Consider the following 144179-nt stretch of genomic DNA (forward strand, 5'->3'; position numbering starts at 1 on the left):
TCTATAAAAGAAGAGATTTTTGTCTCCTTTGTTCATTGATTTTTTCAACTGCTTAAAGTAATGCCTGATACAGAAGTTCTCAATAAATATTTATTGAATGGAGAAAACTGAACACACAGGAAAAAAATATGACAATGAACAAAGTGAGGAAAAATTAGAAAAGATGCTGCTAAGTTTAATATAATATTGTTAATTTTTATTTGTAAAAGATGGAATTAAATTCTAATCGGCAAGAATGAAGAATTGGGAAGTATAGTTCAATGGGTAATTAAAACATGATAAAATGATTAGTTTTAGGATGGGAAAGAGAAACAGCGTAACTCTAGCTTTTGCTGGTGAAAAACATACATCTAAGTACAAATAACAAAAATTTGATAGTAACTACTAACAAAATATGAAAAAATACATGCAAAAAATTCAAACAAAGATTAAAGGAAGGGAAGAATACAGAATAACTTTATCAATATAATAGAAAGAAGAAAAACCAGGGAGGAGAGTAGAGAGAAGTGATAATCAGAAAGCAAAATAATATTTGCAGTAAATCCAATTTTGAAAACAGATAAGTGAAACCAAGCAGTCTGTAGTTGTAATACATGTGAACAGGTGAAACTTATGTCTTAAAATACAGAACTGCCCAATTATATTTACAAAAAAAAGTAAAGAAGAATTACAGCACCTACACAGAAATACCTATACAGAACAGTCCAATAACAAAATGACTCAGAGAAGCTGAAAATAAAGGTCTGGAAAGACATAAATCAAAAATAGGCTGCCTAAAACAAAGCTGGCATTGCAATGTTAATATGAGACCATTCCCCAGGGACATCCACGTTGCTGCAAATGGCATTATGTTGTCATTTTTATGGCTGAATAGTATTCCATTGTATAAATATACCACATCTTCTTTATCTAGTCATCCATTGATGGACATTTAGGCTGTTTCGATGTCTTGGCTATTGTAAATAGTGCTGCTATGAACATTGGGGTGCAGCTGTCTTTTTGCAGTAGGGTTCCTTCTGGACAGACTGGGATTTCAAAATTTGTGGATACTGACAGGCATATGCACAACAGATAAACAAGATTATACTGTATAGCACAGGGAAATATATACAAGATCTTGTGGTAGCTCAGAGTGAAAAAAAACATGTGACAGTGAATATATTTACATTCATGTATAACTGAAAAATTGTGCTCTACACTGGAATTTGACACAACATTGTAAAATGACTGTAACTCAATAAAAAAAGGTCTAAAAAATAAAATTGGTGATGTCAACTTTTCACACTCCAACTATTAATGAATCAAAGAGAATTATAGAGAAGTAACACTCTTAAAGGGTACATTTTCTTATGGAAACTGGAAAATAATGTTTAGCACTTTAAAAACACTAAACCACGTAAGAAATTACAGTGGGATTATCATGTTTTCTAAATCCATTTATCTGAAGAAACGAGATAGAGATCATATTTCATAAGATTTAGATATGCTTACTTTGTTTTCCTGGAATTATGATTTTATTGCAGTCAGACTTACTGAGTTTTATCTGATTTTACGTTCATCTTAAAATATCTGCAGATAATTTACCTGCATATTTGGCATAAAAATATGCTGCTTCTTGATTTTAACAGAACCTAATCCAATTGTTAATTGAATTAAGCTGTTTAAAAGTAACTTTATTGGGCATTTCTTTGAACACATCAGACAGGAATATCTCTCTGACAAGTGTCGATTTTTCTTTATTTTTAAAATCAGATCATTTAAAGAAGCTATTTACCACAAATAAAAAAACCCTCCTACACTGCTGGTGGGAATGCAATTTGGTGCAGCCACTATGGAAAACAGTGTGGAGATTCCTCAAAAGACTAGGAATAGACTTACCGTATGACCCAGGAATCCCACTCCTGGGCTTGTATCCAGAAGGAACCCTACTTCAAAAAGACACCTGCACCCCAGTGTTCATAGCAGCACTATTTACAATAGCCAAAAGATGGAAACAGCCTAAATGTCCATCAACAGGTGACTGGATAAAGAAGATGCGGTATATTTATACAATGGAATACTACTCAGCCATAAAAACTGACAACATAACGCCATTTGCAGCAACATGGATGCTGCTGGAGAATGTCATTCTAAGTGAAGTAAGTCAGAAAGAGAAAAATACCATATGAGATCGCTCATATGTGGAGTCTAAAAAACAAACAAACAAACAAACAAACAAACAAAAACAAAGCATAAATACAGGACGGAAATAGACTCATAGACAGAGAATACAGACTTGTGGTTGCCAGGGGGGCGGGAGTGGGAAGGGATAGACTGGGATTTCAAAATTGTAGAACAGATAAACAAGATTATACTGTATAGCACAGGGAAATACACACAAAACGTTATGGTAGCTCACAGAGAAAAAAATGTGACAATGAGTGTGTATATGTCCATGTATGACAAAAATGTGCTGAACACTGGAATTGACACATTGTAAAATGATTATAAATCAATAAAAAATGTTTTTAAAAAAGTCCTTTCTCTCTCCCACTTTTTTAAAGTAAAGCGAGAATCCAATTCACTCAAAGCAAGGGGGTAAAAAAATGCATGTATTATATATATACACATACACACACAGTTGTGTGCATTATGCCTGCTATCACAGAATAATACGGTAACAGCAGGAGATTACGGTACTAGCTGGGGCTACCGACTGTTACGTCAGCGAGAGCTGCAAAGTTCCTTGCCATTCTTTGCTGATGTCGGGGAGCTGAATATTAAAAGGGTGAAGGTGGAGTTATTACTTGGCTGTATTTTTTTTCTTTTTCCATTTTCTCCTTTATTTTGAAAATCTCCAGGTAAAGCGTCTGCGAGCTAGAAGCTTACAAAGGTCTGTGGTACAGAGGTGAGTCAGCGGGCGCAAAAGGATTAGGAATTGGTGCGTCGGAGAGACGGTCCTCTCTTCCCCGAGGAAGGAGGCGGCAGGGCTGCTGCTGGGACCGAAAGCCGGTCCCCTCCCCGCCGCGCGCGGGCTGGCGGCTCTGCATCCGCGCTCCAGGTGAGTGCGCTGCAGCGCCGGCGTCCAGCAGGGCCGGGTGGCTGAGGGCAGACCTCCCTGGGCCTCGGGGTGAGACCGAACTCCCACTTTCCCCAAGCTCCTCCCGCTTTTTGCATCCGCATCCTCACCCCACCTCGTTTCCCTTATAGATTCTGGGAAGTTACCTCCTAGTTAACAAGTGTGTTTTTAACCCCATGTTTATATATTCCCGAGACAGGGGAAACGAGTTTCTGCAGTTGCTTGCTTTTAGTACCACCTGTGAGCTCTAGAACTTACGATTTTCACATTAGCCTTTGCCTGGGAATCCCGCCTCAGGGCCCAACCGCAGAGTCCTTACAAGGCTAAGTGGGTCCCCACTCCCCGGATTCCTGCGTGAGTCCCTGCGATCGGCTTGCAGCTGTGGAAACCTAGCTTTTCTTACGCAGACCGTGGCCCCCATCCCAGAAAATACACGGCGTCCCCTGTCCGCTGGCGCGGGGACTTGCTTTTTACGCTTACAAATTCCGCAGCGGTTGCTACTTGCAAAGCCCCTTGGGCGGAGTAATGCTTCCGGCTCCCACTCCTCCCCCTGTACCCCCTCCCCACTCGAGCCCGTCTGGGTGTGGCTCGAGGCTCCGGTCCTCTGGGACCGCTGATCCCTTGGCTTGGAAAGGAATCCTGGACCGACCTAGGTCGCGTTCAGCCCTCGTTGGGTCCCGAGGGCTTTGCTCTGGACCCGGCTCTCAGGCCGGTTTGGCTGGTCGACAGACCGGCGCGCTCCGCACACTCAAGTGTGAATTCCTCCGGCGTGAGCGCGCGCGTGGCACAGGCCCTGCGGTCCCAGGGCCGCAGCGGTTCCCTCTCCCAGGCCGCCCCCTCCAGGTGACTGCCAAGCAACCTGTTTGAAACGCAACTGGATAGATTCTCCCTGTTTTCACCGGCTTGGCTCGGTGCGACATAACCGCCGGCCGCAGTCGCGCTTCCCGTGCTCGGGGCTTTTAATTTCACCGTACGGTCGCGGAGCGCTGCAGCTTGGGGTTGGTTTGCTCCGGATCTTGAACCCGCCGGAGGCCGCGCGGCGGAGCGCGCCAGGCAGGTTCCCAGCGGCGGGACACGGCTCGCGGTCCCCGCACGCGCGCTCGGCTCCGGCAGGGCGAGCGGCTTTGGGCCCGCAGAGTCGGCGGGGCTCCTAGCCTCGTCAGGCCGCCCGTCGAGCCAGGCACAGCCTCGCTCGCCCAGGCGCCTGGCTTACAAGCCGCATTTCTCTTTGGGCTCTTTCAGGAGGACGCTGGCAAACACCGCTCCGCAGCCGCCCGGGTCTTGGCTAACATTTCGCATCCACGTCTCCCGGCCTGCGCGCCTAGAAGCTGGATCTAGCATGAGTCCAGCCACGCTGTGGGTAACTGCGGGCAGGGAGAAGTGCCCAGATGCCAACGGTCCCCGCCTTTGAGAGTCGACGGCAGACCAGTACTTGCTTGTGGTTTGGGGGGAGACGGCGCTGGAGTTTTGAATTCCAAGTTATGCGCAAAATGCCGAATCTTCTAACCTGGACTAATCAGACAGTGCAGAAAAGGGGACGCCTGTAATTCTGGGATTGCATTTTGCAACACGTCTTTTCGAGCTTCTTGCCAAGTCTCGGGTAGGGAGGGAGCTGGGGCCCCGGGCCAGTGCAGCGGGTGGAGAGGGTCTGCGGGCAGCCCCGCGCGCCCCTGCCATGTCGCCTTTAAATGCCCTGCCCCTTTGCGTGTCCATCCGAGGATTTCCAGGGCTGGCAGGGGTTGCTTCCCACCTGCACGCTCTCTCTTACCCCTAGACAACCCCAGCAGGCAAGGCTCCCCCGAGCTGAGACCTTTTGACTCCCTGCTCCCTGGCTCCCGCCTCCGCCCCCGCCTGGGGGTGGCCCTCAAGAGCAGGACGTCGCCCGGCCCGGCTGGGACCATGGTGTTTCTCTCTGGAAATGTTTCCGACAGCTCCAACTGCACCCACCCGCCGCCACCGGTGAACATTTCAAAGGCCATTCTGCTCGGGATGATCTTGGGGAGCCTCATCATTTTCGGGGTACTGGGGAACATCCTGGTGATCCTTTCCGTGGCCTGCCACCGGCATCTTCACTCGGTCACTCACTACTACATCGTCAACCTGGCGGTGGCCGACCTTTTACTCACTTCCACGGTGCTGCCCTTCTCCGCTATCTTCGAGATCCTGGGCTACTGGGCCTTCGGCAGGGTCTTCTGCAATATCTGGGCGGCGGTGGACGTCCTGTGCTGCACTGCGTCCATCCTGGGACTCTGCATCATCTCCATCGACCGCTACATCGGCGTGAGCTACCCGCTCCGCTACCCCACCATCGTCACCCAGAAGAGAGGTCTCATGGCTCTGCTCTGCGTCTGGGCGCTCTCCCTGGTCATCTCCGTCGGGCCTCTGTTCGGCTGGAGGCAGCCGGCCCCCGAAGATGAGACCATCTGTCAGATCACGGAAGAGCCGGGCTACGTGCTCTTCTCCGCGCTGGGCTCCTTCTACGTGCCGCTGGCCATCATCCTGGTCATGTACTGCCGGGTCTACGTGGTGGCCAAGAGGGAGAGCCGGGGCCTCAAGTCCGGCCTGAAGACCGACAAGTCGGACTCGGAGCAGGTGACGCTCCGCATCCATCGGAAAAATGCCCCCGCGGGAGGCAGCGGGGTGTCCAGCGCCAAGAACAAGACGCACTTCTCCGTGAGACTCCTCAAGTTCTCCCGGGAGAAGAAAGCGGCCAAAACCCTGGGCATCGTGGTCGGCTGCTTCGTCCTCTGCTGGCTGCCTTTCTTCTTAGTGATGCCCATTGGTGAGTCTTTACAACACAGCATTTAGGGGTCTCCGCTCTCTTTTGCTACCCAAGACTAACGGTCAGGGGCGGAAGAGAAAGGATCTGCATTTCAAACAGCAAAGCTAGGAGGGCAGTTAGGAAAGACTCCTCTGTAGAAAAAGTGAATTTTCATTCCCTTTCTGCTCTGGTCTCATTTATGTCCTAGGGGACGGGACTTTTTCAACTACTGCAAAGAGGCTTCCAACCGGTGCAGATTAATTGGTCTCTTTAATAAGAATGTCAACTTTTTCTTAACGCTTTTAAGCATGTGTTTAATTTAAATACATCCATCCTCGGATTTCAAGTCTGAGTCTCCACCAGACACTTAGGCAGGGGCTGTGAAGTGCCGCTTTCACGTCTGCTGCTGTAAGCTGCAAATTCTTTTGGCCTAAAAATAAGCACCAGGTTTATTCTGAACAAACCGTGCAGTTTTATTGTTTAATTAGATTATTCCTAAGGATTAGTTACACCAGTCTGCTTTTGTTCTATATCTGGGTTCATTTTATTTTCTCGCTTCAGTGTGAAAGAAGGTATGGTTGAGCCACTGACAGGGAAAAAAAACGATTAAAACCAATTTCACCTTTAAAGAATTCAACATAACATTTGCAATAAGCAAATACCTTCCCCTTTCTTTTAATAGTAAGTATTAAGCAAACACTACTCTGATCCAGAATCATTCAGGAAGCTGCAGATGACACTATTTGAAAATAATACAGTAATGTTACAAATCCAATTTTCACAAATGCTAAATTAGCTGTTGTCAAAACTAATTAGCTCATTATAAATGTCAGCAAGCTGATCCACTTGGAAGAGTCATCTGTCTCTGAAAGGCCTTCATGAGATCCCCAAGTGGCTGTTTGCTATTTTTAGCTTGTGCATTCAAATGTAGACCCACACATTGGTTATCCACTAACCCTAGTGAACAAAAAATTATAATAAAAATTAGTGAAAGTCTGTTTCTGCACTTTCGAGCCAATTTAAATGGCATATATACTGAAAGCATTTTAATTTGCAACTCTGTGTAGTAATAGCAGCTGGTTTTTTTGAGGGCTAACTATGTTTCATTTTATATCATTAATTCTCTCAATAACTCAGTGAGGTATGCATTATTATCCTGAAATCACACGTTGGGAGAAGGAATTCTTCAGATACCAGAGCTTTGCCGTCTAATACCATAGCCACCAACCCATGTGGCTATTTAATATGACTTAAAATTAAAGAAAATTAATATTCAGCTCCTCAGTCCCACTAGCCACATTTCGAGTGTTCAGTAGCCACCTGTGGCCAGTGGCTACTGTTTGGAACAGAAGAGACATAGAACATTTTCATCATGGCAGAAACTTCCACCCAAAAAGTCTGCTCAGGGGGCCCTTCCAAGTCCACTACCTGGCCTTCCATCACTATTGCTTATTCTAGAATAACATCACAGATTTTTTTAAAAAATACATTTTTATTGACGTATAGTCAGTTTACAACGTTGTGTCAATTTCTAGTGTACAGCACAATGCTTCAGTAACATTGGAACATACATATATCGTTTTCATATTCTTTTTCACCATAAGTTACTGTAAGATATTGAATATAATTCCCTGTGCTATACAGTATAAACTTGCTGTTTATCGGATTTTGTGAGAATCCTCCTGTATTTTGAAACAAGAGACATTCTGCCAGAGTTCAGTAGGTGTTCTGTATGATTCAGTGGGTTTATAGACATAATTCTTGGTGTATTTGTGGGAGAGGGCAAGCTGGGAGTCTCTCTACTCTGCCATCTTGGCTCAGTTCCCCCAACATCACAGCTTTGAATGTATTTAAACAGCGTTCTTTACCTGAGCCACTGCTTACTTACCTACCTCTCTGTATTCTGTCTGTTCCTCCTGAAGTTTGCACGTTTATTCATGCATCCATTCACTTGTCAAGTATTTAGTAAGCATTTATTCTAGACACTTAGGATGAACAGGGCAGAAAAATCCTTGTAGTAAGATGTTTGCAATCTTTGGGGGGAAGTAGACAGAAACAAAAAATACATGCCGAGAAGTCAAAGATTAATAAGCACTATTTAAAAAGTCAGCGGGATCAGAGGATAGAGAGTGGTGTGACAACGTGGTGGGTGGTCAGGAAAGTCCTCTCTGAAGAGCTGCTATCTGAGCAGAGACTTGACTGAAATGAAGAGCAAGGATTTCAAAGTCTCACGGGGAAGAGACTTCCGGGCAGAGGGACCACCAAGTTCAGAGATGGGAAGGAAACTGATCTAGTCATGGCAGAGCAAAGAGGCCAGTGTGGCCAAATTACAGAGAATGAGGGGGAAGATGAGTTCAGAAAGAGATTAGGGGGCCAGACATGGTCAAGGTAATGTGGGTCTTTTAGGCCAAAGCAGAATCTGCATGTTATTCTAATTGTGATGGAAAGCCATCCAATCAGAGGGGCTTTAGCAGGGGCGTGGCTGGTCTTCTATTTTTAAAGGATCATTCTGGTTCCTGGGAGAAGAGAGGGCTGTTGAGGGGTGAGTGTGGAAAAAGGGAGACCAGTTCGTGGGCTGTTAGAAAAGTCAAGGGGAGAAAGGTGGGGATGCCCTGGACGCAGGTGAGGGGGGTGGAGGTGCTGCGAAGTGATCACATTTCAGCACTTATTTCAAAGGTGAAACTGACAAGTTCAGGCACAGGGTAGGAGAAGAGGAGAGGCGTGAAGATAACTTCCAGGTTTGGGGCCCTAACAGCTGGGTAACTAATAGTGCATTTTATGGAGCTTGAGAAAACTAGAGAATGACAGGTTGTGAGGGGCTTCCGGGAGTGTGAGGTACAAGGGCTTATTTTGTACAGTCCATGTTGAGAAGTGTCTATTAGATGTCTAAGCAGAGATGTCAAGCAGGCAGTTAGATACATGAATTTAGCGCTAAGGGGGGAAGCTGGGTCATGATATAAACTTGGGACAATCAACATATTTAAAGCCACAGAAATGGAAGGATCTGCAAGAGAGAGTGTGGAGAGAAAAGAGAGACATCTGGGGCATCCTGGTATTTGAAGGTTGGGGAAAGGAGGAGAAGGAATCAGCACAAGAAATTGAGAAGGAGTGGCCAGGGACATAGGACAGTGTGGTGTCCCTGAAGCCAAATGGAAATGTTTGACAAAGGCTAGAGCCATCAGCTCTGTCACACACAGCTGCCAGGCCAAGTCAGAGGAAGACTGGGAGTCAGCATTGAGCTTGGCCATGTGGAGGTCCTTGGTGATCTGAGGAGGTCCCTTGAAGAGAGTAGTTTCAGTGGAGTGATGGAGACAAAAGCCTGATTGTCTGCTTTCTTGACAGAATGCAAGACGAAGTGGGAACAGTGAAAATAGGCAACTCTTTGGAAAGGTTTTCCTAGACAAGAGAGCAAGGAATGGAGTGTAGCTAATGGGATCTAGAGAGTTTTCAAAGGTGGGAGATAGGATAGCATGTTTAAATTCTGATGGAGATGAAGGAATAGGGAGATCCTGATGTAGGCGAGGGAGGAGACGGGAGGGTTGGGAAGTGACAGGGAAGCTGGGGGGTATGAGCACAGATGCGAGTACATATGGAGGAGGAAAGGTCCAGATTTGTTTGAAATATGTTATGTCCTCAATGAAATAAGAAGTAAGATCATTGACTAAGAGTGCGGAAGGAATAGGAAATGATGGTGGCTTGAGGAGAAAAGAATACATGAAATATTCATCTTTGAGGTGAGAGAGTAAATAGATTACGGAAATTTAGTAGAGTCACCAAGAGGTTCCAAAGACGTTTGAGAGTTTGGGTCATAAACTTAAAGCTAAGACCAGTCAAAAAGGTTGGACGTTGCGTTCTAACAGCTGAGAGGCTGAGAATTACAGGGAATGTAGCTGATGACTGACTGTATTTAGGGACTGCAGTAAAGAAAAGTTTGTGAAGGGACATACACTGGATCGGGTTGGGGTCATACAGAGTCAGATGAGGAAAAGCTCAGGTAATGGTAGGTGCCTGGGCATTTGGGACTTGGGTGGTAGCTTTGCTATCCAAGGATAGTCTGCATCCTGAGGTCCTCTAGGGGAAGGGAGACTCAGGTCTACCCATAGCCTTCCTCTTGGATCTGCTCTCTTGGGAAGTTAGTAATGTTGAGGTGAAGATGTTATGGCAGAGGGCAACACCCTGACATCATCACTGGTCTTCCTTTAAGTCCTAATAATGTGGTTACAACAGGAGGGAAATTACAAATGTATAGTTAACAGTGTCTGACCAGACTGCCAAGTAGAGCAAGAGATCCCTAAACCTATGGACCATAGATTTAGGACCACAGGTTTCTTCCTGACACCAAACAAGTAAGACACTATTTCCTCCAGGAATTTTTGACTGTATAATAAGTAGCAGGCACTGAGTTAGACGGAACAGAAAGATGAATAAAGCACATTCGCTGCCCTCAAGGGCCTCACAATCTAGTTAAGGAGACACATTGAAACTGATTATCCCAAGTCTGCGGGATGGGTCCTCAAAGTGGGCATTACAAGTGCTAACAGCTAACTGTGTTTGGAGATCACTGCAGAAGCTACCAGAAGTATCATGGTTGACTAAGCAGGGACTTGAAGACTGTACCACTTCTCCTGGGCAGAGCAGCATGCCAGTGAGAGGTTTTTGGGTTTTTTTTTTTTTAGTATCTAAAGTACATTTTTCATGCAAAATGTGAGCAGAAGAATAAATATGCCATTATATTATTATACACAAGGGACATGAGCTCTTAAGTATGACAAGTACTCTCTTGGGAGGAAAAGCTTATCGGTCTGTGCTGGGCTGCTGGGAAACAGCAGAATTAGAGACTAAAACCAGAGCAGGGATGAGTGTAGGATCCAAAGCTGAGAGGTGAAGCACCCACCTGTGTGGGAACCAGCCCAGGATAATCAGGCACGTGAGGACTTCCCTTGTCATTGCCAAAGGTCCCCCTCTGTGCTGTGAGAAGGCTCTGTCTCCCCGTGGACCCCACCCTTCAGTGTCTCCCCAGCTCCCCCGACCAGGGCAGGATGGGGAGCCAGGCTGAACAGTGTGATTGCAGGTAGGAATCTGACTTGCCTGCACTCAGGTCTAAATCTTGCTAGTCTTATTTTCTTTCTGCATCTTTAATGTTTGGTTGAAATTTAGAACCCCTTCAGGGGAGGGGGATCACACTGGAGGTTGTTATCAGTCATTTATAGCTTAGAGTCAATGTTTCTGAAAAAAAAAGAACAAGTGTCAATCATGAAGATGAACAGAGAGAACTTGGAGGCGTTAGCCTTCAATATGTGAAAGAAGAAAGGGTGTAAACTGTTCCTCAAGGAAGCTTGGGCACGGGAAGTATGCGCGGCGTCTCTGCCCATTTCATCCTTTTGTCTGGAGCTCGCTAGGACCAGAGGTAGAGTGCTGGGTGGAAAAAGTGTTGCCCTGAGACCTAAGCTTTCTTTTTCATAAAATATGGAATCTTATACAGGTCAGCTGCCTAGCATACTGTCTGACACAGAGCAAACGACAATACATGTTAATCTTAGAATTCGTATGATTTACAGACCATTACTGACATATGTTGACATCAGATGTTGCCACAAGGAGCAGGTGTCCTTGGTGGTCTGAGAAAGAGAAGGCATCAGAAAGGGATGGAGGGGGGGCAACATTTACCGAACGTATAGTTGCGTGTCTGAACTCTGGACCCATTGTCTGACTTAAATACAAAATAAGCATTACCATTGGACCTAGCCAATGCTATTATCTCTGAATCAAAGGAGGCAGCATTGGGCTGAGCTGTGGCTCAGGTGGACCTGGACTATTTGAGAATTATTTTAAAATTAAAAAGACAGCAGGCAGCACATGGTAAGGAAGGAGGATGTGTTTTGAAATGGGATGTTTGGGGGAAGGCAGCGCTGGCCAGGGGATGAGCAGGTGGAAGCAGTGAAGCAGAGAATGATCCATCTGTTCATTCATTCAGCAAAATTTCATTGAGCATCTACTTTGTGCCCAGCAGCCAGAGAATCACCGGAGATAAAGACAAACAAATCTTTCCCCTAATGGACCTGAGAATCTATGCAGTTAGATATACAGCAGAGTTTCAGACGGTGACATGAAAACCGGCGAGGACGTAGAATGACAGACAATGACTCAACTCCTGTGGACGCCCAGGACGATGAGAGATTGGGTGGCCCTGCTGCAGGTACACAAGGGTCAGGCCCCTGATTCTTATGGAAAAGACTGCCCTCTTAGAGATGATGGTGTGGAGAGAACCCAGGAGCTGCTATGAGTCTAAGATGAGAGATCAGTTAACTTGGTTACCCTTGCTGCATCACAAATCATCTCAAAACATAGTAACTTACGACAACGATTGTGTTACGGTTGGTGACTCAGTGGGGTCAGGGATAAGTCAAGGGCCGGTTCATCCGGCTGTCGGGGGCTGGACATCAGAATTGGGGGTCTCTCTTCCTCCCCTGGCCGAGACCAGCTCTCCTGCCTTGTACACGCAGTTCTCCCCAGGAGAGCCAGGGCAGAAGCTGTCAGGCTTTTGAAGAGCTGGGCCCAGGCCTGGCCCAGTGTCACTGCTGCCTCATTCTGCAGTAAAAGCAAGTCACGAGGCCCGTATGGGTTCAAGGCGGAGGGAAATAGACTCATCTCCTGATGGACAAGCAGCAGATCCATAAAGAAACGAGGGGATTCCTGTGGCCATCTTGCAGAACATCGACCTCACAAGCATATCGAATAGTGTTTTTCTTAGCCTCCAGTTATTTATTGAAAACTTCCCATGTGCTGGGCTTTATGCACCATGTCAAAACGGTCTGGGTCCTTGCCTTCCTGCAGGCTTCTAATCTCCACGGGGAGATAGACGTTAATCAGATAACCACATAAAAAAAACTGTGTACAATGAAGAGGGTGGAGTGGTACCTTGAAAATGTATGCTGTGGATAAGGGTGACCCCGGGCAGAAAAGGCTTGCTGGGAAGGAGAGATTGACTGTTGTAGGAGAATCTGTAGAAGGAGGAATTCTTCGTTGGCTAAACAGGGAAGGGAGGGATGGGTAAAGGCTCTCACAGCGCTGGCCTGATGTTCATGAGGGTTTTCCAGAAGGCCAGTATGACCAGGGCTGAAAGGCTGATAGAAAACTGGTGTCCAGTGGAGCCTGAAAGAATGGGTCTAGACCAAATAAGCTGTTAGAGACCTTTTATGAGTTTATGTCTTTGTCTGAAGATGATCAGGGACAGGGATGACATGATCGAGTCTGTAATTCAAACTGTCAAAGGCTTAGTGAAAAGAAGACGGCAGGTAGACCGGCTGGCAGACCTTTACGCAGGACAGGTGAGCGAGAGCCTGCCAAGGAGGGTTCTTTTTCCTCACACTTGAAAATATTTATTTCCATGAGCAGCCACATAGTTCTCAGATGCCTCTCCTGTTGTTGCCTCCAGAGCAGATTTACAAGAAGACCTTTCTGTGGTCACAAATAGTATAACCAGACTTGGCTTTAAATGAATTTTAGCTCTTTCCACAAGACGGATCTGTCAATGGAGATTTACTGTCATATTCAAAAGAATGTGTTGCAGGCTCAGAAGACGAGTTCTAACAGAGCTTTGAACAATAGCCACCTCTTTCAAACCAGGCTGCAGGCAGGCAAGTCATATCTGGGAAGGAGACAACACTTAATGACATTGCTCTGTTTTGTTACTTCGTGGTTTCAGGTTTGGATGTGAGAACATTGCTCTAAAACATTTTCCTCGTTGGGCAGGTTCACTGTCTTTTAGCCCCTCTGCTTGGTTTTCCAGCTGGACTCTCACATAGTGGCTTCTCATCTTCGAATTGCATTATTTCTGTACCATTTGAAAGTGTCTCCCCATATTTTTATTAGTTATTTATATTTCAACTTTTGTGATGTGAAATGGCTCATCTGTGCCCTTTGGCCACTTTTTATTAAGTCAGTGATTTTTATTTCTTTTCTGTTTGTGAGATTGTCATATATATTAAACATATTAATCACTTATTACGGTATAGCCTGGGTAGCCAGTTTTCTCATGCTCTATTCGGACGTGCTGAGAAAATGTAGCTTCTTTATTTTTCAAAAACTGATGTGATCTTTTTCATGAACTCCCATGGAAACACACACACACACACACAGACACACACACTTTTATAGTTAAATCCATTAAGTTCAGTCAGATCCAATCAAGTAAGCAGCATCTTTATATACCCAGCCTCTGTTGGCTCACTCAGACTTTCAGATTTGCCTGCTAAGTTGTTAATCAGCCCAGGGCTCACATAACTGCATGGTTATTGGGACGGGGTGGGGGAGATAGGAAATTATCAGGCCCTCAGTTGACCTTTCATTGTGGTTTTTAGTTTCCTGCACTGGGGATGCTGGTTTAGTCTAGTGACCGGTCCCCAGGCGCCAGTCCTCAGTCATCATGCAGTTGTGTCTCGGTGAGTCTGAGGCTGCTCTCCCGTGGACCTGATGGCCCAGCCCCACTCAGTCCTCACTGCGACTACAGGCCCTCAGGGTCTGTCTGGGACTCCATTTGGTTCCTGGCTGGGGTGACACTTGCTCTGTTACCATTGACCAGGGAGTCACTTTGTCCACCATGTGATCACCTTTCACAGGCTCCTGAGCTAAACCCTCAGCCATGTTTCATCCCTGTCTCAAGGCATGGAGAGCCCTGTGGGTTCCTCCCACAGCACACACCATGCCAACCACCCAGGCTTGCCAACCCTGGCTTGCTCTCTGCCCAGGCAGGCTGGCTGTCACTTTAATATGTATGGTGGTGCCCTGTGCTGTCTTCCGGATGCCCAGAATGGAAAGTGGGGAAAAGAACCTTCACTTCCACCTTTATCTCTTTAAATACCTCTGCGGTCCGTTTGAGAGGGGAGCTCAGAACAAACACCTGGCTGCCTCCTGTCTCTAACTCCTTCCCCACTTTTCTCCACAGTCCACCTGTGGAAGATGGATGCAGAAGACATCCCCTTCCTTTTTCTGACCTTCCTCTGAACCATGTCTTCCTCCTTCCCTGGGTGGCTTCCATCTTCTATGGAATATCAATGGTACATGATTGCAGACAGAAAGAGAGAGAGGTTTACTAAAAAGGGAATAAAGATGAAGAGTATTTAACAGTGTTACAATCCTTATACATATTTAGCAACTATTTTTCCCACTGAGGTTTTCTCTTTTTTTTTTTCATTGTATTATTTTTGCGGTTTTTCCAAATACGTGGACATTTAAAATTTTTAGGTAGTCGTGTATTTTCATCTGTTTCTTAATGGATTGTACCTTCTCAGGGATGCTTGGAGAGATCTTATCCGCCCCTCCCCACCAGTGTGAGTCAGATAACCTCTATTTTCTCCTAGTTCTTTAGAGCATCATTTGTAATCCACCTGGAATTTATTTTTGTATTTTGGTAAGTAATGTCTAACTGTATTTATATTGAAATGGTTAGCCAGATAGATATTCTTAAAAGATTTATTGAATAATATATCCTTTCCTGTCTTATTTGGAAAACCATCTTTGTTATATTAGAAAGAATCTTGAGTCTAGTTTGAGACCCCCACTTCTGTTAACATTTATCAGTCTCTCTACCAGGTATTGGTGCCAAGTTACCGTCATTACTGTGGTTTTCATAATACATTTTAATATGGGTTAAGGCCTCTGAGTGAATATTCTTTTTCCAAATTATCTGGTCAGTCTTTACACGTTTATTCTGGAAATATTCCAGGAAAAGTCTGGGCTCATTTTGTCAAGTTACATCCCCTAAGCCACCCACACCACCACAAACACACACACCCATACACACACAAAAATCCCTTGTTAATCATACATTTTTAATATGTGTAGATTAATTTGAAAAGTGACATCTTTATCACAGTGAGACTTCCTACTGAGAAAAATGACGTATGTTCATCAACTATTCTTCAATAAAAGAAAAAATAATAGCCTGTTTCTCCATTTACTTCCCAAACTACTTTTGAACTATCATTTACACTTTACTTTTAATCACACTTGCTAACGTGTCCTGGAAAAATGGTTATTACAGTGAAGTTGGGAAATGCAGCTTTGGTATTTTAACATTAGCTAAGACACTGATTATTGGTTTTTAGGTCAATAACCTTCATTATATCAAGGTGGTATCTTTCCGTAGTTTATAGAACAATTTTATCAAAAACGAATGTTTAATTTTATCAAACGCTGCCTTTTAATAGCCATCAATATAATCTTTTTTCATGGACATAGATTTGATACATTTTATTTCCTAGTATTACTCTATCCATGTATTCTTGGATGAAATTCTATCTCTGATCAGTGGCATTATTCTTTTTTATGTCACTGCATTTATACTAAATATTTTATCTCTGTTTTGCATCTATATATCTACGTGAAATGTGTATACTATTTTAGTTTATAGTGCTGTTTTTGTTGCATTTTGGCTTCAAGTTTATGTTACCTTTATAAAACAAATTGTGACACTTTCCATTTTTTCTGCAATCTGTAGCAATTTAAATAGCATAAGAATTATGTGTTCCTTGAAGTTTTGAAAAAACTTGCCCATAAAACATTTGGGCCCGGCTCCTTTTATGGTGCAAATCTTGGAGACTAGTTTCTATTTCTTCCTGAATAGTGGTTTATTCTGATTGTCGGATTTGATAATCTTTGTTTTTCTTATTTTCCATTTTCTTTCTCACTGAGGTTTAACATTTCAGCACAGAATTCAACATGAAAGTCTGTAATTGTTCCATTTCTTTTCTGTCTTTCTCATTTCCCACATCATATACTTGTGTTTTCTTTCTTTTTGTCTTCACTGAAGTGCTTTGGACAATTGTCTATTTTATGAGTTTTTTTTAAAAGAACCCATATCCTGGATTTATTTGTATTGTTTTCATCTGTTTTCCTGTGCGTTAACTTAATCTCGGGAAATGTCTTTTATTTTTCTGGTTACATTTTGTCCCTTTACATTAACTTGAGCAGAACGTCTGGTTCGCGTGTTTTCCATTTTTTTCTTATCTGAGATGACAGTTCACCAAACTTCTACCTTGTCCTCTAAGCCAACTTGAGTTCCTTACCTGACGCTTCGCTCAGCAGTGCTCTCATCCAGCCGTTCTGTTTTCCGTCTTTTAATGGCTCCTTTGTCCTCTGTGGACAGAAAAGGATTCGTTGTATTGCTGTTACTTGTTAATTTGAAAATAATTGGTATTTTTATCCCCCACATTTAAAAACTAATTTCAAATTTGCTGCACTGGGGTCAATGTGAACTAAATACTTTCTAGCTTGTGAGATGTAGTGAAGGTTTTTTTAAAATGATGATTTATGGTCAATAATTAGCACTTTTGATAGATTTCATGTTTAATAGAAATATATTAATTAAACATTATCAGTGATGCTGTTAAGATTTTCTTTATCCATTATTCATTATCTTTACCTTTATCCATCATCTACCCTACTTGTCAAATATCAAGAGAGGTGTGGTAAACCTTCCTACTGCTACTGGGAAAAAATTCTTCCAATTATTTCTCATTTTTTAACAGATTTTGTTTTGTATATGTTGAGGCAGTTGCATGATACTTGAAAGATTAAGTCAATAGTATCGTTCTTTAAAGGGAGACTTTTTGTCTTATTTATTTTTCCTTGATATGTACATTTAAAACATTAATGTTGTAACCTCTACTATATTTTTGTTTGCATTTGCCAACATACCTTTCCCCATCTTTCTGTACGTCGGCCTGTGTATCTTGTATCAAACGGTTTTTTAGAGTCTGTGTTTCTAATCTGGCCATTTGTCTTTTAGTAAAGATTTAACTAATTTCCGTTGATTGTAACAGATACATCTGGATGGATTTTTATCTCCTGGTTTTATGCTTTCTGGCTATGTTTGTTTCTCTTTCTTTGTTTTCTGCCTCTTGCAAACTGAATCATTTTATTTTTTGCTTTTGAAAAATTCTGCAATATTTTGGAAAGGTGGTCTCCTATTTTTAATTCTACTAGAGATTATCTTGGAGCTTTTCAAACTTTTTTTTTTAACCTTCATTTCTCTCTTAAACAACTGCGTGTATCACCCAATTTTGCCCATGTAAGGGAGGAAGTTTCTCACACTCCCATTTTCTCTTTCCTAAAATCTACATCTTTGGGTTAATAAAATTTTGTTTTATATCTAGATTATTGCTACTAAATGTTTATATTACCTGTCCTGTCTTTCATAACTTTCTGATTTAGTTTAGTAATACAAATAACCCTCTCATTATATACTGTGATTTACTCACTCGTGAGCTCTGGATTTTGCTTTATCTCTATGTGGAACAGCGGCCAGCAGACTGTGGCCTGTTTTTGTAAATAAAGTTTTATCGGAACCCACCCATGCCCACTTGCTTGCAAATCATCCATGGTGGCTTCCCTGCTACAGGGGCAGAGTTGAGTGGTTGCCATGGAGACCGCACAGCCCCCCCCCCCATTTAAAATACTACCGTATTAAAGAAGAGCATAATGCCAAATAAAATTTTATCAATAAAGACATAAGCAAAACGCATGTTTAAGTTCATGTGTACCTGAGCCTAAACACGTGAAAGGCAACTTATCTGAGTATAGAACTTGAGTTACATTTTTTTTTTTAATTTCAAAATACTGTTGTCATTACTCCTCTGTCTCTTGGTTTTTAGTGCTTTATAAATGACTTGAGGCCAACCTGATTATTTTCTTTTGTCAGGTATTCTTTATTTATGTGTTTATCGTCTAACCAAGATGTTTATAGAATTTTTTCCCAATTAAATTTTTAAAAATGTCTTCTTTGAAAATTTTCTGGCTTGGCAGTAACTTTTTCATTGCTATTCCCTGTGCACATTTTTTCTCCTGAAGCTAAAGACACACATCCTTCGGTGATCATTTCTTCTTCTCTTTCTCTTGGTATTCATGTTAATTGTGTTTTGGGCCTCCTGTGTCTTCCCCTCTTTTCTTTTCTTTGTTCTTTTTTTACTGAAGTACAGTCGATTACAATGTGTCAATCTCTGGTGTACAGAACAGTGTCCCAGTCATGCATCTACAGATATATATTCGTTTTCATTCTTCTATTAAAGGTTATTACAAGATATTGAACATAGTTCCCTGTGCTATACAGAAGAAACTTTTAAATTCAATTTTTATATATAGTGGCTAACATTTGTAAATCTCAAACTTCCAAATTTATCCCTTCCCACCCCTTTTCCCCAGTAACTATAAGATTGTTTACTAAGTCTGCGAGTCTGTTTCTGTTTTTCCCCTCTTTTTTTTTGCTTTTTTTCTCCTATTAGTCATCCTCTCACTATTTCCTTCTGGCATTCGTTCGAGGTTCTCAAGCTGGTGTTCCATTTCACCCCGTTAGCCTTAGTAACAAACTGCCTCCACCATTTTCCCTCCACTCCACTCCATGTTACTGGCACATTGTCCCACCTCCTTATTACCTACACTCAACCTATAAACCCAGTAGCTCCTCAAGTCTCATTTCAGTACAAGCTAGAGATTTTTCTTCCAGACCACTGTTTTAAAAGTAGGGTTCTGCTCACATTCCCCCAGATCGATCCCGTCTACCAAACAGCTAAATCTTTTCACATGAGCAGTAATTCTCTTTCTCTTCAGCCTCACCGAGGGTGAAGCAGGAATAAACTTGGAAATGGACTCTGTTTAGAACTGGTTGGGTCCCTGTCCACATCATTCAAACTCAGATTCAGGGGAGAAGGAAGAGAATTATCTTTGTTGTAGTTTCAATTTGCCAGAGCGTAGATCTGTTCCTCCACAGGGAGCAGAGAAGGAGCTAGAAAGCCAAGGATTCACTTTTGCACAGCAGAGTGTCCTTGTCCTGTTTGGTTGACACAGTGGTGCTGTGGCCTCTCTTCCAGGGGACATGATAGGCCCCCCTGGGAGCCAAGTCCCCGAGACCCTCCTCTTACTTGTTGCTCTTCTTGATGGGAAAACTGAGGGGCTGTTCCCCCTGCATGGACATCAGCAGCAGTGATCTCCTCAGGCACTCAAATGCAGTTGGAAGTTGAGATTCATCCTTGAAAAGCCACCCTTGAATCAGCCTGTGTCTCCAGCATCCATTACACCAAGGCCCTGGGGGGTGTCACCCGGCAGCACCTGGGAGACATCATCCCTTCACCCCCTTTCCTTGAGGTAAACCGAGGACTCATCAGTTCTTCATTCAGGCTGGTGGTGACCACACTGTCATTTCTGGAAATCTGTCAAAAGTTCTGGCTTACAGATATGGCCCTTCCCTCGTGTTTTTAATAGTGATGTAAAATTTCACCTATACGCATATTCTTTTGGATTTATTAAGATTTTAGGAGAAGGGTGAGGAAGTTCAGTTCGATCCACACATCAGTGCCTCAGCCCTGGTACCTTCTCACGTTGATATCAGAGTGTGAAGCAGGCATGAGAGCAACCTGACGTGTGGTCTTTTCCTTTGGTTTCCTGGAAGTTTGTGGTTCAAGGCAAAGCCATTAAAGGAAGATACATACAGGGTCAGAGCGTGGCAAGTCCCTGTGCGGGTCAGCGGGCTGAGCGTTCTCTTGATCACAGGAGGATGAGATGAAATTGTGTGAAGAGTTTAAGTCTCTTTCTAGGAAAAAATCAAAGAAGTCCAAGTGTAGGGTGGGAGAGGTGGTTGTGCTTGTCAGTTCAGGCTGCTGTAACAGAGCATCACAGACCAGGTGTCTTAAACAGCACACATTTATTTCTTACACTTTTGGAGGCTGGGAAGATGAGGATGCAGTATGGTCAGGTTCTTGTGAGGACTCTCTTTCTGGTTCACAGACGGCCGGTTTCTTGCTCTGTCCTCACCCAGCAGAGAGAGAGAGGAGCTCTGGTCCCCTCCTCTCCTTATAAGAACACTGATCTCATTGTGGGGACTCCACCCTCACGACCCCATCTAAACCTAATTACCTCCCAAAGGTCACACCTCCAAATACCATCACAGGGTTAAGGCTTCAACAGATGAATTTGGGCGGAGGGGGGAATACAAACGTCAGTCCATAGCAGTGGTGCTTGCAAGTCACCTTTTGTGTCTAATTTAATTCCTCGAACAAGTCTGTAAGATACAAGTCGCTGAAGCCAGAAAAAGAAAGAAAAATACCACATAATATCGCTTATATGTGGAATCTAAAAAAAAAAAAAAAAGCCACAAATATATTTATCTACAAAACAGAAACAGACTCACAAACATAAGAGAACAAACTTCTGGTTACCAGTGGGTAAAGGGGGTGGGAACAGATAAATCAGGAGTTTGAAATTTATACCTCTTGGAGAGTGAGGGAAATGCTAGCCATCTATTTTTTCTTTTAATTTTGGGTTTTTTGGGGTTTTTTTTCTTTGCAAGGGGGAGGTAATTAGGTTTATTTATTTATTTGCTTTTTCAATGGAGGTGCTGGGGATTGAACCCAGAACCTCAGGCATGCTAGGCATGCACTCTACCAATTGAGCTATAACCTCCCCGCCAGCTATCTTGATTGTGGTGGTGGTTTCATAGGTGTAGACATCTATCAAAATTCATCAAATTGTATGTCTGAAATCTGTGTAGTTTACTATACAAAAATTATACCACAATAAAAGTGTTAAAACAAAAAGAAAGATAGAAGTCACTGTGCTCATGTAGAGAAGTAGAAACCAAGATGCGTCAGAGAGGAAGCGACATCTTACTGGAACTCTCTGGCTGGAATAGAGGGAAGGGCTCCGGCTATGAGTCAAAAGCCCTGGGTTCCATCTCCTCATCCGCAGAAAAAGGGGCTTGTGGGGGACCAGTAGCTTTCAAACTTCTCAGCTTCAGAAGTCCCCGTTCCCATGAAACCTTGCTCAGAAGCCCAAGACATAAAATGGATAACGATGGCCCTGCGCCTGTGGAAGCAGCCAGGGAGCCCTAAGTCCTGGACACTCAGCCCTGGCCTTCCTGCCGCAGCGGGGCTGGGGGGTCCGCAGCAAGGCTTCCTGTCTGTGCTGACGGTATCTGACTCCAGACTCAGTAAACGGTATCAGAAGAAGTTCTGGAAGGAGTTGGGTTTGCATTTTCAAAGGAGAAGGAGGGAAAGCTGACAAAGGGCACATCAGCTGTCATTATTCTGGAATGCTGGCAGAGCAGTAGTCTTTGCCCAAAAAGGGTTTGAAAAGGGAACATTGCACACTAACTTTCTTTCTTTCTTTTTTTTTATGTGCTCTCCGCATTTAGCTCATTGCCAGGCACCGAGTTGCCAGTGAGAAACCTGCTATTTACAAGTTGGTCAAATAGTTGGATCCCTGACCATGAGAAATGTTTTTGCAGGTTACCTGCCACCTGCAGGCGTGTTGCTTTATAACCTGGTTTTGTTGTCATTAAGAGATAACTAAACGGGAGTCTCAGAAATGGATTTTTTTTTTTAATGGAAACTCTAGGAGAGGATGAAATCCCAGAATAACAAGCCATTCCTAAAGAAGTCATGGCAGTAGTTCTCAACCAGGGCGATTTTGACCCCAGGGCACATTTGGCAATATGTAGAGACATTTTTGGTTATCACGATGTCACAGTTGGAGTGGGAAATGCTACTGGCATCTACTGGATGGCGGCCCGGACACTGCTAGACGCACAACAGCATGCAGGACAGCCCCACACAGCAAAGAATCCAGCCCAAAACGACAACACGGCCGAGATGGATAAACTGTAGTTTATAGTATAAGAATTCTTAAAATCAATCACAATCTTTAGAAACATCACATTTAAAGCAAAATCACCGATTTTGATTGAGATTCAGACTTTTTTTTTTAACTGTGTTTCCAACATCTTGACTAGTGATTCCAAAAAAACCAAAACCAAAACCAAACAAACAAAAAAACGGGTCTCCAGATGCCTCAAGTTCCCTAAAAAGGTAATAATTGTCTACCCACTATTTTTTTTATCTTGGTAAAATTTACCTAGTCTAAAATTCACCATTTTAGCCATTTTAAAGCATGCAATTCAGTAGCATTTGGTACATTAGCAAAGTTGTGCAATCGTCACCACTGTCTACTTCCAAATCACTTCTTCACCCCTCAGTGAAACCCTAGTCCCACTTTCCCATTGGCGGTCAGTCTCCAGTTCCCCCTTCCCAAGCCCCCTCGGCAACCATGAAACTGCTTTTGTCCGTATGCGTTTGCCGATTCCTGATCATGCATGTAAATGAAATCATACGGTAGGTGGCCTTTTCTGTCGGCTTCTTTCACTCAGCGTAATGTTTTCAAGCCTCAGCCGTGGGTGGCATGGCTCAGAAATGTAATCCTGTTTTACGACTGAATAATATTTCTTTGTGTGGGTATACTATATTTCACTTATCCGTGCATCAGCTGAAGGACATTTGAGCTGTTTCTACCTTTTAGCTATTGTGAATTGGGCTACTATATATATTCAGGTAAAAGTTTTTGTTTGAATGTCTGTTTTCAGTTTTTTTCAATCTAAACCTAAGGGGGGGAATTGCTGAGTCATACGGTATGACTGTGTGTAACTTACTGAGAAACCAGCAAACCGTTTTTCACATCAGCCACCCCAGTTTACGTACCTACCAGCAATGTATGAAGGTTCCACATACTCACCAATCCTTATCTCCCCCTTTTTTTCCATTTAATTATAACCATCCTAGTGGACATAAAGTAGTACCTCGTGGTTTTGATTTGCATTTCCCTAATGATGAATGAAGAATATCTCTTCTTGTGCTTGTTGGCCATTTGTGTATCTTCTTTGGCGTAATGTCTGTTCAAGTCCTTGCTCATTTTTAAATTAGGCAGTTTGTCTTTTTATTGTTGAGTTGTAGGAGTTCTTTTTATATTTAGGATACTAGAACCTTATATGACAAATATGTTCTCTCATTCCGTGGGTTGTCCTTTCACTTTCTTAACAGTGTCCTCTGATGTATAAATGTGTAATTTTTATGAAGTCCAATTTACCTACTTTTTCTTTTGTTGCTTGTGTTTTTGGTGCCTTATCTAAGAAATCATTGCCTGACCCCAGGTCACAGAGACTTAGCCTAAACCTTTCTTCTAAGAGTTCATTGTCTTAGCTCTTACAGTCAGGCTTTTGATCCAGTTTGAGTTAAGTTTGATGTATGGTGTGAGGTAAGGTTTGAACTGGATTCTTCTGCATCAGAAATCTGGTTGTTCCAGCACCACTTCTTCGCCTCATTGAATGGTCTTGGCACCCTTGTAGAAATTCAATTGACTGCAGATATATGGGTCATTTCTGAACTCTCTCTTCCATATTCCTTATGTCTGTTAATCTTACACCAGTACCTCACTGATTTGATTACTGTAGCTTTGTAGTACTTTTGAAATCACTACCCACTAGTTTCTACATTTCCTAAAGCTTAATGGAGGCTTTAAAAAATACCACTCTTAAAAAAAAAAAAAAAAGACATAGAATAATGCAGGTACATGATTCCTTTGGAATTCCTAAGTTCAGAAACTCTGAAGATGGAAATTACTAACTTGGGGCCAAAATCTGACTTGATCAGAACTCACTTGGCACTGAACCCAATCTGAACTCACATGAATCTGTAGCTTCTATGAGCTCTATAAGAATGTAGATTTCAGGATATAGAGATAATAGATGTAAAACCTATATTTTAATAATTTTGTATATTTATATTTTTTCTAGATTTTATATTTTATATTTATCTTAAAAAAGATTTGTGAGTTTGATTGTGGGGTGCTGCCCCCCACTTCTCTGGTGGTGTTATGCAATGTATAGTATATGACCCATGTTACTTTCATAAAATCTAAAAAATCCTGAATTCCAAAACATACCTGCGGGGAAAAATAATTAAGTGACCCTGATAGTCAAAAGTTGGGAGTAGTTTTTCTGATCCTCTTTTTATAAGTCAAGCAAATCTTGAAAGGAAAACTCTGCCACAAGTTCAAGGTCCTGCTTAGCTCCGGTGGGAGGGAAACCGAAGATGATGTCTCCTGATGAAGATGACGTCTGGCTTCTGCGTGGGGACTGCTCCTTTCCCTTTCCCTTTCCCTTTCCCAGTTCTGTTCTGCCTCATCGCTCCTGAAAGGCAGCAGACCTGCTCAGATTCCCTCTCACCTCCTCGTGCCCCTCTGCCACCCTCCTGGGCTGTCTGTGATTTGCAGATGATTCTCTTCCTTCAGATTCGTTTACACAGTCTGGAATTTTGCATCTTTATGGGTTATTTTGGTTTAAATATTGCCCTTCTGGGACATTCTTTAAAGTGAAAATACTTCGGCCATCCATAGGGTGCATGCATTTTGCCTCTGGTACACCCAATCCTATATCCTCAGCCCATTATTCAAATGTTATTGTACTTAGCGCCATAGATTCCCTATAAAGTTGGGAAGAGGCATTTTTATTCTTGTTTTATTTGCCCAAAAAATAAGACTCATCAGGGTTAAATAGTTTATCCAGTGCCACCAAGCTAGTGACAGAAGGTCCATCATGATTGTCCCTCTATAGCATGTTAACTTCTTCAATAGAACCATGTTGATCGTATGGCAGACAAGGGATTCATCATGGCCACCATCCCCAGGAGAAAACAGCAAGTCCTACACTGTCTGTCAGCCCTCACCCTGTCATGATTAGCTCGTATAATTTTCTAGATGAAGGGAAGAAGGAGTTACATGAGAGGAACTGAAGCTGGAAAAAGCCAGGACAAGTAGAGGGATAGGCAGAAAATGAGAGGGAACAGGGAGTAAATTATTAGCAATGTGAGTCAAATGTTCACTGAGTTCCCAGATGTTTTCATGTCCAATTCTTCTCTGAACTTGCTGATTAATCAGAAATGTTTATGAAGCACTCAGCATCTACTGTGTGCTCAGCTCTGAGCTAAGTCTTATGGGGCATCCTGAAGAACACGACCCACTGCCTTCAAGTCTAATTGGGGAGAAAAGGACCAACGCCCATGATACAATAGTTTGCAGATCAAGGTCTAGGATTCAGAGACAAGACATGCCAGGCAGGGCTTTAGTGGTCATGGAAATCTCAGTGGAAGGAGAGAGTCTTCAGTTGGGTCTTGAGGGGTAGGATTTGAAAAGCCAAGCTTCAAGGCAAGAGCGAGCATGGCATGTCCATGGGCTAGTCAGATCATCCCCCCGGAGAGGACGGTGAGTGTGTATGTGTGCATGTGAATGCATGCGGGGGACAGGCAGAGACCACTGGGTTTGGTGGGACAACATTTTCCTGGGTGTCTTTTTGAAAACCAGGTGAGGATTTTGGTCTTGAAGTAAGAGAACCTGGGGCAGCACCAGGGGACGGAGGTTAGGGCAGGCGAGCAACATGGCAGAGCGGTGTTAGAGTAAGGTTAGACCAGTAGTGGGGGGCAAGACCCAGGCTGATTGTTTAGGTTTGAATGAGAACCTGAACAGAGGTGTGGCCGTGAAACACAAAGGATGGCACAGGAAGTAGTGATATTTCAAGGTCCAGCCAGTGGGAATCAGAGACTGCTTATGAAGAATCAGAGTAAGATAAATGAAAGGTAGTGTTTGAGCTTTGAGTGTGGAGTGGAGTTGTGGTGCTAAGGACAGAGGTGCTGGGAGGAGGAGTACATTCTGGAAGGTCCTCTGTTTTGATCGTGCCTGAGATCATGGTGTTCAAGTGAAACTGTCTAGAACTGCCCTGTTCACTGTGGTAGACTCTAGCCACATGTGGTGAATTCAAGTTAAGTCAGAATTCATTGGAATTAGACAACGTTAAAAACTTAGTTCCTCATTCAGGCTTACCACATTTCAAGTGCTCATTAGTGACATATGGCTAATGGCTACCATATTGGACTGTGGCAGGTCTAGAACAGTTTCCATCACTGCAGGATGTTCAAGTGGACAGGACTGATCTAGACATCAGTAGCAAATAGCAGCATTTTGGTGATGGCAGAGCTCTTGGGATGGGAATGGGGACATGGTGATTTTAAGTCAATGGGTCATCTCTCTAGGGGTGAATTTAGGGCATGTATGGAGTTGAGAGAACAAGGTTTTGGGAAAGCAGGAGACAGCATAGCATAAAATCCTGGCAACAAAATGAGGAAAAAATGTCAGTTAGGAGGGAGCAGTGCCAATGTCAAATGCTGCAAAGACGTCAAGGAGCAAGAGAACCAGAAAAGAAAAAGTTGTGTTTAATAATCTGATGTCATTTGTGACCTATCAAACTCAATGGAGGAGGGAGGGAGAGATGTAGTTAAATAGGAAAGCCACCAGCTTTCTCTGAAACAAGCGTAGGCATTCAGGGACCAAGAACTGTTTCAAGAGAGTGGTGGGATGGGGGCTTGTTAAGTAGGATGTGGGGGATGGAGAACCTGGAGCAGGGGAGCAGAACCAGCTGCCAAGAGACGGGAAAAGGATGAAGGAGATTGAACGGTCACCACCAAGGGCTTTCTGGTCAAATTTCTTTCCCCAAGAGAAGGAAGATGGATACAAAAGAAGAGAGAATTTTCAGGGATTGGTTGAGAGGATTAGAAGAAGAGGGTAGCTGTGAAAACCAGATGCCTTTCTGGTTGGGATGGAATGAGAAAGGGAGCACGAGGAAAGGGGTCAGACTTTTGGGGACCTGGTGTATGGGCGGTGAGGGGAGCTGCTTGTGGCCGTTGTCCTCTGAGATGGGAGCAGGTGCATGATGCCGGAGGAGGCGTCCGCTCGGTCTGCTTGCTTTTGCGCTCCTCTCTTCCCCACTTCCTTTCCTCTGGATTCTTCCTTTAGACTCATTTAATTTTGCCTTTTTTCCCCTAATGCATTAGACTTTGACATTTCTGCCTGGTGCTACTCCCTAGCTTTCTAGATTTCTCTAAAATTGTTGCAGCTGAACGCGTGCACTTAATATTTGTCCAAGTCAGTGTCATCTGTTTTAGATTGGAAGGACAAGGACAGGGTCTGTTTCACTTGTCCTTATCATTCTATTAGGAACATATCAGCCAATTAATTCAATACTATTTAATTACAAACATTAGCGGTTGCACTTGTATTTGAAGAGCTGCTTCTAAAAATAGATGTATGCAGCTGACTGTGTGTGCACGCATCCGCACGTATTTGTTGGCAACTCCACTGACCACACAAAGATAATTTGTCCTCCTTGCCATTAGGGTAAAGAGTTGTTAGACATTGATTTGATTTTGGATTTTAGTTTATTAAGGGCTGATACCAGATGCTTTGTGTGCATTATTTCATTGAATCCTTGCAGTTGGAGCGACAGGCATTCTGGTTCTCATTTCAGAGATGAGGAAACTGTAGCAGACGCTGGTTAAGGAACTCGCCCAGGGTCATGCAGCAAATACAAATGGCAGAGGAGGAATTGGAACCTGGTTCTGTCTGGCGCCCAGTCTCATGCTCTTAATGTCCTCTGTGTTCTCAGGCCAGTGCGCTGAAGCGACCAGTCTATTCCTGCTACCGTGACTGCGCTGGCCACAGCTGCGATCATGCCCACATAAGGACATGCTTGCTCTTTATAGACATAATTCTCGTGTCGTTACTGAGAGGTGGAGAAATGGTTATGGGAAAATAACACAAATAACACCTCCTGGTGTCAACCCAGCCTCCATGGGGGGACAAAATGCTTAGCAACTCTTTTGGAGTATCCAAGACAAAACTTGACCTTTAAGCAGTTTCTCCATTTAGAGTTCAATGTGTCTTCAACAAATATGGTTTGAATAAATCAGGCCCTCCTGTTTTAGCTCTTTAGCTGGGAAGGTAATATTTTCAATCTGATTTTAAAATTTTCTCTTGCCAAATTCCACAGGGCAAAGGAACAAAAGGGATGATAAAGTTCAGGAGAAAAAGAAACTCCCCAGGAAGTGCACTGATAACAAAACGTAGTCGTAAAGATCACTTTTACTTTGCAAACCGAAGTCCGGGGTCTCTATGGTGACTGCTTTTACCCCAGCTAGTGTGCATCGTGGTTTTTGTATAGAAGCCAGTGGAGCAGGACCCGGCTATGTCACAAAGTTCAGGTGTCAATATCAGATGGCTCTCCTGGGACAAAGCCCAGAATATTGCGCACGAACCCTCTCCACCCAGCCACTACCCTCCCACACCCTTGCACAGCTACTGAGCTGACCAAGTGCCCAGAGCTTCTGAGAGTCAGCCGTCCTCCCTAAGTTAAACCGTCGGTTATGTTCAACTGTGACTTCTCTTTCTAACTGTGTGCGTTGGAAGGGAATTAGAGCCACACGCTTTGATTTACCAATCATCCATCAGTGTTCTTGGGCAATCGTGTTTCATAAGGGTCAGAATGTGGATGCAACAGTTCAGGCCAATTGCAAGCTGGAAAAATTGCATCTTGCCTTCCTGTGACTCACCCTGGCTTCCAGATGGAAGTGATTTCCCAAGGTCAGTTCAAAGGTGTCTTGTATGCAGAACATATGGCTTGACGGTCAAGGGAATTTGTGTCGAAGGTCAGAACTGTCTTCCCTGTTTTCACCCTTGACCTTGGCAGAGTGCGCCTTCCTCTGAGAACTTCCTTCCAATCTTGGAAGAATCACAGGAGCCACGAGTGCCTTTCCTCTCCCTTACGCCCTTCCCACCACCCCTGCCCCAAGCCCTGCTCCTGCTTTCTCGGCGTCGTGAAGGAACCAAGGAAGAAATGTGCCTCCTTCCACCAAATCATTTCCATTTCTTAAAATAAACCTCAGCTTTCCTCTTCTGGGAAGTCACCCCACAGTGGACTGGGATCTCAAAATATCTTTTATTTACTTTATGCAAGAAACATATTGAGAACCTACTGGGTGGCAGACTCAAGCAGACCATGACTTCATGGTGGAGACCGATGCGTAACTGAGCCCAATCAAGGCACCATCGGAACAGGTTCCTTTTCCAATTTGGGGGACAGGGTGTCAGAAAGTCTTCATAAAGGAAGTGACTTCACTAGTGTGATCTTTTTCATATAATTAGCATGCACATTGCATAAATATAAGGTAGGTTTTGAAATACACATGTCTGCATGCCAGTCTGTCTTGATAGCTCCTTAGAGTACAGAAATCTTCAGCATGAAAACCTGGTCTTCATTACTCTGAGCTAAGTATCTGACTTCCCTAGAATAGAGCTGAGGACATGCTGAAGCTCATCGTGGCCTTGACTCTGCCTTCAGAACCAGGGGGACAGGCTGGAGACCCCACAGGCAGTTTATGTGAAGGGATGGCCCGGGGCAGACAGCGCGGACCTCTGAGTGTGCAGTGTCCAGCTGGGAAATGGTTTCATAACGAAGCCCCAGAGGGAACCTGCACACACTAACCTTATTTTCCACCATTTTTCTTTTCTACCACGTCTTGCAAAGTAATGGCGCCTACATTTTAACTGTGATTTTAAACTTTTGAATTTCCCTGCTTCAGAAGCACGATTTTAAAGGTTCCCACTTGCAGCTGTGTGGCTCCGGGAGGGTTTCCTCTCTCCAAGCCTGAATTCTGCACCCGCAGAATGATGAGGCTGGCTTAGGTGATGTCGCGTGAGCTCTGAATTATATTCTTCAGACCTCGCCTGAGTTGGTCTTAATCGGCTTTGAATCCTCAGGTCCGATGCACTGTACGGAGTACTGAATAATATGTGTTTAATTAAAGAGACTCAAAGCCCAGTCCTATGGTGATAAAACTGGTCTTAAGGTAGAGTTTGAAGAGCCTGATCAACTGTGTCATATTGTGTCTGAAGATCAGAACCAAAAGTTGGGGTTCTGCCCCTGCCTCAGAGGCTCAGAAGCTGCGGTGACTTGGCTTTTCAGGTTGGCCCACCTTTGACCTTCAGATGTAAATGCCGGCCAAGACTGTCCTGAGCGTCGTGCTGTTAAATATTTAAATGTAAAAGGAAAAAGAAATGCAATTATCCAAAATACTTAAATTCAGTCTTGTAATCTGAAAAGAAGTCTCCAAGTTTCTTTTGGTGCCAGAAAAGGCAACATGGTGCGAAACATCTGTATGATTGAAAGCCTGTCCTGGTTTGTACTCAGTTCCTTGGCTTAACTACACAGCCCTAAGAAACAAGAGTCTTGTGATCAGTATAGACAGCCAACTGGAACAACTCAAGCCAAAAAAAAAAAAAAAAAGAGAGAGAGAGAGAGAAGAAATCTGAATTGTCCTAATCGTATGTCATAGGGCTTCCAGTAACTTAAAGACCATTCTATTTCCCTGTCCTCTGAGTTGCCTTGTTAGAGAGTAAAATGTTAAGATAGGAATCACAAAGCCAGAAAAGGCAGGGACACTCCGAGTCCTAGGTGTTACGTCTCCTCCTTGTGTGTTACCTCGTTGGGTGGGCATTGGTGGGCTCTGCCAAATTGTTCTATAAAGCAAACCTTTATTTCCAGTTTTATTAAGAACCCCTGTTGTGGACATTAGTCAGCCCTCTGGCTGTCTACGGAGCACCGATGGCTGGTGCAGACTTCAGTGCAACTCTCACTCCTTCCCCTTTTAACTGCCGTTTCCTGTAGATTTCACTCTCCGCCCGGCACTATTTTAATACTATGGAATTGGTGTGGGACAAAAATAAAACGAAAATCTTTTCAGAAGGGGCTTTTGGAAGAGATGCAGGCAGAAGCCTGGTAGAGGAAGTGAACTCTATCTGCTTTTCTAAAAATTTATTTACTAAGACAAGTATTTTCCAGCACTTATGTGCTAAGCCATTTACCTATTCCTTTGTTTAATAATTACTGTTCTGTTAGGCACAGCAAACTGAAGGCCCATTTACCCAGTTAGGGCTGGCAGGGATGGGATTCAAACCAGGACCCGCGGACTCTGCACCCACATCCCCGCACCACGCTGCCTTCCTGGGCTGGTCATCTGCTTCCTTGCAGCCCTATGGAGGAAGCCCTAGGTGACCGGAGCACTTAGCTTTGCTCTCACCCATGCCAAACGCCAGCGCTGGCCCCTCCTGTAGAAAACAGAGAAAAGTATCCCTTTCTGCATAAAGAGCAAAGATTTTGTTTGAAATTTCTGAGATCTCTTTGTAGTTGAATTTGCAAACTTGGCACACGAAAGGCTACTTACTTGCTCTTGTATAATATACCTGCAGGTTGAGAAAGACAGCTGGGTAAGCAGTGCCACCTTGGGCATGGTCACATAGCGTCAGTAATTTGCTACACTTCTCGAAGAGTTCGGTGAGAGTTTTCAGTGACATTGCTGCAGTGTGATATTTGCTATTTTTAAAAAACTTTTATTGAAGTGTAGTGATTTACAATGTTAGTTTCAGGTATACAGCAAAGTGATTCAGTTATATATATACATACATATATATTTTTTCTTTTCAGATTCTTTTCCATTATATGTTATTATAAGAAATTGAATATAGTTCCCTGTGCTGTACAGTAGATCCTGATTGTTTATCTATTTTATATATAGTCATGTGTGTCTGTTAATCCCAACCTCTAATACATCCCTCCCTTTTGGTAATCTTTTTTTTTATTTTTTGAAAACTATAGATCATTTGAAATTTTTCTACTAACACAAGGATGCAATGTAAGAACAATATCCCTAGCCCCAGGGCTCTGGACAATTTGACGGGCTTTCCCTTCAAGTATATGGGATTGAGAAACGTGGGAAGGGACTTTTACAGTTTGAGCACTTACAATGCTTTGTGGACCAGGTCGATGAGATTAGACTCATCGCATAGATCAGCATCCAGTTCATCAGCACCTGCGTGGCTCCCTTAAGGAGTGGGGAACAACTCGGGGCTGTGAATCACAACACTTCAGGTGAGTGGTTCCAGCTTCACCGCTTACCACTCTGGCCACATCACTGAGTATCTCTGCCAGGATCTAAGTCTCACAAATGGGGTTTGTTTAAAAGTGGTCCCAGTTGCCTAAGAATTATATTATTGGAGAGTCACGTGCGGGAAAAGATTTGAGTGCTATAAAAAGTTAAGTGTTATACAAATGTAACGTTGTCTTGTTACCTAGATCACAGGATGTGAAGAATCCTTTCCTAAAGTGGTAGCCAGTTTGGTGGTGATGGGGTTAGAGTGTGCAGTCAGTGGACGGGTGCCCGGCCGGTGACGGTTTGTCACTGGTCTGGGAAGAGAGTAAGTGTTTAAAAATGTTTATAGCAATATGACAGAGCATTTTTGTGTCTGTTGAATGTAGTAATAAAACTCGGAGTTTGTATTTGCTTGGCATTTAAGGTTTTTTTTTTATAATTTGTTTTTTTAACATTAAATAAAAAAGGACTGGTACATGTTGGATTTGGATAAGTTGGCCCTCCGTGTAGATTTGAGAAGCCGTGGTATGTGAGGCATCAGAAGTCCAGGAGACAAGTGAAAAATGAAAATGAAAGTTGTTGCACATTTTACAATCCAGCAAGAGGCTGACAGCAAGTGGAAAATATGAGTTTGTTCCAATGGGATGGGTCACTTCTCTCAAAGATGTCTGGTGTCCTATAGGCAGAACCAAAGGACATGTTCTAATGTCCCCACCCTGGAGGCTGACCCAGTACCATCAAAAGGGATAAAAGTCCACGGGGTGGGACCACAGCTGCTTTTCCTGTGGGCCCTGGGCGGCGGTGGCCGGGAGACGAAATGCCATCCACAGGAGGCCGTGGTCAGCTGAAGAGAGAGAGAGTGCTGGACCATGCCTGGACCATCGGAAGTGGCTGAACGATCAGCAGACAGCCTGCTGTCTGTTTTGGTACCACTATTTACAAATTAATGTAGAGTTGGCCCTTGAACAACATGGGGTGAAACTGCACAGATCCACGTATATGTGGATTTTTTTTTCAGTAAATACCTACCACAGTACTACATGATCCCAGGTTGCTTGGATCTGCAGACACGGAACCCTGTGTACGGAGGATAAAGATATTCATGGATTTTCCGCTCCACGAGGGGTTGGCGCCCCTGAACCCCCATGTTGTTCCATGGTCAACTGTAATTTTAGAATGTATTTTCATGTTGAATAAGACAATCTCCATCTCATTTTGACTTTTCATCCACATTTATTCTTCCACATAAAATTTAGATTTTTCTTGTCTAAATGAGCTCTAATTTGGAACTATATTAACTTACATATTAAAATGAATGAAAATGCTGTCTTCACAATATAAAGACGCCTCATCCAAGCACGGACCACTTCATTCAAGTCAGTCAGTTTTTGTAACTTTCCTTTTGTTTATCCCATACACTTCTTGTTAAACGCATCCCTAGGTATTTTATATTTTTATTGTTACTCTGAATGGAATCTTGTCCCCCATTATATTCTAAGGATTCCTTCTGTATAAGAAAGCTTAGATTTTAATATGCTTTAGGTTTAACCAGCCACATTCCTGCTCGCTTAATACAGTTCTAGTAATTATTTTTTTAGCTAATCTTTTTCGGTTATCCAGGTATACAAAAATCATCTGCCTTTACTCACTCTGTTCCTCCTTTCTAGTATGTATAAATCACCTTTTTCTTGGCTAATCGCATTAGCTCTTATTTCTAGAACAATGTTAAATAAGTGAAGATGTCCTATCAGAACATAGCAAAGTGTCAGATCTTTTTTTTTCCTACCTATGGAGACATGGAACTTTAAGCTCTGGGTCAGCCTCCTCTTCCTCTCCATTGTCCCTCAGGCACCTGCCGGTAGAAGTAAAATCTCCCTCAGGTGACTGTGAACGGCAGTCTTGGGAGAAATACGCAAGCTCAGTGCTTTCTCTCTGCTTTGCCTTAGTGATGGGGTGCAAGGAGCCTCTGGGAGAAGGATTGATTGTATGTCTGATTATGAGTTTCCCATTTTTAAATAGCATCTTGTAATTGACTGGACTTCAATTTAAAATTTTTTTAAATAAATTAATTTTAAAAATAAAAATAAATAAATGGCATTTTGGTCTCAAGAGGGTGCTGCACTGAGTCACCGCTGGGCTTCCCAGTGCGGGCTGGGTCAGAGCAATTGTAAAATTGCTCAGTTTTACAGCATCCTATATTGTTCTGCTTTCAGGGAGACCGGGCGGGGGGGGGGTCCCCGGCGGTCTTCACTTTGCATTTTGTGCTTGATTTCGATTCAAACTCGTATTCAAGGTACCCACCGCTGACAAGCAAAAAGGGAGATGAAATGTGTCCCTTGGTTCTATTTCTAACCCATTCAAAAATAGAAGGCAGGCAGCGTTCTCAGGAGGGGACGCTGGTTCCGCGGGGAGACTGGGCGCCTGGTTTCCATTGTGACAAGGCCAGGGGAAGCCACCAGGCAGTGTTTCCACCAGAACTGCCCCGGCTGACCGTCTCCGCTACTTCCCCTTGGTGTGGAGCCTGGTTAGGCTTCAGAATTGGCCGTGTTAGAAGTAAATGGAAAATCTGACTCTTCTCTTCTGCTTACTCTTTATACACCTGCACACACGCTGCTGTCATTTCTCAAGTACACATAAATGGGATCGTGTCCCGCGCAGTGGATGCTGTGCCGTGCTGGGCCCCTCCCCTCCGGGACCGAAGCAGCCACCCCCCCCCTAGCGCTGGGGGTGCCGATGGCTCAGGGCTCGGTCTCCCCTCTGCCGTGGGGGCTGCCTCCTTCCTGGGAGCAGCCGCATCCAATGACAGCCTTCGTCCCAGTTTGGGGCAACTGTCCAGAGCTCTCCCAGCTCCACTGGGCTTGGCTTCACTTCCCCACAGGCGTGATCCTGAGGTCACATCCCATAAACCGCCTGCAGGCAAAGCTCCATCTCAGAGTCAGCTTTGCAAGAGTGGAGTCTACTTCCCAGAGTCTGAACCTCAATCCACTTCCCTGATCTATATAATCTGCTTGAATTTTTAGTGTCATCCTTTGGTTTCTTTTTTCCTTTTTGCCCACTCCTCCCTCACAGAGGTGCTTATGTACACAGGTGCTTTGGCTTCTATGAGATAGATTTCAAAAACGAAGACTGCTGGTTTAAAGGGTACACCTGTGTTTTCAAATTTAAAAGATGCTGCCAGATAACCTTCTTAAGACGCAGGGACATCCTTTCACCAGCAACGTGGGAGAGCTCCCTGATGCTTGTATGCCTGCTTGAAGACCTAAGTGCTCATCTTTGAGTAGGGTTTTGTTCTGATTTTCGTCCTTTCTCACTACAAACCCAACCTTGTCTCTTCCCTGTTGAAAGGAAGGAGTTTGGTGAGGGGAAGACAAGGCTGATGGACTTGAGAGAGTCCCTAGGTCTCCAGGTGACTCCTTCCTCTAAATGGATGGGAGACGTGAAGGGGAGGCCAGCAGGACCAGCCCCCAGCCCGGAGCGCGCGTGTGGCTGTCCAGGGCGGGACAGCCCGCAGCCGGTGGGGCTGCTGCCACTGCCACCAGCCCAGGAACGTGAAAAAGAGCACCGCGGGGCAAAGGCAGGCAGGACGGGCATGGAAGGAGCTTCCGGGCTTGCTCCCCACCCCAGGCCCAAGAGGGTCCCTAGCTGGTTCCCTGTGAGTGGGATTCTGCTCTTCTTGTCCCTAAAAACAAACAGGAGAAGTGGCATGTCGCTGACGTGCCCACAGAGGGAGGATTGAAGCAACTATTCTTAAATTGGGAAAAATCCACTTAGGATATTTGGGCACAGATTCACCTCCTCCAGTGTCCAAGACGTGGGATGTGACCTGGCACTTCTGTCACCTCCACACCCTCTCCAAGTTGGCCATGATCAGCGATGGGGTGTGGGGGGCTCGCTGCCAGGCGCTGTGTCTCTGCCTGGCTGGCTGGGCGCTGGCCACACAGCGTCCCCCTGTCTGGCCATCACAGCCCCTCCTCCCCTCTTCTCCGTGTGTGAAACCGCACTGACCCTCTGAGCCCCAGCTGTGACACAGAATCATTATCCCTAATAAGCATTTCACAACTCGATCTATTTTTGCCAATTGTTTTAAATCTTTCTTATTAGCTATGTTAGGCATGCTATTATCTTAATCTTCTTAACATCCATGTGAGAGTTTGACAAGTCAGCAGGGGATCTGGCCTTAGCTGCCAAGGATCCGCGACGGGGTTACAGCTCCAGTGACCTGTGCTCCAGAGCTTCGCTGCACCCCCATCCCCACCCCCGCAGACAATTCATCTCCTGAGCGTATTTCTTTATAAAAGACCTCAGTCTGGGAAGTAACGATGCATCAGTGAGAACAAAGACACTTAGGAAGACCAATATCTTGGGCTTCCATCAGATAATTTAATCTTCTGAAAGTAAGTGAATAAAGAGGAAAAAAGATGTGTGCGTGTCTGTAAGAGAGAGACTGGGAGAGAGGCAGGGCCCCCAGCCATCCCCAGTCACCCACATCAGTGTTGAGAGGCTGCAGAATCATATTTTAAAATTTTGTAGAAAGAGTAGTTGACACTGTGATAAAACTTGAGCAATTCTTTTCCTAAAATCGGTTCAGGGTAGGAAAATAATCAAGGTCTTGGAAGCTGAGCTGACTGGGCAGAACAGCTTATTTCTCAGCTAATTCCTTAAGTAAACCATCATCTCTGCCAACTCTCGCCTTAGCCGCGCTGAGGAAGCTTCTACTGTGCTGTCCCTGCAGCCCAAACATCTTTGGTTTTACCTTCTGCTAACTCTTCCCCTTTTTGTATTGAAGCCATACAGTCAGGCTCCAGAGCTTCATCCTCTCACAGCCACTTCCCTGGGGTCCAGATGTGGTCAAACTCACACTCAAGAACAAAGGAGTCCCGATGACTAAGTTTGTGGTCCCGGAAGCAGCAGAAGAAAGCGGGACTTGGAATGGGAGTTGACAAGAGCGAGTTCTTAGGGAGCATCATGGTTTCATAGCCAGGTCCCTCCAGGTCCTCCCCTTTCTTTGAAAGCAGGGTATCCATGGCTTCCTCCAAGGATCAAGCACAGGTGCAGACAGAATAGACCACGAAGCATCTTCTGTTAACAATGGTCTTGGGTGTTGATCCAGCCTTCTGCACTCCCCCAACAGGGGACCAACGGGCCCTGCCCAAAAGCAGACGTTGGTATCTGGGTGGCAGGTGCTAAAACTCTGGTGAATGTAAGCATGACCTAGGAAGCTTATTAACTGTAGAGATGCCCAGCCTCACGCCCAGAAATTCTGCCTCATGCAGGTGGGTGGGTCCTCACGGTTCTGACAGAGAGAGTTGAATCAAGTCTGTAAGAGGCTTGCTCACGCACCCGTCATGTTCTCCCCAAGCATTTGACATTTCTTCTCCCTGCAACACCCAATCCACCCTCTTCTGCGTTTAGGGATGTAAAGCCACTATTTCCCTCATGAACCTGCCTCCAGTCAGCTTGCCTGCACCTTAGATTAGGGTTTTCAGTATTTCCCCTGAAGACACTTAGCAGGAGTGTGTGGGGTTGTCTGTAAGTGGAGCGTGTGTTATGAAATTACTTACCTCTTCCTAGTGTCCATTTTCTGAGGTCTTCTTCTGAGTCCCGAGACTATTTCTTTGCCCTTGTTCCTAAAAAAACTCCAAATGCAGGCTCCGTGTGTTCGGAAGTGGAATGAAGCGTTTCTTTGATGTCAGGTTGAGCTTTTTATACTATTGTTTATTGTTCCTTTGTCATTATTTTATTTATCCACTTATTGAAACTTTTCCTTGCCCTTTCTTCTTAGGAGTGAAGTTTATAACATAATTTTAAGGGCCAATGAATATTCCATTAAAATTTAATTTATGAAAAATATGGGATGACCTGGAATCTGCGATATTGCTCTTTGCTGTAAGGAACATGCACCTCTCTTCACTTTCTCATTTTTTTTATAACGTTCTTTTGGAGCTGTCTTGTCTCCCCATTGCTTCCTCCCCGGGCAGCTCTGCTCTGTGGGGACCACTAGTAGCCATTAGAATTTGTGGTCATTTTCTTGCCTGCCCTGTATTCCCCCTCTTGTCATACGATCTTGTATCCAGCAGGGTTTATCCGGACTCTGGCTTTGCCAGCAAGTGAGGCAGGCACGTTGGTCAGGGTGCATGGTGGTTTGGTCCTCAGTTCAGGTGACAGCTGGAAGGCACCACGGCTCCTGGTGTCTCCCAGTTTCCAGCAATAGTTTATGTAGCACGGCTCTGCTGTACTGCAGGGTGATGCTTTTGCAAAATTACATGTTAGACACTGTATGCTTGACTGGCCCCGCCTCATGCACACAGCCCTGGAGGTCCTGTTATTATTCACATTCAAAGGAAGAAACATAAATGGAGGAACCCCAAGATGTGGCTCATATTGCTTGCATGTGGCGAAGGCAGGGCTGGGATCAGGTCCCGGGCTCTAACCGAGGACGTCCAGCGTGAGGTGATGCTGTGTCCCTGGCAAATGCACGTGCTCGCACAGCAGTGGGCATGGTTGCTGTTCCCAGTGTTTAGGTCAGTTGACTCTTGGCCACTGACCGCAAAGTCTAGAAAGAATTGAAATACACACCCTACGACTTCATTTCTCAGAGAAGAGGTCCATGGGGAGTGTAGTCACTCTAAAACCAGCAGGACTTCATCATATTGTGGTGAAGCCAATAGCACAGGAACGACATATGCACAAAGAAAGAAACGCAGTCAGTCCTCAGCACCCAGGTTTCTGCCCCCAGCCCTGGATTCTGAAATCTTCCCTCCTTCCACCAGCTGCTGGAGAAGCAATTTTATGCTAATGTGTTAATGACCGATGAAGGACCTGTGCGTCACCCCTTCCAGGTGTACAGTGTTTTTATTTTAACACAAATGGGACTGGGAAAAGGAGCTAGCATCCTTGAGCTTAATACCAAACCTCCTGGTCTCCCATGAAGACTTTGAGGCATTTGCCTGAACCACAGGCAAGTAGGAGGCATTTGTTTAGACCAATCTTCTTCCTTAACAGAAAAAGAGGGGAGGCAGCGTGGGACAGGGAGACCCAGGACAGGTTTTTAGTGCTTCTAAAGTAACTGCTGTGATGATCTGATTTCACAGATGAGAAACTGAAGTCCCAGAGAGATTAAATACGTGTTGCATGTCACCTAGCTGGTGGGTGGCAGAGTGGAACTTGAATCCACATCTGTCTTACTCTAGAGCCTTTCTGCTAAATCTCAACATTCTCCATAAACCAGCTTTGGCTGCAGTGAGACATGAAAACTATAGTCACGGCGTCATCCTGTGGCTGTTCTTTGAAAACCCTAGCATTCTATAAATAAGAATCATTGTCACATTAAATCATAATGATTTAAAAAATTAACATCTCCGTAGTGCTTACCAAGTGACAGGTTCTGTGTTAAATATGAATCATATCATTTCACCCACAGTAATACCATGAGGAGGGTGCAAATCATGCGCTCCATTTTGCAGATGAGGAAACTGAGGTTTACTGAGTCAAGGAAATTGTCCAGTCGTGCACAGTTGTGTTCTTGATGCACATAGAGCCCCAGCTCTGGGCAGAGCACTGTGCCGTGTGCTGGAGAGCTAGCAAGAGGCCAGGACCCTGCTATCTGTCTACTGTGTACCCCCATGTGTGCAAATCAAGCCCCGTGAGCCAGGTGTCAGAGGCATGGGCAGCCCAGCACCACGGAGGTTCGGACCACGAAGAGGTGATCTCAGGCTGGATGAGCACTGTACCGACGGGCCACGATGTTTCTAAGGGCTCATGGAAAGTTTTAATTTCTTTAAAGTCTGAATCAGAAAATAAATACTTAGCTCAAAGAAAATGTATTCATACATAATATATTCATCTTTCTACCAACAGAGTCATAAACCATAATTTTTTGTATTTTGTATGGAAGAAGAGGCTCATGGAGGCAAAAGCTAGAACCGTGAAAGTCATGATGTGGTCCTTTATTATTATGACCTGGATGCAGGTGACCCCAAGCTCTGAGGGGGTGGCAGGGCCACAGGTGGGAGGAGCCTACCCAAGAGCGGCCTGCCAATCAGAACACCCAACCGCCAAGAGGAAATAGATTCAAAAGATCATCCCATGAAACTATCACCTTTGTCAATTCCTCTAGCATTCCTCATTTCATTTCCTTGGGAGAAATGAAGGAACTTACGGCTGCACAGCCTGAGGAAGGTCACGGAAGGAAATCCAACTTAAGCTGAGCCTTGGCATTTACTGGCTCAGCTGTAAGGTGCCCTGTTTTCATTATCTCCACGATGAGAATAAGGTCCGCGTGTAGGAGGGCTGGCCATACCCTGAGCAAGGGGAGGCTAAGGCTGCACTGCGCAGTGTGTTTCTGATCTGACCAGGGGCCAGCTCGGTACCTGGAATGCTGGAGGAACTCAAGAAGGGTGTTCTGTGTTGAACTGAACCATTGCACCCCGAAAGCCATTTCTGTGGCTTACCTCGTTCCCATCCTTGTGCAGACACCAGCGTGCGGAAATTGGAGGGTTGTCTGTTTTAAGCAGTTATCAAATAGGCAACCATGTCTGTGCCTAGCACTGAACCAGGACACCTGTGGAGGATGCAAGAGAGATGGGAGATTTGGTCACCTCATTTCAGGACCATTAAATCAGGACACGGAGTCTAAATTACATGACAATACAACCGGTGCATAATTACAAAGTGAACTTTTATGTAAAAAGCAGAAGGAGGTGTATGAGGGCTGATGTAACCAAGGAAGACTTTGAGGAGGTGGCACTTGATTTGGACTTAGGGAGTGAGTAGGACTTAAGTAGGAGGGACTAGGACATTTTGACAAAAATGGCTGATGGCTTGCCGGGCAGTAAACACGACCTCTGGGGGATGAGAGACCCAAGGCTGACCAGCCAGACGTGTTCACTGTGTCTTTGTAGGTAAGGAAGTCGGGCAGAATTAAGAAACGAAGGGAATCAGTCCTCCTCCCTGCTTGCCTTACACCTTTTGTAATGCAACCCGACTCTCTCGCTTTGGTGTTGAATGGATGGGTGGTTAAAGGCAGGAAGGAGAAGAAAGAAGAAGAGAAATGAACTACAGTTGGAAGGTGGAAAACGAGCGAGGGGGCGGGAGCGATGACTCACAGCAGTCCTTGGCGAAGAGAGCTCATGAAACCCTCCTAAAGCAGGTACCCTCCCCTCCCCCTCTCTCAGCACAGACATGGGGACGGAGGCCTGGAAGGTCAAGGTGAGACATGTGGGTGTTGGTGGCTTCTTTGCAGCATGCAGGCACCGCTGTTTTGTGCAGTACTTGAATTCAGGAAAATCAGATGCTTACAGAGTGGAGCTGGCACATTATCATGCTGGTAATTCAGTTCCCTGATGTAAATCTGCCCACTAGCTTAAGAACAATTACCGATGCAACTGAAATCCAACGTCCAGTTGGGAACGGAAGCCACCCTCTTTCTGCAGATGAAGAAGCAAGCATACTCATGGATCAGAGATGCTTGCTGTCTTTTTCCCCAGAAATAAAGATGGGCTCATTGAACGTGATTCCTACCTGTCCTCCTGCAATTAGTGCTTAAGTGACCATCTCTGGGTATAAGTCACTCCCAGGAAATGAAATGATGCCATGGTAATTGGCCATGTGGGTTTCTTTGCATCCCCGAGGATTCCACTTGGCTCAGGGACCGTTTTTTACATAGGCCCTGTCTGCACTCTTTATTTAGTTAATTAGAGGGCTTAAGGGAATGAGCTGGCATTGAGGTAGGAGGGAGGGGAGAGGAAGGCGGTATATTATATCAGGAAGATCACTTGGTTGAAACACTCTCTGGGTTCTACTCCAAACTAATAAATTTTCTCTTCTATTACGTTCTTATCTTGGACAGCTCTGTTACATACATTGTCGCATTTAATCCACACAGTCACCCTAGGAAGCTGGTATCATGACCCCCGTTACAGAGATGAGAAAAATAAAGTTCAGAGAGGCAGCCCTGACAAGGTTTCCTGGCCGGAGAGCAGCAGAGGAGACTGGAACTCTGGCCTTAATTCCCAGGCCCTGCTGTCCCTTGTTAAATAAATGCTAAATACTAAATAAACCCCCGTTACCTGGGACAAGTCACTTCTCCTCCTCGTCTTCACTTTCTTTAACTGTTCATCTGAACAGATGGAAGCTACTTAAGCATCCTTTCTACTTTGTGTGTGTGTGTGTGTGTGTGCTCTCTGTTTCTTTTGTTCTGCATTCTTTCCCTTCCTCTTTCCTACATACCTAAACCAGGGCTGGTGTTAACAGATGTGGGGGGTGAGCAGGAGGGGTGCGGGAAGGAGAAAGAAGCAAATCTATTCACCAGGCATTGTGTTTTCCATCCCCGAGGAGTTCTTTCCTCCAAATGCGCTCAGAGCAACTACGGTGCGGGGCAAAGACCTGAGGGCTTGGAGTTCGAGATTCTGTTGCCACCGTCTTATTGTAAGGCTTTGACCAAATCATGGTCTCATTGCACCTCTGGTGCCTCATCTCTACAACTGTAACCATAACATACATCAGGTAACGTTGTCTCCTTGTTGTCACAAAAATGTGCACATGTCAGGTGTAAATAATAGAATTATGGGGCTGGTGGGGGTCTTGAGCCATCGAGTTCTGATCCTCCATTTTCCATTGGAAGAAAGGGAGCTGAACTTCCTGGTGCCACATACATAACTGGTGGCACAAACATCAAGAACCCAAGCAGCCTCATAGCTATCCCAGTGCCCCTGGAGCCAGGCCACTTGTCCCCATTTCCAAGGTGGAAGAAAGGTTCTTTTTCTTCATGGAATTTGCACTTGTCATGGGGGAATAATGAACTATCTGTCAGTGAACCTCAGCTACTTTCTTTCTGCAACTTTTTGAGAGGAGGAATCAGAGATAAGGCTCACTGGGGACGTGTTTCATGCCAGAGCACGTAAATAATGAATTCTGTGAGGTGATGCTTTGTGAAAAAGCAGAAGAAACTTGCTACCCATGCCCAGCCTCCAGCACAGTGCCAGCATGTAGGGCGGAGCTCAGCAGGTGGCAGTGTGGAAGGCAGGTGCTGTGTTGTGCAGCTACCTGCTGATAACCTGTATGGGCAGTCTCTTTTAACCCTTAAAACTATTCATGAGATAAGTGCAGTTTGACAGATGAAGAATGTAGGTCTTGGAGTTATTCGTTCACTTGCCAAGATCATACATGGTGGAAGAGTGGTGAATATTGGCTAGACTGCATCCAAAAATCTCCTCTCAAAACCACCATAGTATATACTATACTCCTGATGGATAAATAGCAACAAAAAATGCTCACAAAATGTGACTAGGTACTTCTTCCAGAAGATGGAGTAGATGTAGTTTTGCCTACTCGTCCCACTAATTCCAACTAAAAATCCTGCAAATTATTTATAAAGTAAACTTAAGAAGATCCTGAAAGGTGGAGCGAAGGTATACCAGCTGGAGACCTTCAGACCCAAGGAATAACACAGTGATGAGTTTCCTGTGTTTTCTCTTTTTGCCTCTTGTATCACAGACTTGGCAGAGTGGATTTTAAAGACATGACCAATCTATATATTGTCTACAAGAAACTGACTTCAAATATACTGATATATGAGAATTAAAAATAAAGCAACGGTCAAAAAACAGACTATGCAAACATTAATCAAAAGAAGGAAAGGGAATGGAAGGAAAGAAGGGAGGAAGACAGGAAGGAGGAAAAGAAGGAAGGAGAGGAGAAAAAGAAAGCTACAGTCTAATATCTTTCATGAATATAATGCACAATTCCTTAACAAAATAATAGCAAATAAAATTCAGCAACATATAGTAAGAACTGTATATCATTACCAAGATTTATTCCAAGGCTGCAAGGCTAGTTTAACATTTGAAAATCAGTCAGTGTAATCCATCATATTAACACAATAAAGAAAAATCATATGCTCATAAAGCATTTGACAAATGCTTTATAATATCATGCAGATATTATAAGAAGTCTCAGAAAACTAGGAGCAGATGAGGGAATGTCCTCACCTTGATACAGATTATCCGCAACAAACCTACAAGTAACATTCGACATAATGGTGAGAAGAGTAAATGCTTTTGCCCTAAAATCAGGAACAAGGCACTGATGTGCACTCTCACTCTGCTTATTCAGCATACTGCTGGGAGGTCTAGCCCATGCAATAAGTCAAGAAAAAAGAAAGAGAAGGCATACAGGTTGTACATGCATGACTGGGACATTGTGCTGTCCACCGGAAACTGACACATTGTAACTGACTGCACTGCAACAAAAAAAATTTTTTTCAAGACATACAGGTTAGGTAGGAAGACATGAAACTGTCATTACTTGTAGATGACATGATATATATGTTGAAAATTCCAAGGAATCTTTTCTTTTTCTTAACTTGAATATCGTTAGTGATTACTATTTGATATAGTGATGAAACACTCCCTGGAATTAAATGATTACTTCAGTTTGATTTTAGTGTATCTTTCTTCTGCCAAATAAATTTAATTTAATATTTTTAAGTTAAAAAAGCACATATGTCTCCATTTTATAAGTTTTTTTCCATCCATCCATCCATCCATCCATCCATTTTTTTCATTTTCAGACTGTACTGGCCAATGATAATGGTAGTTATTTATGGATGCTGAAGTCTTAGATGACCTTTAACTTTCTTTTTGTATTTTTCTGAGTTGCTGTCATTTTTAGTATTCAAAAAAATCATTTTTACATAACAGTAGTCCTTGTCACTTAAAAATTCTTTAAAATTCAGATGTATCTCCTTTCTTTTATCTCTTGAACTGAACTTTTAATGGATATGATTTGGTGAAATCGAAAGTAATAATAAATGTCATTTTTCAGATTATCAGAAAAACTAAAAACCCAGAGTTTCTCTGTTGGATAGCTTTCACCTCTAATACCAAATGTTATATATTTAACTAATTTTAACAATTTAGAAAAACATGTGTTTTATTCCTTTTATTGGTCAATGGACCAAATTTCAAAATTTTTCACTATCAAATTCTCATCAAGACATATTGAATTAACCTCTATGATAAAAACTTCTAAAATAATACTCTTAAAAAGACTTAAAGATCACATGTAGACTCTAATTTTTGGAAATAGGACAGAGAAGGCATATTGAAAAACCTTTTGTAACAAAACACCTAGACGTAATGGATAAAATTTAATAATCCCCCTTTAAGTATATAGTTAAGTTTAACGACAGCAAAAAAAATTCTCTACAGTCCAGCAGGAAGAGGTAGCTGGAAACAAAGCATCAATGTCACACTGACCTAATGCTGCTTGATGGGCATTTGTTGGTGTTGATTATCAAGAGATGTGGGTTTCTTGAACCACATGGGGACAGATCATGAAGCCTTGGGCTTATTTTAGAAATACGGTGCTGGCCAAACAAAACAAATTTGTGAGCCCCAGGCTACAAAACTTGACCTAATGAGAATCAAGACCTTGTCACTTGTAGAGAAATTATTCTCCTGCTCCAAATCTTATAGAGAAATGTCCGCTCTAAGACTTGCCCTTCATTTTTGTCTAGGTTTTAGATTCCAGTCTTAAAAGACCTTTACATATGAAATTGCCTTTTGTTTTTAATGCCCTATTACACAGTGGCTGAAACAAAGGTTAGAGCAATGGAGAATAAAATAACGAGAAAAACGCAAGGATGCTAACTTATCAGAGCTACTTGACCTTGTTACGTTCAGGAATAAGCTGGCTATTTGATTTATGTGGGTCCTATACTGGGAAGAATGAAACACAGACTGAATGTCCACATTCAGCTGGATACTGAAGCTTTGGACTCTTTACAAATCTTCAGTTAAATCTCAATTTGCAGGGGGAGGGTATGGCTCAGTGGTAGAGTGCATACTTAGCACGCACAAGGTCCTGGGTTCAATCCCCAGTACCTCTACTTAAAAAAATAAATACATAAATAAACCTAATTACCTCCCCCTGCCTCAAAGAAAAGATAATACAAAAGAAAAATTGGTATTAAAAAAAAAGTAATCATTAAAAAAAACTCAATTTGTTTTAAATGGAAGAAATTTGAGAGTAGATCCCCACTTACATACATGTGTTGATGAAAAGTGTTGTGAGTGGACTCTGAGTGGACTGGAGTTTAGTGGCAATGACTGAAGAGAGATTGGTATAAGGGTCAGTTTCGCTTTAGGCAGCTGGAGGGTGAGCCCCCTACAGGCAGGGTCCAGCCTCTGTCTCTGTTTCCCTCTCAAGGGCCTCACACAAAATGATAACGAACACATAAATGCACCCAGAGTGAGTTTATGTTTGTTAATGGATTTAGTGTTTCATATGAAATGTCCTGCCTGGATGCAAAGCATTTCCTTTCAATTCACGTTAATTAACCCCCAAAACTGACTGAGCACAGAAACACATTTGGAGGAAATCATGAAAGAATAAAATGCCATGCCAGGTGAATCTTGATTTTTTTTTCCAAACAATTGGTTAATCATAATTTAAATTACGGCAATTCTTGGGGAGGATATAGCTTAATGGTAGAATTCATGCTTAGTATGCAGGAGATCTTGGGTTCAATCCTCAGTACCTCCATTAAAATTAAAATTAAAAAATAACCTAAATTAAGGCAACTCTGTTACTTTCAAACTCTTTGGGGGCAGTCAAGTAGGAAGCACACAAATTAAACATAACTGCAAAACCTGCCATCCAAGGAACAAAGATGTGTTGTCTATACGTGATTCTATGGGAGTAGGGGTGTTGGATTTGGAAGTTGGACATGAACTATGGGTTCCTGTCTCTGCTAAAATCTCTATGCCATCTCTCTAATGAACTACTTGGTTTTCTGCAAGGAAAAATCACTGTGCACGCTTTAGGCTGGAACATGCCAGGTCTGCCTTGCCAGTATGACTTAGGAGTGGGCTGTTAATAAGGGCCTGCCTTCTTATTCAAGATGCTTCAGCTCATCCCTTAAATATTCAGCTACCTTTAACTGAGCTTCTTGAAAGATTCTCCACTTCCCCCCTTAGTGCACTGCTGGAAGAGTCTAACATACGGTTTCGTTCAGGGTCCGTGTGCAACCGTTCTCCCCAGTGAAACGGAGCAGCTGTTTTAAGCTTATTGCTTGTCACCAGCTCTTAGGATGGAGCAAGGGAAAAAAATCCATAGTCACCATTACACCCAGTAGAAATTGCAGTGGGAATTCAGAAATGCAGCGTGAAATTAACCCAGAGTGGAAACTGCCTGCCCGAGAACTTACATGACTACTTTTTTGTTTAAAAAATATTACTTTGGTACTTGAGATAACCACATTACAAGTTGGTCAAGATATTGGTTTTTATTGACTTGACCGCTGAGCTTAAAGCATTCACAGTTAACAAAAAAAGATGTGCCCAAGCCAGTGGGGCTTAGTTAAGAAGAGGGCAGTTTTCAAGGGCAGATCTCCTTCTTAGAACCCAACTTCCACTGCTGTGATAAAATTTACAGGCTGAGACACAAAAGAGTGTTGAATAATCTAAGGAAGATGTTCTATTAACCATCTAGGAAATCTGAGAACCAAATTGCTGGAGAGACTTTGCCAAAATTATACAGCAAGCCATTTACAGAGGTAAGCCATGTTCAGGATGGTCACTCGTTCATCTTCCTTCGAGTAGGTGACATCATTTTGCATTTTACGAGGCTAACTTGGTGGCCATGACTGTCTCTCAGTTCTCTGAGGGAACAGACCATCCCTGCACTCCATGTGTGGCCCTGTGCCTGTGCTAGCATTCACAGAGGTAGAAGCTGAATATATGTTTATTTAAGTGTCACTTGTACATCACTGAAGTAGAGAAGATTTTATGTTCTCCCATCAAAATTATGGTGATCTGCCCCCCAAAAGCTTCTGTATGATTATAGTAGAAAAAACTAATTATATTATATTTTTTAGATGTCTAAGTATGAGTTAACAAGGACCTGAACTAGATAGTAGCAATTAGAATGAAAAGAAAGGATGATGGGGAGGGTATAGCTCAGTGGTAGGATGCAGTGCTTAGTATGCACGGGGTCCTGGGTTCAATCCCTGGTACCTCTATCAAAAAATAATGGTAATAAATAAATAAACCTAACCCCTCCCCCTAAAAAAAACTAAAAAAAAATTTTAATTAAAAAAAAGAAAGGATGTATGCCCCAAATTTTTGTACAAGAAAAAAAAATTGAGTTTGTTGCCTCACTGGATACGGAGATGAAAGGAGAAACGTCACAGAAGTTTGAAATCTTAGTAGTAGAAGAAAGAGTGTGACATCTCGGCGCAAATGCCTTTTTCTTAGGAAAACCTACCAAAGCAGAGGAAGGCAGAGGACAAAATGAAGTGAAGTTTAGAGCTGTGGTTGAGATGTCTGTAAGATAACAACACTGTAATATTCTGCAGGCAGCTGGAACAGGGGAGGGAACACACAAAGGCAAGAGGGCTTTGTCACCTGTGTGGAAATCATCTGTGGGGTCTTAAGGGAGATTGCCAAGAGGCAAAAGCAACAACAAGTAAAAGACCAAATTTTAAAACTCCAAAATTCTTAGGTTATCCATTTCCACAATGTGTATAGTAAGAAAAAGACAGATCAAGCCAAGTATTCAGCAAGAGGGGACTGGTTTAATAAACTATGCTAAATACACACGATGGAATACTATCCAGCTATGAAAAAGGGCAAAAAGCTCTTTACAACATTGATAAGGAAGTGAGTACCAGGATGTATTAAGTGGGGGTAAAAAAGCAAGATGTAACAGTTTATACAGTAGGCTACATATTATGTAGGAAATGTAAGCAAATAAAACTATATAGGCATACTTTCTTTTATTTGCATAAAATAAAACATTGGAAGAATAAACAAGAAATGAGTAAAAATGGTTTCCTGCCAGGGTTGAGGGGGAATTGCGTAGATGGAGTCTCTGGGGGTATGACATCTCAGTGCCTTCCTTGTTATATTGTTCTCATTTTTGAACCAAGTAAATATATAAGCTATTCCAAGTATGAACTTAAAAAATAAGGAATTGCAGAGAATATAGCTTAAGGGACTTGGGAACTGGTTTTATTTCCAGAGAGGAGCAGGAGAGAGGAGCAGAAGGTGGTGATGGAAAGAATTCGCCATCTTGTGTGGGCTTGAAAAGGCAGGAGGGAACAGAATTTACAGGGGAGGAGCTATAGCAGGTGGGTCCTAGCCTCTGGGGCAGGTCTGTTTCTCAGGACTCCCTCTAGCCAGGCCACCTCCCCTGCTTTTTCCTTAGTACTCTAAGGATGCTCCTGCTTTTGTTCATGCCACATCCCACCCAAGGGAACACTTTCCCATTGTTTCTCATCAACACAAATCTTCATTCATTCCCTTATCCAATAAATAAAGCACCTCCATCCACTAGACAAGGTGACAGACCCAGAACTGAATGAGGCACAGTCCCTCTCCTGAAGGGATCTACCTGCCTGTTACGAGGGATCAATAATACAGCATGGCATTCCAGAGCAGCTTCTCAGATAGGTGACGTTGAGTCTAAATCATAAAAATTAGCAAGAATTGACAGCGGGAGAGATGCCTTGTCGTCAAATCCGAAAGCATCAAAGTGACATCACTCTTTCCAATTTAATGGTACCAATCATGTGTATTACTTTCATTTCTTAAATTAAGAAATCAGCAAGCATCCATAACTTTTATTTTAGGTACAGCTGCAACTGCACAGAACAATGAATTTTTTTTTAGACTAGTTTCATTTCAGGATGGCTTCTGTTACATAAGGAAGTACTTCACAAGCAATTTTTCGCAAAACAAAGAACTCAGAAATCTGTAGTAACTTTTAAAGAGGTACTTATTTTCAAATCAGATTACAACCTAAGGTTACAAAACAATCTAGATCGCATCCACCAGGACGCTTAGTCACCTTCCCTGATTCTTGCACATAATTGCTATTTAACTGCTAAAAGAAGTCCAGTGAAAACGGCTATGATCATCCTCATTATCCAGATAAAGAAGGGAGGCTTGGAGAGGCACGCGGCTCACCCAAGGCCAGAAGCTACTTTCTCATAGGAGGCCCTGCTTAATGAAAAGGGGGAAAGTTTGCAATCTTTATGAAGGAAAGTAATCATCTTTGGAAAACTATTATAAGGCTTGTTTTTCTTATATTGATTCTACCTAATTATAGGACCTTGATGAGCCACGGGCTTTTGGAATTTTAAGCTCATGCATGGAGCACATTTTCTTTTGTAGCAACTTCCTCTGCAGAAGTTTTACATTATGAACAAGGCCACAGTGAAGCTCTGCAGGCCCCCAGGAAAGAAGCAGAGAGTCCACACAGATGCGAGCCCCGGCCCTCCTCCCACCCATCCATCCTCTTTCAGTGCTTACAAACGTCTGCCCCTTCCCCGCCCGCTCTGGTGACCTGTGGCGGTGGGCTCTGCCCTGTTCTCCGTTTACTTCCCTTAAGTGGAGTCTAGGATGTCACTTTCCTTTATCTGGATTCATGGCAGGTTCCTTCCCCTTTTCCAGGACTTTCCCTCACGCCATTTCTCACCAGGCTCAACTGCACCAGCTCTTCCTGTTTGGTCCTTCAAGGCATGTGGCTGCTTTATACAGTCAGTGACTGAGCTCTTAATTAATCCAAAGACTTGCTCCCAAAGAGACTCAGGGAGCATCTCCGATTCTCCGGCATTATCAGCAGCTCTGAACTCTGAGCCACCTTCACTTACTGCCCGGTGTGAAGGACGACATCTTCCCACTAATTAATGGTGACCCTCTCAGTGATGAGTTACTGTCCGGATTCCCATGCACCATCTGGAGAAGAGCCTGGACACCAGAGAGTTTCTATTTTTATCAGACTCTGGCATTGCACTAACATTCCACTAAAACTGAGCCAGAAGCCACAGAAAACTTGAACTGTGCTTTTTCTTCCCCCTACCTAGGGCCACTGTATTAACTGATACTTTTTACACCTTCTGATCTATTATACCACAAAGCAAGAGAGAAACAGAAGCCTGCTTTCAATTTAAAAAATAAACTCTAAAGCGTAAACACTCAGCTCCTGGGTCTGATTTCACCGCAGCATCCAAAGGAAGGCTGGGGTGGAAATTATTTACATACAAACACAATTAGAAAGCTGAATGAATTGCAGCCCAGTTAAAAATAGGACGGTGACGATTCCCCACAGTGGGTCATGCTGGGGCCGGGGAGAGAGCAGAGGTGGCGCGGGAGGCGGGGACACAATAGAGAGTTTCTTTCTTCCTTCCGAGGACGAAAACTGTTACAGCGACGTGCCAGCTCAGTCTTCAGACAAAGAGGATGTGGCCACAGGTGGGAAAGCCAAGGGGTAGAGGCTGACAGCCCAGGTCCTGGATGCCTGGGTTGCGGGAATTCAAACCCTCTTCCATTTCCTTCTTGCGTGACCTCAGGCAAGTTACTCAGCGGCTCCTGTTGTTTCCTTGTCTGTAATAATACTTCATAGGATTGGGGGAAAATTAAATGAGATAATATGTGGGACACATTTAGAAAGTTCTAGGCACATAGTGAACATGCAAAGAGTGCTAGGTCTTGGTCTCTGTCTTTACTACAGCAAATGATTTGCTTCATCTTTAAAGTGCAAACGATACACCCATCTTGTTGATCCTAACCAAGTAAATATTGATTCAGTGTTAATTTGTTGTCCAACCTGTGACACTTTAGAGCACGGAAGAGAGTGTTATGAATAATTATGCCACGACAGCAGGCATGAACTTCCTGGGCAAACTAGGAAGATGACTTTAAGTAAAGAGGGAGGCATAGGGGACCCTCATTCTCACTGGTCACAATGAAGTTCCATCGAACTGATCTTTCAGGATTTGATTCCTAAACTGAGCATCCAAGTCACCAGCAGCATCAGGAAAAAATGTCAGAGCGATGCCCCAGATCCCCAGAATCAACATCCATGGAGCCTGGGAGGGATGCCTCTGTGTGTGTGTGTGTGTGTGTGTGTGTGTGTGTGTGTGTGTGTGTGTGTGTGTCTGTGACTCCAGAGCTGATTTTAATGCACCCCCATCGTTGACACTCACTGATGACCTATGAAATCCCAATTTCATGGCTTCTCTCTGGCTGTTACTAACAAAACAATAAAAATAAATTAAATTTCTATCAGACCTGATAATTGCTGTTACTTTTCGTAAGTCAGCTCATGTGATCTCTAATGCAGCCAACCTCTACGGCATCAGATATTCTCCCGATGGGATACACCATGCTTACCTGACTTAGTGGTCATTCTGGAATTAGACCCCAAACTTTTAGTTTAGAGATCCCCCATTTTATATGATCATTTGTTCATTAAATAAATAGTGACATATGTTAGAATAATTAAGACCTCAACTCTGGAGTCGTGGAGTTGTGCCCCCAGGCAAACACTAGTCTGCAACCCTTGTACGTTAGTGGTTGGAATGTAAATTAATACAGCTACTATGGGAAACCGTGGAGATTCCTCAAAAAAATTACAAGTGCTACTATGTGATTGAGTAATCTCACTTGGTACCTACTCAAAGGAAGTAGCAAGATGACAGAGAGAGAACAGCACTTGCATGTTCATTCCAGCATTATTCGTGGTAGCCAAGTTACCGAAACCGCCCAAGTCCGTTAACAGGTGAATGGATAAAGATGTGGTGCATATGCACAATGGAAAATTATTTATCCATGAGAAAGAGGGAAAGCCTGACTTTTGTGACTACATGGATGACACTGGAGGACATTTTGCTAAGTAAAACAAGCCAGATAAATACAAATACAGCATGATCTCACTTATATGTGGAATCTACAAAAAGAAATTCTAACTTACAGAAATAGAAGGTAAAGTGATGGTCACCAGGATCCGGGCGGGGGTAGGGCAGGAGGGGGTGCGGAGATGCTGGCCGAAGGATCCAAAGCTTCAATTATGTAGGATGGATAAGTCTAGAGATCTAATGTATAGACAGGATTACTACACTTAATAATACTGTATTAAACACTGGAAATTTGCTAAGAGAGTGATTTCAAGTACAGTCATCACACACAAAAATACATAGAAGTTCTTGACGATTTTTTTAATGTATTCCTAAGTTTTTTGTGTTTTAGGTGATTTTGTAAGTGGGATTTTTTTTAACTTTATATTTTACAAGTGTTTCCTGCTAGCACATAAGAGTACAATTGATTTTTATATACTAATCACATATCCTGCAACTTTTGCTAAATGCGTTTATTAGTTTCCGTAATTATTTTGTAGAGTCAGTCTTTGAGATTTTCTATATACACAATTACATCATCTGCAAATAAGGATAGTCTTCCTTCATCCTAAGGAACTTCCTTTAACAATTCTTGTAGAGCAGGTCCACAGCTGACAAATTCTCTCACTTTTGAAACATACTTTCATTGCACAAAAATTCTGGGCTGCCAGTTGCTTTTTTTTTTTAGAACTTTAAAGATGTTTCATTGTCTTCTGATCCACGGTTTCTGATAAGACATTTGCAAGAATTTGAAGCACTTCTGTGTGTAATCTTTTTCCTTTAACTACTTCAAAATCTTCTGTCTTTACCTTTGGTCCTCAGCAGTTTGATTGTGATGTATTTAGCATGGTTTTCTTTAAGTTTATTCTGTTTGAGATTCACTGAGCTTCTTGGATCTGTAAATTTCTGTCTCTTGTCAAATTTGGGATGCTTTTGGCCATTATGTCTTCAAATATTCTATTCTGTCTTTGCTTTTCACTTTACAGAATTCCAGTGATGTGTAGGTCAGATTCTTTAGTATTGGTCCATAGATGCCTGAGACTCTGTTCATTTTTTTTTTCAGTTTTTTCCTCTGTTCTTCAGATTGGATACTTTCTATTGATTTATCTCTAAGCTCTGCTATCTACCCTACTAGTGAGCTCATCCAGTGTTTTGGTTTTTTTTTTTCAGTTTCAGGTATTATATTTTCAATTCTAAAACGTCCATTTGGCTCTTCTTTATGGTTTCTACCTCTCTGCTGATAACTCACATCTTTTTGTTCATTTCAGATGTTTTCTTTAATAGAAAATAGTTTTAATAGATGTTTTAAAGTCTTTCCTTATACTTCAAACATCTTAGTCATCCCAGGGTTGGCATCTTTTCGTTGAGTTTTTCTTTGACAGTGAGTTACATTTTTCTGGTTCTTTGTATTCTGAGTAATTTTAGATTGTATTCTGGATATTACGAACATTCTGTTCTGCAGACTCTAGGTCTTCTTGTAATCCCCTGGAAATTGTCGACATTTTTGAATTTGCAAATTCTGACTTGCTTTCTGTGGGAAGTGATTCAGTTCAGTTCTCTAAGCTTTTGCTGTATTTGTTTGGGTATCTCCCACACATGCACAGTGCATGGTGGCTCGGATAAGAGCCTGAGATTTCTCTGGGTTCATATGCAAAATTAGGGAATATATTTCTCCAGTTATCTTTTTTTGGTATTTCCTCCAACCTCTGGCCCACAAGGACTTCTTTTTATGGTACCTCTGGCCAGAAAATTTGTTTTTTATTGAAAGTTTAGTTACCGATGTAACCACCACCATTCAGCCCCACAGCTAGGACCAACCCTCCAGGCAGAGCCATGAGGAAGAAGCAAGCAAACACATTGGAAACTTGCCCCATCCAACCCTATCCCCTCCAGTTGCTTCTCCAAGTTTTGACACCCACTCACAGTCTAGCATCTTTCACTCTTATCTTTTATTTATTTTATTGAGTCTTCAGTTTAGTTTTTGTTTTTAAACACCTGTCCAGAAATTTTAGTTTTCATCAGCAAAAGGAACAAGGCATCAGGGGATTACACTGCCATGCTAAGACAAGAACGCTCTCTTTTCCTCAACCTTTTATGATGAAAATTATCAAACACAGAGAAAAGTTGAAAGCCTTGCACAGTTAATGCCCATATGCCCACCCTTAGCACATTTCTAGCTATACCTCTGTATAACCATTAATCTACCTTATTTCCCAATGTGATTAACTTTTGTATTGTTTCTCATACAGTTTTATGTTGAGATATAATTCACACACTGTAAAATTCACATACTTTTTTAGGTGTACAATTCAGTGGAATGAATTACATTCACAGTGTTGCACAACCATCACCACACTCTACTTCCAGAAGTTTTTATCACTACAAATAGAAACTCTGTACTCAGTCAATAGTATATCCCCATCATCCTCTCCCCACAGAAATATAGAATATTTAATCACTCCCTGCCCCTTCTTGATGAATCTCTGCTCTTCTTAATCAAACCACAGTACTGGTTTTCATGTCCATAGATTCGTTTTGCAGATTCTCAAAGTTCATGTAAACACAGTCAGAGTTTATACTAGTTTGTGCTTCTCTGATTTCACTTGGCATAATCTTTTTTATGATTCATCCTTTTTGTTACAAGTATCAATAACTTGCTGGTTTTTAAAGCTGAGTATTTTCCACTGTATAATATGTGGTAATTTACTCATCCATTTTCCTGTTGATGGATGCTTGGGTTGTTTTCAGTTTGGGGTCTATTATGGATAAAACTGCTTTGAACATTCATGTACTGATCTTTTTGTGAGTATATACTTTTATTTCTTTCTCTTAGGTAAATACCTAGGAATTGTTGAGTCATATAATAGGTATCAACTTACATTATAAGAAGCTGTCAGACAACTTTCCAGTGTTTTTTGACATTCCCACCAGCAACGTATGAGAATTCCAGTCACTCCACCATAATTTGGTGTTGTCGGTCTCCTTTATTATAGCCATTGCAGTGGGCATGCTGTGGCGTCTCACTGTACTTCTGAATTACATGCTTCTGATGGCTGATTGTGCTAAGCATATATTCATGTACCTAATAATCATTACCTGTCTTCCTATGTCAAGTGTCTATTCAATTCTTGAATCTATTTTTTACTGCATTCTTTGTTTCTTATTATTGAGTTGTAGGATCTCTTCATATATTCTGGATACAAGTATTTTCTCAGACATTTATATTGTGTGTATTGTCCCCAGGCTATGTTTTGTCTAGTCATGTTCTTAATGTTATCTTTTGATGAGCAAAAATTTTAGTTGTGATGAAGCTTAGTTATCTGCTTTTATGGTTATTGCTTTCCAAGTCCTGCTGTGAAATGTTACCCTACTCTAAGATCACAAAGGTAATTTGCTGTTTCTTTCCTCTAAAAGCTTTATATACTTTTAACTTTCATGTTTAGGTTCATAATCTATATTAAATTGTTTATTTGTGAATATGATGTAAGGCGCAATTCAAAGTTCATCTTTGTTTTTGTACAGGCATCCAATTATTCCTACACCATTTGTTGAAAAGACTTTTCTTTCCCCTATTGAATTGCTTTTGTACCTTTTTTGAAAATCAGTTGACTCCATGTGTGTAGCCTATTCCCGGAATCTCTGTTCCCTTCCATTCATCCGTTAGCCCCTCCTCACTCCCATACAATGCTGTTTTGATTGCCAGTATCTTTGTAGTAAGTCATGAAGTTAGGAAACATCATTCCTCCAACTTTGTTCTTCTTTTCCAAATCGTATTGGCAATTTTAGCTCATTGGTATTTCCAAATAATTGGATATATTCAAAGGTTCTATTTTTTCATATATCAGCTTTGAAAATTTGTGTGTTTCAAGGAATTTATCCATTCCATACAGGTTGTTGAATTTATTGGTGTAAAGTCCAGAATATTCACTTATTATCCCTGGGGGCTGTGAGCTCAACAGAGATTGCAGAGGCCACACATGTGAGGACACGCTGAAGGTGAAACCAGCTAGAGTGGAGACCTTGTTCCATACTCCGGGCTCAGGCGAGACCCCAGAAAAGCATTAACTTCGGAGCAGGGCTACACAACCCCTAGAAGCAATGACAGAGGCTAACGCCAGCTTCAACAGAATCAAGTTGATTCTGCATGATCTGCTCACAGGCACCTACCCTGTGCTTGCACAGCTTGGCCATAGATTCAGGAGGAACCATTTGCAGATTGCTGAGACTTTCCTACCTGGATTTCTCCTCCCCAGGACTCTGCTTGCAGATGTCATCCGTCTCAGTATCCCTGAGCAACAGTTTCTGTTTCCTCCACCCAGAAAGTTGCTCTCTGTTTGAGCCTCGCTTCCCTGTGCCACAGTTTAGAAAATGCTCTTAGGGAGAAAGCCAGGAACACATCTAATGCAGTTCCTTCTTTCAGGGATCAAAACCCTAAATGCCTAAAAACAGATACTGCATACAATGTGTCCAATACTATCTTTTTTTTTTTTAAATGGCAGGAGAGCATGTCGATAACCATTACATTGTCATGACTGGAACCCAGTTGAAACTTTTGAATAACTACATACATTAAATAAATAAATAAATAAATGCAGAATAGATGACTCTTAGGATTTTTTGTTTAAGCTAATGAAATTTAACATCCATTATTGACACTTGGCAGTGTGTAAGGCGTTGTTGAGAATCAAATATGAATAATGCAAAATATCTGCTCTAAAAGACCTTCCTAGGCAAGGAAGCAAAGCAAGAGGAAGTGTAACAAATTGTCACATGTGAGAAATTAATAAATGACATAAGATGAATATCAAAGTGCTCAGAGGAGCAAAAGGGGAGTGTTTACTTTTGACTTGGGGTTGATGGTAGGTGAGTCGTGTTTTGGAAAAGTTTCTTAAAGGAGTGACTCTCCATTTGGGTTTTGAAGAATGTGAACCTACAGAATTCCAAAAATACCCTCTTCTTGTAAACTTTAGAACATTTTATATGCTTTAATGTCTTTTTTGTAGGCGTATACCATCCTAACTCTATTTTTCATTAGACTCCAGATAGTCAAATAAGTTGACTTTCCATACATACACTTTAAATGATACGTCAAGGCGAATGAATAATAATCTCTGTCTGGAGAAATAATTTGGGAATGAAAAATGCCCTTGGAACAAAAGTAAATGAGAATAAGCAGGAGGTAGGTGGGAGGTGACAGTGTTTATGACTTGTGTAAACAAAGGGATAAGTGTATTTGGATCTGCTGAATATATTAGAAGTCCTTTTAAGAACATGTTCTTTCTACAGGTTAATAAAGCTATGCTTTTCTTAGCGAGAGAGGTGCCACACTTTGCCATCCACTCAGCTAAAAGAGCAGATCATTTGGAGCATCACTAGGAGCTACTGAAAACCAACTTATGTGTCAATGCAGATAACAATCTGTGTCTGACTTTGAATCAAACAGACAGCCAGCTTGACAGCCCGAAGACATCTTTCATTTTCCCTGCCTCATTTCAGTACCTTGGACATAATGAGTGCCTAATGATTATTTGTGGAAGTAATTACCACGTCGTGACCTCTTTTCCCTTGAAATTTCCCTTGACTCCCTTTTTTCCTCCATATCCTTAATAAACACTCAATTATAGCCTTTCTCAGACTTTTTGGTCTCAGACCTCCTTTGCACTTTTAAAAATTATTGAGACCCTCAAAGAGCTCTTGTTTAGTGGATTATACCTGTTGATGTTACCATAGTAGAAGTTAAAACTGAAAATTTTTAATACTTATTAATTCTTTTGAAATGACAATAATAAACCTATTACATGTTAACATAAATAACATACTTTTGTGCTGAGAAACTATGTTTTCTAAACTAAAAAAAGAAATAGTGAAAAGAGTGATATTGTTTTACATTTTTGCACATCTGTTATATCCGGCTATAAAAGACAGCTGAATCCTCATATCTGCTTCGGCATCCATCCGTCACAATAACACACACATCATGTCATCATCTCTGGCACATTCCGCTATACTCTTGTAGAGGGTGAGAGTGAAAAAGGAAATAATGTCTTAGTGTTATTATGAATGTATCTTCCACCTCGCATCCCCTCTGGAAGAGAGCTTTGAGAACTGATGCTGTAATGTGACTTCACTTCACACTCGATGCCGGTCTCATCTCTAAATTTGTTCAGTATGTAAAGAAGTCTCTCCATTATACCCTGAACATAGCTTCCTTTAAAAGCAAGACTATCCAAGTTTCCTGCTATCACACATTGCAAAGGCTGCTGAATGATCATTGTATCAAATCTAAATGTCTCTGCCTGATTTCCGGAGCCTCCTCATCTCTGCCCACCCCTCCCCCCGCACCCCCCCCAACAACTAACTTAATCGTGTTTCTACCCAGGTTCTTTGTAATCCTCCTTTTGCATGGTTGCCTTCACTTGAAATGCAAAACTAACCCACAAGAGCGTTTTAAGAAACTTAGAACTGCAGATAAACACAAAAATCAGGTAATAAGTGAACTGTTCTGATAATTACATGCCTTCATTCTTTTTTAATTTTTAAAATATTATCATGGAAATTATCAAATGCAAATACAAAAGTAGAGAGAACAGCGTAATGAGACTGCTCTACCAAGCACCCAGTTTTAACAATTATAAATAGGTATGTAGGCTGTTTCGTTTTATTCAAATTCCCCACTCCATGCAGATTTTTTTGAAGCCAATTCTAGACAGCGCATTGCTTCATCTGCAAATAATTTTACTGTGTACCTCTACACAATCTATTTTGAAAGGCATAACCATAATATTATCATCTCTAAGACAAAAGTCAACAATAAATACTTATCATCAAATATCTAGTCAGTGTTCACATTTCTCTAATTTCCTTATAATACTGTTATATTTGGTTTGAATTGAGATCCAAATAAGGTGCACGTGTTATGATTTTATGTCTCTTAACTCTTTTTCACTCTGCAAGTTCCCCCTTCACCTGCTTTTTACCCCCTTTCCCTGAAACATATTATTTTTATTTTACTGGAACAGTTTTCCGTAGTCTAGATTCTGCTGACTTCATTCCTGTGTTATGTTCCTTTTCTCCTCGTGCTTCCTGGAAATTGCTCATCAGAACCAGAAGGCTTTATCAAATGTTGTTCATTTGTTTCAAAATTAATGCATAGATGGTGACCTTCCATCAGGAGGCACATCATGTTTTACTGACTCTCTGAGATATCAGTAATGATGACCATTGCCTCGATTCATCAATTTGCTGTTTTATTAGGCTCGCGAAATGGTTACATTCTAGCCTGTTCTCCACCATTCTGTCTTCATTTATTATTAGCTGGGAAACATCTAAAAAGAGCAGCTTCTGCTCATCCACTATTTGATTAACTGAGGTAGAGATTTTTCAAGAGAGGCAGGATAAATGCTTGATTCAAACTTACAGATTGAAACTCATTATTAATCCTTATTGTGATGGTTAATACTTTTAAAAATCCTTCTCGAGCCTCAGACTGTAGCAACTTGGGCCAGTGGTGACTTCTCCAGATTCCTGAGTCCTTTTGACATGATCCCGTGGTCTCTCGTGACTAACATAGTTGGATTTGTTTTTGTCTATTTACTGCCCAGACCTGCAATCAGCCATTTCTCCAAGAATCTATGATTCTTTTTCATGGGAAACAGTATTTGAGGACACAGTCTAGTGGGGTGCTTGTTACAACTGCATTGATCACTGTTTCCAGGTCTTTTTAGTAGTCAGAGATAAGAAATACGATTTTTTTTTAATAAAATACACCATCTGTTTTCCAGGTAACAAACCATTAGTATACAGTAAACAAATAATAATTTGTCTTTTCCGTTATACAGCCTGTTTCTTTTCTTCTGTCATTGCGTTGACTAAGACTTCTGGATCATTGTTCATTAATTATAATGTTAGACATCTTTGTTCATAAAAAACATTTTTAATAACCAAGGGAGGGACAGAAAAAATATTTCCGATCTCAGACGAATTCCTCTTAAAGTGAGAAATAAATCCTTCTTTGGGGTTAGCAAAGTATGGCCCATGGACCAAATACAGCCCACTTTCTTTTTTTTGAAGGCCTGTGAATTAAGAATGATTTTTACACTTTTAAAAGATTGAAAAAAATCAAAAGAAGAATATATTTTGCAACACATGAAAATTACATAAAATTCAAATTTCAGTATTTTCTAAGTTGTGTGTAGTTGCAGTTTTGATTTACTCTTCGACTGAAAAATTATCAATAGGTGTTTCACTGAGTCTATATTTTAGTCTACTTTAAGTATAGCTTTATCAATTTTTTCTGAAAGCATTTTTAATATATATGTATATACACACATACATATACATTTGATATCTTTTGGTGCATAAAATTCAACACATATAGCTCTGTTGGGAAGGATGCCTTTTATCAACATAAAATGAGCATCTTTATCCCATGAAATGCCGTGTGCCTTGGATTCTATTTTGTTTGATTCTAATATTGCTGCCCCAGGTTGGTTGGTTGGTTTTGTTTTGTTTTGGGCCTTGGCTTAATATCTATTTCCAAACCACATTATTCTTTTAACCATATGATGATATTCTGTTTTTTTTAATTTTTCTTGTATTTTGGTTCTTTCACAAATAGTACATATTTCATTTTTGAATTTGGAGAGGTTTTGTCTTTTATTATATTCAAGTTTTTACTTTTTAAACCAGTTTTTGATTCACAGCAAAATTGAAAGGAAAGTATGGAGGTTTCCTATATAAGCCCTGCCCCGCCACACACACAGTTCCCCTCATTATCAACCGCCCCCTCCGCAGTCGTACATTTGTCACAATTTATGAACCTGCATTGGCACAACCTAATCACTCAACGCCCATAGTTTACATTAGAGTTCACCCTTGGTGTTCTACGGGTTTGGACAAATGTAGAATGACATGTACCCACCATTACAGTATCATGCAGAACAGTTTCACTGCCTTAAAAATTCTCTGTGCTTCACCTACTTACCCACCTCTCCCCCCCAGCCTCTGGCAACCACTGATCTTTTTGCTGTCTTCATAGTTTTGTCTTTTCCAGAATATCTTATCATATCATTGGAATCATACAGTATGTACCTTTCAGATTGGCCCCTTTCAGTTAGGCAGATGCATTTGAGGTTCCTCCACCTCTTTTCACAACTTGATAGCTCATTTCTTTTTAGCACTGAATAGTTTTCCATCATCTGGATGTACCACAGTGTTTTTATCCATTCACCCACCGAAGGACACCTTGGTTGATCCCAAGTTTTGACGATTATGAATCAAGCTGCTGTTAACATTCATGTGCAGGGTTCTTTTCTGGACATAAGTTTCAACTCCTTTGGGTAAATATCAAGGAGCACGAGTTACTGGATCGCATGGTTAAGAGTACATTTAGTTTCATAAAGAGTATATTTAGTTTTCAGGTGTACAGCAAAGTGATTCAGTTATATATATTTTCTCAGATTATTTTTCTTTATAGATCATTATAAGATATGGAATATAGTTCCCTGTGCTATGCAATAAGTCCTTGTTGCTTATCTATTTTATGTGTAGTAGTTTGCACCTACTAAACCCATACTTTAGATTCCTTATATTGTATAATGTCTGTCTTTCTCTGCCTAACTTACTTCACTTAGTATGATCATCTCTAGGTCCATCCATGTTGCTGCAAGTGGCAATATTTCATTCCTTTTTATGGCCGAGTAATATTCCATTGTGTATATATACCACATCTTCTTAAACCAATCATCTGTTGACGGGCATCTGGATTGTTTCCATGTTTTGGCTCTTATAAATAGTACTGCTATGAATATTAGTGTGCATATATCTTTTTAATTACAGTTCTCATCTTTTTTGGTTATATGTCCAGGAGTGGGATGTCTGGATCATATGATAGCCCTGTTTTTAGTTTTTTTAAGGCACATTCATACTGTTTTCCACAGTGGCTCCACCAACTACACTCCCACCAACAATGTAGGAGTCTTCCCTTTTCCCCACACCCTCTTCAGCATTTACTACTTGTAGACTTTTTGATGATGGCCATTCTGACTGGTGTGAGGTGGTACCTCATTGTGGTTTTGACTTACATTTCTCTAGTGATTACAGATGTTGAGCATCTTCTCATGTGCCTGTTGGCCATCGGTATGTCTTCGTTGGTGAAATGTCTATTTAGGTCTTCTGCCCATTTTTTGATCGGGTTGTTTGGCAAATCAGTATTAGGGGATGCAGTGCAGGGTCAGGAGCCAGGCAGAGGTGGATTAGAACCCAGCTCCACTCCTACTGCCTGAATTGTTCTTTTGCAAGTTATTAAACTCCCTAAGTCCTATTTTCCTCATCTGCAAAATGGGGATAAACAGTGTAACCTTAAAGGACTGTGATGAAGTAATGAGATGATTCATGAAAAGCACTTAACACGATGCTGGACACTTGAAAGTGCTCAATAGTTAACATCTAGTTTTGCAGTTATGACCTGCCAGAACCACTGTAGTCACTCTCCTGGTCGCTGAAGAATTCTTGCAGGTTTTATGGGATCATGAAACTTTTAAAGCTTTAAAAACAAAACAAAAGAACTATGTCTCATTCCTAGGAGCCTTTTCATCTAAAACAGACAGACTGTCATGTGCTGGAAAGGCCAGGTGCCCTTTGTGAGGAAGGAATTCCAGAGGGAGACACAGTGGAACAAGCGTGTGGCTCTCGCTCTAGTCTGGACACAGCACAACCTGGAAAAACACCTACCATTTACCTAACTAGACTCACTCCAGTCCAAGAAAACTCCCAAAAGGACAAAATCATACCTCTCCTTTTTATTGCCACAGTTAGACGTTATCAGGCAGCAGGCTATTGAAGAAATGTGAACCCATGTCAATGTGAATGTACTTTTTCCCCCAGTGCACTGAGTAAGAGTCAGAGTTCTCTGAAAGTACCTGGGAATTCTCAGAGCAGCTGCTCTGAGAAGACGACAGGTGAGGTACCTGGCTGATTACTGTTTGAGGAGATAATCAAGTAGACAGGTTATCAGGGAGAGTCACTGGGGGCCAGGGCTGCACAGCCAGGACAGGAATCCCAGGTGCATCTCCATAGGAAGATGCGCTCCTGGAGAGTCAGAAGGTCTGATTTCTGACCTTGGAAAGGATCCCTGAAGGCTAAAAATAGACAAGATGAACACAATGAATAAGGGAGATACCCTGAAAATAGATGCAGAACTGACCTATGTGCAAGAAGGAATAAAAGGGAGATAACGTCTCACTCACCAGAATCAAACTGGAGCAAGAGGAAACAATGAGTGTCGACCAACCATCGTAGCTTTCTTTTCTTCCCATGAAATTTTTTTCTATTAATGAGAGAGGAAAGGAGACACGTGGGCAGCTATATCTAGCAGGTAAGGGTTCTGCTGCTTTGACATTTGCCCAGGGAGTGAACACAGCTGTGGTGGAGCTGCCGACGGAGGCCACTGTTCCAAACAGCACGTCCAGAAGATGTTGTTTGTGGTCATCTGATGTGTTCTGAGTTAATCACCTACTTTGAGGGGAATCACTACAGAGGGGAACAAACTTTCCTTAGAAACATGACTGTTTGGGGTAACGGAAAGTCACACCATACACCAAGGATTTGTTGTTTTGAGGCACCATCAAAGGCATTTGTCTCTGTCTTTGGTTTTTCTTCACCATTTTCCAGGTATACCCTTCAGGCATCTTTATTACCGACTCAGTCCTCCAGATTTTGCAAAGCTCCCTGAACCATGGTCATCACTGCCACTGGAACAGCTGGAAATTCACAAGTGGTTCTATTCCTTGGCCTTGAGACGACTTTTCAGTGGACATGCTGCCTTCTGGAAGCCATATATATGTTCTTTAGGAGTAAACTGTGATACATTAACCACTATAACCCTAAACCACATCCTAGTGAACAAAAATGCTCTATCACTCACTTGAGTTAACAATTACACACTGTCAATCCTATTGGTTATAATTTTCTACTTTTCCATGACTAGAGTCTTTGAATGGGAACTTGGATCACCATGCTCTACTAACTAGTTATCTAGCAAAGTGGATTTTCACTCTCTCAGACCCATGAACCTAGTAAATCCCACTACAGAATTTGTGCTTGATCTTGAATTCAGAGAAGAGTCACTGGAATGATTTAATCTAGGAGAGAAGATCAGGTTTGTTTTCCCGGAATCTATCGGTCTACGGTATGAAAGCAGGTTGGAAGGCAGTCAGACTAGAAGCAGGAAGTTTCATTAGTAAGCTGATCTGGGGTCCTCGCTCAAAATGATGGTGGCCTGAACTAGGGTGCATGGTGGAAAGGAGAGTGAAGGGTCAGTGGTCTGGACTAGGTGATGGATGTGGTGGAAGAGGTGTGAGAGGGAAGGGTTGAGGATGACAGTGGGTTTCTGGCTGGGACAACATAGAGGAAGAGGTGCCCTATAATGAGGATGGAGCAGAGAAGAGGGTTTTGTGAGAGACAGTGAGCTCACATTGGTTATGTTACAGGCAAGATGGTTTGGGAACATCAGCAAAGATGTCTGTAATAGTTGTGTATGCAGAACTGGAGCTCAGAGTCAAATACGGTCTGGGGATGGAGATCTGAGAGTCATCAAGCCGTGGAAGGGGATGAACTTCCCTGACCTCTATCTTCTCCATCTGCCGGCTCCCCAGGTCCCCTCTTACTACATACGCACCAGCCAACTCACCCATGTCCTTGCTGCCAAAGACTCTGGAATGGAACCTGCTTTAGCCTTTGAGCTGAAGGTGAAGGGACACCATCCCGAGAAACTCCCGGCACCCTCCCTGGGTGACCGATTTTGGTTGTTTCTGTCGCTGCTTCAGATTTGCGGTATTTGGCTTCAGATTCCCATCCCACGAATATGAGAGGCTGCTGATAACGATCGCTGCTTAATTACAGGCTCCGACCTTCCCTGCAGGACCCTATAAAGTATCTTTATAAGTACTGGATGTAATCATTTTATGAAGTGCCTGCAACTCAGCTGTAGAGAATTATTTGTAGGATGGTTTTATTCTTATGTAAATATGAGTGTCTTGAAGATCGATGGGGAAGATAAAGTGCTGGAATGAGAGTTAAGGCAGGCTCTCTTTCTCCCTTTAAGAGTGCATTTCCCGTTGTAAGTAGTTGAAGCAGGAGTTTTATTCAAAATGGCATTTTCTTCCATCAACAAATGTCATCCAGTGATTCGATACACATTTACTGAGAACTGTGTTCGTCGCTGAAGGAGATTTAAATAAAGGATGAGAAGTAGTACGTGTCTTTAATAAGACATTAAAAATAAGGAATGAATGTGTCATGCATTCAGCAATATCTGATGTGAGCCTACTGTATGCTATAAACTTGTTGGCATTGAGGATAGAGCAGGGAAATGACAAGACAAAAACCTCTGCCGTCAAGGGGTTCATATTAAAGAAAAGGGACAACAAAATAAGGGTATAGAAGATGGTGATGAATTCTATATAGAAAAAAGTAACTGAGGTTAAGTTACTTTTTAGGGGAGAAGGTGAGAAAACAAGTTAGACAGTAATGAAGGAAGGGCTCATGGAAGAGCTGGATATTGAGCACAGCTCTGAAGATGGAGAGATTTTGAATGGATTCAGGTTTGACTGGGGGGAGAGGGGACAGGTCCCTGACGGCGGAGCAGGAGAACAAAGACAAAAACCACATGAGCTGAGGCCATGGTCACCGTGGTGGATTAATAGAGTCACATCAAAAAGTCTACCATGGCAAGAAGAAGACCTTGCTGTTGGACATTCACAATTCAATTCAACAAGCATTGATGGGAAAGACTTACAAAATGTCAACTCCACAGGCAAGAACTTCATGCATTTTCCTGATGGTTCTGTCTCCTGTGTCTACAACAGTGCCTGTCTCACAAAAGGTGCTAAGCAAATTATTTGTTAATCGAATGAATAATGGGCGAGAAGGTCATGTAAGGCTGGTGAGACCAAATGAGGAAGGGCCTTGAATGACAGGGTGATGAGCTTGAACTTGACCTTATCAGCAAGAGAAAGATAGTGCCCAACACTTTATCCCATTGTCAGCAGATCTCACTGCTATGAGGCTCCCTTTGCCCCTTGAAAAACCTCCCCTCTCTTGAGTTATTTCTGTGGATTTTCCCTCATGGCTTCCACAACTTTCTTCCCTTTCTGTCCCATCCCCTTGGGTGTGACCATGTGATCACATAGCCTCTCGAGCCCAGATGTGCGTGTGTGCAGCCCCCGCGTTACCCAGGGGCGTGCGAGCTCTGGCGTCTGGACCAGCTGTGCTCCACACAGAAGGGTAAATGCCACTCCCACTCTCAGTGTGACTCACGGCCAGTGGGCCTCAGAGTCTCACAGGTGCCCCTACGCAGGTGTGTCTCATGACAGCAGCCCTTGGATTTCTCCTCCCAGCCTTTCTTTCCCTCCAGCTCAGACACACGTCTCCGGGACGGACATCAGGTTGTCCTCCCCAACACCTAACCTAGAACATCGGGCTTCCTCCCTTCCGATCTGCCCTCCTCCCTTCCCGCCATCTCCCCACAAGTTTCCTTAATCATCACCACCCCCCCCCCACGGATTTGTGTGTCATCTTTGACTTGGTTTCCCTTGAAGCATATGCTTCTACACAGGAGAAGGGGTGGTAATGACTACCTGGTCCAAACCTCTCATTTTACAGGTGAGGAAACTGTGGCTCAAGCAGGGAAGGTGACTCACTCAGCTGTAAGCGCCTGATCCCAGCCTTCCTGGTTCCTGGTCCTGAACTCTCCTTTGATTTCTGAGCGGGAAGGTGGCGCCATCCTGACCAGGCTGCAGGGTGATGAGTCAGGTACCACAGGCTTAGCGACGAGTGAGGCTGGAAGGGAAGAGACCCTTCCACACTCTGCTGCCTCAGTGCAGGGTGCTGGGGGCATGAGCGGAGGGGAAAGGCAAGCCTGAAAGAGGTTCCAGAGGGAAAAATCAGTGGGGCTTGGAATCTAAGAGACAACGAGGAAGAGAGTCAAATACAGTTTCTTCTTTCAGGACCTGAACCGGGCTCTGTGCTCACACTGCAGCCAGAAAGACAGCGGGGCGCCTGCCACTGTAGTTTATTGCGCCCTCTGGAGGACAAGACAGTCAAAGAAAACAAGTAAACAAGAGAACTTACAGGGGGTGAAGTGGGTGAAGAGGTCAAATGGTACAAATTTCCTGTTATCAAAAGCATACATCCTCGGTCATTCAAAAGTCCACAGATGACAAATGCTGGAGAGGCTGTGGAGAAAGGGGAACCCTCCTACACTGCTGGTGGGAATGCAGTTTGGTGCAGCCACTGTGGAAAACAGGATGGAGATTCCTCAAAAGACTAGGAATAGACTTACTGTATGACCCAGGAATCCCGCTCCTGGGCATATATCCAGAAGGAACCCTACTTCAAAAAGACACCTGCACCCCAGTGTTCATAGCAGCATTATTTACAATAGCCAAGACATGGAAGCAGCCTAAATGTCCATCAACAGGTGACTGGATAAAGAAGATGCGGTATATTTATACAATGGAATACTACTCAGCCATAAAAACCGACAACATAACACCATTTGCAGCAACATGGATGCTCCTGGAGAATGTCATTCTAAGTGAAGTAAGCCAGAAAGAGAAAGAAAAATACCATATGAGATAGTTCATATGCGGAATCTAAAAAAAATAATAATAAAATAAAAGCAAAATAGGAACAGACTCATAGACATAGAAGACAAACTTGTGGTTGCCAGGTGGATGGGGGGTGGGAAGGGACAGACTGGGATTTCAAAATGTAGAGTAGATAAACAAGATTATACTGTATAGCACAGGGAAATATATACAAGATCTTGTGGTGGCTCACAGCGAAAGAGAATGTGACAATGAATGTATGTATGTTCATGTTTCACTGAAAAATTGTGCTCTACGCTGGAATTTGACACAACATTGTAAAATGACTATAACTCAATAAAAAAAAGTTTATAAAAAATTTTTTAAATCCTTGGGCTGTAATGGACAGCATGGCGACTATAGTTTATATTACTGTATTGCATCTTTGAAAGTTGCTAAGAGAGTAGATCTGAAAAGTCCTCATCACAACAAAAAAGAAAAAGTTAAAAAAAAAAAAAGCTTTGAAAGGAAAAAGAAGAGTAAACTTACAAACCATGAAAGGAAGAAATCACGCTAACGGGTGCATTTGGGGACTACCCTTTTTTGCACTGAGCGGTAGGAGAAAGTTTTTGTGGCGATGATAAAATGTTTCAGACGTGAGACTCGTAAAACAACGGTGGCCTTAAGGAAAAAGGCCAAGTTTGGAAAATAAGCCGGTTTATGAAAGGAGATTGTTTTTAAGGAAATAACCCACAAAAGAACACGATGACCTAATTGCTATCATTTTCCTGAATCAAAATATATTTTGTTAAGTAAAGGAGAAAATTTACAGTCTTTCGAAAGTGTGTGAATTATATGTTCATTTCAAAAGGAAACTGACAAGACAGAGAGGGAAATGGGCGCAGACCCTAATGCAGCTGGGCCAGTCATCCTCTCCTGAGTTACCGTGGGTTTGGGGCCAAACAGGCATGTTCTGGGAAATGCAGTCCTCTTTTCTAAACGAAGAAATCCGGCTTGGGACTTCGGTAACTGGTGAGAGAAACCCTTCAGAGAGCTTTAAGGTCAAACAGCTTGGACCAACCCAGGATAAAATCCCTGATTCTGCAGAGCAACACAACCAGCATCCCACAAAGAATGTCTCCCACTTGCAGAAGCACACAGTGCGAGAAAACGTCTTCCCACGTGACCTCTTTCTTCACCAGAGTTGGAAGAATCAGTGGTCCTTGACAACAGTGACCATAGGCCAGTATACCCCAGTTCCTGGGAAAAGGGAAGGGGTAATGCTCCCATCCCGCACTGGGTGGGCCGTCCTCATAGTGCCCTGGGTTTGTTCTGCGCAGTGCTGTGTACCTAGCGTACAATGTGCATTTTTCCCCCTCCTCAATGCACCCTCCCACATTGCCATCCTTCCTCACTTTGACCACTATTTAAGCTTCCTGCCAGAAAGTTCAGAAAAGACCCAACATTTTAACTCTCTTAATGGGACAACCACATTACAAGACGAGACCTGTGCTATTTCAAGTCCCAGTTAAACAAGAGAAGAAAAGAACAGTTCCTTCTAAAGAGGTGTTGAACTGACATCCTCTCGCCGCATCTGTAAACTTGGCACGCTCATCCGGACACGTGGGCTAAGTGAGGGGCAACAGCCAGGGGCACAGCTTTTGCTCAGGAGCTGGGAGGCAGGCTTAGTCATCTTTGGTGTCTCCAAGACCACCGTGAGAAGCTGATCAAAGCTGAAATTCTCCTCAGGAAAATGAATCTCTGTTCACATGCAGACTTCTGTTTCATTTCACGGGAAGTCTATCCATGAATCTTGGGTTGAGAGCCTAGGGTTCTAATCTGCGGTTGATCTGGCCAGCATTCTTAGAGATTTCTGACCACCATTCCAGGTAGATAATCTAAAGACTCTAGTCTGGCTGAGAATTGCCCAAGGGTGGCCCCAGGATGAACCTCAGGAGGGCTCAGGCAGGTTCCTCAGACACAGCCAAACCAGCATCCCAACAAGGAGGCATCTGGTAGACTCCAGGACGACAGGAAACTTGGATCTGTGCTTATACTCTGGTTCCAACAGCTTTTCTCTGGGGTTTAGTTCAATGGGGCAGAACTTGCTTCCTGGCAGAAGATGCCAACTGATCTGGCCTGAACGTTTGTTGGCACTGGAGCTCCTTGGCCTGGGGAACTGGCTGCATGTGTGTGTGGCAGCTTGTGTCTCTCCCTCATTTGTTGGATGTATACCAGCCACGATGGACGGGTACCACACACATGGAGAGACCACTCGTTGGACAAGGAGAAACAATAAAGTGTTATTTTTCTCCCGTGGTCACATAACGTTGGCTTCTCCTTGGGAGCCCACATTTTTTCACTGGAGTCATTTAAACTCCAGTTTTCAGAATGGTAGCCTTCAGATAAGCCCTTCTGAGATCATCGCCCATCGTCCTTTGTCCCCGTGTCTGAACAGCACATTACAACTTTCTAAATGATGGAGTTGATGGCACTCTGCTCCTCCCTCTTCTTTCTCATTATCACTGCAAAACCCATCGTCATCCTATGACAGTAGCCGGACATATTGCCATTCACACTTCCCATGCCATTGTGGGGCTGGTAAATGGCACCGCGGTCAGGAACAGAAATGAGGGAAGCAGAGCAGAGTCTGGGTCTCATCCTGATCGAGCCACAGGCAAGCACACGATTTTGTGGAAACCGCTTCCCCGCCTCCGTCATACTACCTTCATCTGTAAAGGAGGGGTTGACGGTGCTTGCTAATTTCTTAGTTTCTGCCAGTCTTAACATTCTACGTTCTGTGACTGCAGCTAATTAGGGTTTGTCATAACCCAGTGTCTCTCACAGTTGTCATTAAGACGTCAAGTTTTCAGGTAGATGGAAAGAAGCGTGGAAGTTGGGAGACCTGAGAAGATTGACTCAGAGCTTTCTGCTTCTATCCTGAGTCACCCTGATGCTGAACGAGTTGAATTGAAGAGGAACCTTCTAATTGTCAGTGCTGGGTTGGAATCTGAGAACTCACTGTGTTTTAGAGTGAACCAGAACACTGGTGGGGAGAACTCACGTAGGAGACCAGCGTTGGCAGGAAAATGGTTTTTTGCTTGTGCTGGGGGCATGGAGGGCGAACTTTGCTGTACCTTTGTAGCTAAAACGTGACTACGGTGGCCACACCTTCACAGGGATAGCTCCCAGCGTCCCCCATCATAAGCCTACAGATGAGCCCCCGATGAGAAACAGAAAGTCAAGTGCTTTCACGGCAGGAGATGTCAAGCGAGGAGCCCTAAGTGGCACTCACTGTCTAAGAAGCCAGCATCTGGAGATTGGCTTGGATCCACAAGACAGTATTCCAGGAGGCTTAAAACTGGACGATCGAACTTTCACATCTTACTAAATTCATTTTAACCACCTCCTTTCTCAACTTATACCTCAGCTGCTGTGAGGAAATGGATGTTTTGAGCAGAACACGTAGAGGAAAGAACCAGTATTTACCTTTGAAGTTGCGGGCGCAGGTGGAAGGCCAGAGGAGCTTGGCTCCGGGTCGGCCAGACCTGGAATTAAGGGGGCCTTCAAGGAGGGAAGAGAGAGAGGAGGGAAGAGACTAAAGAGAAATGTTGGGATTTATGAATGTAGAACTTGACTCTGAGCAGAAAGAGTGTCCCTGAAGGAATTGTGGGAAATTCCAGGGACCCCCAATCACCTTATTCACATTCACATTCAGAATGTATATATTTTTCCTTTTCCTTTTCATTTAAAGTCTTCAAATAAGGGAAATACAGTCCCCTCTCTAGCTGATTTACAGAGTAGTGGAATTCTTAGACAACGGAGCTTGGGGCATGCCCTGCTCATATATTCTCATTAAGCCCAAGCCAAGCCCTGCCTTGTCACGGGTTCCCTTCATCATGTCGCCACTGCTATTAGGAAGACATATTGGACAACATAGAGGCATCATAATTAAGATGAATTTTTTCCAGAACTGACCATATTCACACAAAACTGCCATTCCTGCTCGTACTGGCCACTTTCTTCACCTCTCAGATGAAGTTTGAAAAACCGTCTTCCCGATTTAACTTCCCCAGCCGCACGCTTCATCATTGTCCTTACACCATCCTCATCCCCTCGAGGGTCTTATTCCAGTGCATTTTGAGGTTCGATGAAAGAACATAGGCCCTAAAATGAGACTTCCCAATTTCAGATCCCAGCTCTACTGTAACTACGTGCCTGAGTGACCTTAGTTGGATTATTCAATCTCATTAAACCTCAGTTTTGTCATCTGTAAAATGGGGCTGTTGATGGGAATCATGTAACTCTTAATGTTACAAATAAGTTTCACACTGTATGTAAAATGTTTAGCACAGATCCTAACTCAAATCAGACACTTAATACAAGTAAATCCTATTAGAATTACAGGAAAATGTTCAAAGCTTTGGAGCTAAAGAATACTACTTTCTCACTTAACAACCGTCATCTGTGTGTCTGTGTTTGTGTTTTCATTTCTTTGAGACACACTGGATTTTGCAGGGAGCGTGCTTCAGAGATAAAAATGCTCTCATCCATCACCGCAGCATTTTGCCTTCTACGGTTCTGCAATCTTTAAATTTCCTCTTTGTTTATGTTTATAAGTCCTCTATTAAATTTCAAAGCATTGTCTGCCAGAGTGGACTTTAAGCACACCCATCAGTTTCTCATGACTCTGATGAATCTTCAGGGCAGAGAGAAAAAGAAAGACATAAAATCAAGACCTTAGGCTGAGACAAAAGGAAAAAGCTGTGCAGAGAATAAAGAACAGTGGACCGGAAGTGCTCTAGCCCTTTGTCCATCACTGTGTTAGTTCCGTAGCTATTAAGTTTATGGCAACCACTTCAATCATTTCTTTTTTAATTTGGAAATTGGGTAATTGAATAAAATAAACTTTAAGGCTGTTCATGTTTTAAGGTGTCATGGTTTTGTTACTCTGCTGCCAAGAGCTATGAGATAGTTACCATGTAAGGTGTGAAACTCAGTTCCTGCCTTGTAAATTAACGGATGACTTAAATAGGGGAAGAGAACGGGAAAGGGCATTTTAGACATCCAGACCCAACTTGAGAGGACAAAAAAACATGAAAAGTGACTCGGAGGAGAGTTTATAGTGAGCCTGGTTAGAATGAAAGTATCAATATTAGAAATTGGTGTAGGAAGGGATGGTGGACAGGTTACTGACAGGCACTGGCTGCTGTTAGCGAGCTGAGGGGGTGAGTCCACTGTTACGTCACAAGACACCATTAAAGAAAAAAATCACTGAAAATCATTGGTCAAAGCTGGCAAAGCCAATATTTTTTAAATGTGGGGTTCTCATTAAAACATACAGCTATTAAAATATTCAGGAGAGAAAGAATTCATAATTCTTCAGGCAGTTCCCGTATAAGAAAGAACATCAAAGAACCAAAGGTAACCCTATTGGCATATGAATTTTTGAACGGCTTTCAATTTATATTTAAATTTAGGTGAAATAATTTGCATATGTAAACCCAGCCACAGTATCATGTTTTCATTATTTACAGCTTCATAGCCGATGTCAAGTGAGGTTCTATCACCAAGGACCAGTGCTGCCCCACGCTTTGGGTCTTTTCCTATAATTGATTCCACACACGTGGGCCAAGCAAGAATGGTCTTTGAGGATGCTGTGTTCATAGCAGACCATCAGTCACATGTGAAAACTCAAAGGCATTTGAAACCATTTGAAACTTTTTAAAGGCATAAAAAGAGGTGTTCCTTTGATTGTTCGTTTATTTTCCCAGCCAGTTGGCTCGTTGGCTTGCAAATAACATGTTATGAATCTGTGTGTTTTTCTTCCAGGGTCTTTCTTTCCCGAGTTCAGGCCCTCAGAAACAGTTTTTAAAATAGCGTTTTGGCTCGGATACCTAAACAGCTGCATCAACCCCATTATATACCCGTGCTCCAGTCAAGAGTTTAAAAAGGCCTTTCAGAACGTCTTGAGAATCCAGTGTCTCCGCCGGAAGCAGTCTTCCAAGCACACGCTGGGCTATACGCCGCACCCACCCAGCCACACGCTGGAGGGCCAGCACGAGGACCTGGTGCGCATCCCAGTGGGATCAGGAGAGACCTTCTATAAGATCTCCAAGACGGATGGGGTCTGTGAATGGAAATTTTTCTCTTCCATGCCCCGTGGATCTGCCAGGATTACAGTGTCCAAAGACCCATCAGCCTGCAGCACTGCCCGGGTGAGAAGTAAAAGCTTTTTGCAGGTCTGTTGCTGTAAGGGGCCCTCGACCCCCAGCCACGGAGAGAATCAGCAAATTCCAACCATTAAGATCCACACCATCTCCCTCAGTGAAAACGGGGAGGAAGTCTAGTGGACAGGAAAGGTCAGAAGGAAGGGGGGATGATCGCAGGCACCCATCCACTTCCTACCAGGAAGGTCAGTTCGCTTTTCCTGGATGACAAGACGTCACCATTAAACCAGGGACCGTCTGGGAACGGGCTGAGAAGGAGACCCGACTCCTGGGTAGCGGGTAGGGCTCAGGGAAGAGTGAGGATGTCACACAGCCTCCCAGGTCACACTGACGATAAACAGCATGTCCTTGAGGCAGATCCTCTCTGGGTCATCCTCTGAGCCTGCTTTCCACGCCTGGCCCTTTCAACGAAAAACACCATGGGAAACAGAATTTTATACACAATCCAAAAGACTATAAATATAGGGTTGTGATTTCATCCTGAATATTTTGAGCACGCACTCTAAGTTTGGAGCTATTTCTTGGTGGAGTGAGGGGATTTTATTTTCAGGCTAAACTTACATGCAGCCACGTTGGATATTTACAGGGAGAGGGCCTGGAGAGGAAGAGCCTTAAGATGGTGGCCGATATCCAGACACATTATTTTTAGAGTGAGTTTTAAATGTCACCATTTATGAGACATCCAGTTTCTCAGCTTGGGGGTGAAACTTGACCGTGAGATTTACCTTTTGCTGCAATTTGACCGGATTCTGCTCCCGATTGCCTAAGGTGAGGGCAAGGACACTCATTACGTCTCTGAACTAATGGAAGCGTGTTGTCTACAGTTGGGTCCAGAGAGTGCTGAAAGAACCAGTTGAGGAAAGGATGACTCTTCCCAGTGGAAGACAGTAGAGATGAGGGTCGAGTTTCTAGCTGAACTTTCTACTGAGTTTCCAGTATGGAAAAAATTACTATTAAGTAGTTCCAAGCGCAGATGGAGGAAGAATTCTTGTTTGACATTTTTAAAGGTCAAGAGGTTGGGGTGGGGTGGGCGCTAATTTCATGCTAAGATAGATTACTCCGCAGCCTTTCCAAAGTGCCTAGAAAGGCTTTTCTTGGCAAATCACTTACCTTTTCCAGAACTCCAGTAGGAAAAGCCAGAGCTTGTATTTTGAAAGGCACATCCAGACTCCCTTTTTTTTTTTTTTCTCAGCTGCTTCACTATTGCAGAATGCGTGAGGTTCAAGGTCCCCAGTGCCCGTGTGACACGCTGGAGTGGGCCTCATGGTCCAGGTATATCCTTCCTAGACTTTGAAAGGTGCACATGTTTAGCTGGGGAGGATACTTTCTGGTCATCAAAAACCCACCAGAAACAGCAATTTGCAAACAGTGTTTACAGAAGCCTATTTATTCTGCTAAGAGAGCCAATAACCCATTCACTTCATCTACGCCCACTTTTTACAGGGACTTGGGGAACACGCTATTTTGTGCTTTATGTGTACCAAATTTTGGTAAATCTTAATAACTCAATGTATTACAAAGATAAAGACGGTGACTGGAGATAAAAATTTAAATATTTTCACAATCCACAGTAAGGATTTAAAATAAGATCTATGTTTTTGAAATAATTCTTGACTAGAATCCCTCGTCTGAAGCTACTGACCATTTGTGTGCCCTCTTTCCCCTAGTTGGGTAATTCCCACTAAGAATTTTCAAAGCAGATCGTAGCTGTTACTGCACCCTCACGGCAAAGCTCTTGGCCCCATCACCTTTTCCTTCTTTCCTTGCGGCAAAATGATAATTTTCTGAAATCATTCTGAAAGGCTAATGTCTTCGCATACTGCCACAGAGGGTGTGTGTGCTTGTGATTTTGAGTTTGGTTGTTGGTTGTGATTTGACACGGATTATTGCTGCTCTCTCAGCCCTTTCTGGAAGGTGTCTCGTTGTTGGCCAGACAGACACTCTTGCCTTGTGCTCGTAACTTGGATTCTGGCGGTAGATGTTGGCTGGGTTTTTAGACTCTTCTGGTCTGTTTGCAGGTCCTATAACTGCTTTACCAGATGTGGGTGTCCTATTACGGATGCAGGCATCAGGGAAGGACTTGAGTATGCAAACCCCACTTAAGCTTCGTTGTTGAGAAGAGCTTCTTTTAGTATCTGAATTTGAAAAACTGCTTTTGCCAGGCTCCCCCTTACGGGAAGAGCATCCCCATGAAAAGACTCGTGATTTTTTTTCTTTGGCAGACTATGGCTCCATGTTTGAGATGTTCTTTAAACATTTTTACAGACAAATTTAAATTTTAGATACTAGAAAGCTTAGGATCACCAGAAAGCTAGGCTTAATGCCATTTCTAATCAAATTAAACAACTAGAAAATCTATCGGTCATCTGATAAAAGCCATGACAATTGTATTCATGTAAAACTATCCATAAATAATTGTCCACTACACTCTTCTCCACCCTGCTCCCTCCAGGGAGGCCAACTTTAACATTTTTTTCCTTTCCCATGACATGATACTAGGTATAAACATGCTAATTTTTCAAGAAATTGATAATTCACCCAAGACTTAGTCAGAGAAGGATAAACAATACACAAGTTATTTTTCACTCATCCACAAAAATCTCTGTACCTTTGAGCATGCCAAAAACTATCTAAAACTGTCACAGTTCAACAAATGATTGTCATATTTATACTCACATGTTTACTGCTTCTATTTGGAGTTTAAAGAATGTACCCTGAGTAACAGTGGTCAAAATGTTTTATCCAATGTGTTATAAAAAGCAGTTGCTTTAGGATTGTCTAAACATCACAGAAAATCAACTTGACATTATGGGATAGGTGAAATTTGAGTTTCTTCTGCAATTCAAATCGTGTGCATTAAGAGAGATCTTGAATCTCTTTATTCAAGAATTTCCCCAATCCTTTGCAAGGATTTCAGGAAAAAACATTTTACTTGTCAAGCTTTCTTCCTTTTACCTCCCTGGAGTCCCATCCAAGACCATTTCTGCCTGTAATCACTTAGTGATCTGCTAACACTCTCCAAAATATTGACCTCTAACTCTCTCACCACCTACTTGGATCGGTCCATCCTTAGTAGACAGTGATATTTGAGTAAATAAAATTTTTCTTGAGGCTTTTTTATTAGGTGCCACTGAATGCCAGGCATTGACAGGGCATTTGGAACCTGCTGTCTCTGAAAGTCTTAGCAATTCCACTATTTTTATTTGAGAGACAAAAAAACTTGATAGTGAAGAGTCATTAGGATACAAGTTTCTTCTGTACAGCACAGGACACTATATTTGATGTCTTGTAGTAATCTATAAGGAAAAAGAATATGAAAACGAATATATGCTATGTATATGTATGACTGAAACACGATGCTGTACACCAGACATTGACACAACATTGTAAACTGACTATATTTCAATTTAAAAAAAAAAAAGAGTGATTAAGGACTCACCCAAAAGCAAAGTGGAACCATGATTCTATCCTGGTCTCCTGAACCCTAAAGTCTATGTTTTCCACCCACAACCCAGCCTCATAAGTAGTGAGAGTCAGAGCCCCTCAGTTGTGATTGGATGTGCTGAGGATACGAACCATACCCAGACTTTTTAATGTTTTGTTTCTTTGGCATTTGCCTTCCAATTAACTCCAGTAAGTATGCTGCCAAATCTCCATCGCAGCTAAACCCAAGAGCAGGTCATAAATGGAAGAGCTTGGCGCCTACACTTCTGACTATCAGACTGCACCACTTCTTTAGGGGATACTGGCCTGGGATGTTATTTAGGCCTTGCAAGAAGGACAGATCATATCAAACTGGGGAGAAGACGGACACATAGGAGAACGCAGAAGAGACAGCATTGGCCTAGAACTGCAAACAGAGCTGTGGATACAAAACACATTGTACGGTGTGTTGAAGTTATTGGCTACCCAGCACAGTTCATCAGCACACTTTCAGAAAGTAGATCTCTTTTTAAAATAAATAAAAACAGATACGATATCAATCCCACTCACCTGTAATCCCACCCCCCAAATTTTCTGAGTTGGAGATAGAGAAGGAATTACAGGCATCTCACCAGGAATTGCACGGAGCCCAGAGAGTGTGCCAAACACGTGAATTTCTTGTCTGTCACCAAAAGGAAATGGTTCAGAATGCTGATCTGCAAATAGCCAGAGACCTAGGCAATCTTTGAAAGGGAAGACTCAGTTGACAGCTGTGGCTTCTTACTAGCTGGCATCCTCTTGTTTCTGGATTTTGCAAATGAAAGCTTTATGTCCTGAGCATCTCGGCTACCCCCACCCGTCAAAGCGAACCATCACGTAGACCTTCTGGCCTCATAGGTTTCTTGGTTTTGGTCTGGGACCGAGAACGTGTCGGGAACTATTTGCTTGGGCAGGTAATTATTCCCTCTTTAATCACAGCTACTTAATCACTGCTTGACGAACATTCTCGCTTGCTTCTGGGGCTGTTTCTGCTCAGATCCTCTTTTGTCAAAAGAGATGCTGCCTCTGTGTATGAGCACTCATTGACTTATTTAAGAAAAGAGTTCCGCTCACCAGCAGAGGGAGAAGGGAACCCAAACACGTACAAAGTAAACTCTGCAAGCAAAACCAGGGTGTCTAAAAAGAAGGCAGCGGTGGCAAATATGGAGGTACCAGAGGTGTGCTCATTTGTTACTCTGATTTCTTTTTACACTGCCAGGACTATTAACCATGAAACTACCTGCACACAGCTCCGCCCGAGCCCGGTTGGAACACTGGTGGCACCTGCTCCTTGTCTACAAACTGTGCTGTGGAGCAGGCTGAGCCCAGGCTGCTGTGGGCTCTACCATCTTCAAAAAGCACCGGGAGCCATGGCCTCTGGCCCTCCAAAGTCCCTGCAAGACGAGTGAGTGGCGATGACTGTTGTGGGGCTGGGCTGGCAAAAGCGAGCTAGGATTTGAGCCGAGGATACGCGACCTCTTGCCAGTGCTCCCATCAGCTTTACCTCTTTCACGTGTCCCCGGACCCAAATGTCTTGGGGGCTGAGGATGGACCTTATCTGCTCCGTATAGGAAAAGATCTCATCTTTGCACCTGCAACACGGACTACTGAGTCTCTCCCCTAAAGGCAAGGCCATGGCAGGTGGGAGGAGGGTGTGGAGGAAGAAGGCTGACCATGGACATGGCTCAAAGCAGGATGGCTTTCGGTAATGTGTTGTTGCATTTGATAAACAAGGAACTGCCCTAAAGCTGATGCTTTTTCATTTCCAAAGACAAAATAATTGTCTTGACCTGTGGCTCAGGAGTTAACTCCGTTACCTTCCCTCCATACCATAGTCAATGTTGCACGTAATAGGCTAGAAACGATTATTGCTAAACTATGAGAAATACAGATTTAATTAGGAAAAAAATCTAAGAGCAAATTCATACTGTATTTGGTGGGAAAAAAATAATGAAGGCACTGATCTGTGAAAAAGCGTGAATACAGTCGGTGCGTTCAGATGTGACAGAAAAGAATCTACAGAAAATCACAACATGAGTTCAGTATTTTCTCCTATTGATACAATTCTTCATACTGGTCAGGGTTCTTTTGCTTATCCCAAGGCATTCCTGTGAGGGAGAAAGTGAAGAAAGGAATTACTGTCTCTACTTAGCACATGAAGAAACAAGGGGAAAGATGAGGTGAGGGTTAAGGGTTTCTTTGAATATCCCCAAATCCAGCCTCCGACTTCTTTTTCCAAGATGCCTTCCATTTCCCCAGCGTCCGCTGTGTTTCTTGAGACCCTGACATTCGTGTTTCACTCACTCACCTCTGAGCCGTGCTTTCAGCTCCGTGTGCACCCTCTCTCCTGCTGCATCTCTGCCCCCAGCTGGGCCAGTCAAGATTGTTCAAGGGGCTGAGTGCATATCTGTCTGTGCTTCTCCCATTGGCTAAAAGACCAGCAGTAGAGCTACGCAGAGAAGCAGGCCAGGGGGCTCTCGGCTTGCTGAACGGGGTGATGGGTCAGGAAAAGCCAGCAGTGACTGACACCTTAAGGACTTCAGGAACGCCAGGGTCTCAGCGGGAGTTTGGGGAATGTTTGTTTTCCAGTGAGCCTGAGGGTTGTGTACTCCCCAGTCATCTCCCATCAGCAAGCCGTTCCCTTCTTCTCCTGCACCAGGCACTGTACTTGGCAGAAAAAAAATACAGAAAGGCACAGACAGTCCCCAGCTTATGATCTGGGTGTGTTCCAAGCTCATTGGTTGCATTTTTTCCGAGAGGCATTGTTAGAGATGGGGGCAGGGAAGGATGCTCTCAGAAGAACCAAAAAATTAAAACTCCCCATAATGGACACCAGGGGTTGGCAAACCTTTTCTGTAAATGGCATGTGGGCCACACAGTCTTGTCACATAGTTTTCTATGTTTAATTTTTTTCTTTTTTTGTTTTTTTGGTTTTTTGTTTTGGACAACCCTCTAAAAGTGTAGAAACCATTCTTAGTTCACAGGCTGTACCAAAAAACAGACCATGGGCCAGATTTAGCCCACGGGCCGTAATTTGCCATCCTCGATGGCTGGCATCACTAGTTTACAGTGTCGTACAAATCCTGCTAGGCCGTAGGATTTTTTTAATTTTTATAATATACCCTGACACATCGACACTTGATGACATTAATGTTCCCAAACTGGATGAGTTGTTAGGGAGGGTGAGCAGTTCACATTCAGGGCTGGCACTTGCTCCGTATGACCTGCTCACCCAAAGGATGTACTTTAGTCTGTCATTGATTTCCAGCCCGCCCTCCCACTGCCGGATTCTGCAGGACAGCAGGTCAGCGGAAGCCCCGGGGAGTCCACACAGGTCTTTGCAGCCCTTCACCTCGTCGGCAAAGTGCCCAAGACAATCTGTCAGCTCTGAGGGTAGCAATAGCCAGTCAGAGCCATTGGACCGAGGCCGGTATGAAATTCCTCCCAGACCCCTGGAGCCAGCTGAAGGGAGTTCCCTGGAGGCCACGCTTGGCTCCTTGGGAAGGTCTCCTGACCACAGCATCCAGCACCAGGGCATCTGAGGGTCCTCCCTGGGACTCACCCGCACGTGGGATCCAGAGGAGGTGCTGGGTGGGAGGATGGCTGCCTGGCAGGACCTCTTTCCCTCCTCCTCTGTCTCCTCCTCCTTTTCCTTCTCTTTCTTTTTAAGTCGGAAATGACCTAACTAGCCTCAAAATGGTGTTTCTAAGGGAAACATATTTGGCCCTCCCCTAGGATGATTTCTCTGAGCTGGCGCTTTGTGGGAGGGGCCTCCTGCCCTGGCCCCTCCCAGTCCTGACGGGCGCTGGAGGGAGGAAGTGGTCCCAGTTGGAAACAAGGTGTGCAGTTCCCCTGGCCCAGGGCAGGGAGTGCCCAGCACTGAGAGATGGCCGTAGAATGGTGGTGGCAGCTGACCTGATCGGGAAGGACCTGGGAGCATCATGGCCAGCGGACAGTGACACCACTGCTGCGGTGGACGCAGAGGAAAGGCTCGGCCCAACCCTGTGAGGCAGCTTCCCTTCCCTCCCCCTGACCCTGTCTGTCTTCGTCCCTCCCTTCCTTCTTTCCAGTCTCCTCTCCACAGCCCTTCCCCTCTCTCCATCATTCCACCCTCCACTTCTTGCCAAACATACAAGCAGTGATGATGTCGGGGCAGGTGCCCTCGCTCCAGAGGGTGCCGTTTCCCATGGGATACGTGCTCCCAACACAGTCCTGGGTCACCAGATGGGGCTCCCCTCAGCTGCTCCATCCCCTCCCACGCTGAGGACAGAGACGGCCCCCGGGGTGAGCGCACATGCGAGGCTCCCCAGGGACACTTACCCTCTGCCCGATTGCCATGTCTGTCTTCTTATACTATTAGTTCCAAATGAAGGCTGCAAATGCCACACGCAGTCACATCTTAGAAAAGAGCTGTCGTCAGGATGGCTTCTTTGCCCCTCCCTAGATGTGCGTCTCTCCTTTCAGCAGCTGCCACCTCTCCCCTCTTACAGTTCAGAAGTCTTTACCAAGCCCTACAGAGTCCCCTTCCCTTTCTCTTCTTCATCATTTGTCCCTCCCTTTGAATCTTGCCTAAGTACACCGGAGAGCCTCTGGTGTCTTGATTAACCCTGTAAAGTGAACCGGGTTTCGTGTTAGCGTGACGCAGCGATGATTCGCCCAGAAGGGATCCTGCAGGCAAAACTCAACTGGGTCCAAGGAGGGCCTTCTCTTCTGGAGCTCCCGTGCCCTGTCCCGCGCCCACCAGCCCCCCTGCGCCTGGACCTTGATCGTGGACTCTTTCTATTCCTTCATCCTGTCCTTGCACCGGGAGCCTTTCTACTCCAAGCCAAGGATCCTCTCCCACCAAACATGCATCTGCGTCTGCTGACACAGCTCCTAGCGTATGTAGCCCGCCTGTCTTAGTCAGCTCAGGCTGTCATTACAAAGTACCACGCAGCGGGCGGCTTAAACAGCAGGCAGTTACTCTCCCAGAATCTGGAGGCTGCAAGTCTGAGATCAGGGTGTCGTCGGGGCTGGCTCCTCCTGAGGCCTCTCTGCTTGGCTTATGGATGGTCGTCTTCTCGCTGTGTCCTCACCTGGCCTTCCCTCTGCGTCTCCTCTTCTTACAGGGACACCAGTCCTGTTTGATTAGGGCCCAAGCCAATGACCTAATTTAACTGCAGTTGCCTCTTTCAAGACCCTCACTCCAAGCACAGTCCCCTTCTGAGGTCCTAGGAGTTAGGATTTCAAATATGAAAGTTAGGACATGGGTGCACGATTCAGCCCTTAACACTTCCCTCCCCACTGTCTTCATTCCGCCCGTAAAAATGCATCCACGATTCTTTTCCAAATCCAGAAGTTCACATTCAAGCCTTCTCGGTCACCCTCTCCAAGTTCTTACAGCAATTGTCCAGAAAATATATTTGGATGCTTTGTTGTGCATTTTATTGTGATCTTTCTGTTGCTTTTCAAAATCTTTATTTTTTCACTTTAAAACATCCTTGACGCTCTATGTAGGTTTCATCTTCTCAACTAGATGAAAACTCCTGGAAGGCAGGAACGATCATACCATTTCATATGCCCACGGCAGTGCTCAGCCCCTGGGTGGTCCTATCTGCAGCCTGGGAACCCTCCTAAGCAGGCAAGGAGGAAGGAGACAGAGAGCAGCAAAGGATGACTAATCCAAGCACTAGTTACCAGCAGGAGCTGGGGGACAGGTACACAGATCCCTGGGGACACCCGATGACCCACCAGGAAGGTTCAGGTAATAGCTGATGGTGCTGGGATTCTGAAAAGATACCGTAAGATTCTAATCAGGGTGCAGAGCTCAGCAGTGGGGAGTCCCAGGCTGGTGACCATCTCCAGGCCCGCGGGCATGGGATCCCTTTGGAACCATCAATGAATGGGACACATGCTAGACCCTGAGAGAAGATGAGATAGATCAAGAGGCAAAGGCAGAGCCCAGCCCTGGGAGACGGGTCTCCGAGGCACCCAGGGGAGGCTGAGATCACCACGGAGCCCCAGTGCCAGCCCTGGATGAGCTACTGCTGTTTCAATGACGTCTGCCCTCCATCAGGATGAGCTTGGAAATGGGTGCCAACAAGCCTTCTGGTAGCTTTTCCTCTGCTTTGTCTCACATTTGAAAAGGAAAGGAAAGGAAGGTACGCTGACTTGATTGGGTATGAGGTTGGAGACAACCGTTCCCTGCTGAAAGGCCTTTTAATTCAGACTTTCCGAAGGCCCCCGCCCCGCATTGCTGCTCAAGCCTTCAGTGACTGCAGGATAAAATCCTCGCTGCTGCTGCTCCGGCCTCTTGGGTCCTGCGGCCCTTTCTGTACGACCTTAGGGTACCTTGGCCTGGTCCTCTTGCTTCTCTTGAGAAAATCTGATCCCACTTCCGTTTCATCAACTCACCCAAACCCCTTACTGTAGACAAACGTGTTACCTGCATGGCGCTTCTCTGACGGCCGTGGAGTGATGCCTTCTCTTCTGCCTGGTTTTTGCTGAGAAGCAAGAGCATTTATCCTCATTTGGAAGAATCAGGACTATTCTAACTGCAAGGCATCTACTGTCTAACTTTCTGGTCGAAGAACAACACTGCTTCAGCTACCCGTCCCCCCCACAGCCTCTCCCCCAGACTCTCCTGTTGGAAGTGTTTCTGGCCCAGCAATGTCTGTCACAAGGGAACCCCGTTTTGTCTCAAGCTATGTGGTTTGCCAGCTTCAGTCTAATCTAGAAATTGCGGGGAAAAAAAATCACATGAAAAGGCTGGTCCTCCAAAAGTATTAAGTGTATTTAAGCCAAAATCACCCCAAAACAGGTTTGAATGAGTGCAGCAATGGCTGATTGATGTACCCAGGGAAAAGAAACAACTTGTCTTTCTTCCCCACTCTGGTCCCCAGGCTTTCTGCTTAAATCCAGCCTTATCTTCATAATAAAAAGATTTCAGCTCTGCGGCTTGGCTAATTGAAGTCTCAAGGGTTGGAAGGCCCTTGAGCACATTAATCAAAAGTGGAGCACCAATGTCAGTGTATCTTGGTCCCCGCGCCCTCCCCACCCAGGCCCTGCGTCACAGCAGAGGTGACGGTCCTGGTGAAGAGCCAGGAAAGAGGCGGCACTGATGGACGAGTAGATGCGTGAGCAGATTTAATCAAAAAGAAAGATGCTCAGATTCAACCTGCCAAGTCAGAAGGCTATTAAAAAGTAACTGATGGAGTATCTTAAAGAGCAAAACAAGCAAGGATTATAAATATTTAAATAACAAGTTATTGTTCGTTTTCTATGTACTTTCTTAATGGAGTTAAACATTTATTAGGGAGCAATTGAATAAAAAAGTGTGGTCCCATTTTCACTCTTGTCTCCATTTTCAAAAGCTCCCCAACCCTCTGCCTTCCTAGTCTGAACATCACACACCACCCTGATACCTAACATTCAGCACATGAGAGCAACAGAAATTTTGCTTCAGCTTTTTAAGAGCCTGAATCAAAACACATGCTTTCTTCATCAGCTGTGCAGGGAGGAAAATAGCTCTTTGTGTCTCTGGGGTATCATAAGCCATAAGCAATCCACTCTCCAGTCGTACCACACCTACTTAACCCAATACTGCAGACAAGGGAGTGAGTTTGCTCCATACAGCGCGCTGTGATGAAGCACGTGAAGAGGAAGTTTAAAGAGTAAAAATCACATTATTGGAGCAGCTACTACGTGTCCAGCCCTTTCCATATCTTTGATTTGGTAAAATATGAAACTTTACAGTCGCCTTACCAAAGAAGTATTTTCGCAGAGGACCAATGCAGTGACGTGGATGTGAGAAGAAGACGGTACAGGCACAAAGGAAGACTGGGGAAATGTGAGCCTTCTGTGCGCCTTTTTCTGAAGTTCACCTGTGCTGGCCTTGCTGAACCCTTGGCCTGACCTTACCCCAGAGTCCGTCATAGGAGGGGAACTTGTGAGATTCTGTAAGCAGTGGCCTGGGAGCCACAAGTCCTGGGTTAATTTCAAGCCCCAACTCTGTCCCTAATGAGCGAGCCTGGACAAGTCATGTGAGCTCTCTTGGTCCCATCGCCTCACCTGTGAAATGGGTGAGCAAATGAAATGGTGGAGCTGATAAAATGTACGACAGCACAGTAAGCCCCCAGTTAAAGCTAGCCCTCTCCCCCTGTCTATTTCCCCTCCCAAAGGCTAAAAGAATAAAACATTATTACAAGTTAGATCACCTTTACTGCAAGCTCCACAGGCAGAACAAGGCAGAACACATCTTTCTGTTTTCCTTTGCCCTGAATAGGCTGATACTGCCTAGGAGCTGGTCACCACCAGTTCAAGACACTGATTACTCTTTTCGCTAGAATGGAAGTCACACAAGGAGGCTTCTCCCATTGCCTGGGCGCTGTCATTCCTAAATTTACAGCGCTCGGCAAAAAACCCCCAAAGTTTCAGTTATTTCTTCACACCCTCCCCCCCCGACCTCACCCCTGTTTTCTTTGGGTTAGAAATATCCCAGCCAGAACATTTTGTTTTAATTTTTAAAAGTCACACCCACTGTACTACTTTGAGGCTTTCCATCAAACTTTCAGATTAGAGACAGCCCAAAACAAGAGGACCCAGTCCTGGTGTTTGTAATCTTTCTCCCACTGACGACTTACTTGACAAGAGAAAGTCATTATCATTGTTCTATGAGAGACACTGTATAGGATGCGGTCATTACATAAAAGATGGGTATGTGTTGATATATCCAATGTTATGAGAAAGAGAAGTAATTTTGACCACTGGAAGACAGCAGAGCATTCAAAGCAAAACTTGGGTTTAAAATCATCTCAGGAAAGAGAGTTGGGCACAGCTTGGCCCAGGAAACTGTCAGAAATAAGTGTTTACAAAACAAAATAGCCAATTCCAGTCATGAACTATGGGCAGTTTTGACTTCAGCGGGGATGAAAACCCACATCAGGGGAACACAAGCTCGAATTTCAAGTTCTGCCCGTGAGAGCCTCGGCATTTCTGTGGACACTTTGAATGATCTCCAGGACACTTCTGGGCGAGTGGTTTGACAGGGAAGCCCACACTGCAAGCTCAGCTCAGCCGTACTCAAAAGGCTGAGTCTGGCAGGAGACCTGCCACCATCTCCCTGCCAAACGGTCTCTCATGACTCAGAATCTCAAACTTGTTTTAAACAGAGGGGAAAAGTCTCTTTCCGAGATGAGCTCCTTGGCCCAGCTCAGCTTTGTACAAACACAATCTTTGTCTATTTCGGTCTTGTGGGTTTGGAGAAGCAGCTGCTGAGTTGGGGTGAGGGCGAACGGATTGGTGATGGCCCAAATTAAGGAGAAGAGTTTTCCGTTCTTTCCACGCTGGGAGAAGAGAAACACAGGGAGTAGAATGTGATGGGGCTGGCCCCAGGGAAATGAGGGTGGGCCTTGACTTACAAAAAACCTGCCCGCCCAAGTCAGAACTTGTAAAAATAAATACACTGGGCTCAAAGTAAGAATTCTGAGTCTACAGGAGGGTAAAACTTTGCCCATGTTGATGCGTAATGTCTAGTATATTAAAAGTATTCCTAGACTTCATTAAAGGTCATCTGCTTTGGGTTTTGAGGGGACATACACCCGTTACAGGAAGCTAGCTTCATGCCTGTGCGTGCTGGTCCTCACCGCCCACTGAAGGGGCGTCTCCGGCCCAGCCCCCTTTCCTGCCACCTACCGTCTCTTCCTTTTTCCATTGAAATATAGTCAATTTACGATGCTGTGTTCTACCTACTGTCTTTTGAACCCACCTCAGAAGCGGAGAAGTCCTCCCTGCCATGTGGATTTCCTTCTTTATCAAGCATTTATCTGCCTAAAGCGTGAATCTAACACATTACTCTTATCAATGCTGGGACAATAGCGACTTAAGAAATGATTTTGAATGTACAGAGAAAGAAGAAACAGGTGTGAGGGACGAGAGCTCAATGCCTGAGGAGTCAACTTAGTGCAACGCCCCCTGTAGTGTGCTTAAAAGTTAAACGCTGAAGCTCCCTTTGTGTCCCTCAAATTCTAGTGCATCCGGAGAAGCAGAAGAAGCCACACTGAAAACAAAATCACCTTCCTCCAAGGGAAGCTGACTCATTTTTCCACCCTGTAGTATCTAGTGAAGGCTCCAAGCACAGGTCCGGAGGGTGGAGAGAAATGATGGAGGACACGTGGTCCTGGCCCTCCCCCTCCCCCCCCCCGCCCCCAGTGCCTGTGGTCTGTGGCATCCAGGCAAGTCAATTACAGTAGAGCGTGGTAAGCGCTCAGACACAAGCATTCATGGTACCACGGGAATTTAGTGGAAAGCACCCAGTCCGGCCTCCAGTTAGACTTCTCAAGTGGGGTCCTGGAGGACAAAATACGGTCGGGAGTAGAAGGAGCTGCTCCAAGCAAGGGAGGGGTGCACCCACGCAAAGACCCGGGGGCTGTGAACCTCAATCATCGGGTTCTCCTGGACTGCCTCCTCCTCCAGGGGCCCAGGACACAGGGAAGTCAGCCTCGCTTGTCATGGTAGCCACTTGGTTCCACAAACCCCCATCCCTCACGTCCTCAGCAGGCAAACCATGCTGGCTTTTCTTCTCATTTTTTAAGCGAAGGAAGAGCCAGTAAATAATGAGTGCAGGGGCTTTGTCAGCTCCCATGTTTGGCTCTGCTAGAAATCGAAATGCCTTGGTCTCTCAGTCATCCAATTCTCTTTGGTCTCAAGACTTTAGTACAGCACTGCAGTGGGATGGCCACACAGGAAAAAAAATAAAAGTCTATTTCTCATTGTGCAAATAAACATTTGCTCAAACATGAAGTAGGTAACCCATTAGAATAACTAAATGCTTTGGGAGCCTTTACAAGCAAATCTTACATGATGCAATTGAATGTTGTTAAAAATGGAAGATTTTTTTTTTAGCAAGAAAATGTGCAATAATTTTTAAAGAAAGAGTTTTTTCCTACCAAATAACACAGAACATAATTGGATCATTACAATACCCCCAGAAGCTGGTTTTCCCTTTGTCCATCATTGAAAGGCTCATATCTTGTGCTGTATCCAGACACATTATTACTGAAGGGTGCCTGGGATTTTATTACCAACCAAGGGCAGCAGGGGTGGGGAATGGAGGCGGGTGGGGACTGAAACAAAAGTAAAGGTCTTGGAGCTGCACTTTTATAACCTACTAGCAACGAGGAAGGACTTGACTTTCTGGGACGAAGGAAAAGAAATCTGGAGGTCCACTTTGTTTATGAAATTAAAACTGTATTTTAGTAAATAAAGCTGATGCCACTTAAACATGAACCCCCATGACATCCCTGGCTTACTGCAGCTTTGTTGCTTGTCTGCTCATGAGATCTGTTCAAAATACAAGCACAGCATTCCCACATTGCCAGAAAAGCAGATATGGGCTGATTTTAGCTGCTATGATCTTCCTGTAACCCTTACCCTTGTTGTGGCAAATAAGATTCCCACGAGGTACGGTTTCTAACTCTGCATTGTTCGTGAACCCCGCCTTCTCCAGGTTTTGGTATTTGATCAGCTGACTTGATCTTTCCAACCTTTACCTCCATGTAACAAAGCTCATGTGGTCGTGCTGAGAGTTCGGTACAATGCTCTATCCTATAAAAGGCAGAATTCCCTCAGATGTCAGATAAAACGTTCGTGTGTGAATTGTTATACTTGAATTTGCTGCAGCATTTTGTATGGATGCATAAACAAGACACCCAGGCTGACTGCAATGGCTTCTAAAGCATTTAATTCCTTTTAAACGGACTTACTCTCCATGGAATGTGCTGTTCCTGAATTTTCTACATGTCATTTTTACAGATCCATTTGTTTATGATGTGATGTGGTAAACAATCATGTTGGTTATTTTTTTAAGAACACAAATGTATAGATTACTAAGCAGATGAATAAATTATTAAAAGAATATACTTTATGAATCATGCAGCCCACTGGTAAAAAGGAATTTTATTTTATTTGTTTAATAAAGTGACTGTTCAAATTATAAGCATTTATATTGTCCTTCTGAATATGAATGCCATAATATTTAAGTTGTGTTGTTCAATATTGATGTATGTTCTCTAATAAAATATTTTAAACCTCTTTCCTTAGACACACGGTGCCCTAGTTCTTCAATGATAAGGCATTGTTAATATGTCTGCTGAGAAGTAGGGTGGGTAACTCTAAAAAGAAGAGGCGATGTCTTCGGCCAGCTAAACAGAGTAGATTGTACATGAGATGAGCTGGTTGGCAGTATTCAAGGCACAGGTAAGAGCTGAACTACAACTGTATCATCAGGTTTAGAGGCAGGGAAGGTGACAGTGGAAGTCAGACACACCAAAATGCTGAGTGTGTTCAAGGCTGGATGTATTCAGTGACTCAAAGCCAAGGCAATAGGTTAGGGGGGCTAATGGTCAGAAGAGGTCATGAGAAACACAGCTCTTTGATGGAGATTCTTGTCTGACCATGATCTCAGAACCTGGAAGGCTCAGGACCACACTTGAGCCCCCTTCCCTCAATGGGGCTCCTTGACAACATGGTGCCATCACTGGGGACGAGGACCCTGGAGTCAAATTGTCACAGGCTCCAAACTTCCTCAACCGCTTGCCACCAATATAATCTAATGCCACTCATTCAGCATCTCTAAATCTTAGTTTCAGCTTCTAAAACAAAAATGGGAACAATTACTGTACATCATTCAGAAGATTCCTGGGATGATAAAATCAAACAATGCATGTAAAATGCTTAGAAAAATGCCCAACGTCTAGTTAGCACTCAGCAACTCAGGTTGCTCTTTTTCTCATCCATCTTGCTGTTCTAGCTGTGGCTGCTGTTTTTGGCTGCCCACAAAGATCAGCATTGCCTTCCCGGTGATGAGAGATCATTATTTTTCACCCAAAGCCCTTAGCATCTAAGTCAAATGATGGGACCAGATCTCCTATATATACTGATTTGGGTTTTGCCAACTGGCACCATGTTTTACGATGCTCTGTTGGTCACTGTCCAGCTTCAGCTGCCATAACTGTGGCTGAACTCCGTGGAGTTCTACAGAGGGCGTGGAGTGCAGGGCACAGGAAGCGGGGGAGGGCATCCTAAGGGACACAGACGTTTGCAGTTGCTCAGGCTTTGTTTTCATGGAGCGTGGAAGTGTCAGAACCGGTTTGTAAACTAACATCACTGGATTACCCTGATGACTTCTCTTCTTAACTCATTTATTTTTTTGCCCAAGGATATAGACTCTGGAAGAGAGAGAAAATGGAGATAGGGTCCGTTTTGCCCTTCATTTGTTCCTATGAAGGTAGAGAAATAATTTGATATAGATGGTTACAATGACGTTAGGGCCATATCTCTGCTGGGCATTCCTCCATGGCTAACATTTCCTCCGGAACGCCCTCTTCTAACTAGTTCCAATGCATCATCTCCTTTAATCCTCATAACAATAAGGAAGTGCTAGGAATCCATGAGGGCGAATTTGGCTGGAAGTGACAGGATACCCAAAGGAAAGTGGCTCACACAATAAGGAAATGTACAGTACTATTACCGATAATTTGGCATGAAAACATTCATCTTTGCCAAAATGATCTGGAATCAAACCACCTGGGTTAGAATACTATCCAGTGATGAGTCAGTAAATCTTTAGCAAAAAATAAACAACAACAACAACAAAAAAAAAACCCACACAATTTACAGCATTTGTCAATTCTTGTGGTGTCAATTCTCCCAGTGTCTAATATCAGCATGAGGTCATTGAACCTTGTGTTGAGGAGAGATGGACACACCGTCTCTCTGGAGACACAGGATCCCACCCGGCCCCTTAGTAGTGTGTGACTTAAGCCTACCCATGTGTTCACTTCCTCACATGTGAAATGGTATGAAAAACAGCACCTTCCTCATTGCACTTAACTCAGGTAAAGAATTTCTGTGCTTATTTCGCAGCAAGCATTCAGTGGATGATAGCTGTTGTTGGTGCGGTCATCGTTAATACAATCCGAGTCCATATGGGCGCAGAGCAGAAACCGTCCCAGAATAACAAAAATGATCATCCTTACTCAATTCCTCATAGAGCAACTCTTCCAAAATACGTGCGGCAAAATTACAGTCCCTCTTTAGCCGTTATATAGCAACTGACTCCTCGCGCCATCCAGTATCTGTTTCAGACACCAAAGTTTTTCAGTGATAATTCTACTTCTTTGCATTTTTATCTTAACCAAAGCATTTAATGACTCTATGAGCCAGTCTTCTCAAAGAGCCTCTTAATAGCGATCTGTTCTGCCTGCCAATTATTATTTTCTCTCCTGCTCATACATACAAATTGCCTTCAATAGAGTTTATGAAAAGTAATTAATCTGTTGTGTAGGTGGACCAAAAAAAAGCCATCATCCCTTCTCATTTTGATATTAGCTTCTGATCCATACACTCTTTTCAAAGATAATCTATGCACATGGTAGCCTAAATAAATAAAAGCCCTACAGCGTCATGGGATTGGGGTGAGCTTTGGGTCCCTAAATGCTACCACACGCCACCTGCAGCTCCCCTCTGCAGGAACTATATAGAGCAAGCTAACGGCCAAGTGGAAACTAAGTGCAACGTTTATTAATCCCCAAGAGAGTTCTGGTCCCGTTCAAGCTTTCCTACCCCGACTTGCTTGAATCTAAAATGTCCAGGTTTGAAGAACAAACTCCAGTGTCTACTTCCATCCAGCCCCATGAGCCAGGCTCTGGTAGGAAAGCTGAAATTAAGAGTCTGATCATGGCCACGCCTGCTTTTGGAAGTGACTCCCCAGTTCATGACGCAACGAGGATGGGAAATGGACAAGAAGGAATGGACTCCTGCCCACTAAGAATGTAAGAACAACCATCCAGAATATGCATTCCTCCTCGATGTGGTGGGTTTGGGGGTGCAGTCATAAGGGCAAAGGACAACAGTGGAACCAGGGCAGATGTTTCTTCCTCTGCTGTAGGAAAAGGTGCAAGTACAAGGGAAGAAGTAGACGATCTTCCCACCTTCCCCCTATAGGTACCATGGTAGGTAAAAGTCAAAAAGCAGTAGTTCCACCAACCGCCAGTCCTGCTCCCCAGAGGGGAGCACCTTTACCAGCCAACGCATATCTATTGAACATCTGTTGTACGCCCGGCATCATCTTGTGATTCATTAATGGACAAAGCAGGGGGAAAAAAGGTTTGCCCCATGAAGTTTCCATTCTAGAGCATCTTCCAGAAATGCTCTTTGCATATGCAAATATATGGATCCTTTAAAAATGTTTAGAAAAGCAGAATGAGCCAGGTATTCTGATTGGTTTACATTAGATGCATTTTTATAGGTCAGAGATTGAGCAGTTGGTCGATCTCTGATTATCTTAGATCTGTAAGGTTTTGCTTTGAAGAACACCCCACAAAGTTAACAAAACAAAGTCCGGTCTCCTGCCCTTTGGAAAGTTACTGTTTGATATTTTGAGTTCTACAAAAAAGAGCTTCTAGCATTTTTAGGGCCCATAAACTTATTTCAACAGTGTTGTCACTGCTTAAAATATTTTCAGAGCTCTTTTGAGATTGCCTTTGGAGTCAATTTATTTGTGGTACCTCCACCTCCTCCTTCCCTCACTACACACTCACGACCACAAACAGTACTAGCCTTGGCCGCTGGGTCTTTCTGGAACACGGAAGGTGAGCCTTTCAGCCAGGGGACAGCTTCAGAGGTCCACTCTGTTTGATTCCGTATGTGGCTGGTGCCAATGGCTTGGCCAGATTGCTCTGTCATCTCTTTGGCCAAACACAGACCAGAAGGGTCGAATCACTATACAAAGCCGTTCTGAAAAAATTCAGTGGAAAAAATTAGGTCAATGGTTTTCAAATTTAAGAAAAAAAGAAAAAAACCAGTGCAACCCTCTCTTTGCACAGAATCCCACACAGAAGGCTGACATGGGGAACAAAGAACGGCAGAGAGGTTCTGGACTGATGGGAGGAGTAAAACCCCGAACACTCAGACACCCCCCACCGCACACCCACTGTCTCCCTGGTGGCCCCTGAGAAGCCCCTTCAGGACCCTTAGGACCCCCCAGGAGCAGGGGTTAAGCAGCACAGATAGCACCGTTTTCGGGGCCAGTGGGCATCTTACCTGCTCATAGACTTGGCGCGTAGCAGTCAGACAATACAGGTTTCCCAAGTGAGGGAGGGAACCAGGTAGTAAAAGGCTTTTAAGGGCAAAGCGTCTTCATAAAGAGCTTGGTGTTTAAAGAAACCTGCTAAAGATGAACGGGGGGCCAGTAACCAAAGGTGACTGCCAGGCAGGGTCTCATATCTGCAAGCACGACTTGCTGAAGGCTGAAACCCAGAGCAAGCAGGAGGTTATGAGGACTGCGAGGGAACACAGCGGGGTGCACCAACTCCCTTCAAATCAAACGTGTAAAGGAGCAGGGGAGGGGCCCACGGCCATGAGAATGTGTCATGATGACTGATGACAGCGGAGAAAACTGACACTCAATTTCCAGTCTGATTCCTTCTTCTCCAGCAGAGAGAATCATCTATTTAAAAACTGGAGAAGTAACACACGTGTAAATACCAGGAATCTGCGGGGATGCCAGGCGGGGCAGGTGAGGTCGTCAGGAGAGCCCATGGTGCAGGGGACCCGTGGACGAGCTGAGACTGGGACCGGGTCTCTTAGGGACCCAGTGTCCACCGTCTGCTACCCTGAGCCAGTTCTGAAGAAACTGCTGCGACCAGGAAGCAGCAACTAGTAAACACTTGTTTACTGTTTACAGGGGCAGGCAGTGCTCTAAGTGTTTGACATATAAAAACTCATCCAATGCTCCCAAGAAACCTATATAGTAGGTTCTATTACTTTCCCCCCTCTTATAGAAGAGAAATTGAAGCCCAGTAGGGTTTAGGGGTTTGTAAAATTTATACACCAGTAAGCGGCAGAGCTAAAGTTTGAAGCCAGGTACTCTGACCCCAGAGCTCAGTCTCTTAACCAATCTGCCACGATGCCTCCAGAAACTGAAACTGAACTGTCAGTGCCATTGCTAACAGAGCTTCCCGCAGGAGGATGCAGCTTCTGTCTGTGGGCAGCCGTGCTGTGTGAGGCGCTGCCCTGGTTGCTTTTTCCAAATTCTTCCAACCAGGAAAGGCCAGGGAAGCAGTGAGTCCTCAGCTCCAGTAAGAAGCAAAATTCAAAGCAGTATAAAGACCCGGCGGCAAAGCAAAGGACGACAAGCATTGTGTGGCTTCACACACCTTCATGTGTCAGGCTCTGAACACATGCCGCCCAACCTGCTCTCGACAGCCAGCTTTTGGAGCACGTAGTAGGCTGTTTTTAAAGATGAGGAAACTGAGGCATTGCGAGGTCAAGCTTGGCTCACGGTCTCCCAGCTGTTGCGTGCCAGAGTCCTGCTTCCTCTCTAACAAAGCTCACTTTTTGGCAAAGAAGGCAGAGAAACTTGCTGCCATGCAAAATATTCAAATGCTACCCTAAATTAGAACATTGCTTTTAAAACTCTCCACTGTGCATAATAAAACTTTTAATAAAAGCTTTACTTTGGCTGTGGCTTCGCTATAAAAGCACATCCGCTACCTACGGTTAACAATATTCTCTCATTTCAACATGAGGACGTGGGATTTTCAAGCCCAGACAAAGTACTTCAATGGCAGCATCCCTGGACATATGGTTGCTTAACGACACTGTCCCCCAGTACCCCAAGCAAACATCGCCAGGTTAACACTCTCCTGCACGCAGCTGCATTAAGTAGCCCCCGAACTAATTTCATAATCCCGTGAGTGAGCTGATCCAGTCTGATTTCTTGACTTTCTGATGAGGAAGTGAATGAGAGACCAGCACCAGTAAGATGTGGACACCAGCATCCAGGCACTGAAAATTATTATTCTTTTTGCGGCCACATCCGGCCTTGCAGCTGGCGGCCTCCCTGAGGACTCAGATCTTGAAATTCTCCAGATAGTAGATAACACTTCCAGAAAAATTTCCTCCTAGAATTCATTTCAGTAACACTCTTTTTAATTACTTGCAAAAACAGCACTGGAGTGAACACCCGTGCCCCCAGTTAGCTGGTAATTGGAGAGTCGCTGACTTAATCACTGCCTGCTGTCCTCAGGAAGAAGGCAGGAGGGGTCCTGTCACATCAGGATACATACTTAGGAAGGGAAAAAAGAGACTCTCCTCTCCAGGCTCAGTACTCTGTGGAAATTTAGGCATATTGAGGTGTGAGGAGTCGCGTTCATACCTGGGAGAGGCATGTTCAAGTCGTGCCTGCGGCTGGAGGAGAAACACTGATACTAGATTACCTAGGAGAGAAAACACTAGAACAGAGCAGGAAAGACAAGAGTTTCATGACTCAGGCACGAGGTCCCCGTGCACTGCTTTGGACTGAAGCCATCTGAGAAGCAATCAGTGCTCCATAAGGCCAGGGTGATCCCTCCAACCTCCTAAACCGTGTCCTAGGTGCCCTGGAATGCCCCAGATGCTCCGCCCAAATGTCCCTGAGGGTGCTATCAAAGCTCACCTGTCTTCCCCAGTCTGTCCGCTTAAGCCCAGCAGGGGCTGTTTACAGGGTTGCGGGCAGAAGCCGCACCTGCCGCCCCGGAAGCTCAGACACAGGCGCACGTGGAGCTGGAGGCAAGGCTTGGAGCGACAACCAACACAAACCCGTTCTCGTGTGTTGTGCCTGGATTTGCCGGATTTAGCAAATAATGCTACAGGAAGCCCAGTTAAATTTTAATTTCAGCTAAACAGCAAATCATTTTTTAGGATAAGTATGTCCTAGGAGCAATAAAGTCCTTCGTCTCCAACTCAGGAGACTTGTGTCTTCTGCCAGTTTCCACGAAACAGTAACGGGCTAACTTCTTAGCTTGGAAGGAGGGTAAAAATCAAATCCCACGCCTGACCTTGGGCAGCCCCCAGCTACAGGGCCCTCCAGATCCCCAAGTCCCATCCTCATATTCAAAGATGCAATGTGAGTTTCTGAAGCTAAGTAATCAGCACCCTTCTATCGGCAACTGCCTGATTCTCTCGTAGGCGAGTCTGGTACCAGGGTTCAGATGTGCAGCATACGTCTATATGTTCCCAGTCATGCTATCAACTCTAGAAAAAAGCTACTTCAAACAACTTGAGAACTTGAGTGAATTAGCTGAGTCTCTTGCTTTTCAAATGATTGCAAGTCCATGGTTCAAACAACCTTGGTTTGCAGACTCTTCAGCCTGTTTTGGTGCCCTGCACAACCTGACCCCCGAATACAGGGCTAGACCATTTGACTCAGGTCTAAGCGCAGTCAGTACAACTGAACTGAGCTCGGCATGTGCTAGACAATACCAAGTGTGGCAGACAGAATTCCTGACTGCAAGCAACGGAAACCAGCTCCCACGAGCTTGAAATGTATCAAAAGGCTATCGACAAGCTCAGAGAATTGACAGGAAGGCTGGAGAACCAGGCTAAGAAAATGAGAAGGATCCACGAAGGGAGTTCGGACAGGAACGTAGATGAGTTCATGACACAGAATTTATCAGGCGAGGACACTATTCCTGGCTCTGATTCCTCCATTGCCACCACCAGCAGTTTCCAGTGAATAACCATCCCTGTGCTAGACTGGCAAGGCCACCATTGTCCCCTTGAACAATTTGTCAGCTCTGGTTTTTTTTTCAACCTGCATCTCTGCAGTACTCTGCAAATTCAAAGTTCCACACTGGTTCAGCTTAGGTTACGTGTCCGCATCTGTCTGCCAGGCGTGAAGGGAAGCAGTGACAGAGTTTCCGGCCTCTTCGGATCCCATTGGAGGGAAATTCTCCTCCACCAAGACACACATAATTTGGGTTTCTCCCATAAGAAGAGAATTGATTCAATTACCAGACAGCCAAACATGACAAATGGCCACTTTGGGGGGATATCAAAAAAGCGTGAGATGGATTTTGCGTTAAAGTAATTCAGCTCAGGTACCCATAGTGACACAAAACAAAACAAAAAATAGGATAAATGTGACCTTATGCCTAGAGAACTAGGTAGAAGGACAGAAAAAGCTATGAGATAAGGGATAGATTAGTGTAAGCTGGAACCACCAGGGGAGTCTCATCAGGGAGCTCGGTCGTCATCCAGGATTAGTCAGTTAGGAAAACTCTGCCAGACAGAGAAGGTGGGAGGAGGTCATCTCATGTGGGGTAAATAAATGAGCAAATATGTGAACGTGAGCATGAGCAGAGTCTGTGGGGAGCAGGGTCAGAATGCCTGACCTGCCTGGAGAAGAGAGTCTCCCTTGGAAATCAGTGGTACGTTGGTGGGAGAGGCAGGGAGGGATCTAGGAGAGATCTGGGCTTGTAAGACCAAAGGGAAGACATGCACATTTGGTATTTAGAAAAATTCTGCCTTAAAAACAATGGTGCTTCAGAAAGATTTATCTGGCATTAACAGAATGGTTTGGACAAGGAAAACACCAACATTAAGGTCTGTGTAGTGGCGGGACCTCTTTTCCTGACTTCACTTGGAGACATCCCTAATGGATGTCTGTTAGTAATAGTCCTGGTCTCCCTCCATCCCCATCCTCCTTGGCTGCAGGAGTGCGTAGAGCATCTGGATCAAGAAACTGAGTGTTCGGGGCTCAGCCTCTTTCTGTAGCCTCCTCTTGGGGTTCTCCTTGGCTCCTCCATGCTCTAAATGTCACAAGGGTCGGCACCTACAGGGATGCCTGTAACGCTGCCGTGACTGTGAGCAAACCTGGCTCATTGCACACTGACCTATGAGCCAACCCATTTGGGACTTCAGACCCGATGTCTTCCTCCTCGTTCCATCCCTCATTTATTACAGAACTCAGGCAGCCAAAATGAGGTGATACCTGTGGAACCCCGCAAAAGGCCCCCTGGAGGCCAACGCATGAACCCAGGAGCAGTACGAGGAAGACTTGGTTCAGAGTATTTATGATGTGGACCTTGAGATTAGGACTCAAAAGTTCTGGAAACTGCTTGTAGCTCAGCTACTAAACGGCTGGGTAGCCTTCGCTTAGCTTCTCTGAACCTCAAGCTCGTCCTCTGTAAACGGCGACTGACTCCTGATCCTCATCTCTCGGGACTGTTGTGAAGGTCATGCCTCAAAGGATATACCACTCAGCGTCTGAGTGTCCCTCCTTCCCTGGGGGCCAGAGGCTTCGTCAGCATACAATGGCACTCTAGATCATGGAAGCCCTCAAGCTGGCATTTGGAATGTTGCAAGTAGTTTCAACACTTCAGGGTGAAGCACTAAATTGTCTTTAAGACAGAGCTGCTCTTTGTTCTCCAACTGCTTTGTGAGATCTGTTTAGTTATGCAGACATCGCTGTCAGTGCCCTTATCATCAGAAAGTAACTCAGCGCAGGTGCTTCGGGCTCATATACTTAAGTGTTCTATTCAGTGAGGTCACTTGAGTTATCTAAAGCAAAACCATGCCTGCTTCTGTGAACTCCGAAAAGGTTTTCCTTAACTTTCATGTTGACTTCTCAATCCTTGGAAATAATGGTTTGCCCTTCGGGGGTGTGTGTGTCCTTTTGTCCAGGCATTTGCTCACCAGCAGTGAGGTCCTGAGCCTGGAACGCAGCGGGAGGAAGATGTAGACGTGGTCTCTCCAGGAGGAAAGATTATGAAAAGATCTGCGTGGAAATTGGTGCAAAGCACACTGGACTGGTGGTGTCTTGCAGGAGTATTTGCTTAGAAGAAGTAACATGCTTTGCAGCAACACGGATGGACCTGGAGATCATCTTACTAAGTGAAGTAAGCCAGAAAGGGAAAGAAAAATACCATACGACATCACTTACATGTGGAATCTAAAAAAAAAAAAAAAAATGAGACAAATGAACTTATTTACAGAACAGAAACAGGCTCACAGACATAGAAAACAAACTTACGGTTACCAAAGGGGAAAGGAGGAGGGAGGGATAAACTGGGAGTTCACAATGTACTAACTACTATATATAAAATAGATAAACAGCAAGGTCCTACTATGTAGCCAGGGAACTAGATTCAATACCTTGTAATAGCCTAAAAATGAAAAAGAATATGAAAAGGAATATATACATATCTGTATAACTGAATTACTATGCTGTACACCAGAAACTAAATGCCATTGTAAACAGACTATACTTCAATAAAAAAAAATTTTTTAAGAAGTAATGTATAAAAATATATCATTTATAGGAACAACAACAGCAAAAATAATATTATACACCACACTTTGAGAAATCTCCATTGTGGCTGTTTTATCTGCCATGAGGGTGGAGTGAGGTCAAGGTGTCCTCCTGAGGGACCGGGTCTCCATCCATCAGTCGTCCTGGGGCAGCTAGGGGGGCTCTGGGCCGGGGAGGTGAGTCAGACGTAGGCCCACCACCACCAGACCTGCTGGGATCAGGAAGGGCAGGCTGGCCTGCTGTCTCTAACAGCAACTGTTTCTGTTCACCCTTGTAGTTTATTCTCAGCACTTCCTTTAGCCCAGAACCTTCGATCAGGCCACGCATGGAGGCGCAGCTTGGCCACGGTTGTGCTCCAAGGAAATTGGAAAGGCACGTAAGCTGTCCAAAGCTGGAGTGTGGGGTGTCCCCTTTGGTCACAAACAGAGATGGGGCTTCCCAGCAAAAGATGGGTCTAAAAGGCATCAGCGTGGAGGCAGGAGGCGGGGAAGATGGAGCACTGATTCTAGACACTGCCACGTCAGTGCCCGGGGAAACCCTCAGACACAGCTCAGGGAGGAAAGGGTTGACATTGCCAGGGGATAATGTTTCCAGAAAGTAAGTCAGTGTATGAAAGTTTATATAATCGCATTTTATAGGCTCAGGATGGTGAGCTGGGGGAGGTGTAGGACTTAAAGTGCTCTGTGCCATGTGACCTGTACAACGGCGCTGTGACCTCTTATGGTCTTCTCCTCTTACCACTGGGGAGACAGAAAACTAAAGATGCTAAACAGCTGACCAAGGTTACATACCTGCCAGAGGGAACCGGTGGGACTCAAACTCTATGTCTAAGACCAAAATCCCTGCCCCCAAAGCACCACGCTTAATGGTGTCCTGGAGCGGGTCCCTCCTTGAAGGCTCGGGAACAGCAAAGTCAGATGGACTTACAGAACGGACACCTGGCCAAAGACCCCAGTCAGGTAAGTCAGAGAGGGGAGTTGGGACAAGCCATCCTAACCGAAGAGAAGCCCCTTAGACCCAGCGGCCCATGGAGGCAGGGCTCGGAGCAAGGAGGGTCGGGGGTTAGGGTTAGGGCCTTTTCTGAAAAGACTGGCATTTTGACGGGTCTCATCCAATCCACTGAGGGCCTGACTCGAACAAAAAGGCCGAGGAAGGGGGAGTTCACTGTCTCTGCCTGACTGCTTGACCTGAACATTGATTTTTCTCTGATGCTCTGGCTGCCACGTACACCAGAGGCTCCCTGGGTCCTCAAGACTTCAGAATAAGACTGAAGGGCAGCACCAGCGATCCTGGGTCTCCAGCTCACAGACAGCAGATTGTGGGGCCTCTCAGCCTCCGTAATCAAGGGAACCAATGTAATTCTTTGTATTAAATCTTCCTCTCCCTCTCAGTCTGTCTGCCTGTCTCTGTCTCTATCTGTCTCTCTCTATATATAGTTTATATATATATATATATATACATAAAATGCCAAGGCACAAGTCATCTATTTCCCCCATGCTTCCTCCTCCCAGCCAATCTCAGCCCCCCAAATTTCCATTCACCACCTCTCTTTCCTGACCCCAAAGTATATACAGATGCACACACAGGGACATGTCTGCACACCGTTTAAAAATGAAACAGAGGAGTCCTGCTGTTCAAAAGGACTGCGTCTTGCTTTCGCATTTAGTGATAGATCTGGAATGAATAGCATACCTGGGGTGACTCAGGGCATCTGCATCTACTTTGGCCACTTTTAAGGGCACATGACTTCTCCAGCAACTCCCCCACAAATGGGCATCTAGGTTGCCTCCACTGTTTCTCTACTATAAGCAAGTCTGCAACAAACCACCTTGTGTCCATATGTCTTTACATAATAGTGACGTTGTTTCTGAAAAATAGATCCCTTGACATGATACTGCTGAGTCCAAATATAGATGTGTCTTCCACTGTCTACTCTCTACAATGTGCTCATCGGGGAGGATTATGAATACTTTTGTTTCATGCATGCCTGTACTGCTTAGATTTTTGTAACGAGTGCAAAATTTATGATAAATAAAACTTCTTTAAAAGAAGATACAGTACGAAAAGCTTTTTATCGCTTGGAGTTGCTCCCTGTAAATCTTCCCTCCCAGAAATGTTCTCCACTATTTAGACTTTTCATTTGATGCATGTTGGAAATGTGTGAGTACAGGATTTGTCTGGTTGGTTTGTTGATCCGTTGGATCATTGTTTGTTTGACTTGTTAATTTTGAGCTGTTTAAACAACTGGGAAGGGCCTCTCCTTGCATTTCATGAAGAGGTATGCTAACATCTTGCAATCCGCTAAGAGATTTCTGCACAAAACTTCAAAAGGACCTGTTGCCGAGCGAAATCTCTACCTGCCCAAGCCTACCATTGACAACGTGGATGGCTGCGCAGCCAATCCCATTGATGCCACCATTTCAATTATTAATTCATTGCCCAGCATTTGCTCATTATGAGCATTTAAAAGTAAATGTATTAAAAAATCATTCAACCTGAACTTCAATCCAATGAGAGACTCACACAGAGAAAAGAAGGAATTTTATTTCCTAATGAAGCAACAATAATTCGATATAACAGTCCTTTGACCTTAGAGTCCCAGGACAGGAAGTCAGGACCTTTACAGAATGAATAGGCTCCCAACCCTGAAACCTTTTGGTGAAAGACACAAATTGTTTTCTGTAAAACTGTGTGCGTGACTTATTCTATTGTCGACAGACTAGTATCTCTGTTGCCAGAAGGATACCTTCCCCAGTCTCAGGTCTGCAGTCTGGCTATTTTTAGGTGAACCACTGCAATATCACTCACTCCCCGCAGACATCCCACAAAACCAAAAGAGGCAGTTAAATGAAATTATGAAGCTTAGTTTTCTTATTCCTGGCCTCCTAGCATTACCCAGAGAGGTTTCTACTTCCATTAGAGAATATTCAACCATAAATCTGGCCCCAAAAATGCATTTGCATGTGGCTCTGTAGACACTGATGGGCTCCGGGGGCTTCCTCGAAATTACCCTGCACTCTCGTCTGTATCCAGGTACCCATCCTGGGGCCGCCAGAGGATGGGGAATTGCCACTGAGGGGATGGGAGGAAGGGGCCATGGTCCAAGGAAGGAAGGCAATCCTATCCTCACAACCAGCTCATAAAAGAAGATGGAGGCTGTCATTCCTCCAGGCAAGCCCCTGACCCACAAGAATGCAATGTAGACCCATAAGTGTCCTGAGACTTCCCCCACGGTGAATTGGCACCATGGTAGATGGCACCTTAATTAGAATTAAGCTGTTGTTAAGAGACCCAGTTCAGTGATGATCTGACAAAGAAGTGCCACAAAAAGAAACAGATTTCATCATTTGCTTGAAATTTTGTTTTTGCCTAGGGACATCTGGCAGCAATCATCATTTACTCATTTGGACTGAATGAATGGTGTCTTATTTCCTTCCCTGTGTGCAAACCCTCAAGCATGGCCATTAGAGGAGGTCGAGTTCTTGCATGTCATCTGAGGCTGCTCTTTGCCAAGAAAGTCTTGTTCCCTATTTTTAAGCACTAAGAACAATCCCATTTTAGGATATTTTTATCTGGAGTAGCTTTCCAATAATTTGCCTCACCTGTTTTCCTTTAAAAATGATTTATCTTCTTTACACATCGGTCGCCTTTCTAGATCTCCTGTTGGAATGTTCTTGGGTCTCTACCCAATATTACTGCTCATTCAGTCAAAAAGGAAGCAGCCCTCACACTTACGGAAGGAATAAGCTACAAAGAATGCCGGTGGTTCTCAACCTTGGCAACAGGTTAGAATCACCTGGAAATCTTTTTAAACTCCCAAAGCTCCAATGATGGCATGTATATAATTCCATTTAAATGACATTCTTAGAAGGGGGTTGGGGAGACTGCAGGGACTGAGGTCAGTGGTTTCCAGAGTCTGGGGCTGGGGATGGAGGTGGAGGTCAAAAGACAAACCAAGGAAATTTGGCGGGGGGTGGGGGGGGACTGTTAGGACTGTTCTGGATCCTGATCCTGGTGGGTGTTACAAGAGTCTAGGCATGTGTTTAAACTCGAAGTGAGAAAGGTACATGGGGGCAAAAAAAGTGAATACCATTGTATATATTTTATTTTAAATCCCAACGCCCTGGCCATATCTGGACTAATTAATTCAGAATTTCTAGGTGGAATGCAAGCATCCACATATTTTTAAAGCTCTTCCAGGATTTCCTGTATACAGTCAAGATTAAGAAGCACGAGTCCATGTGAGTAATGTTTGATTGACACAGAAATTTGCTGCTTTGTTAGGAGCTCGTTCCCCCACCTCCCAGAAGCAATCTCCATCAGTCAGGACCCGCCTGCCTCAGGTGTGGGTGGCAGGTAGGTTTTTGTGATTTGATTCTCAAAGAGATGCTTTTCCTTGGGGATGGTGCTAATTTCTGTCTCTGGGGTCCCTTCCCGATGAGACATAGAAGAGACCGGGGTTCTGAGTTTCTGGTCTAGTCCACATTCGCTCTGCCCCTCCCCCAACCACAGAACATAAAAGACATTAAAAATTGGCATATGTGATCAGAACCAGGCAAGGGCTCTTTCTGCCATGGGTCATTTTATGTGTCAACGTGACTGGGCCACAGGGTGCCTGCCGTGCATTATTCTGGGTGTGTCTGTGAGGGTGTTCTGAGATGAGATTAACATTTAAATCAGCAGACTGAGTTCAGCACATTGTCCTCCCGAACATGGGTCCAATCAGTTGAAGGCCGGAAATCAAACAAATAGGCCAATCCTCTCACGAGTAATTCTTCCTCCCTGTCTGTTCTCAAACTAGGACACCGGCTTTTCCCCGCCTTCAGACTCAAACTGAAACATCGGCTCTTCCTGGATCTCAAGTCTATCAGCCTGTCGGCCTGTCAGAATGAGACAGAAAAAAGGGGACAGGGCACAGCCATTCAAGGAGTGACACAGAATGATGGAAGATTCAACCCCCAGGAGGCCTTGAGGCCCCAGATGGCGGAGACTTGACTTCCCGTAGTCCTTGAGCTTCCTTCGCTCATTGTAATATATTCACTTGGTAAATGACGCTCCCAAAGCGCCATGACGATCCGAGGCTGATCATAAAAGGTCAAGAAGTGGGTGGTGGCCCAACTCCTGGGAATCTCAACCCCTTCCCCCTGATAGCTGGAATAATCTTCACACTTGTTAGCATGTGAAGTTACCAAGCCCAAAAGAACCAACCACCCGCACACCTCATGGCCTTTCTGTTGCCTTTGGAAACAGCCTGCACTCTGTCTACAGAGTACAGCTCTCTCTGAATAAATCTGCCTTTACTCAACTGTGGCTCACTCTTTAATTCTTTCCTCCGCGGAGCCAAGGACCCACACTTGGCGGGGCTCATCCCAGGGACTCAACCAAGACCTGGGACATGGCCCTCCACATTCACTGTCCTGTATCAGGACCAACCCCAGCTCTCCTGGTTCTCAGGTCTTCAGACTTGGATTAGAATTACACATTGGCTCTCCTGGGTCTCCATTCTGCTCTCTCACCCTACAGATCTTGGGACTTGTCAGCTTCCACCATTGCATGAGCCAATTATGTCCATGCATATATATGTATGTGTGTACATGTGTATATATATGAAGGTATGTGTGTGTCTACACACATGTATGTGTGTATGTGTACATGGGTATTTGTATCCATATCTGTGTGTACATAGCATGTATCCTGTCTTATTGGTTCTGCTTCTCAGGAGAACCCTGCCTAACACAGATTTCTTAAAATTCACAGCTGCTGGTCAAACAGACCAACGCTGCACCAGTTTAAAGGTAACAAGAAGCCACTGACCTGGACCCTTCCAGAAAAGCTACATTCCCTATCTATTATGCATTTCTTGTTCCAAGGCACCACCTTTAATCCTCAGAATGTAAACCTCATTTCCTTGTACCTCCTCACAGATCACTGTTCCAGAATTGAGAGCACCAAGGAGAGGAAGGAAGCCTTTTCACTGCTCCCTCCTAGAACATGGCGAACACGCCCCCCTTGGCACACACTCAGGATGGCTGGTTCAAGCAGATCCTTGATTATTGCTTCCATTTTGATTGTCTTGTTTCCTCCTTGGGAATATGTGAAATTCTGAGGCTGGCTCTCTCTTTTCTGTCTTTTCCACAGTTACCCACTCCCACATCATCTTGGTTAATAGCCCTTGTACTTTCCCTCTGCAGATCAGAAGAGATTATGACACTGGTTCTTCACTTCGGTGGTTCCATTGTTTTCTGCCCACCGTGCAGTTTACTGCCTTCGGTGTGGACGGCAGTTCAGCTCTTGCATGTTTGACTGCCTTGCAGTGGTTCCTTAATTTGCCCAACTCCCTTCTCATTTCATCTTACATATTCACGGCAGCACATTCTCCCTTTATAAATTGCTATCCCTTCATCACTGACACCGCATCCTCCTGCATCCTGTTATGCAAACGATGCCCTAAAACGTTCTTCTATTTCTGCAGTGGGTTGTTCAGACTTTGCTCTCCAACCGCATGTTCAGGAAGATGTCCCCTCTCCTTTCTTTTGCAGGAGGATTTCATAAGCCCCATGATGAAACGTTTTCTGTTGACTTAACCAATAAAGAGAAGATATCCATCTGAACTCAGTGTTTACCAAAATTCCAGGTGTGTGGACTGCCCTTGGCCCTGAAATCGCTCCACTAGGGTGCTGACTGAATTTTATTCTTAAATATGCAGCTAGAGAGGGGTTGATATATTCAGCTTCTGGATCAATTTTCATGTCCAGGAAGCTTTTATCTGATATGCTTTTGTTAAAGCTAAAATGTGATCAAATTTTGCTTCCAGGACTTAACTCTGATGCTGTGAATAGATGAAGCACATATAAAACGACAGTCCACAAAATGTGCTGCTGTCAAGTTCTTTCAGTCTCGGGCTCCCACCTGGAGCACTTAATTATGTGGAGCAGAATGGGGGTGTTACACGTCTCGTGATGCCATGCAACCTTGCCAACGCCTTCCTTCTTCTTTCTGCAGGCTGTGAGCGGGAGTGAAATAACAAGTAAAGATGGGATGGAGCTGCCTCTAAAAGCAGTAGTCACTCGGTATACCATTTTTCAGTTTTCTTTCATTGACTAGATAGTGAACACCCACGCTGGGTTCGGCACTCTTCATTACGAAAATATCTAAGTTCTACATTAATGCAGTTCCAAGGATTCAATTGCAAAACAAAGTACCCCCCTCTCCACTCTCTCCATGTATGTATGAATACATATCTTACTGATTCTGTTTCTCTGGAGAACTCTGACTAATACAATCATCTAGAACGGGGCTTTGGGCCACTAGGAATATTCTATTTCTTATCCTGGATGGTAATTACACAGACGTTCACTCCTCAATAATGCACTAAGCTGTATATTTATGCTTTGTACACTCTTCTGTGTATGTATTATATTTCATGATTTTAAAAAAGGATTTGTAAAAGGACTGTTTTCTAGCTAGCATGAAGTTCACAAATAAACACAAGATATTGTGTCTAGCATGAGATGACATGCCTTGTAGCTGGGTGGCTGGGGACTCATGATGAAATATCCAAACATCTCCAGGTCATGTTTTCTTCGGTGATTTATCTTTGACTCCTTGCGCACTCTAAACACTCAAGTCTCCTCTTGAACCTCCACAATCCTTCTTCTACACTTCTTTCTACCTTTTCATACCTCCTCGCTAGACTCTAAGCTCTTTGAGAAGAAGATACACACCTCATTCATTTTTTCATCCACTTTTGAGCACAGTATACCTTCTGAACGGCGGGCATATTTGCTGAGATGGGGCAGAAATTATGAACTGAGAGGTAGAAAAAAGCTGGTCAGATACATAAAGCCAGGCAAGGAGACCGGGTCTGATTCTCTAAGAAATGAGAATCAGTTATTATTTTCTTGTTCTTTTTACTTTACACGAAGACCCCACTTTGGAGAAGAGGAACCTGCAAACTCCAGTTCCCCACGCAGTGGGACTCTTCATTACAAAGATATCTAAATTCTACATTAACGCAGTTCCAAAGCTACTGATGGAACACTTAGATTTGTTCTTTTCTTAGAGGCGGGATGGGGGTGAGGGGGTGCAGTTTGCCCAAGGAGAAATGTATTTGTTACTAAAGCATTAACAGAGGACTTTAAAGCATAGAGATGATTGAGAATTATGGCCTTCAGTTTTTCTCATGTTAGCCCGAAACCCAAGTTCTTACATTAAATTATTGGACACAAGACACAAAAGGTTAAGATCTCAAAATTGTTTGGATTGAGTTTTGTCCGCAGAGCTGAGTGGTATTTTTCTGTTATTTAAATGGTTATTTGGGCTTTTGCTTTCTGTACACTTGAGTTAATACATTTAGAGTTTAGTGTTTAGAAAAATTAATAACCTTTATGATAATGCCAGTAATGCCATAGAGAGATTGCCGGCGTTGGGGAACATGATGGCCTGTAATTTCCATCATCTCTGGGCCATTGTTCTCTCTGAAAACTTCCTCATTACTTTCCTTTCTCTTTAGATCTACATAGGCTCCTAACGTAGCTTCCTTCACTCTATAGCTTTTTTCTCTTTTAGTTTATTACATTCACAAAAGAAAGATAAAGCAGCCCTCTATAATTGAGTCCTATGTTAACAAAAAAAATGGAATTTAGAAAATGCAGAGAAGATGGGAAGTCAGGAAAGCGTCTGAACAAATGGTTGAAATTGTGGGCAGTGTTCCAGCTTGATTTATGCTGCTCTTAATTGCTAATTCCCAGAAGCCTCTTCTGCTTGGCCTTTAATAGAAGAAGGATGCTCTGTGTATGACCCAGAGTGAACTCGGAATGATGGATGGCACAGGCATTCAACAGTGACGCTCGTGTGTGTGAAGGAAGCGTCCCCTGCCTCCGCTGAAAGCTTGGCTCAGTTGGCCTGTCACATCCAGAAAGGACAGAGCCCAGGCTCAGTGTGCATTTGAATGCCACCATGTCACTTCACCTATTTTAAAGGATGATGTTTGTTGTAAATTCCTTATCCTGGATTTCACAGAGAATGTTTCATACCTCAATGCAGAACTGGGGGAGAAACATATTTGGAGGTTACTGTTCAACTGTAAGGTCCACATCTTATAGTAACAGCATGTGTTCCCTTATATAAAAGGTAAATTTCTCATGAAAAAAATTACAAATATGCAAAAACACATCCCCTCTGGCCCCCTGTGGTCCTACCACACAGATAACCATTGTTAACTTATGCATGTATAGTATTCCCATGCATTATAGGTGACCGTGTTGTTATGAATTGAATGCGTGTTCCCCCCAGATCATACATTGATGCCCTGGTCCCTGATGTGATGGTATTAGGAAGTGCTGGGGAACTGGGGTTAGAGGAGGTTATGAGGATGGGGCCCCCATAACGAGATTAGTGCCCTCACAAGAAGAGGAGGAGACTAGAGCTCTCTTTCTCTCTCTGGTGCACACAGAAGAGGTCATGTGAAGACACAGCAAGAAGGCAGCTGTCTACAAACCAGGAACCGAATCAGCCAGCACCTTGATCTCGGACCTTCACCTCCAGAACTGTAAGAAACAAATTTCTGTGGTTTAACGCACCAGTCTGTTATATTTTGTTATACCAGCCAGAGCAGACTAAAACAGGTATATATATTTTCATGTGGACCAATGGTTTTTCCATCCCTCTCATTCCCACCTTTCTTTTTTAACTTTGCTCAGGTGCGAAGTGCTATCTAAAGAGAGAAAAGTTGGTCTGATAGATGCTACTCTCTATAGCAGAGTGGTGAGGAGCAAAAGCTCCCATCCGTCTGTGCTCACATCTACCACTTATTAGCTGTGTGACATTAGGCAAGCTACTTAACCTCTCTGTGCCTTAGTTTCCTCAACTAAAATAGGTTCTGTGCTGTACCTACTTCAAACGTCTCTTGGAGAGATTCAATTAGTAAATATATGTGTAGTATTTAGAACATCTGTTAGATGGTAACCACTCTACAGGAATTCACAGCTACTTTTCTTGTTACTACAGTGTAGTTATTGGATGGAATCCCACCAGCATGAAGCTGAAACTTGAGGAAGAGGTCAGAGACACGGAAGGAAATACGAAGGAAGAGAAAAGAGGAAGAGATATCAGAGAGAGAAAGGTACTCCGAGACAGCTGCCTGGCTCCAAAAAGACTGAAAAGCAACATAGAAGAAAAATTGTCCTAAGCCCAGCCTGGGGCGGAACCTTTTTGTGTGATGTAATTCTAACTCATTTTGAAAAGAAATTTCTGATCAAATGCTTGAGCAATTTTCTGATAAACTTTAATGGGATTAAAACTTGTTCTGGGAAACCATGCTTTGCACTGGCTGTCAGTCAAGTCTAGAGGTCACGCGTCCCTGGGTGCAGGGAAAGTCCAGGTTCATCTCAGTGTAATCATTAATCGTACGCCCGTGCCCTCTCACACTCTGCCCGCTGGGACAATAAAGTCTTTGGGCAAATATTCCTTTCTTTTTATATAGTGTAGCTTTTTGTGTATAGTTTAACAATGATTAGCTAACCATTCTCTTTTCCTTCAAATGTGTCTCCTGAAAGTGAATTCTTAGAATATATTAATTAGCATTTTCCTTTGCAGCAAGATTAAAATAAAACTCTGACACATGTTCTTAGCTAAGCTGCCAGAAAATATGTTTTCTTGACAACAACTTAATAGATAAGAGAAAAGGTGTCTGGTCTCATCCTCCTGTGCGCTCATGATCTGTTAGAAATGAGTTGGTTAACGGCAATGAACAACTGGAATTTGAAATTACAAATACAGTAGAATTTATATCAGCACCAAAAAAGTACTTGGGTGTAATTCTAAAATACATATGTAAACAAGATCATAGGTATAATTTTTAAAAATATATATACGTATATACATATATGAGGTCTGTGTAAGAAACTGCAAAACTCTGGTGAAAGAAATCTAAAAGGAACTAAATAATTGGAGACACATTCTATGTTGATGAATAGAAAGACTCACTATTGTCAAAGGGTCAATTCTTCCCAACTTTATCTATAGATTCAAAGCAATCCCAGTCAAAATCCCAGAAGGCTATTTTGTGAATATTGATGAATTGATTCTCAATTTTATATGGAGAGACAACAGACCCAAAACGGCCAACTCAACATTAAAGGAGAAGAGCAAAGTTGGAGGACTGACACTGCTTGACTGTAAGATTTGCTAAAAGCTACAGTGATCAAGACTGCACAGTATTTGTGGAAGAACAAACAGTATTTGTGAAACAACAGAGAGCCCAGAAATAGGCCCACATAATTATAGTCAACTGATCTTTGACAAAATAGCAAAGGTAATTCAATAAAGAAAAGATGGTCTTTTCAACAAATGGTGATGAAAATACCGGACTTGCAGGTGCAAAAAAAAAAAAAAAGACACAGTCCTTACATCTTTCACAAAAACTACCTTAAATGGATTATAGACCTAAATGTAAAGCACAAAGCTATAAAACTCCCAGGAAATAACATAGGACAAAATCTAGGTGACCTTGGGTTTGGTGATGACTTTTTAGATAGAATACGAAAAGCCCAAACTCTGAAAGAAAAGGATTGATAATTTGACTTCATGAAATTTTAAAATTTCTGCTCTGCAAAAGACATTGTTCAGAAAATGAAGTAAGTCACAGGCTGGAAGAAAATATTTGCAAAACACATATCTGACAAAGGGTGGTATCCAAAATATACAAAGAAATGTTACTCAACAGTAAGAAAACAAGCACCCAATTAAGAAATGGGCAACAGATACCTCACCAAGGAAAACATATTGATGGCAAATAATGAAAAGATGCTAAACATCATGTGCCATTAATGAATTGTAAATTAGATCAGTGAGCTAGCACTAACACACCTATTAGAATGGCCAAAATCCAAAACACTAAAACACCAAATGCTGGCAAAGATGTGAAGCAAAAGGAAATTTCATTCATTTGTGGTGGAAATCACAATGGTACAATCACTCTGGAAGACAGTTTGGTGATTTCTTACAAAGCTAAACATACTCTTACTATACAATCTAGTCATCACACTCCTTAGTATTTACCCAAATGAGCTGAAAATATGTCTACACAAAAATCTGCGCATGAATGTTTATAGCATCTTTGTTTATAACTGCCAAAACTTGGAATCAACCAAGATGTCCTCTAATAGATGAATGAATAAACAAACTGTGGTACATCCAGATAATGAAATAGGATTTAGCAGTTGAAATAAATGAGCTATCCTATTATGCCATACACTAGAAATTGACACAACATTGTAAACTGACTATACTTCAATTAAAAAAAGAAAAGAAATGGGTGATCAAGCCACAAAAAGACATGGAAGAAACTTAAATGCATACTGCTAAGGGAAAGAAGCCAGTCTGAATGGCTGCATGATTTGGTTGCTCTATGATTCCAACTCTTTGACATTCTGGAACAGGCAAAACTATTGAGATAGTAAAAAGATGAGTAATTGCCAGGGATATGGGGGAAGGAGAGAGGGAGGAACAGTGGAACACAGGAGATTTGGGGGTATTGAAACTATTCTGTATGATACCATAATAATGGACACATGACCTTATACACTTGTCAAAACTTGTAGAATCTAAACACAAAAAGTGAACCCTGATGAAAACTATGGATTTCACTTAATAATAAAGTATTAACATTGGCTAATCAGTTGTAGCAAATGTACCACACTAATGGAAAATGTTAATAATAGGAAAATGGTGTGTGGGGTGAATGGACATACAGGAATTCTGTGCATTCTGCTCATTTTTCTATAAATTAAACCCCCTACACTGCTGGTGGGAATGCAGTTCGGTGCAGCCACTGTGGAAAACAGTATGGAGATTCCTCAAAAGACTAGGAATAGACTTACCATATGACCCAGGAATCCTGCTCCTGGGCATATATCCAGAAGAAACTCTATGTCAAAAAGACACCTGCACCCCAACATTCATAGCAGCACTATTTACAATAGCCAAGACATGGAAACAGCCTAAATGTCCATCAACAGATGACTGGATAAAGAAGATGTGGTATATTTATACAATGGAATACTATACAGCCATAAAAAATGACAACACCATTTGCAGCAACATGGATGCTCCTGGAGAATGTCATTCTAAGTGATGTAAGCCAGAAAGAGAAAGAAAAATACCATATGAGATCTCTCATATGTGGAATCTAAAAAAAAAAAAAAAAAACAGAAATACAAAACAGAAACAGACTCATAGACATAGAATACAAACTTGTGGTTGCCAAGGGGTGGGGGGTGGGAAGGGACAGAGTGGAATTTCAAAATTTGTAGATACTGACAGGCATATGCACAACAGATAAACAAGGTTATGCTCTGTAGCGCAGGGAAATATATACAAGATCTTGTGGTAGCTCACAGCAAAAAACAAAATGTGACAATGAATATATATATGTTAATGTACAACTGAAAAATTGTGCTCTACACTGGAATTTGACACAACATTGTAAAATGACTATAACCCAATTAAAAAATGTAAAAAAAATAAAAAACTCTCAAAAATTAAGTCCATTAATTTTTTTAAAAAATGTGTTTTCTCTCTGACAATGAACTGTGCCAGCCCACCCTTCCAGGCTTTTTTTCAGTATATGTGCTGCTGAAGCAAGCACCTTCAAGATTTTTTTTTTGCATAAATGAAAAATTAAATGGAAATCAATGGATTCATGTGATCAATATTCTTCTGTAGATTTTATCTTTTTTGTAACTGTCTATCATGAGGATTTTTCCAAGCTACTAAATATTCTACATTATTTTAGCGATACTGATTTCCATTTATATATACAGTTAGTGATTAAACCATTTCCTATTTTAGATATTTAGAGTCACCCCAACAGCTGGTGAATAACTGGCACTGTGATTACCTTCTTCCAGTTACATCCTTTCAAACATGAGTGATTCTTTGGTTAGGATAAGCTCCTAAAATCAAAAGTGTTTGATAAAATCATACACATAATTAAGGCTTTTTATATTTATTACCAAATTTTCCTTCAAAAAAGTCACAATTTTCACTCCCACCAGTCTGTTCCCTTGCCAAATTGAGTATTATCATTATGTAAAAATCAATTACTGTAAGTGAGGTAAATATATCTCATTGTTATTAGTCTGAATTTGGATTTTACTACTAATGAGCTTAAATTTATTTTAATATTTTTGGCCATTTAGAATTGCTTATGATTTCACAGAAAGGTATTGTTTAATTAGTCAGCATATTAAAGGAAATGTTGGCTAGGGACCCAGTTTTATTTTTTTATTTTTTAATTTTTATTTTTTATTGAAGTGTAGTCAATTTACAATGTTAGTTTCAGGTGTACAGCATAGTGATTCAGTTATACATATACATACATTTTTTTTTCAGATTCTTTCCCATTACAGCTCGTTACAAGAAACTGACTATAGTTCTCTGTTCTATACAGTAGGTCCTTGTTGTTTATCTATTTTATATATAGTAATGTGTATCCATGAATCCCAAATTCCTAATCTATAAACTCAGTTTTATTTTCAAAAAGCACTAAATCTCGAAATCGATAGGCCCACATATTTAATGATGGCAATGAATTCAAAGCATGCTTTTCAGTGTAAAAAAAGAGATGGTAGTAATTAATTTTCTTTTTTAAAAAAACTGGATTTATAATTTCCAGCTTTGTTAGTAGCTGTTTACTGATTAAAAAAAAAAGCATAGCACCTATTAAGCTTTTTGATATCAGCTAGAAATTTTTTAAATAAGATTTCGTTATACAGCACGTCTAGTAGAAAAGAATTAGTATGCAAGAAGACAATAGAAAAAAAGTAAATGCCCAAAGGCTATTTCCACTTGCCAACGTTTTCGTTCACCTGTATCATGGTGAGATTGTGCTAATTTGCTAATTGATTTGAATCAACCATGCTTGCTGTGAATAGCTGACCTGGATTCCCTAAGGCCTGAGAACCATCACTCAGAATGCCGCAGAATGATAAAGCTTCCATTCACTTACTTTGAAACTCACCACCCTGCGACTAATAGGCTTACAGCCAAATTCTGAAAGTTTTATGAAGGGAATGGAAGTTCAACAGTAGATAAGAGATTGCAGTATGTCTCTGAAACATGGGAGTAAATGCAAGTGGGTAGTCAGCGAAGCAGAGCTGAGCATGGATGGCCTGGAACTCAGCCCTGGAAGCCTCAGACTTGCCCTGCAGCCAGGGAGGATGTGACTGGACACAGAGCCCTAATGGAAAGTCTATGTATGTAGAAGTTCTCCACCCACCTACCCTGACAACCACCACAAAGCAAGCAGAGAAAGTGGATGTCTGTAGTCTCCTTCCCAACACACTAGCAGAAAAGACAGAAGGAAAAAAGCAAACACAAACTAGGGATGTTCTTTTATAAAATGAACAAGCTGCCTGGCTGTCAGCCGAGTAGCGACACAATTTGAAGTAATTACTGATGTAACAACATACTCCCTACCCTCTCACCTAGTTAGCAGATCCCCTCCAAATCTGTCTTTTTATTGCCTCGTATTTGGATATGAACAAGCAATCAGGGTTTTCCAGACATTTGAGGAAAGCCTGCAACAGGAAAAAGAGAGACAGACCAAGACAAATGTCCTAGCTGCAAGATTTCATGTGCCTGGATTCCTTTTATTTCATTTGCTACCAACTATGAGCACAACTACAGGTGTGCTTGCAAATTCCAGATGAGCAGCTGGTGTGGCTTCCCTGAAGGCACGCAGAGAGCCAGATTCGTGACTTCAGTTCCGCCAATCAGAGGTTTCCGCTCATGTCTGGGGCTACCATGGCGGGAGTGCATTTTAGTTTGCTACGTACCTCAGTACTTCGTTTCACCCACTATGGAGTTAGGGTGGTACTTGCAAAACGTTTGCAAGAATCGGACTCCTGTTGAGAAGACAGATGCTGCTCATGCTCTGAAGTTGGGAGGAACACTAAGTGTTACTATGCAGAACGCAGTAACAGAAAACAAAAGTAGTGTGGATGGGCTTGTGTTGACACCTGCTCTTCCAAGAGAAGCTGTTCCCTTCCCTTCATTTCCCTTGCCGTAAGTCTCACATGCTGCTACCTTTTTAATCTCAAGAAATAGACAGGAGATGCTGGCGTGTATTCCTTCAAGTCTCAGGAGAATTAAGCCACCCCACTCCTGTAATTAAGTTGATTCCCCAGGCAGCAGCCCCAGTGCACCCCAGAACTCCTACAAGGGAACACAGACAGAACACTCTTTGACATAAATCATAGCAATTTTTTTTTGGATTAGTCTACTAAGGCAAAAGAAATACAATCAAAAATAAACAAATGGGACTTAATTAAACCTAAAAGCTTTTGCACAGCAAAGGAAATCACTGACAAGAAAAAAAAAAAAAGACAAGCTACTGAATGGGAGGAAATATTTGCAAAATAATAAGACCAGTAAGGGGTCAATATCCAAACTATGTAAATACCTCATATAACTCAATGTCAGAAAAGCAAATAAGCCCATCAAAAATGGGCAGAAGACCTGAATAGACATTTTTCCAAAGAAAATTTGGATTCCAACAGGCACAAGATAAAATGGTCAGCCCTGCTAATCATCAGAGAAATGCAAATCAAAACCAAAATGAGAGATCATCTCATACTTGTTAAAATGGCTATCAGCAAAAACTCTACAAATAAATTTGTCAAGATTGTGGAGAAAGGGGGCCCCTAGTACTGTTAGTGGGAGCGTAAATTGGTGCAGTCACTATGGAAAACAGTATAGCGGTTCCTCCAAAAACTAAAAATAGCACTACCATATGATTTAGAGATTTATAAAATAAATAAGTCACGCACTGTGTGGTACACTTGAAACTAATACAAAATTGTAAGCCAACTATATTTCAATGTGAAATTCTTTTTAGTTAATCTGTATCCTTGGCATTGAGAATGATGGCTGCCATACTGAACAAAGCCCATTATTTTTTGAAGGAAGCTGGAAACATCATTCTACTGGTTCTTTCAATTCCTTTTTCTTTTCCCACTTCAGGAATTTATAACCTTGCTCTATTTTGCTTTCAGAAATAAAATTTGAAGCAAGTAGCTGGTATGCTTCCTTGACATTTTATAGAAAGCCATCGCAAACAAACTGTTATATTTGTGGTTTAACAGCGGACACTTTGGCGGTCTCCAACAGTGCACAGTACAGCTGTTGTTAAACTGCTTTCAATAAAACGATGACGACTTCATCAAGCTGGTGCAAACATCACAATCAGGATACTAATCTGTTTATAAGAAGTGGACTTGAGCAATTAGAATGAGTTCTCAGAAAGAATTGAAAGACACAGCCTTCAGTGGAAAGCAAAAAAGCACCGTTCGGATGCTTCATGCTACCTAAGGCCAGAAGGAATGCAATTCATGAATCACCCCTCCCCTTGCAATTGCTATGAAGGCTGTAACAGTACAATCATCATATTCTCAGGAAACAAATGGTGATGAGTAGTGAGGGGTATGAATGCATGAGCGTACAACTTGGCTGCATTTCAACCGTGGCCATATGGCGTTGACAGAGGACGTCACAGGCATTGCTATCAGTACCTAGGACCGGAATCTTTGTGCTTTTAACTGGTTCTCATGGAAAGGTCATGGGGTTCACACCTGATACTCCCTCTGCACAGGGAACCCACCTAAGAGCAAATGTGGCCCAGTCTGCACACTTGACACTGATCAACGCCGATCAAGTTGGAAAGTGTGCAGAGAGGAGCTCTTCTCCCACGATTAACATTTAAAATGCCCCCTAAGTCCAAGTCTTACAAAATAAGTGCTAAGAGGAGCATCAGTGTCAATGAAGCAGTGACTGTAATATTTCATCGCACTTCAGCTGCCACATTATTCGCCAAGGATAGAAACTTCCAATCGCTGGTTTCTCAGATATTTCTTAAACTGTAAGGAATTCGTTCCAGTTATCCGATGTGAACGCAAACCCAATGAGCAAAGCGGAAACTGGTGGCTGAAGAAAGGAAGGAGTTCGTTCACACGCTCTGACTTGAACTCAGCCCTGACTTGCGTTAGTACTCATGGAAATTTCCAAACTTTGATCTGGATTTCTAGAACTAGAATTTAAGTTCTCCTGGGACGCTCTGGGGAACTACAGGAGCAAATAATTCAACACCGGCTGCTTGATCTTTTTAATATCAAAACAAAAGTAGTTTGCAAACTAATTCATTGCACTTCGGAGCTGGCTGTCACGAGCATTCAGAGAAACTTCTAAATAATCACTCATGTTACCGAGGACTAGAATCAAAGCTCTGAATCTTGTGCAATCCTCCCTGAAATGTCAAGGAATCCACACCAACGATTATTTGTATTTTTATATTCTGCCAAGACAACACTGTGGATTTTCTATCAGAGGAAATAAAAATCAAGCCTACTTCAGTACTGAAAATGTCTTCCTGAGACTGCATTAAATCCAGATGAACAGACTCTGCATTTCTTGTAAACCCACCTGTCCGAATGACATGGCTTACTGGGTAACACAGAGTTAGTTTACTATACAATTGCATTTTCCTAACTGTATCAGTTTCTGATAGATGCTTACAAACTTCGCTTTTGTTCTATGAATTCGGTGTATGACCTGGTTCTCCCTGAATCTCTAAGAAATTGAGATCAGATACTCACTGAAGTTTCGATTCTTATAAACAAACTTGGGTTTGCGATAGGAGCTCCAAAATTTCCAAAATACAAGCGTTAATGCAACAGCACAATGCATCCGTTCTCCTTGACAACACAGTGCAGAGACCTCTTCGTTTAACCTCAGAGAGTCCGTCTGCTACTAAGAAACTGGTAACAAGGCTCTGTGCTATGAGATTTTAGCAAGAAATAAAGGTACCTCTTTAAAGTATTAACAAGTGTAGATAGAAACATGTACCTATTCCTGTTTAAGGGTTAAAATAAAAATGTCGGCCCCTGTGGTCCTCTATTTTCCCTGCACTTCTAGGGATGGACTCCAGGTGGCCTTTGCCATTTGATTCCCATAAAATAAAAGGATTTTTTTTTTACTTTTTAGCCTCACAGCAGGTGCAAGGAAGACATTAACAGCCTTGAACAGGCAGCATTCAAAACAGCTTCCACATGTTGGCCTGTATTGTTTGGCATCAACTTCAAAGCCTAGAGCTTCTCCCAAACTTTGAAAACCACACCAGAGGCTTCAGCCAGTTTTCCTTCCCAAAAATTGTTCTCAAAGTTTTATAGCTTCTCAGATGACGACATTGGCGCATTCTCTTTGCCCAGGTCCTAACTACGGTGACCTTTCAAAGAAGCCTCTAGACACGGCTGTCACTCTCCACGCAGAGAGCACCCAGGTGCCGGGGGACACGCACGCGGCCCTCGGGGGATTGCCGAGAAACTGGCCCTAGCTGCCTCCTGGAAGCCTGCTTCTGCAAATCGAATTAGTAATGACAAATGGATTTGCGACAGCAAAACGCAAGTGTTAGCGTGCTATTTAATTAGTCGTCAGCCTAACAAGACACCCCAGTATTGTTATCTCAGCCAAGGAAGAAAGTTGAAGCTGTTATTTCTCTCACTTAGGACGTTCTCAGCCAGGGCGGAGGGCATCAGTGGTTTCAGCCGGGAGGGCCTGCCTGGCCCTTCGGAAGGGCAGCAAGCGGCCTGCCCGGGCTTCACGTGCTGAGGGCCGGACGCCGCAGTTCGATGCTGACGCTTAGTAACTTAGCTCTAGTCTGAATCTCAGAGTGCCCAGGAGGTCCGAGGACCACCCTTGTAGTTATTTCTCCATTTCCTGAATGTGTGATTGGAACAGCCACACTCACTGACTGACAATGCCCATCCTGGCTCCTGACTCACGGGGTGAGAGCTGCTGTGGAAGGAAGGCCTGAGCAAAGCCCCCGAAACACCCCCTGTCTGCTGGGATGTGAAACCCAAAGCCACGCTCCATCCTGGGAGGAACGTGCAGAAATCCGGCCACCGTCAGACCCAAGGGAAGGCAGGAGTAGTGCTGCCACTTTTCTCCTTTCACGAGCCTGGTAGGTCTGTCAGGATAGACAGGCTGGTAGATCTCGGAGGCTGTTAATTATTGTAACTTGAAACAGGTGCTAGCTTCTGTCCCAGCTGCCGCTCCAGATGCAAAAACCTTCCCAGAGCAAATCGAACAGCTCAATGCACTGTGTCTGCAGCGCGTACACGGCAGATGCTGCGTTTTCTCTACGCTGGTGTCCAAGGACCGCAGGAAGCAATCTGTTTTAATTGACTGGGCCAAAAGCACACCTTCAAATTTTGCCAGAGGGTAGAAATGTTGATGGCCCTGACACCCCATACTGGTCTATGGACAACGTCATGTAGATCATACCTGATGCACAATGAAAAGCAAGTACTTAGACACTCTAGTGAGAAGACAGATGCAAACCGGAGGCTGCGAGAGGCATCCTGTGGTCCAGACAGAGCAGGGGCCGGGATGCCCTCGCCAAAGTGAAAACAAGACACTGATCCTCTCACCTCGTACTACTGAGAAGGACACCGTAATGCTTGGAGGGTCTATTTTGATTTTACAGGGGACATATCCCATTAAACGTGCTCTCCTGACCCATCAGGCTTCCGGTTTTGAGTAGGGACCAGAGGCACGGAGGGGACCTTCAGTAGTCCCAGGCTCCCAGCAAGCTTCTCTGTCATTTGGGCCTTTTGACCCAGAATATCCGTGATGCATGAGGTTTCCATGGAAACTAAACAGGCAGTATAAAGCCTCTGACAAGCTTCAACAGGGGAGTCCTAGAGCAGAACATTAAGGTTTAGGAGCAAAGCCTTGCCCTCATCCACAGACAATTACTCTTTTTTTGAGAAATGACCCCCTCATTCTCCCAGGCCTGATAGGCACTGGATACTTCGCCGTGGGACATCACAGGGTCGTGGGATCCCAGGGTCTCATCGCAAACCAGCGTTATCTGATACACTGAGTCATAATGTTTGGGGTAGTCAAGATCAGAGATGCGCGTGTCCAGGTAGAAATGGTGCAATCAGTCGGGCTCGAGCAGGCTCAGAAGCCGCAGATGATCTGCACGAGCAGGTGTCTCAGACTCCCTGACATCTCTGCCTGTTCAGTCCACTCACACGGCCTGGTGGCGAGTTGCTTAGGACTCGCTGACGGAGGAGGGGAAAGGCCCTGCCCTCGTTTCAGACGGCTCTGCATGGCACGTGAAGCCTGCTGCCCGCCGCCCCAGTCAGGAGCCCCCCTGAAGGACGGCGGGAAGAACTCCAATCAGAACAGCTGTGGCTCTCCTTGAAGAGGGAACCAAGGTCTACACTGATGGGGGGCTGATGGTTTGGCAGTCGGTCATGGACTTAAGAGAGAATCGGATTGGAGAATCGGTGATTAGAGTGGTCCGGTGATGAAGAGGTATGTGAACGGATCCCTGAGAATAAGCGTGGGGGGTGGGGGACGCTAACTGCAGGGCGTCGCTGCGGGGGTGCTCCTAGCAACCAGGTGGGAGGGAGCCAGCCCCTTTCCCGGAGACCCTATTCTCTCTCTGCACGTGTCTGCGCAGGAGGCGCTGGTGTGGGGACTGGGCGCTCTTTTACGTGGCTCAGGCTGCTATAGCAAAATGCTGTGCACTGGGGGGGGTGAACCAACACACATCTATTTCTCACAGCTCTGGAGGCTGGAAACTCCAAGATCAAGGTGCCGGCAGATTCGGTGTCTGGTGAGGGCCCTCTTCCGCGATGGCCACCTTCGGGCTGGGTCCTCTCGTGGTGGAGAGAGAGAGAGCTCTCTGGACCCCTCTTATAAGGATGCTAATCCCATTCATGAGGGCTCCATGCTCACAACCTAATTGCCTCCCAAGGCCTCAATTCCTAATGCCGTCACACTGGGGGTTAGAGGTTACTGTATGAATTTTGGGGGGATGCAAACATTCAGGCCATAACATGGACTGTGCCTGAACCCGCTAACGCGGGCTACTCTCCACCAAAGCTAATCGAGGTATTGCCACGGCCTCATCGGTCAACTGTAGAGACCAGCACTGGGCCCGCACCATAGCATCTTACCCCGGAAAGGCCAACCAGCTGCCTGGTGCTGGGTGAGCTTACCTGACCACCCACTCAAGGAGGAGGCAAGGCACAAACCCAGCCTCGTTGAAAGGACGTGCTTTTGCCTTTCTGGGTAAAAATGCTTCTCCCAGCACAAGGATCTGAGGATTTGGGGCACACTTTATTCACCATCATTCCACACGACATTGCTTCTGACCAGGGAACTTATTTTACAGCAAAGTAAGCAAACCAGTGGGCTCACAGCCATGATATCCACTTGTCTTAACACGTGCAACATCCCTAGAAGGGACAGGCCTGGCAGCACTTGGTGGCCTGGTGGCCCTCTGAAGGCTCATTTGATGTCAGTTAAGAGACAACATCCTGGAAAACTGGGGTTCGATCCAAGGAGAAATAGTGTGTACGTTGAATCCACAGCTAATATCCTGGTGCTCTTTTCCCTCGTAATCAGAATGTCTGAGTCCCTGAGTAACTCCCTCCCCTTACGCTCAGCAGAACCACTGTTTTCCATCCTTGTGACTGCAAGCTTTGCTGGTTTGGGGGGCTAGTCCTCAGGGGAGGCACGCTTCCCCCGGGGACAAATACAGTGGTCCCAGGATGGTTGCCACCCCCCATGTTGGGCTCCTCCTGTCTCTGAACCAACAGCAAAAGAGGGCAACCACGAGTAAAAGACTCCTGAACCCGCCTCATATTGATTTCAAGTAAGTGGGTTATTTCTATACAGTAGAGAGAGGAGGGTATGTCTGGAACCAAAGGCTTCCAGTGGATTCGCTAAGATTCTCTTAGGACTTCCCTGCCCAAAAATAGTAGTTGATGGAAAACTATGGCAACTAAAGAAAGACAAGACCACGGAGGATTCAGACCCTTGAGGAATAAACATTTGGGTCACCCCAACAGGTGAAGAACCCCAGCTAGATGAGGAAAAGAAGAACATGGAATAAACAGTGGAAGAAGGTAAGTTTTTAATACTTTTGTATATTGGAATATAAAAAATATGGTACAGGGAACCCTCCTACACTGCTGGTGGGAATGCAGTTTGGTGCAGCCACTGTGGAAAACAGTGTGGAGATTCCTTAAAAGACTAGGAATAGACTTACCATATGACCCAGGAATCCTGCTCCTGGGCATATATCCAGAAGGAACCCTACTTCAGGATGACACCTGCACCCCAGTGTTCATAGCAGCCCTATTTACAATAGCCAAGACATGGAAACAGCCTAAATGTCCATCAACAGGTGACTGGATAAAGAAGATGTAGTATATTTATACAATGGAATACTATTCAGCCATTAAAAACCAACAACATAATGCCATTTGCAGCAACATGGATGCTCCTGGAGAATGTCATTCTAAGTGATGTAAGCCAGAAAGAGAAAGAAAAATACCATATGAGATTGCTCATATGTGGAATCCAAAAAACAAAAACAGAAACAAAAAAAAGAAGCATAAATACAGGACAGAAATAGACTCATAGACATAGAATACAGACTTGTGGATGCCAGGGGGGGTGGGGGGTGGGAAGGGATAGATGGGATTTCAAAACTGTAGAATAGATAAACAAGATTATACTGTATAGCACAGGGAAATATATACAAGATCTTGTGGTAGCTCACAGATTAAAAAAATGTGACAATGAGTGTGTATATGTCCCTGTATGACTGAAAAATTGTGCTGAACACTAGAATTTGACACAACATTGTAAAATGATTATAAATCAATAAAAATGGTTTTAAAAAAATGGAACAGAGGGTGCCTGTCTGCTCCGTTCACCCAGTTTCTCCTCACGCTGTCATCCTCCATTACTGCTGGACGTTTGCAAAACTAGGAAACCAACGCTGGGACGTTACTAGTAACTAAAGCCCAGACCCGATTTGGGTTTCAGCAGTCTTCCCATCAGCGTTCTTTTTCCTGTTCCAGGATCCCATGCACAGTATGATTCCTAGATTCAGCGGCCGCGTCTCCTCCGTGTCCTCCGGTCTGGGGCAGTTTCTCAGCCCTTCCTTGTCTTTCGTGGCCTTGACCATTATGAGGCCTACTGGCCGGAAATTTCCAAGAAGGAGGCTCTTCCGTTTAAGTTTGTCTGACATTTTTTTCATGATTCAAGTGGGGTTGTAGGACTTGGGAAAGAACATCTCCGAGACGAAGCGCCCCCTCTGGGCACTGAGGGGAAGCACGCCATCCACACGGCACCACGGGCAATGCGAACCTCCACGCGTTTGCCAGGTTTCACCACCTTCTGGTTGCTATTTACCCCTTTCCAGACTCTGTGCATTAAAAGGGAGTCACTTGTCCAGTCCAGCCTCAAAGAGCGCGTGCGGGAGAAGTAAGCTCCCTTTCCTGAAAAGAGGGTGGCATCCACGGACCCCATCTGGAGTTCCTCTGTAAGGAAGAGTTGTGTCCTCTCTGCATGTATTTAGCCACTCATTTATCTCAGTGTGGACACTTTCACACTTTGGGTTATAATTCAGTACTATTTAGATTTTGTAGCTCCAGTGTGTTCCGTGTTGGCCTTAGGGAACCCTTTCAGGGTGGCTCCTATGTCCCTTTGACATACCTTCACCTTTTTGATTTTTGAGCACTCTGTTTCTTTCTGGCACTGCAAGATGCTCCAGGCTTATTTCATACTTTCCCTGTCCTGGATCTAAAATCAGCCATTCCTCCAAAGAGTTCTGGTTCTTTTTACTGGACAGCAGTATGTAGAAGTCAAGATCTGGGCACTGGGTGTGCTCATTGCTACTGTCTCAGTGGACAAAGACGAGCGATGTGTGTACACACTGACCCATGTGCACACACACACATCTGCCATTGTTTCAGCATCCGTCCACCTGTGTACAAATATTTAGTGAACCAATCCTAATTCAGTACCACAGAGTTTATTCTAGTCTTTTATCTGTAACTTTGGGAAAAGGAAGTTTTAAACATTAACTATGGCCTTACAAACAAATAAGAAAACAAATACTCTAGAAGCTTATGTATATTTTCCCCTTATTGTCCTTTGAGTGTGTATTGACTGATTTTTCTTTCTCTCTTGCTTTCCCCTTTATATTTCATACGAGGATTGTTGGTAGTGGCTAACTCGGTTTATTATTTAGGTGACCGAAGGAGGAGGCTCTAGCTGAATTTGGCGAGCAGTAAACACCACCCAGAGACGGGTGTCATGACCGACTCCTAGAGGGGCTACTTTTGAGCCTTCATGTCTCCCTTCTGAGAGGAAAGTCAGAGCATCTTCATGTATGCGAAATACAGTTGCCCCTGATTAGGGGGAAGCAGCAAGTTGTTCTCGCTGTCATTTGGAAGTTCAGGTGTGGGTAGAAGGCTGTGTCTATGGAGGCTGAGGACCACGGAGGTGAACTGTCATATTACGCTCGTAGCTCTCAGCTCCCAATCCACACTTCTCCACTCTGCTCTGTGAGGCGAGGACTGGAATTCTGCAAATTACGTTTCAGTGACATCCTGTTAGGTTCCACCAAGAGGGGGCAGTAGCAGGGGATTAGAAGTCTGGAGGGGGACCAGGGCCCTGCTCCCTCCCTTCTGCCGTCTGTCTGATGGCACCAGCAGGGGAGGCAGCAGCTGCTCTGTTTCCAGCCTCCTTCCAAATTTCCAGAACAAGCCTCCTGTGCCACCTCAGAGCCTCAGAGACCTGAGTCCCCGCTCCCCAGAGACCTCCCCACTCCAGGATGGTCCTGTTTTCTGATCATCTCACTCCCTTCCCTTCTGTGCCCCAGAATGGTAGCTGCTCCTTACAATTACTGTCTCTGTGTTGTCTCAGTTTCCCCTTTTTTACTTTGTCAATTTTCCACTTCCTGTGTAGCCAGTTCTCTGTATTAAAGTTTCCCTGTTGGAGGAGGGTAATAGCTCAGGGCTGGAACACGTGCTTAGCATGCACAAGGTCCTGGGTTCTATCCCCAGGACCTCCATTAGAAATTAATTAATTAATTTAATTTCCCTGGTGAAATAACTTATTTTAGTGTCTGCTGTCCTGCCTGGATCCTCGCAGACACTGAACAAAAACACATAAGCATGCGGCTAAGAAACCACAAGCGATACACAAAAAGCAAAATGTTGTTTCAGTGTGCCAAGCTCATGGACGCTTCTGAAGCTTTTCCCCAAATATTTCTAAATTCCTGGTATGATTTGGTTTCATAACTGTACCCTTTTCCGAGCACAGCGTGTGCCCTACGTACCGGGGCAAGCTACCCCTATGTGTAATGATAGGTAAGGAAACCAATTTATGTAACTCACTGGTAATTGCCAGATGGGAGGGGACAGAAGGCAAGGCTGGGAGGAACAGCAAATAGAATACTGACAGAGATGCTATCTAATGGAGAAAAAATGTTTTCTGGTAACAGGAAAACAATCCCAGAGATCAAAAAGAGAATAGCGTTTGATTACATTAAAATTTGTCCTTTTTCTTTCCCTGCTATTTAGAAGTCGATGGGGTAACAAGCGAACTGGGGTACTCCCAGGAGAAACAAGCTGTGTTTCTGGACTCATTCTTCAAGGGAGACTGACGACCTGGCCTGGCCTGCCCTGGGAGCCGGGCTGCCAGCCTCAGCGCCCTCTGCTGGACAGGACTCCGGGGATGGGGGGACAGCACCCTGAGTGTCAGGGACTGAATTGTGCCCCCTCCAAAAATTCATATGCTGACGTCCTAACCCCAGTACTTCAGAATACAATCTCATTTGTAGATAAGACCTTTAAAAACGAAGGTGATTAGGGTTAAGTGGGGTCATAATGGACCCTAATCCAACATGGCGGGTGTCCTTACAAGAAGAGATCAGGACACAGACATGCAGAGGGAAGACCGTGTGAGGACACAGGGGGAGGGCGGCCGTCTGCGAGCCCAGGGGAGAGGCCTCAGGGGAAACCCCGACACCCTGATCTTGGATTTCTAGTCTCCAGAACGGTGAGAAAATAAACGTCTGTTGTTTAAGTCCCCCATCCTGTGTGCTTTATTATGGCAGCCTTGTCAAACCAATATACTGAGTCCTTGGTTTGACCCCACGGCAGAAAAATACATATTCCGTTACTGGTTACGGCCATGGTCTCAAAGCCCCATCAGGTCTCCTTCGCTGGTGGATTAAGCTGGAAAATGAACTGCGAGGTCTCATCCCTGGATTGCCTCAAGTCCAAGGTGCACCGACCTCCCATCCAAGAATAAGGGAGCAGAGGCTGTGTGGCTCAAGGGGAAGAGCACCAGCTTTGCAGTCAGCAGGTCTGGTTTCAGTCCCAATAGCGACACACGTTGCATGAGAAAGCAAAGCAATTCCTACAGAGGCCTCCTCTGTAAAATAAAGGTAATGATACTCACCCCATTGTCATGGACTGAATGTGTACCCCCTAATTCACACGTTGAAGCTGTCACCTCCGGGGTGGCTGTATTTGGAGATGGGGCCACCAAGGAAGTAATGAAGGTTAAAAGGTCATAAAGGTGGGGCCCTGTCCCAGTGGATTAGTGCCCATGTCAGAAGAGACACCGAAGACCATGCTCTCTCCCAGCGCACACACACTGAGAAGGGGCCATGTGAGGACATAGCAAGAGGGTAGGCGTCTAACAGCCAGAAGCCAAACTAGGCAGAATCTTGACCTTGGACTTCTAGCCTCCAGCGCAGTGAGAAAATAAATTTCTGTTTTGTAACCATGCAGTCTTTGACTTCTTGTTGTGGCAGCCGAGTTAACTAACACACCATAGAGATGCACTAAAGGATAAAATAAGAGAAATTCCAGCCAGCTCCCGGTGTTCAAGAAATACTAGCAGTGATCCTTAAAAACCTGGGACCGGTGGGTAGAAATGAAAGGTGAGCACCCACAATGGAAGAGGATGCTGTGGCAGGTACGACGGTCGCCATGAAGATGTTCAGGCACAGGCCAGAAATGTAGGGGAGCCTTGCCACGGGGATAATTCAAACATCACGCACCATGTGTGTGCGTGTGTGAGCATGTGTGTGCTTGCAGTGTTGAAAATTCTGCCTTTCTTGCTCCTCTAACATCAGTGTGACAGATTTTTCACAGACCACCTGCTGGGCAACAATTAAGTCATGTACACACGCACACAAAGGAAAAAGCCAAGGAAATTTGATCTGCGGCTTCCTTAACCACGTGCGACACAGCGAGGCGGCCCCAACCAACCCCTCCCTGTTTGGCTTATCAGGGAAACTTCTCCCCACCTCAGGCACTGCGTGGGCGTTAAGGGTTGGTTTTATTAATTAGCACCTCAGGGCTGTTAGTCAAGGGACCCATTCTTGGCTCCAAATGTGTCCGGACCTTTTGCTCCTGCAGGGAGACCCCTGCCTGGCCAGCTGGTGCCCCATCTCCCCGGCCTGGTGTGTGCCTGTGGGACGTCGGACTTGGGCTCTGGTCCTGGGGTCCCCCTCACAGGACCCAAGAATCATCACCGTGACTCAGACCCCTCGGCTCCTCTCCTGGATTCCTCTCCGCGGGAAAAGCCACAGCGAGCACAACTCCTCCTGTTTCCAGTATTTGGAAGTAACAGTTCCTTTGTGCGTCCTTTGAACACCTTTGGATTTTTTCAAAGGTGGACAACTTTGTCAAAGATGGGACAACTGTCATCAGTAGGTAATCGCACGGGCCCAGTGTGTTAGAACCACCAGACTGAGAAGCATGAACTCGGGGATTGTGCTGGCAGCGCCCTCTGGTGGACAAAGAGAAGGCTGCCTCTGGGTCTCTGCGAAACCGCTAAAAAACTGTGTCCAACTGTATCCAATCCATTTGATAACTTTAATAAAGTCAAGCGCATTTCCCTGCTTTCCAAAATTGATTGGTAAGTTTATTTAATGCTATTGAAATAGCATAGTGACTAGGTGTGCAGGATTTAAAGACAGCCAGCGTGGGTTTAACTCCCAGCAAAGCTACTTTCTGTTTATATAAACTCAGGCAAATTATTTTAACTCTTTATGCTTCAGTTTCCTGCTCTACAAAATAGCTCATACCAGGTTGTAATAGTTAAATGAATAAATACATGCAAAGTGCTTAGAACAGTGCCTAGTGCTAAATAAATGCTCACTTTTTGTCTTAAAAGATGCTGAGAAGTCAGGTGTCCAATTCAAAGTTACCTTCTTCAGAAATCTTTGATTAACCAAGGGCTCTGCTTTGATCAGTCCCATAATGACCCAGATCCTATGACAAATACTGTGCAGTATTACTTCTGTGTGGAACCTAAAAAAGCCAAACTCAAAGACGCAAAGAATTGAGTAGTGGTTACCAGGGGCTGGGGAGTGGAAGAAACGGGGACATGTTGGTCAAAGGATACAGACTTTCAATTGTAAGACGAACGAGGTCTGGGGACCCTATGTACAGCACGGGGATTATAGCTAATAACTCTGTATTATATATTCACAAGTTGCTAAAAGAGTAAATCTTAAATGTTCTCATCACAAAAAAGAAATGTAATTATGGACGTAATGGAGGTGTTACCTGAAGCTAGGGTGGTAATCATTTTGCAGTATATAAATGTATCAAATATACACCTTAAACTTACACAATGTTATATGGCAACTATATCTCAATACAGCAGAAAAAAATTTTCAATAAACGTCTGGGCATGTCCTTTGCTCATTTATCTACAGGGCCTTGTGTTCCGCGGGTCTATTTTTCTGAGTACTTCACATATGGAGATGCTGATGTCACTGTGTTAGTACCAAATATTGTTTGCATCATACTGTGTTAATTATTTCTATATCTTATGTTTATTTCTAGATAATCAGATCTTTATTTTTAAACATAAACATATCTCAATTGAAAAAATAAATAAAATAAAAATTAAAAAATTAAAACCACACCCATCAGCGGACTCTGGACAGGGCTATTGGCACATAACGCCATTCCTGAATCAGACAGCGCAGAAGGGCACTAAGTTACTCAAGGGCTTCTACTTCCCAGTGAACACCAGCGTAGACTGAACCAGACTGCAACCGTTCAACACTTAAAATAGCTTCAGGCCCGATTTGAGACTCAGTTCATGCACCTCCTCAAGTCACCCGCCCCCTGGGCTGAGCCACCTGCCCTTCTCCCTAAACCAAGAAGCCCCGGTCAGGCCACTCCCATGCTCAAAGCACCTGGCCGCCGCCCCATCACTTCATTTTTTTCTCTCGTGTAATTTTTATTGAGATATAATTCACATATGGTAAAGTTCACTCATTTAAACTATGCCATTCAGGAATCTTTAATATATTCAAAAACTTGTGCAGCCATCACCACTAATTTTAGGACATTTTCATCACCCCCCAAAAAGAACCCGTGTACCCATGAGCAGTCCGTCACTCCCTCCCTATCTCCCCTCCCACCATGCCCCGAGGGGTGCTAATCTATTTTCCATCTCTAGGAGTTTGCCTGTCCTGGGCATTTCATGTAGATGAACTCATGTAGCAGCTGGCCCTTCTGTCTGGACTCTTTCACGTTGTGTAATGTTTTTGCTGTTCACCCATGCTGTGGCAGGCATCAGGACTGCATTCTGTTTGTGTCTGCATAATATTCCATTGTATGGCTATTCCACATTTGACTTAACCATTCATTCATTGCTGGACTGTTGGGTTATTCCCCCTTTAAGGCTATTATCAATGAATAACATTCATTCATGTATGCGTTTTTTCACGGACACCTTTTCAATTCTCTTGGGTGTACACCCAGGATAGAATTGTTGGGCCAGATGGTGTCTCTCCATCTGACTTTTTGAGGCGCTCCCAGACTATTTCCATAGCCGCTGGAGCAAGTCACATTCCCGCCAGCAGCGTATGAGGACTCCAGTCTCTCCTCAGCCTCGCCAGCACTTTGTGTTTATAACCATCCCAGCAGGAGGACGTGGTTTTCTCCTGTCTTTCCCTAATGACAACAAGCATCTTTTCATGTGTTTATTGACCATTTGTGAATATTTTTGGCGCTATTTCCACTCAAATCCTTTGCCCATTTTTAAACTAGGTTTTCTTTTTATCACCTAATATTTTTAATTGAAGTATAGTCAGTTACAATGTGCCAATTTCTGGTGTCCAGCACAATGTCCCAGTCATGATATCACTCATATGTGGAATCTAAAAACAAAAAAGGAAAAAAGGACACTATGAATTCATCTACAAAACAGAAACAGACTCACAGACATAGTAAACAATCTTATGGTTACTGGAGAAAGGGGGTGGGAAGAAATAAATTCGGGAGTTTGAGATTTGCAAATGTTAGTCACTCTCTATGAAAAGAGATTTTTATAAAAACAAGTTTCTTCTGTACAGCACAGGGAATTACGTTCAATATCACTGAATTTTAAGTATTCTTTGTATGTTCTGGACACTAGTTCCTTATCAGAGATAGGATGTGCAAATATTTCCTCCTGTTCTCACCTCTGCTTCTTCCCCTCGCCCTACTCATTATCACAGTTCCTCCCAAGTATGAGGTCCAGGGTTCATCACAGCTTCATTGTTTTTATCACGGCAACAGTTACAAAGCTCCAGCGCCCAGGTCGATGAATGGGAGCCGTGGAGACTGGCTTCCCTAGTGGCCCCCAGTAGGATGGGGGGACACAACCCAGAGCTATGAGAGAGTCAGTGCCCAGGAGGTGGACACTGATTGGTGAGGGACAGAAGAGGGGCAGCAGGCAGCAGACAGCTGCCCATTCTTCCTTCCCATGATGGAGATTCTGAGACACAGTAGCTCCGATGACTTCTTCAGAGATGCCCTGTATGATCAAGCCACCTCCTCCTACATCTTTGGATGAGGTTGTAACCAGCTGGGAACCCCAGGCTGAGACAGCTATCTACAGGACCAAAAAAAAGCTGGTCAGCCCTCAAAGAGGGCCACATTCTCCAAAGCTCATTTCGTACGTGGCCGAGGAAGATCATGGAAAAGGAAGACCATCACAGAGGCTGGAGTCAGGGGCCATGGCAGTGGAACCAGGGCCAAATCAATACTGCCCACTGCATCTTGATATCAAAAAAACACAACACACTCAGCACTGGATGGAACAACGGTTTACTTACACGGAGAAGAGTCAGAACAAGCTCAGCTTCAGCCATGTGCAAGGGTCCCTCACGGCCAGGGGGTCCCCCAGGTAGCCAGCAAAGGGCATATGTGCACCCTTCCCCCAGGAGCAGCTGCTGTTGTAACAAGTGTTCAGCTGGAGGCCACCGCCACCCGCTGCGGCGGCTGCTCCCTGAGCCAGAGACAGGGATCACCTGCTTGCGGGTTTCCCGCTGGTGTCTCCCACGGACAGGCCTTCCCCGGGAAGCAGCCCGCAAGGGCGACCGGGGCAGGCAGTTTGGGGGCAGCAGGGGAGCTGAGGACCGACAGACAGCATCTGACGTGCATACAGCACTTGGATTTTTCCCATTCAGCTAGAGGCATGGCGAAGACGTTGTTGTGAACGGCCATTTGGGGGAGAAACGTGGACGAATGGGGAGCTGGCACGAGATCTGCTTCACCCAGTCCCATGGACTGATGAGCACCCACCCCGGAGCAAAGCCAGAAGCACCAGCGGCTGCAGGAGCTGTTTTCTTGGAAGTCTTTGTCCACAGAAAGCAGGGGGGCCACAGGGACAGGCGCTGGCGTTTGCTGGATCGCACGCGAGGGCTTAAGTTCCTAGCAGCATGCCAACAGCTTGTTTGGCCCTAAGGACTCAGGGACAAAGAGGATGGGAAGGGAGATGGGACACTGCTCCGTAACCAGAGGGAGGGTGAAAAGCTCTGAGGGGCCCGGCTGCAGGGGGCTCAGGCGGCCAGAGCAAAGCGCCAGAGGCTGGGTGTCTTCAACGACAGGCACTCATTGTCTCGCAGTCTGGGGGCTGCGAGTCCGAGATCAAGGCGGCGGCAGGAGTGGCTCCTCCTGAGGCCTCTCTCCTTGGCTCGCAGACAGCCACCTTCCCCCTGGTGTCCTCACATGGCCTTCCCTCGGTGCCTGTGTCCTCATCTCCTCTTCTTCTAGGGACACCAGTCCTACTGGATCAGGGCCCACGCCAATGGCCTCATTTAACCTTCATCACCTCTTTAAAGACCTTATCTGCAAATACAGTCACATTTGAGGTCCTGTGGGTTAGGACTTCAACCCATTGGGGTACTGAAGTTTGCAGAGTCAGGGGAACCAAAGAATCCTCAGTAAATCCCCTCAGCTCGGAGCAGCCAGTCCTTGCGATGTGAGAGGCCCGGGTGGGACTTCTCAAGACAAGAAGACAAGTATAAACACACTGAAGTTAAAGGACACATATGCTGCTTCGACAGGACACAGCTGATCACTGTCAGCTAAGTTCTCGTTCTGGGTGACTGCCATCAGGGTCCAAGCCCGTGCTTCCCAAACGTTCACAAGAACACAAATCTCCTGGGAGCTTGTTTACATGCAGATGCTGACTCAGTGGGTCGGGTGGGGCAGGAGAAAGGCTAAGAGTCTGCATTTCTACATGCTCCCAGGGATGGCCCATGCTCCTGGCCTGCAAACCGTACTGCAAGTAGCAAGAGAGTGGTGGTCAACCCCAACCATGTCAGAATCTGGGCAGCTTTAAAAACTCCCAAGGTCTAGGCTGTACCCCCAAACCAATTAAAGCAGAATGCGGATTTCCAGGGCCCAGGCATCAGAATTTGTAGAGTTTCCAGGCAATTCCAATGTCCAGCCAAGATGGAGAACCACTTCTGTGGCTGAGTTTTCACTCCCCAGAGTATGACAGGGTTGGGGAAAGACAGTTCCTCCACCTGGACCCCCACGGCATCCCCAAGCCAGGTATCTCTGACACCAGGTGGCACTGAGTGGCAACCAGCGACACCATCTTCCTGTGGCAACAGAGACACGGGTCCTCTACCAGAGACAGAGAGGACGTGGGGTAACTTCCAGAAGTAACTAGGGGACAATCTGAGAAGACTCAAGCTTCACCCCAGCACGTGGGAGATACAAAGTTAGTAAAATCTGGTGCCTGTTTTTCATGGGTATTTTGGGGTTTTTTTGTTTTGTTTTGTTTTGATGGAAGGACTGGGGATTAAACCCAGGACCTCGTGCGCGCCACGCATGCGCTGAGCTACACCCACCCCGCACAGGTGTCTGTTTTAAAGTGAACACTTTCACACTCGCAGTCCGGTGAGATGCGGGTATGGAATTCAAGTTATAGAGGTTCTGAGACCAGAGCAATCACGAGTGGAGATACGGTCAGAGGCAGAAAACTGCCCGAGATCCCACCCAGCACTCAGGGAGACGGGAGAGCGGTCGCCAGGCACAGGTCTGACGGTTACTCTGCAAGGTGACTTAAGGTGTGAAGACAGGAGGGCTGCTGTGGACGCAGGCAAACGCTGGCCGCACTGCGCACAGCTGCCGTCCTGTGTCTGGGGAAAGCATTGGTCTGTCTTAGTGCCTGTGGGCAAATGTACAGGACACCCTAATGCACCACATGCGTGTGCTTTCGGAATAAAGAGGAAGCTGCATATACAGCGAATGAAAGACCAGGTAGTAATCAAATACAGGCTTCAGAGGGAAACCGGGTTTCCTCCCAATTGTCTAAATAAATTGTATCACCTGGGCGGGGGTGGGGCTGGAGGGAGCGGGGCTTCCTGCCCGAGGTCACCCATGTGGTGACATCTTCCACCTGAACTTGCTCCAGGCTCTCTGACCTCGGTCTGCTACCTCCATCCTGAAATCTGCACGGATGCTAAACAAGCAGGCAGAGTGGGAAAAAGGAGGAGCAACTCCTCTGTGCTTCTGCCGCCACCACGGCATTTACATTTTCCTTCTCTCTCCTTGTCCAAGTTTTGATACAGGACGTTCTCTGCTCACCCTCCACATGGGGGCCATGCCAAGAACACTCCACAGTGATCTGTGCTATTCTTCAGTAGGGGGGCCACTTTGTAATACATGATGCACACCATCCCTGATCATGGTGGATAGGGCCAGGGTGGACCCCGGAGCACCAGAGCTGCATGGCCAGAGATAACCCCGACCTCAGTATCTGGAATCTGGGACCCCTGATCTGCAGGAAATCGAGCTGTCAGATCATGAAAGTTAGGTCTGTATCAGAGCAAGCCAAATCTACCTGCAAACAAAGTGTGCAGGGGAGCAGAAGCTGGTCCCCATGGGCAGGAAGAAGCAGACAGAGAAATGTGTGATGGCTGACAGCAAGCAGGAGGGTGAGCCCTGCTCACACAAAGCTCAGTGGCATCTCATTTCCTTGCCCCAAAGTCCCATGAGAATGGGAGCTTTAAAATCAGCTTCCCGAGAGTGACGGATTCCCAGGACAGCGAGGTGCTGGCCTGGGTGGGGTGCTAGTGAATTTCCCCTCCCTCCAGGCTCACGTTTCAATGAGCAGATCCACAGAGCAGGCCCTAAGAAACAGGCAACAGGAATTGATGGGCCGGTGAAGAAGGGCGTTTTGATGCTGGGTGAAGACCAGGTGCTGCCTTGACATTGCTAACTGGGGGTTTACGGTCAGGAGCGCCGGCTCCAGGCCGTGCTGTGTCTCTGGGAAGGCGAGCCCCCCGCTGAGGTGGGGTGCTCTGTTCCCATCAGTCCGTGTCAGGTTCCCTCACCTCGTGCCAGTGTTGGGTTACCCAGTCCTGACTAAGAGGAGTTTCCACCATGGTTTCTTCCATTGCTGGTAAAGACACAGCCAGAGGCCTCTCCTGGTCAAAGTACATCTTACATCTTTTACGGGAAGCCGGGAAGCCGTCGCTGATCAAGCCTGTGTGACTCCACCTGATACAGGAAAGCCCTAAGTCGGAGAGCGTAAAGCTGAGCTCATCTTTTCTAACTGGTGTCAAGGAGCCCTATTACGTTAAGGAGGCCTCTTCAATACATCAAGCCCTTGGTAATCCTCCAGTGCCCGCGTGCAAAACAAACCACGTCCCCTTAATTGCGTACATTTATAACCTAGTTATGGCTCTGAGCTCAGACAGTTTTATGGGCAAATCTTTTCAAACTTTCAAACCAGAGAGAATTCTTCTGCTACGTAAACTAGCCTGCAGCATAGAAGCAAAGGGAACAGTCCCAACTCATTGAAGAAGATACGGTCGCATTAAAGCCAAAAGCTGACAGAATTAGCATGTACGTTAAAAATAGACCAATCTCAGTTACAAGAATTTATCCAAAAATCCAAATAAAATTCTAACAAATTGATGTCAGTTTTCTGTTAAACAATAATATGCATGAATTATCTTTCAGCACTTGGTACTAAAGTTATAACCCATGAATGAATACAAAGATTTATTTCAAGTGTGGTCATTAAAGAATTAAGTATAATAGAAAAAAACGAAAATTAACATAACTGCCCAAGTACAAGGGATTAGTTAACTATATTCTACTTCCTTAGAATGGAGTACTAACCAGTCATTAAAAATGATATTATTAAGAACTATATCTGTACAGTATGTACAGAATGATGTCAGCTTAAGGGTGTGGGGGAAATGGATGAACATACCTGCCAAAACGTATTTCCCTCTTTGTGGTTTTCTTTTAACATTTAACATGTATTACTTCTGTTTTTAAATAGTTATTTTTAAAAGCTTACTTGTCTTTATGTAGCGTTCATTAAGGATGCTAAGCCTTAATTAGTACAGATAAATGAATCTGCGTGCGTGGTGTACAAGCAGCGAAGATACTGCCTAGCCCCGTTATCATAACACGTTGACTCAGTTAAAATATAAACGTAAAGAGAAGAGCTCTCCGGCACAGGGCTCTGTAGTGGAGAAACCGTAACTTCCAGCCTATCCTAAACGACAGTGGGCAGCCTCATAGCCCTGCCCGGCAGGAAAGCCGAGTCTGGGCGGGGAGGGGGAGACCCGGACAGGAGGGAATGGGGTGAACTATGGTGACCGCGTGACCGGTCGCTGGTAACTTTGCAGGACCTCTGTTGACAATGAGAGAATCAGAGAGAGACAGAGACTGACTCTGACCGCAGGGCACCTGCATGAAACACCCAAACAGGCTGCGAGAAGAAATGAAGAGCCCGTGCCCCATCGTGTCTGCTTGGCGAACTGACAGCACGGCTGCAAACTCAGGGAACAGGCCACCTCTCTCGGGGAGACCATCTTATTAATGCGGGAGTCCGAGCCTTCGGCCCCTAGCGGTTAAGTCTATTTTCGGGACTCTTGTTAACTCTACACACCCCCTTTGCATGACTGCATAAAACTCTCCACACTCGGAGTCATCCACTGGTCTCTCCACAGCCAGAACGCAGCCCATTCATCAGGCAGCCCCTGGGTGCTTGCTCAGCAAGGGGCTGCTCTCCGACCTGGGGGCTGCGCTCAGGGCTCTGCTCCTGCGCGGTTTCGAGGTTGGGGAACCTAGCTCGCACAGCGCGTGCACTGCTGCCACCTAGTGGAGGAACCGTGCAACCGGCCAGAGCTAAGTTTTTAATAGGCTTCCTTCCAAATTCCTCAGCAAATATTTTGTTAAGGGAGATTATCACCTCGTCACAGGCCTGCCACCCAGGAGGGAAAGGGCACCACAAGAGCAGACAGGACCCGTATTAAAGTCACTGAAAGGCAATCAGGGAAAGGACTACTGCCCACTATGGGGCTGGTGGGAGCCGAGGGCGGTGTGGACAAGAAGATGGAGAACTGGGAAAGAGGAAGAGGAGGAGTGGTAATGATGCCAGTGAAGTAGCCCTTCGTGAACATCGCAGCGTTTCAGTAAGTGGTCCCACGACAGATCTGCAAATGAGTCTCTGAGAACTGATAGAAACTTTTTGCCGGGAGGAGCAAGATAGAGGTAAATGGTTAAGAGATACAAATTACTATATATAAAATAAATGAGCAGCAAGGATACATTGTACAGCACAGGGAAGTGCAACCACTGTTTTATAACAACTTTAAACCGAGCATAATCAGTAAAAAATATTGAATCACTCTGTCCTAGACCTGAAACTAATATAAGATTGTAAAATGGCTACACTTCAATAAAATAATAATAAAGAATTAATTAAATGATGTGAAATGTGATACCAAGTCTAGATTCCATATACGTTCGTTAGTCCAGCTTGTTTATGGTATTGTTCAAATTTTTGAATTTTTAATAAATTTTGTCTGCTTTTTGTAAAAATCAGTAATTTTTTAAAAATATATATGCAAACATATATCCACAAAGGCCATACAAAAATGCATAGCAGCTTTATTCACAATAGACAAAAATTGAAAACGGCCTATGCATCCATCCATTGGTTAATGGACAAATTACAATATATTCATACAGTGGAATGCTTCCCACCAAAGCTAAAGAAGGATTTCCTGAATCTCATGACCGTTATACTGAGCAAAAGAAACTGGATGTAAAAAATGACATACTTTATGATTTGATATAGATGACACTCTAGAACAGACAAAAGTAAACTGTGGTGCTGGATGTCAGAAGACTGGTGGCCCCAGGCTGGGGCTGGGGTTATTGCAGTGGGTGTTGACTGGAAAGGCAGACGGGGAAATTTCTGGGTGGTGGAAATGTTCTGTATCTGAACTGGGGCACTGGTTACATGGGTGTGCACATCTAAACAATTCAGTGAACTGTGCACCTAAAACCTGCACCATTTTTTGTCTCTATACCTCAGTCAAGAAAAGTTAAACAAACCGAATAAAAGTGGATGCACTAGAACCACTTGAGAGAGTCTTCAGTTACCTAGGAGGGTAACAATGGGAGCTGAGACCACAGGCAGAGGAGCAGAGCGGAGGGTGAGAGCGGGAACAGAGGTCAGACTGCAGATCTGGGAGCTACCAGAGAGGCAGAGTCAGGGGACCGTGGAGATCGTTTGTGCAGCATGGGTGAAGGACAGCTAGGAATTGAAGATGACCACCAGTGCTGGTTGGAAACAACTAAATGGCTTTTGGCTTCAATTTTATGAAACACTGAGGTTGAAGCAGATTTGTGAGGGAACGAAGACAAAGATTTACGTACTTCACGTATGTTTAAGGTGCCCTTTAACCATGCAACTGAGGTTTGTATGGGTTTGACCTGGAGAAGAAGTCATTGTCACATCTTGGCAGTCATTGTCACGTAGACAGAAAGTGAACCATAGGAGCAGAGGAGATTGCCTAGGGAGAGAATGCAAAATGAAGTGAGATTAAAAGGCTGGTAGGACAGAGCCTGGAAGCATGCTAAGTACCAAGCCAATTAGGGAAGAAAGGGCCGGCAAGGAATCCTGAATAATGGCTGGAGAGATAAGAAGAAAATAAAACAAGTGACATGAGCATTAAAGGAAGAGGAGAGCCGTCAACTGCACCCACCAAGTGCCCCTAAGAAGTCAGCTAAGATGAAGATGGAAGCATGTCCCTTGGATTTAGTAACAGGGAGCTCATGTGTGGTCTATTCAGGGTTTGAATACGTTAAGGAGTAAATGGGAGGTGGAAGAAAATGGATCTGGTGAATCTATATACGTCACCCAAGAAAACTGGCCCTAAGAGGTGCAGAAATTAGAATAGTATCAGAATGGAAATGTAAGAGTCACGGAGAGGGGCGGAAGGTGTAGCTCAGTGGTAGAGAGCATACCTGGCACGCAAGGGTCCTGGGTTCAATCCCCAGTAGCTCCATCAAAAATGAATTTTAAAAAAATTACCTCCCCCTCAAATAAATAAATAAATAAAAATGTGAAATTGTAAAAAGTTCTCCCAAAAAAAAGAATAATTGAAAATTTTTTAAAGAGTTAGGGGAAGGCTTTTTTTAAAAAGATATTTGGACATGTTTCAGTGTTGATAAAATTAATAGAGAGAGAGAGACTGAAGATACGGATGAGAAAGTTTTCTGAGAAGATGGGTGCGGCTGGCAGGGGAAGAAATCAGCAGAGCTTGGAGACTGTCGGCCTAGGACGGACTGGGATGAAATGTAGGGCTGGGGAAGGGGCTGGGGAAGGAGCTGGGGTCCGTGGGCACCGCTGCAGACAGTTTTATTCGTCTGGCAGAGAGATGTCAAAGAAGCTTCTGCTTACTGATTTACACCTTCTTTGCGAAGTGAGAAGCAAGGCTGTCTCCTGAAGAGGACTTGGTGGGGAAAGAGGGACAGAGGTTTGAGATGCAGAATACAGGACAGCAGCCTATGGGGAGAAACAGCAGGATCCCCGGAAGCGTTCCGTGCTCAGGGTGCAGCTGGAGTCTGTGCCACGATCGTCTCAGGATGGCAGCCTTCCTGGTTGTGAGTTTCCTCCAGCACAACTCTGGTTCATACCCAAGTTACGGAGAGGGTGATTGGGTTCCCCTGGGTTTGCAATTTGACAGAGAGGGTACAATGACAGGACAAAGGTCAAGGGGTTGGAGTGTTGGCAAAAGAATGAATGAAATGATGTACCATGGACTCTAAGTAAGATGGGGAGGGAAGTCAGGAGGAAGTTAGTGGAGGGAGAAGACAGATGGAGTGATGGACAGAAGGACCTGGGGCTGGCAGAGAACAGGAGCAATGGAACTATTTGAACAAGTCAACCAAAAGGACCAGGGGATTGGTCAGAGAGGGGCTGTGATTTCAGCAAATAGAGCATCTGGGGAAACGAAATAGCCCAGGGAAGTAGATAGCTAAGTTAGAGTGGAGAATAGATCACAAAGCCAAAAGTCTAGGACACTGGATGGGTCATCTACACAGATGTCGAAGTAACTCCGACGGATGGTGGAGAGCAAAACTGTGCCGTGTTTGACACCAAAGCCTTCAATAAATGAGAAGTGTCTCCGAGTCAGGAGATAATAGCAGGGAGCAGGGTGGGGGCAGCATGACCAGATGGCAGAGGGTGGGAGAAGTGTCGAGGCTGGAGGAGCGAGAACATCAACCCTCATCACCTGAAGAACACGGGGAGTTACATGCAGAGGAAGCCCCTCCTGAGAAGACTAAAGACAAAATCCTGTCCTTAGGAAGGGGGACCAGGTTTCCTTCTGAGACAAAGATGTAGGGGAGAGTGTTCGGTAAGGATGGGAGTTTATTGAATCATGTGAGTGAGTTTATTTGTTGTGAAGCTCATATACAGAGTTTGGGAGTGGGCGGCTTGGTCAAGGCAAAGCAGCACAGGGGAGATGCCCAGAGGAAATGTTAACCACAACATATAAAAATAGATTTAAAAAAAACAACAGATTTCTTCTCTGGAGCACAGGGAACAATAATCAGTATCTTGTAATAACCTTTAATGAAAAAGAGTATGGAAACGAATATATGTATGTGTACGCATGACTGGGACACTGTGCTGTACACCAGAAACTGACACATTGTAACTGACTGTACTTCAATTAAAAAAAAAGAGAGAGAAAGAGAGAGATGTCCAGAAGGACATCATGTGGGTGACAACGGAGAAAAGAAAGGAAGTTGGATGAACTGGCTTTCCACAGTCCTGTAAATAATAAACACACAGAAAGCTCAATTAAGCAGAGTTGGGAGGCCAGCAGGAGGAGCTGTCCTGCCCTGAGATGATAGCGGAGCCCAACAGGAAGCAGACAGACTCCTCTTTCCTGGCAAGAGCTCAGCCAATGGAAGCCAAGTTCTCTTTGTTTACTAGAGGCTCCCAACTTCCTTTTCCTGGATTCAAAAATAAAAACGTTCTCTTTCCTTTGCCCTGCGGGGGACTGGGCGTGTCTCACCCTGTTGCAGACCCTAAACTGCAATTCTTTGCTGATCCCAAATAAACCCACCTTTGCCATAGAAATATCTGGGAGTCTGTTTTGTTTCAGGTCAACGGTCCCCTGTTGCCCAAGTTGACTAAAAAATGCACAGTGTGAAAGTTGAGAATTATGTTTTATTTGGCAGATTTTCTGAGGATTTGGACCCGGAAAGCAGCCTCTCAGATAGCTCTAAGAGACTGTTTCAAAGAAACAGGGAGGGAGCCAGGATATATAGGAGTTTTGCCACAAAGACTGGTTAGTCAGAATATCAGAAGATTACTGTTAATTAAAAAAAAAAAAAAAGGAATTTAGCGCTTTGTTATATATGGGAAGTTACAAAGGTCTGGGCTCACTGAACTCATTCCTTTGAGATGCATCTTAGCTGTCTGGGGCCAGTATCCCGTTCTTTCCCATCCTGAGTCCCCTCGGGGCTGGGCACCGTTGCAGGTGGCTGCAGAGGCCGGGCTCCCAGATGCTTGTCTCCATCCCGAGTTCCCTGTGCACACTGTTGGGGGTGGCAGGCAGTGGCAGCTGATGACTTGATGGCCATAGCACCCTTTGTTTACTGATATGGCTGGCAATCTTTCTCATTCACATACAGTAGCACCTGGGCCTCCCAGATCTCAGCTGTGGTTTGGAGAGAGGCCAGGCAGTTAAGGGTGGGTCATGAATTCTCATTTCTCAGGATCCGGTACAGGGCGGGGAGGAATGAGGCAGGCGTTAGGGAGTCCTCCACCTGAGTGGGGTTGTGTCTGTCCTTTGGCGTTGGTGCTCTGGATGGAGACAGTGGTGCAGGGGCAGGGCTGCTATGACTGGAGATCCAGAGCTGGGGTTGGTTCAGCAGGGACAATCGGAGAACATGGGTTGGAGGACTCTGAGGTTACTAGTAAGAGAGTTGAAGTGCCTGCCATGTGGGCGGGGTGGGATGCTAAGGAGGCCAACAGCCGTAAGACAAGTAAGTCACGAGACTAAAGGTGATGATGTCAAAAGGGGCGGTCAGAGAGTGGAAGCTAAAGCCAAGAGTCGTCTCCCTAGATCCAGGCAGGACCCCCGCGGTGCATCCCAGCAGGTGGCCGGCTGGTCTCCTCCTGGTTCTCCTGAGAGACCAAGCAGGCCGGGACTACCTTCCGCGCCTGCTCACCTAACACTTAAGTGTCTAGGAAAAGATAAAAGATGGATGTCTCCAGCAGAGGGAGTGCGCCACCACAGTAGGCTGACCTCTTTAATAGGCTTATTGGGTCCCCAGAGGCCTCCTGAATTGCTGAGCGATGTAAACGGAAAACCTGTGGAGTGATTGGAAAACTCCCAGGGACGCACCCTCAGAAAGATAGCTTGGTGTGACGTCCACTGCGCGGAGGAGGGATGGACCCTGAAGAGCCCAGGAGGGACAAGAAGTTCTCCCCTCCTGCCCCCTTTCCCCCTGAGGGGTCCACACTTGGGTGCCAGCGAGGGTCCCTGGTGTCCCCAGAGTCCCGAGATGAAGCTGAAGGTCATCAGTGGAGGAGGTCAGGCCGCTTCTCCCGAGGGCCCCTCATGTCATGTCCAGCCCTGCAAGGCCCAAAGCCTTGAGCGGAGGCCACACTCCTCACTGCTAAGCCGCGCCCATGCTGCAGTTACACAAACGGCCCACATCCTGATCTACTTCACCCACCACACAGAACCATCCAGCAGCCTGCTGTGGGGGGTGGGAACGGGGCTTAGCCGCCCAAATTAATCACGGGAATCATCTCAGTGTCATCAATTACTCGAAGCTTTATATGGCTTAGTGTTTGGTCTTCAACCCTCCCGGTGTTCCTTCTGAGGGCCCCTCATGCCATGACCAGCCCTGTGAGGCTCAAAGGCCCGAGTGGAGGCCACACTCCTCACTGCTGAGGGCGGTACCTGCCAGCCCCGTCCTGCCGGCTCCAGCCCTCTCCTGATGGCAAATCTCAAGAAAATGACACTGCTCTCCCTTCGCTCCTCTTCCAAGTATTTCCAACAGGCATTATTTTGCTCACTCCTTTGAGATCCTTATTAAAAAAAAGTAATTATATATACGTCTATTTGCACATATACACACATTTGTAATTTTTTACCAAATCAATCCAATTTCCCCAAATCTGGTATATA

The 144179-nt window shown here is 44.2% G+C and overlaps 1 protein-coding gene across 13 annotated transcripts; it reads left to right on the top strand.

The window, feature by feature from the left end:
• The first annotated feature begins 2719 nt into the window (after nucleotides 1–2719).
• ADRA1A (adrenoceptor alpha 1A) lies at nucleotides 2720–100265 on the top strand. Of its 13 annotated transcripts, none has more exons than XR_006722386.2 (5): nucleotides 2721–3040; nucleotides 4301–5840; nucleotides 74549–74934; nucleotides 75533–75714; nucleotides 79628–79766. XR_006722386.2 is itself a non-coding variant. In XM_045511615.2 (5 exons), exons 2-5 carry the CDS (start codon nucleotides 4958–4960, stop codon nucleotides 79815–79817), a joined length of 1563 nt encoding a protein of 520 aa, XP_045367571.2. In that variant the 5' UTR covers nucleotides 2721–3040; nucleotides 4301–4957; the 3' UTR covers nucleotides 79818–90487. The 13 variants fall into 13 exon arrangements, 11 of the variants coding, with proteins under 11 accessions (XP_045367600.2, XP_045367571.2, XP_010946759.2 ...); XR_012503476.1 differs by lacking the exon at nucleotides 79628–79766 and adding an exon at nucleotides 76139–76153; XM_045511615.2 differs by lacking the exon at nucleotides 75533–75714 and adding an exon at nucleotides 76139–76218 and having other exon boundaries at nucleotides 74549–74958; nucleotides 79628–90487.
• Nucleotides 100266–144179: the final 43914 nt, after the last annotated feature.

The sequence above is a fragment of the Camelus bactrianus genome, chromosome 31 (assembly GCF_048773025.1).
Source record: "Camelus bactrianus isolate YW-2024 breed Bactrian camel chromosome 31, ASM4877302v1, whole genome shotgun sequence".
NCBI lineage: Eukaryota > Metazoa > Chordata > Mammalia > Artiodactyla > Camelidae > Camelus > Camelus bactrianus.

Excerpts from the sequence above, each read along its gene's own strand:
- ADRA1A (XM_045511615.2), top strand. The coding sequence starts at position 4,958 with ATGGTGTTTCTCTCTGGAAATGTTTCCGACAGCTCCAACTGCACCCAC. Across the intron at positions 5,841-74,548 it reads CTTCTTAGTGATGCCCATTG|GGTCTTTCTTTCCCGAGTTC; the intron begins GTGAGTCTTTAC and ends TTTTTCTTCCAG. Across the intron at positions 76,219-79,627 it reads GAGTGGGCCTCATGGTCCAG|GACTATTAACCATGAAACTA; the intron begins GTATATCCTTCC and ends TTACACTGCCAG.